Consider the following 144,179-nt stretch of genomic DNA (forward strand, 5'->3'; position numbering starts at 1 on the left):
TGCTGGAGTCTCTTCGGGCTTTTTTACACTCTCTGTTAAACAGGCACTCTCATGCACCTTGTTATTTTCCTGGACTCCATTTTGTACTTCAGCTGAAGGAGCAACGGTGTCTTTTATTAATGAGGACTTCACAGGCTGATTTAGGTGCTCGTTTTCCTGAGTTGAGCCCTCCTTAGGGGGCCATGATGGCTTAACCACCTTCAATTCCTCCTCGATTGCAAAGGATTTTTTAGGGGAATCTGGCTGGGGAGGCCACACTACGGAAATCTTATTTGTGGGCTTTTTGCTCTCATCAGCTGATTTGCTTCCATCATAATCCTGGGTGGCTAAGGTACTGTGAGCAGTGGAATATTTGGAATCCATGACTTTCTTTTCAGGTGACGGTGATTTCATGACAGAGTTCTGCGTGTTCTTATTATTCCAAAGTTCTTTGTGTGGTTTTTGTCCAAATCCTTCGTCATAATTTCCTTTGGACTTGAACAGTTGCTTGTAGTGTGGCTTGCAGTACATGCGTCCATGGAGAGAGGCATAGTTGCCAAGGCTGTTTTTTTTAAAGAAAGTAGACAAGTTAAAACAGAGGAAAATAAAAAGACAAAGAATGCGTTTGCTGTGTGAAGTAGCGCCACCTTAGTTTGCCTTTGCAGTGCTCACAGCGAAAGCAGCTTTTATGGAAGTTTTGTTTGTCCGCAATCAGAGATTCCATGGGGTACACTCTCTTCCGACATGCCCTGCAAAGTTCGGACTCTGGAATTCGAATTTTCTGCAAAAGAGAAGGAAACATTTTAATTTGTAATCTGTAACTAATAATAGAGAAATTATTTCTATTAGTTTAAAAAAAACAAATGATAATAAAATAAAGGATTGGAAAAGCTGCAGAAAGCAAAACTTTTAGCAAAGTTCGTAAAGTTAATAAGTAGATGTTTTTTTTAATCAATTATAATTATTTTAGTCATCCTTCAGATTTATCTCGGACCCGACTGTGTTTACTTGAACGCAGTCCAAATCCTTTTGTTTGTTTCTGCTTGATTGTTTTGAGTTTGGTAACTATAAACTGAACAGTTAATAAAAGTTAATAAAACTCTATCAATATTCTATGATTAAGAAGATCGGAAGAGTTCTCAAAAATGGGAGAGAAATTTTATATTTGTGTTAGATGTCATGATTACAATAAATATATCACAATATGAATAATAATAATAATAATAATTATTGATTATTTGGGAATCTTATGCTGTGAAATGAAAAAATGTTGATTCAAAAACCGATGTTGGAAAAAGGAAGCACTGACATGTGGTGAATCCATTTCAGAAAAGAAAAGAATTCACATTAAAGCTGTTGTTTGTTTTTTCCTTGATGAGTTTTCAGGCGGTTCTTTGTTGTTTCACAGACAAAAACAGCATCTCACACCCAGGCAGGAGATATATTAGTTCAATATATTAGCATCATTGCCAGTTTCACACAGCAGACATGTGGATAAACAGGAACAAAATGTAACCTGTGAATATTAAAAAGCATAAAACTGCCAGGATACAAACAGTGAGTTTTAACCTTTCTGACAAATGAAAACACATGAAAGAAAATCAAGTGTTAGAAAAACACATTCTGAAAGTTAATGCTTTTTATCTTTCCACACAGTGCAGCTGATTCCTTAAAAATTCCCCACACAAAGCATGTTCACCACCCCATCATGCCTCATGCCACAGCTCAGTTTACCCGTCACGACACTCTGCTGCTGGTGCGTTATAATCTGCGAAGTCCTCTGCTCCGTGACACTGAAGCCCAGGTTCTGGAAAACTCCTTGGCTTTCAGCCCATGATTGCTGGAAGTTTCTCAGCAGTTCTTCGGAGGAGGCCTCAGGGGGCACAGCAACAGTAGGAACTCTTCCCCTCACAACGTCTGCGTAGGACGGAGGGTTACCACGGGTCAGGGAACTCCCAGAATGCACCTCGCTCCTCATCTGTCTTGTCATATTTCCAAAGTTATCAATGGTGCAGAATTGCTCAGTGACTGATGTCGCTTCAGAGTGACCCGCCTGCCCGGAGCAGGCTGCTTCAGGTTCTCTTCTTTCTATTTGTTCTCTAAGCTCTCTGGCTGCTTGAGAACTATGCTCTCCCGTCTCGAACACATCCTTGATTGCTTTGACATTGAGTGTGGGGATGTCTTCGGTTCTTGGCGCATGTGGTTCAGTCTCTGTTTCCTCTGTGTCACTCCCCAGCCTCTCTGCTATTACAATAGGATCTTTTCTGGTGTAAACTTTTGGTTTCGGAGATTCAAATCTGTTTACAAGCTTTGACAAGTCAACTCTAGGGAGATCCTCTTTAAGAATATCTATGGCAACGGTTTCAGTGACTTCCTCACTATCAGGTCCCAACCGCTCAGGGATATCTATTGGATCCTTCCGGATGTACATCTTTTTAACCTCCGCCCTCTGGGCCTCCTCAAAGAAAGACTTTTTATCCTTTACTGTCATCATGGAATCCACCATTTCTGCGACATCCGTCAAGCCTTGCTCGTTTCTCTCAATGAGGGTCTCCCTGTCGCTAAACGGGGATGTCCGCTCTTTTTCAGCAGCAAAACATTCGGGAACTGGCACGAGAGGAGGAAGGGTGATAATGTGAGAAAGCTTTGATGTGGCATCCCCCAGTTTCACCAGCTTCTCTGAGCGACTCAGTGTGGGAGAAGGTGTGGCCCTGCTAAAGGTAGATGTAGGCGTATGTGACTTGCCATGATGTGGTGGAGGGGTTCCGATTGATTTGTAGGGTGGAGGAGAAGGTGTCACTCTGAGTGGCGAGTCAACTCTCCTGGACTCAATACTAATAAAAGTAGGCGATGGAGTGCGGATGCTTGCTAATGGAGAGGACACCCTGTGATCGGCTCCTTCACTCAGCTCCTTATGCACTCTGTTCTCCTGAGGGGACTTTTTCTCTTCCACTACTTTCTTTTCAGCACTGGAGAAGCCAGTGCTTATCTTTGATATCTTTGCAGTCGCCCCACCGAAAACTTTCTTTTCTGGTCTTGGAGGCACTGGTGGTGGCACGGGCTGGTTGTCTTTGTCTTTTCTTTCCTCCTTTTCCACTGTTGTCAGGTTTTTCTCAAAAAATGCGAGCTTTGCTTCAATTATATTTTTGACATAAACCATCATCTCTTTTAACTTTTTCTTGCTTTGCTGCTTAGCAATTTCACTTAAATTCTTCTTCTCATCTGAGCCCATTATCCAGTCAGGGACTTCACTTAAAATCGTCCTGACAGTGCTGGAGTCTATTTTGCTCGGCGCGCCCTCCAGCTCTTTCATTTGAGTGAGCAGCTTATGAATTACAGTGCATTTCTCCAAATCGGTGATGTCTTCATGGTAAGCCTCGTCTTTGTGGGAAATTTTGCCTGCCCCTTTCACAGACACATCCTTAGGCTCACCTTTTGACTTTCCTGCTTTGATCTGAGTTTTATTTATCTCTACCGCTTGCAGCTTCATTTGCTGTTTTTGCATCTGAACAGCCTCTTGCCTCTGAAGCCTTTGCTGTACCACACTCTCAGTCACAACCACCTCCTCGTGTCTTTGAATCTCCTCTGTCTTCACGCTCTGCTGACTGTGGGAGACAGCTACATGGCCTTGTCCCTGTTGGGTTGCTTCACATGTTATCTTAGCCACCTTGGGTGTTAACACAGTAACTGATGGCGACAGTTTTACTTCTGTCTCATGTTTTTGCACCTGCTTTCCCTTTCTTGTGTGAACGTCTACTTCAACTTCCTTCACAGGTTGGGTCACCTGGCTTTTTTTCTCTTTTCCTTTCACTTCTGTTTTCACCTCAGTTCTCGTGGAAATTAGCTGGTTGCCTTCCAGACTCACTTTGGTTTCACTTTTCTGTGACACATTACTTTTCTCTTGCTGTAAATTCATTTCACTTTTCTTTTGTCCCAAACTGTCACTTTTCTCTTCTTTCTTCTCCACCGGCATCTTAAAGGTTTTTACCTTGAAACTTGGAGTCACCTTTGGAATTTTAGTGGGTTGAGGGGGACTAATTTTCTCCACCTGAGTCAAAGGCACATTAATATTCCTTACATCTTCAGCTTTCAATGTGACCTGGCCTTGAAGATCTACATTTTCATGGGCCGCTCCCTGTGTGGCAGTAACAGACCTGGTGCTAGATTTCTTAATAATCTGCTGCTGCTCTTGGACTGAAAAAGTGGCCAAGTTCGAGCACAACTGGACTTCATTTTGTAAAACCTCATGGTGAGCATGAGAAACAGAAGCAGTCTGATTGGCGGATGTAGTTTGTCCCTTTTTATTAACTTCGGCAAAGGCTAGATTTTTTTCCGAGGATTGCTGTCTGGAAACATTTGAAGATCCAGCAGCTGCTTTCTTATTTACCACTGAGATCAAAGGTTTGCTCAAAGGGATTTGGGAAGTGGCTTTCTTAGAAGGCATGTCCTGGACCGCTATTGCTTGTTTGGAAACAGTTTTAGCTTTTTCGGCCTTTTCTATTGTCGCTATATCTACTTTTTTCTCAGTGTTTTCTGCTGCAGGATGCTGAGCATTAGCATCAAATGACTGTATATTACTTGGGGGAGAAGTGGGGGTATTCACTTTACTCCTCTCCATTTCATCCTTCTCCAGCCTTTCTTGGCGGTACCTTTCCTCTGCAAACATGAGTGGGGTTTTAAATTTGCGAGCATAAGGTCTAGCTTTGGATGCTGAATCAGGTTCTGGAGTTGGAGGCAGTTTAATAGGAGGAACAAATACTTTTTTAGGTGGCTGTGGGCTTTGCTTTTGGACTGATTTTGCAACTGGAATGCTTGATACTTTTGTCTGGGACATTGCTGTTGACTCAGTCTGATTGCTGATTTCAACCTGTTGGGTTATTTCCTGTTTCACCTCCTTAACTTTAGCTTCTACTTTCTTGACTGTTGACACAGCTTTTTCTTGCTCAGGAGGGAGCTGAGGTGGAGGCGGCGGAGGAGTGGGTTGTTTTTTCTGCCATTTGGGCTTAACTTGTATGGGCTGCTGTGGTTCTGGTTGCTTGGGCACTTTGAATAAAGGTCTGCTAATGGGTTTCCCTGGCCTTGCAGGGGAAGGCTGCGGCATTGCATTAAGCTCCTGCTGTGAGGGAGGTGGAGGGAGAAAATCTTGTGCGCTCGCAGAGGGTGGTGGTGGAGGAGGTGGAGGAAGAGGGAAAAATTCGGGCTCAGACTTTATGCATTCCATAGGAGGTGGAGGCGGTGGAGGTGGGGGAGGGAGGTCGCTGTCTTGCCTCATCATCGAAGGCCGGTACATGGGGGGTGTTGGGCTCTCAGTCACCGGTGAAGGCGGTGGAGGGAGGGAGAGCTCAGACTCTGATGGGGGAGGCGGCGAGGACGGAGGAGGGGGAAAGTGAATCTCTGGCTTCACTGGCTTTTTATTCACACCTTTCCCTCTCATGTCAAGGCTATGGTTATCCACCTTCATCTTCTTTACGTTCTGTTTTTGTACGAGAGCCTTATTTTCTGTTTGCTTTTGACACATTGACACCTGCTCCGTTACATTTTGCTTGTGCACAACAGTTTTCTCCGTCACCGTAGTGTGCACCTGTTTGATCGTCTTTGTCTCACACATTTGCCTGTTTGAAATATTCGCCTGTGATGTGCTTTGCTCCTCTTTCACCACCGACACATCAGCAGCCCTCACATCTGTTTGATCTTTATTAATCATTTGTTTATTCTTTATCATAACAGGCTTGGTTGCCTGTATTTTCTGTTTCTGTTCTTTCGTGCTCTTCAGTTGAGAGGCCCCTGCAGGATTGTCTGTTTTGGCTACAGTAACAGAGCGGTCCTCTTGGGTTATTACCTGCGTTTTCAACGATTTGTTTTCATGCTGCTTCTGTGTGTGCTTCTGTGACTCACCACTCAGAGAGAGGTTTTTCACAGCGGGGGCTGGACTGACTGCAACACTCTCGCTCTTAACTTCATGTGCACATTCATGCTTCTCTTGTTTTACAGTTAATGTGTTTTGCATGGGCGCTTTTCCCTTCTTGGCAGGATACATGCGTTTGGGTTTTGAATACTGCTTTTTTTGCATTAGGCACTTTATTGTCCCTTGAACGTCACCTTTCACAACATCTTCTTTTTCCACCTGTGTCATCTCCTGTCCTTCATAAAGCGATTTAATGGATGTTTTCACATCCCCTTCATGGCTCCCTCTGTGTTGCATTCTTGGGGACGTTGTTGGCTGCAGCAAGAGCTGGATGGTGGCTTTAACATCACCTTGCTCGCTCACTTGGTGCTGATAAACCTTTTTCTCGTTTGATGCCTCATGTAAACTTTGCATGGCTGTGTGGATATTTCCTTTAACAATCTCCTCTTTTTCCACCTCTTTCACAGCTTGCTTTGCCTCCTCGAGGGACTTCAAGGTGCCCTTAATATCACCTGGCACTAAATCTTCAACAGCTGCGTCGGTTTTGCTGGACGCAGATTTCTCCAGTGACTCGAGAGCACCCCTGATGTCTCCCTTGATGATTTCAGGCTTTTCCATTTCTTTGGCTTGATTCTGGGCCTCCTCCAGAGACTTCATAGTAGTGGGTATGTCTCCTTTTACCACCTCCTCTTTCTCTATTACCACTTTCTGATTGATGGCTTGGGTCAGTGAATCCAAAGCTGCACTGAGGTTGCCTTTAACAATGTCCTTTTTCTCTAGATTTCTGTATGTGACAGTAGGCTCTGTCATAAAAACCTTAACAATGCTGTGCACATCACCAGGAACTATATCATCCTCTGTTACTGTGCGACCGATCTCTTGCTGGTTCTTCCGCAGCAATATTTTGGTCTCCTCGATGTCGCCGCCTATGATGCGCTCTTTTTGGACTTTTTCTTGGAGTTCATCCGATTCATACTGGAGCTGCCTCAGGTAATCCAAAGCTCCGGACTCAATGCATGTGGAGTAAAAGCTGACATTACCCCGCTCCGTGTCTAAAACCTTTATCTTTTTAGAGTCTTCTCCATCTGAGTTGGAGAGAAGGCGATAAAGAGTTTTGCTGACATTTCCTTGAATGATATCCTCTTTTTCCATGCCAGCCCTCTCCTCCTTATTTAAAAGAGAGTAGATAGTCATCCTAACGTCTCCTTTCTCATCCTCTTGAATCAGAATGCCACGCTTGGAGGAGCCTTCCCTCTTGAGGAGATTGCTCATGGCCTCTTGAATGTCACCACGGATAATTTCCTCTTTCTCAACATTGATTCCCCTTTCCTGGTTGAATAGCTGGATCACAGTGGTGCTGATGTCCCCACGCTCCTCCTCGTCGATAGTTATGACCCTTTCAGTGGTCTCCCTGCGGTTCAGGAGGTTCATCATTATGTTGCTCAGATCCCCTCTAATAATCTCTTCTTTTTGGATCTGAGGAGTCTCCTGGTTCATGAGTTTATACTTTGCCATGCGGACATCCCCAATCTCATCCGCTTCAATAAGAATACCCTGTGAGTCTACCATTTTCTGAGAATAAAGTTCCTCAAGTGTTTCTTTGACACTTTTACCAATTATCTCTGTCTTTTCCACATTGCTCTCATTGAATTCATGAAATGGAGTGCTTTCAAACAGCCATGTTGTCGTCTTCACATCAGCCTGTGGGATTTCCTCCTTTATCACAACAAGATCTGTGCCATCACTCTCTTTGATTCTATCAAGCGGCTGCTTCTCAAAGAGCCACACAGACTGCTTGACATCCCCTTTCATTACTTCCTCTTTTGTCACTCTTTCCATGCCATCATACTCTGCGCCATCGCTGCGTATCTCATCAATCGTGCGGGTTTCAAACATCCATGTGGCAGCTCTAACGTCGCCTTTTTGGATTTCACTCATGCTAACAGTTCTGATGTACTTTTGAGACAGCTCATCAGTCTCAAAACGCTGCTTATTTTTCTTCACATCGCCGCCTTGGATATCTTCAACTGTCTTTGACCTCACTTTTATCTCCTCTGTAATTTCGTCCAGAGGTTGCGTTTCAAACCTCCACCTGGCAGAGCTAACATCCTTTTTGCTGATACCTTCCTCAGTCACAGCTTTAATAACATACACCTCCTCAGAATCTCTAATTGAATCCAAAGGCTTTGTCTCAAACAGCCATCGGGCCCCCACCACATCTCCTCTCATGATTTCTTCTTTAGTAACTGTAGTTACTTCATGATAGTGGCCTTCTTTGTCACAGATGGCATAGAGAGGCTGGGTTTCAAACATCATGGTGTAATTTTTTACATCCCCTTTCTCTATTTCATCTCTAAAGATACTGGAGAGTTTTGAAATATCACTCTTGGTGGACTCCTCTTTAATTTGATCCAGAGAGAATGTCTCAAAAATAAAGCGGCCTTTATCAACATCACCTCCCTGAACATCAGTTACCGTGCGAATTTCCCTTGCCTCAGTGCCTTCATCACGGATCGCATCAATCGGCTGGTTCTCGAACTTCCAAGTGCAGTTGACCACATTTCCCCTCTGGAGGTCCTGAGCTTGTTGCACCTTCAGCTTCTGCATTGTCTCCTCAGAGGTGGAGCTCATAATGTCAGAGGAGCAATTCTCAAAAATGTACTTCATCCTGGAAACATCACCGGACTGGATGTCGATTTCTGTGACTCTCCTGAAAGAGCTGCTGTCCTCCCCAGTGATGTTTTCCAGATTCTCTGTTTCAAAGAGGAAGCGAGCCAGCCGCACGTCTTTTCCCTGAACGTCCTCCTGCTTTACAGTGCAGGTCTTCAGGATGGTCTCTGACTCTGAATGATCTCGTATGTTGTCTAGTGTCTGTGTCTCAAAGAGCCAAGTACATGTTTTCACGTCACCTTTTTGCACTTCTTCAACATCGGACTCACTCTTATCCACTTTTTCATACAAAACATCCATTGGCTGAGTTTCAAATAGCCACCTACAAGTCTTTACATCTCCTTTCTCAATCTGAATACTTTTGTTAGTTTTATTATCTTCATTCTCAAAATTACCGAAAAATTGAATGGTGTCAAGTGGTTGGGTTTCAAACAGCCACTTGGCTGTTTTGACATCCCCTGACTCAATTTCCTGTTTAGATATGCCCTTTATGATCTGAAACTTACTAATGCTTTCATCAAATTCATCAATAGGACGCGTCTCGAACATCCATCTGCAACTGCGAACGTCTCCTTTCACAATCTCCTCACGCCTCACAGTCCTTACCTCATGGTAATGGCCAGAGCTGTCTTGCATAGCATACAATGGGGTTGATTCAAAGAGAACTCTGTTGGACTTGACATAGCCACTTGTGACACCTTCGACCTGAATTTTCTGCATTCCCTCACATTTACTTAAATCCATGCTTTCAAACCTTTCTTTGTAGTTTGTCACATCCCCTTTGTCAAGCGCTTCAATATTCACAGTTCTTGTAATCTCCTTTTTCTCCTCCCTTATATTCTCCAAGGGCTGACTTTCAAACACCCACCTTTGATGCCTCACGTCACCCTTTTCTTCTTCTGTTGCCATTGTTTTCTTAAGTTTTCCTACTTCAACCAGCTCTTTCAGATTTTCCATTGGTACTGTTTCAAACAGATGTTTGGCTGATTGAACATCACCTCCTACAATCTCCTCAGAGGGTAAAGGTCGAGCATTGGCATTATCTTTCAGAGTATCCATAGGCTGAGTCTCGAAAACAAGACAGTGGTTCCTTACATCAGCTCCAATTATTTCATCTTTTTCCTTCTTTGAGCTCTCCCATTCTTCATCCTTGATCGTGTCGAGTGTCTTTGTCTCGAAAAGCCATCTACCTTTGTTCACACCACCTTGAATGTTATCCTCCATGGAAATCCCACATATCAGCTTTACTTTGGCAGGGTCTCTGTTGATCATATCCAGAGGCTGGGTTTCAAACATCCAACGTGATGTCTTCACATCTCCTTTTTCTGTCTCCTCTCTGCGAATGGTAGTGATTTCCAGCATCTCTCCTGAATCGCCTCTGATGACACACATGGGCAGTGTGTCAAACATGCGGGACGTTGTCTTCACATTGCCCTTAATTTCTTCCAGCTCAGACTTCAGGTTGAGGAAGTGACTCTCCTCGATTGTTTCTGTTTTACCCAACCAATCCAGATGCTGGGTCTCAAACAGATACCTGGCGGTTTTCACATCTCCACCAGTAATGTCTTTAGTCACACAAGCATCCGTCTCCTGTTCATCTTCTTGGTAGATCTTATTCAGATAATCAAGCGGCTGCGTTTCAAAGAGCCACGTCGCAGTACGGACATCTCCTCTTGCTAGATCGGTCTGTTTTTGCGATTGCTCAGTTGTATCGGATGTTTCTGCGCCCAGAGTGTCTATAGGCTGCGTCTCGAACATCCAAGCTGTGTATCTGACATCTTTGCCAGCAATTATTTCCTGCTGGGCAATAGTCTTCTCATCATTCTCATCAGGGGTATCGTCTTTAATCGTATCTAAGGGCTTGTTTTCAAACATCCAGCGCATGGACTGCACTTCACCTTTAAGGATCTCATCCCACTCCAGGTATTCTCTGTCAGGGCTCGAACACTTACTGGAGCTGTTGCCATCATTTTCAAACATATAGCACACCTGCTGGACGTCACCCACCCCTTCCTTGCTCTCCAACTCTGTCATTTCTGCTTCACTGAGCTGACTTAAAATGTCAACTTCAAGGTTTTTGCGCACTTCTGGGTGTATGTGTTTGTAGAGGCGCTTTATTTCAGCCATGCTCTTGTGTTTTAAGTACTGTTCCCTGTTAATAGTATACTTATGTTGAGATGTTGACTCCTGAGGCTGAGGAGAGACAATGTGGTCTGGGACTTTTTGTGACACCTGCAGCAGGTTTGCGGGTGGAGGAGGGAAATGGTCTGTCACCTCAGAAGCCACTGTTGAAGCAGATGCTACTGATGAAGCAGAAGCTGTCTTTACAGTGGAAGAAGCTTCATATCTTGTCATAGCAGACTTTTTAGAGTTCTGGTTCACTGGTGCCCACTGAAACTTGTCAAAATCCACATCAACCTATGATTCACAAGATGTTTTCATCACAAAGAGAGGAACAGTGAGGTTAGAATCGTATTTGGAAAAAATATGTTGATTTTGTGGAATGAAAAGTAGTGGAGAGGAAAGCTTTGAAGCTGAGCAGGCATTAAGAAGTTGCACATTTTACACCTCAAATGAAAATGATTGGAAAAGTTAAAGCTAGACGCAAATAATTCTAATTTGGATGTAAATGCACAAAAGCTGACACATCTTGATTGAAATACTCATTGAACTGCAGACAGTAATGCGACTGTTCTTTTTTGTGTGTGTTTTTCTGGGGTTTCTCTTTAACGGTGAGAGAAACTGTCAGACTTCAGCTGTGTAATGACATGAGGCCTTTTATCCAATCCAATTTATTCCCCATCAACTCATGGCATGCGCAATTTCCTTTTGATGATTTCATGATGTGGCCATATCCTCATACTGATACCTAATAAACAACCCAAACTATCATCTATTTCGATAAACAGACAGCATCATTACCTTAATTTCCTTGGCTGGTGCAGCTTCCTCAATCGTTTTTTCATACTGCTGCTTCAAAGCCTGAGTGGAAACCTTTGGTACGTCCTCTCCTCTGACAAGCATAACTGAATTAGACACAAGAAGAAGGCTGCCTCATTAAGTCATTCGTAGTGGGGAAGCTCAGGGGGTTTGGAAAGAGAAATAAATCATTTCATTAAAAACCTGAGTAGTTTTCATTTTCTGAAACCATGCAGTGGTGATTGCCCAATTTCCCCTTTCCAATATTTTACTTTCCTGACTTTGCCCTGATTAGATTTGCTGCTATGCACTGAATATAAAATCATCAGAACTCCATCTCATTTTCAGAGCTCTTCCCTTATTCAGCGTGTAGAGAGAACAATTATTAATATGCAGCACGTAAGGGGTGCTGTGATAAAAACCTGTAAATCACAGTATAAAAGGCATGAGCAGAATAACCTGTTTCATTGTAGTGGTTCCCGTAACTGGCAGCCGCGTCGTTCTGGTGGATTCTTTGATTGTGGCTCGCCTGTGAAAAGACAAATCAACAGTATACTGGCAACTGCACTCAAGCCTTGGACTGTTTTTAGTCAATGAGATATAAAAGGCTCGGTATAAGGCTCATTTACTAAAGAATTAATAGTAAGGTCTGTGTGTATTACAGGTAAGATGCTACCCTATAACTTATGACAAATACCTCTTCGAGAGAGAGGGCTGTGGTGGGGGTGAGCTCTCTGGCACTGCTTCTCGCTGTCACCTCGGAGGAGCTTGACATCTCCTGTCAAACAGAAAAATGGGAATGTGGACATGCTGAACCCCTCTCAGTGTGCCAACACACTCCCACAGCTAAAAAATAGCCACATACACACTAAGAAAGAAGTTTTATCACCTCATGACTGCGAGCTGTTGGAAACAGCGGGACGGAAGCAATTTTTATACCATGAAAAAGGTTAATAAAGCCCCTCTGTGGTCGGTAACAAATGTTTTTCCATTACTATGCTGCTTCTCAGGGAGCTGCTAAGTTCGAATGCTGCCAAAGGAGGATTTTGGTGTTGGAGAGAAAAAGCAATAGATTACAAAAATTGTATAAAACTGAATCAGCCTTTTCCTCCACTGTGATTCATGCAATTTTGAAGGAGATGAAAGAGATGGATGATATTTGAGCTTGTATCCTCTGCTGTTAACATGAAAGATACATGGAGGGAGGGGGTTCTGCGCTTCAAAAACCACTTATGTCATAATGCGAGCTTTCCTGATGCAAAACACGCATTCAATATTACACCTGTGCAAAAAAAAAAAAAAAAAAAAAAAAACTTGAGGGGAAAGTGGTTTTGCCTTTGCTGCATAGAAGCAAAGGCAAAACCACTCGATGAGATACACTCAGACATTTCCCCTCATGTACAACTATGTAAAATTTAGCATTCAGCAAGGTCCTCGTGGCTCGATGAATCCACTCTGCTTCCACGCCTGAATGAGCAGATGGGGAAAAATGTATGAAAGGCCGGAATTGACCTTACTTCACTGAGATCCGGCCTCTGTCCCAAGCTGCTAGTAACACGTTCTGGCATTTTCCTCACGCACTGGATGACAGAGTCACATGGACAAGCAAAGTTGAAGGTGCCCTCTTTGATTTGACCTGCCACGACACCTCAGCAATGCCAGCCAAGGTTTTCCAATAAAACGCTACAGTAGAATTCAAATTATCCAGTCGCTTTCACATGTTTCTCACGTTACACGAAGCTTGTGATCAGACAGGACAGCGCAGCTCTGTTTTCCAAGTTATGTAGGAAGAAGAAAAATGTTCCCTTTCATCTGCCACCTTCACTATCTCTAACAATTCATTGGTTTAGGAAAGGTTACGCAGTCCATATCACAAACTTACTCCAGCCTCAGATTTTCCACTCTGCTTTTGTGACATAATTCCATAGTGTAGTGGTTTATTTTTTTATTTTTTGCTGGCTCAGCACCAGTAAAATACCAAAATCCCTTTTGGGACTGCATAGATTCGGATGTTTGGTGCAAAACTCTTCCACATTCAAATGTGGACAGATACCTGGTGTGCCTTCAACTACCCCCTTGTGATGAGGAAACGGCTTAAAATGCACCATTACATCTGATCATAAAAAGAAAATGTATGAAATATATTTCCTTGGAAAATAACAACTATAACTAATCTTTTGTTTTATCTAAAATCATCACAGCTTGTCAACACATAGAATATGTATTGACCATGCTTATGGTCTCACCTGGACAGATCTCTGCTGGAAGTGAACCTGGGTGATGGTAGACTGAGAGGAGGAGGAGGCAAACTCCTGGTTCTCAAACTGTCTCTTCACACTGGCCAGCCCTCCAGGCAGCGAACAAGCCTCTGACTCATGCATCATCTATCAGCAGAAAGCAGATGGCAAAAATCACCCCAGAGTGTCCATCTACACAGGTGTTATAGATTAAAACGGTCAAATGGTAATAATATCCCATTTTCTCCATGTTTGGCATAAACAAGTTTCGTAAGACTTATTTTGTGGCACTTGTATGTATTTTTGCTCATAAAAAATAATATTTACTGAATGAAAGTGGCCACTTTTATGATTAAATTCCATTATACCTTGTATAAGCCTTATCATTTCCTTTTGGACAGACTGTCAATCTGCTGTTTCTCTCAGGGGATTGGATCTGACCTTGATAAACTAAACTCTGTTCTCACTGTTTGTGTTATGTTATACTTGTTTGCATTATGCTAGTACAAAAAAGTGAAAGAAATTGCATTATGCTAATACTTTCAGAATCCTAGGCACTATAAGTGCTCTTTTAACCAAGAAATCACTGCTGTGCCATTAACATTCATTTTTCTTTAGAACTCTAGGTTGTAAAGATTGGATGTATCTTCAGATAAACCTGAGAAACATGCAGGTGCCCAGCAGGAATTCATTTGCTTTTTGCATATAGTGCAACAGAGATCGAAACAGCAGTGGAAAATATAGTCTTTCAGATTATTCGGTTAAATAAAACGCAAGGAAGGAATTATTCTTTAAACTAGAGCTTACAAAGTAACAATTTCTTGGCAAAGAAAGAAAAGGAGGACGATTGATGATCACTGAGTAAATCACATCTGTATCGAGAAAGCATTCTCGCCCTCTGAGATCTGGGTAAGAATGCAATCTGACTTTTTGATAAAATAATCTCCTTTTGGGATTGTTAGTTACAGCCTAAGTAAGACATTTATATGCTGACTTCTGCATACACAGCCAAGTTTGTGGCTGTTGATATTTGTGCTTGTGTGTGAGAATGTATTTGTAACATACTGACTCGCCACCTTCCCTCTTTTATACAAATGAGGGCTACTGTGATATTTGCAAGTTATTGCAGAGCAGTTCTGGTTGCTACAACAGATATTGATAATGATAATCATTCACATGGCCACGTGAGTATGTTAGAGACACATTCGGAATGTATTGAATATGTCTCCTTTAAACTGACGTCTAGAATCAGAAAGATGTAGTGAAGTCACGAGCCATTTAGATTGCGAATTACTATATACCTGTAGGAAGAGCACTTTTGTAAAATTGACAGTGTAGGAATGGACTGGTACTTTCTACTGTATGTAACATTCACATGCATTCACACTTTGATGAACACATCAGAGAGCAACCCTTTCCTGTTGCCCAAGGATATTTCACGATGCAGACTGGAGCAGCCAGGGAGAAAACCACCAACCTTCCAGTTAGTGGATGACCTGCTCTACCTTCCAAATAAAAAAAAATCCACACTTGCCCCGCGGGCAGTCTTTTATGTTCAGGTCCTCTAAAAGAGACCTGGGAGCTTGAGGGTCCTGCGGGGTATCTTTGCTGTTCCTAGGACTGCACTCTTCTGGACAAAGATGTTGGATGTTGCTCCTGGGATCACTTGATAAACCACTCGCCCAGTTTGGGGGTCACGGCCTCAGTTGTTTAGATTACCACTGGGGGACTGGTATTGAGCCATGTGCCTGTTCATCTTTGCTGCTATGATGTCTGACAGGAGCTGCTGTTTTGTGCTGAGGCAGATCGTGGCTCAAGAGTTGGGAGTTCGTCTTGTAATCGGAAGGTTGCCGGTTCGAGCCCCGGCTTGGACAGTCTCGGTCGTTGTGTCCTTGGGCAAGACACTTCATCCGTTGCCTACTGGTGGTGGTCAGAGGGCCCGGTGGCGCCAGTGTCCGGCAGCCTCGCCTCTGTCAGTGCGCCCCAGGGTGGCTGTGGCTACAATGTAGCTTGCCATCACCAGTGTGTGAATGGGTGGATGACTGGTTGTGTAAAGCGCTTTGGGGTCCTTAGGGACTAGTAAAGCGCTATACAAATACAGGCCATTTACCATTTACCAAAAATGACATTTTCATATTTCTAATTCAACAAATGAGATACTGAACCTGAAAAAGTGAGCCTGAGATGTGTTGTGATGATTTTGTTGTTGCATAGTGGATGTTTCGCAGGTCTTTAGGCAGATCCCTTCTTAATAACTGCTATGAGTAGCTACATTGGTAAAATTGCGATAGTTTAGATACTACAAGAATAGACAGACTTTGTGTTGATAGAAATGTAATCAGGGTGTCATTACAATTTGTACAGGGCATATTCTTTTGTATTCTATGTATTGTGACTCGTTGAATAGACAGCCTTGCTATATTAATAATGAATACTCTTGATCAAGACCTCTGCTATTATTAAGCATGCTGTTACGTGTATATTGACATAACAAACAGCTGTAAAAGGTGGAGAGCAAAAAACCATGGAAATTCCATCTGGTGAGTAGCCTCCTCCCTTTCGTATTCACAGCTACTGACCCACAACCCCGCTCCCCTCACACCCACATATGCATACACATCCAGATGCAGCTGTCAGTAGACACCACGTGAGAGTCAGCTAAGGTTGGAGTGCTTTACAGTGATGTTAGTGCTTGTTGCCTTGCAGACTCCTGACGAGCAATGAGTTTATGCAGTGGAAATCACCATCATGGAGCTATTTGAGCCATTTTTCTGTTAGTGTGTGTTTATAGTTTGCATGCTCTGGTTTGTCACGTGCAGTAGGGTGATAGTGGGAGGTGGGTTCTCTTCTGGAAACATGCCAGAGTGGCCAGATGAATGCTCCACATTGATTATTTATCAGCTTCAGATGAAAGTTGACGATGGTTTTAATGAAAAACTGAAGCCTCCATCCTTCCCCTCTTATGTTGTCTGGCAAAGAAAACATTAACAGACTTCACTGCAGCTGCTTCAACCTTGTCGTTTACTGTAAAACATTTAAATGGTGGGAAGTAGTGATAGGCTTTTATGTGCTTTAGGATGAAGAGCATATTTTACAAATAAGGAAAAGGTGATTTCCAGCAGGTACGGTTTTGTTTTAGAAACAGAGCAGGCTTACCGTATTGGCCTTGGCTTACAAAACTGCTCCCACAGTTGAATTAGTGATTTTTAAAATTACATGCTGACTCTTCGAAGCCTCTGAGACTGTTTTGTCCTTGATGATGACTAATGACTCAAGGATATTCTGGAAGGTTTTTTTTTCCATTTTTTGTGGGTTTAATTAAAGAAGAAATAATGTTTGAAGCTCTGATGATGACTATTTTTCTTTAAATTATGCCTACAGTTACAATGAGTAGGCCATGGTAGTTTTTTTTTGCTCTATCAATTTGTACAGTAACAAATTGAACAAATGCGTTAGACCTTGATTTTTACATAATCCACTGGTTAAATGTTGACTGAAATAGTTTACTGAAAAGGTTTTAGTCTCACATCTAATAAAAAAGTGATCAAAATAAATCTTATAACTGTAATACACACATAGAATAAAAAATCCAGGTTGATCCGGTTTGTCCTTCCTCCTGGTTACCCTTCCTGCAGGCATTATCCTCCCCAGTGGGCAGAGTTCTCTGTTCCCGCTCCTCAGTCTGACACAGTGTTGCTGATCATCATCATTAGCCCAAGTATAACACGACCACCTGATCCATCCAGTATTCACCAGATAGTCTGCCTCTCTCAAAGCCAAATCTAACCTCATTGTTTAAACTTCTGATTTCCTGGTCGTATATTTAGGGCCTGAGTACTGAGAGTGTGAAGGCTCTATTGTATCTGCTCCATTTCTTCTTATTATTCAGGCAAAACAAAGTGCCATTTTGAGGGCTTTAACATGCTCAAAAACTCATGAAATTTTGCACAAGTGTCAGGTCTGGTGAAAAGTTTTGTATTGTAATGGTTTCACATATGGGCGGTACAAAATGACTCTGGAGCGCCACCTATGCGTTGTTAAATGAAGTCCTACAAATACATAATTTGAGCTACATGAATGAACTTTGGCCCACATGTGTATCATGCTGAGACGAACAAAAAAGTCAGTGGGACCATTGACGCAAACCCAACAGGAAATCTGCCATTTTGGATTGAAGGTGATTTAGCCATTTCCATGCCTTTTTTCCAAGTTTTGTGAACTCCTCATAGAGATTTGATTGGATCAGCTTCATATTTGGTCAGTCTCAACTACACACCTGGGCCATATTAAATTGCGGAGCTTTTGAGTTTTCGGACAAGAGTGTGGCCATGGCGCCACGGCGAATTTTAATCATTTGCCATGAAATTCTTATTTGCTTCTGACATATGATAAGGCTTCGCCCCTGAACATATTTCAACTGCTATATTTGACAGCAGCAACAGCGCCACCTAGTGGGAACAGGAAATGTCATGTTTTACACTTTGGGGTACAGTATAGAGGTGGGTGACCCACGTAGCCTGAAATTTCTCCAGGAAAGCATTAAGGGGTTGGACTTGGCAATACATTGAAAACTGAGTTTTCACAGCAGAGTGTGACCCCAGCAACATGGCGAACATTGATGTTTTGCCATGAAGAACGAAATTGCTATAACTCAAAGAAATCTAGTCTGTCTTACACTTTGATGCACTGTTCCTCACAGGTTGTTTAGATCAACCTGAAAAGTAGTGAGAATAAACATCAGTCCCTCTTGATGGTTCAGTGAGACAATTGTGAGTTTAAGTTGAACGGCGCACCCAGGTGGCAAGTTGATTCACCCTGAAACAAGAAGAAGCTTTTGAGGGGCTTGGAAAGCTCACAAATTCTTGAAATTTTGCACACTCCTCCAATGTGAGGACGGCTTTCTTGATATGTAATTATTTTCATGTAATATTTCAAAATGGCTCCACAGTGCCCCCTACAAAATTTCAAAAGACCAGCCCCTGCTCTATGTTTCATCTATGAGTCTGAACACTTGGTAAGCTTATGTAAGATATCAAGATGTACAAAAAAGTCTCTTGGAGCAATAGCCCAAATCCAACAGGAAGTCAGCCATTTTAAAATTCAAGTGTAATTTTGGCGACATTTTCCCCTCTTTTCAGGCCTCGTACTTTGACAAACTCCTCCTAGGGATTTCATCATATCGACACAATCTCATGAAATGGACGCATGGAACCTAAAGACCGTTGTGATGTTAAATTGAGAAGCTTTTTATGTTTGGCGAAACGGGGTGGTCATGGCGGTACGTGGAGTTTCAATCACTCGCCAAAAAACAGTAATCTGCTGTCACTCAAAAACACAATGTCCAATCTCTCCCAAACATCGCAGGCATCAGTTGGGAGTCCAGCTCGGAAAGGTTTGATATGCCAGTATAATTTGTCAGTAATGGTTAGAGCGCCACCTAGTAGGACGACTATAATCATCATTGAACGAGATGAAATTTTAAGATGAAATTCCCAGTGTTTACCTTTGCTCAGTTCCCCATGGTAACAAATTCATAAGAAAGACTGTAAACTTTTCACTGAGTCTCTCTTGGTTCTGCATTCGGGTCCCATTTGCTAACAGGCCACATGGTCTTGACAGTGGCTGGAAATCTATTATCAATTGTATTATTACATTGTTACCAAAGCCTGTAATAGACAGCCAATGAGGTCATTTCACTATCTGATGTCCTTTTTAATTAAAAAACAAAAAACCCAGTTATCATGCTGTTTTTTTCTGTTCACCTTTGTTTAAAAAGATGCAGAAGTACCTTTTATATTTTGTATATTTTGGTGTTTTTTGCACACACCAGGAGTGACACATGGGCCAATTAAATACTAGTTTGTATTGCATGGTTCATGCTACACAATACCTTATCTAATTAGACAACACAATGTTACATCTAAAAATAGACATAAATTAAAATATACTAAGGCCCCTCGTGGGTCATCCTTTATATTACTGTTGTCTTGTAGCCGCAGTTAGTAATTGTTGCTGTTGCTGAACCCTCAGCTTGTTTTCATACTCAGAAGAAACTAGCTGTATATATTTTATAGGTGTGTCCGTTTCCTGTTAACAATGACTGAAGCTGGGCAAGATGAGGGACAAGTAGTGTTTTCTGGTGTTTTGGCATGTACATTGTTAATACACCTCTGGTCATTCATGTTAAACTGAGACCAGCGTGTGAGGCAAGCTGCTGCTGGCTCTGCTTTCAGCGAGCTAGGATCAGTTACGATGGGTGATTTCAGTTTTTTATAGTTTCCTTCTTAAAGAAATGGTTTATAAAATTCTTCTACTGCTTCTCATTGTCAGCTAATAGTACTTTTTTTGGTAATATAGTAGATTAATATTTACTCTCAAATTAATCAGCAAGGAAAGAGTGCAGAAAGGTGCAGACATCCATGTAGAGTGCAGACAGGCAGCACAAACAGTATGTTTGTGTGCTGTTGGGGTGCAGGGTGGGGGCATAAATTTACTGCTCTAGAGTCATAAATTCTTAGCCTTAGTTGGCTGTAAAACATGACCAATGTCAACATGTCTTTCAGGAAGGAGATGGCAGAGTCCACTCTGTGTAACAATTTCATCTGAAGTGCGCACACAATACTGGCCATGATTGTAAGAAAGAAAAACCTACTTTGCACCAGTCTCTGGATCATAGTGAAAGAACAGCATGGCCCATCAGTGCTTTAGTCTACAGCTTTGCTGAGCTGTTCTCCTGGCTAATATCAGGCTGATATTGTGTAATTTGAACCCTGCATTAGTGGTCACAAGCAAAAGGGGTTGAAAAACCTCGCTTAAAATATTTACAATATGTTATGTTTTATAAGCTCATCTAATTTTTCTTTAAATATTTGCTTAATAATTTACATGCTCAATTTTCTGTGAATGTCACTTTTTCTTTCTTGAAATTTTTACAATAATAATAGACTGTTTTCCATTCATCTAATGCATGATTTGGATCTTTTTTTCATAAAATACTCCATCAATTTTTATTTAATCATTACATAATTGTGTAGAATTTAGCTGACAGCCAAATGCCTGCTGATTTATTAGAAATATGTAATAAAATAAACTGGAATGAAAAAAACGATTCACTTCCAGATTGACCAGTTTTGTAAGAAAACACTACTAGATGATTCCTCTTGACTTCCATTCACTCTAGAGATTTGTTCTTCCCATCCTGTAATGGATTCAATACAAGCAGGACAGTAGATTTCCTGTGGGTGATTGTCTACTGTCTCTGTGGCTGCCTACACATCCCCACCTTCATCTTTCGTTATGTGCATGTGCAAGTATAATCTTACCACTGCAGAGGAGGAGCTGCTGCTTTCTTTCTTGGACACGGCAGCCTGATACATTGCCAGCCGCTCTTTCACCGACACCGACTCAGCCTCCTGGTCCTCAGCGCTCGGGGCCCTCTCCTTGGGATGTCTACCTGCGCTGCCAGCAGCTACACACACAAAGAGATATTAACCATTAAGATGCTTATTTAAAATTTAAAAATTCCCAGCAAGCTAAACTGAACTTTATCCTATTGCTGGATATGTCTTCTCAAGAAATCTGCAGAAAATTTACACCTACTCATTACTTTTCTGGCACATCAGTGACTGCTGCGACAGAGCGTGCCATTTAATTGGACATAAGGGACAGTTTTGTGCATGACGAGTCTGTTATAGTGGAAGAAGCTGAATGAGGGAATAGATTATTTTTATTCGGCAGTTTAGACAGAATAGCACCCATTAAAATATTACATAACACTATAATACATTAAAACATACATAGCATATGTAGGTGTTGGTTGGGTTTCAAGCTCTTCTTTTTGCTGTTTACTAGCAATTAAAATAAAAAAAATCAATCAAAGACGATTTTGATTGAGTTTTATGAGTTTTATACAGACATCTGATTTAGTTCAACATGCCACAGATATTTTAACCAAGAAATTGTAAGAGTCAAATGATCCTGATCAAATACTGACACATAAAAGAAGCAGGATACTCATCAGCCTACATGGTGCACAGAACATCCCTGTGGATGGCCAATTAGAGAGGACCATTGATTTTAGATTTGACTTTTCTGTGCTACAAAGCATCATTAGGCAACAGAGAAGGCTCCAATAAGACTCAAAATACGCCTACACCGGACCTTTTAGCTCTTGGCATGTTTTCAGCCAACAACACCGTGGGATGAAGCAGACCCTAAATATAAATTATTCTCCCTTATTATATGCTCATGCTGTGACCTTTTGACATTTTGAAATGTTCCTCCTGGCTGTACTTTCACATTAGGTGCTTGTATTTTTTCTCGACATGTATGTTGGTATAACTTGGCAAAAAGTGGATGCCAGGAAGTTTGACTTCATAACAGAGGAAAAAAAATATTTGAAAAATGTTGCTTCCTCAATGCATTTGGATGGATGGATGGATGGATGGATGGATGGATGGATGGATTAAATAAATGTTCCCTTTGGTGATTCTGTAGTATACAGATAAGAGCCATGTAAAGTACACACTGCTTTGTAGAGTATATAGTGTTTGTGCTTATCTATCCTAATGCCCATTTATTAAATGGCTGTGGCTTATCATATTCCACTCATCATTTCTATGTCTTCCAAACGAATTCATTTAAAGCCCGATCTCTATTATTGAACCACAGCAACATATCAATGGAGTCTCAATGCTCCCCTCAGCATTACAAAAAAAAGACTCATGACTTGGTCAGTGCCCCACTTTTTAATTTCAACTTTGGTTACATTTAACCTAACTGCTGCTTGGAACAACACGTCTATAAGAATATGCAGATATGAAAGAAACCTTCAGAATTTTAATTTCAGTAATTGTTTAGATAAACATAGTAAGCAGTGATAAGACCTAAGGTGTTTATGCAAAAAATAAATGGGAATTTGTTTATTGAACAAGGTCAACTCTTCTGCTTTCCTGAAGGCAACATTTTCCAGCATAATGTCAAAATGTTTTTTTTCCTCTTTCTTTTTTTAACTTCTGTTATTTGAAGCTAAAAACAGAACAACAAATAAAAACCGTTCCATGATTGATGAAAAACTATTTACATTTTCTGTAAAAGAGATGCTCCTTTATTAGCTTGGAATTATGATGTCACCAGTGCTTATAATGGAATAAATGGAGGTTTGAAAGTTAAATTGTGGCCGTAAATTGTGGTGAAACACAGCAGAATGGTGATCTATGTTTTTGTTGACTGATACAGCCGTACCTATGACCTGAATGGAATGTGATCCTGACTGGATACTTTTGTTATACTTCAGGCCCACATCAAACTGTTACGTGGTCACAGGCGGCAGGATAGTTAAAGCAAAGAAACCTTCCCTGCTTTTGTTTTAGGCAAATCAGCTTATGAAATGCGAGAGTGTGATCGTCACAGGGTTACATCATAACACACAGAAGAGGAAGTTGTGGCTGCTCGAGAGCGGTATCAACAGAGAACAAAGAGGCAGCAAGCTACAAATAAAACATTGTGCTATCAGAAAAGACATAAAACTACTTCACATCTGAATGACTTATTTTTAAGATTCACACTACAGTTTATTGCAACTACGTGTAACTTCTATATTATTACAGTGCAGTATTAAATGCCAGTAAAATCATATGTGTTATAAGCATGTATGTAGTGCTGTGAGATGTTACACTAAAAACTGAAATGCAAAATTGAAAAGAACAAAACTTTCAGTACAGTAAAGTGTCGTTGCTGGGTAACAGATGCAAAACTGTTTGCATGTATTGCAGATCAGGGGAGTGCCTGCCTGAGTACTGCGACACCTGAATGGGAACTTGAAGTCATTCTTATTTCTGATGTTGTTTGACATGGGTGGCAACTACCCAGAATGCTTTGCGATTTCCAGTCTATTACTGTAGCTTTTCCACAATTTACTTTTCCACCATAAAACTACTACTATTATGGTTTCAGCATTCGTGTGGACACCAGCAGAACACATCTGACAGATACTGAGGCACTTACAGTGAGATTACAGTGCACATTGAAAGACTAGGTAAAAATCTTAATCAGTGTAAAGACATTACAATTCAAATGGTTCAATAAGTATTGCTGTAACTATTTTTGAACTGAAGGCATTTTTATACGCAGTCCCTAATTTTCAAAGGCTAATAAATGATCGCACAAACTAGGATAATTCTAAATATAAGGATTGTTTTGAACACTAGGATGAAAATCATTTGTAGTCAATTACTGCCTGAGGTCCAGTTGCAGCTTGTTTTTGGGTCTGAGTATAGAGTTTTGTATTTAATACCTAAAAAGCAAACTCTCTTAGACTGACACCAGGTGACTACTTGGCCATTAGAGAATATCCCAGTTGTTAGACTTGGGAAAGTCTCTGGGTTTTCCAGTATGCCTTTTGTCATAATTTGCAATAGCTAGGTTTCATTTGACGTAGACGTGACGTCGACGTAAAGCGCGAAATTTGACTGGCGGTCGGAAGTGAAAAAGATAAGCGCAAAATCACAGACAGACAGTACGCAAAATGCCTATGTCCTGTTGTGTTTACGGATGCTCCAGTAGGTCGACCCGAGAAACTGATAAACGGTATTTTAGGGTACCAAAAATAGCCCAACGAAGAGGAGAAAAATGGAAAATTCTAACCGAAAAACGTAGGAAAAAATGGATTTTAAATTTACGTTTACAGTCGGGAGGAGCAGAGTCTGCCAATGCCCGTATCTGCAGCGACCACTTCGTCAGAGGTAATGTTATGTTTGCAAACGAACTTATTAGCATTAGGTTGTCGTTAAATTCTCATTTACTTAGTGCTTTTAAGTTAGTAGTCTAATATTGACTTGATTGGGACTATAGGCTGCCCAAGTGCTTTGGATGACGAAGAGTCGGAGGACTGGGCTCCGACGGTCAATCTCGGCTACGAACGAAAACCCAGATCGGAATCAGTTCTCAAACGAGAGAAAAGAATGAAGCTTAAGGCAGAACAGCATCGATGTGCAGAGGCGATTTTGGATATGCAACAGACGGCTGAGAGCCCGGATTTGAGCCTAGTGACAGTGGAGAACCCCGAACTGCAGCTTCCAGCTGAGAATCCACAACCAGAAGACTTCAGTGTGAAGTTAGACCTCGTTAGACCTCTGAGAATGGTTTACCTTGAAACAAACAACTGTGACTCTAACGAAGTCCTAAGGATGTGGCATGTTTGTTGACGTTAAAGCCGCTACCGCTAACTGTTAGCGTGTTTAAGATAAAGCAATATAAGAACAAACACTCACCCTTGCAAACACCAAACTGTATCCATCACGGAGACGTTTTGTTCCAAGGTTGTGGACCCACCCGCTGACAAAAAAAAAATTGTACGCCTCCAGACTCTTGAAAGCTTTCATTTGCTGCCTAGTGTAGTAAGAAGTCTGGAGGACCAAGTAGTTGGTGATATCCACAGCCTCGATAGTAGGCAAATCCTTTACTTCTGTGGTGTATTCGGACATTTTCAAAGAATACGGATCACGTCCGATATATTTTTTAACTATCTGTTTATATCTCTCCCGAGAAACGGGGTCTAAAGTTGCACAATAGCTGCTCTCCTGACTCTCCACAGTGTCCTCCATGTTTACTTCCGCCCTCCACTCAAAAATCGCGCTGCCTCCGCACGTCATCAGAACCACGTGACCGCAACCCAACTATTGGTTATGTTCGGTACTTGTCCAAAGGCTTAGAAACAGGATATCTAAGTAGACACTCACTTTAGATGCCATTACCTTGGACTCCAGTAACACTGAGGAATTGTGGAGTCATCTCTGAACAGAATATGTACTTCAATGTGTATATTATAAGCATATATAGGACTACTTTCTTGCATTGGCACAATATGTCAACTTAAAAATTAAAAAAAAAAATAGTACATGCATTTGTTACTTATGTCCTGGACAATTATAATTCATCATTATCAGGATGTACAAAACGCTCCTTAAAAAGCCTTCAGTTGATTCAAAATGCAGCAAGCTTCACTTCATTGGCTCTCTGTTAAATTCAGAATTAAAACTAATTATATTCACAGTAGTACTCGCTCACCGTGTCTTTAAGGATTTGCTGACTTAGCTTAGCTCGTAGCCGACCCACTAGCAGCATGCCCTATTCACCTGTCCTTCCTGCACTTTCTTGCTCATTGTGTCAGATGTTTAGTTACTCCTCGGCTTCCTTTAGTAATAATTATACCAGTAATAAATGTAGCCTGTTTCCAGCTTTGGAGGCCAGGATCACTGAATTGAAGACCCCACTTCGCAACCTTGAAAAATCCTTACAGTAGCTTGCCAGGCCCTATAGTTAGTGTAGCCGAAGATAGTGTAGCCACCATTAGCTCTCGCCGGCAGATTGTCCCGAGGAGCAAGGAAAACAAGCTGGCATGGGTGATGGTAAGGACAAAGTGTAGTCCTAAATAGAATCCCCAGGTACACCACAAACCCATTCATGTGTTTAACTGTTTTGGCAGTTCTGCTCTCAGACATGTGAAGCTAGAGACACCAGCAACAATAGGTCAATTATCTTCCAGGGGCCAGAGCAAGTGACATTAAGGGAAATTTAAAACTGCTGTCTAAAGGTAAACAAGAATTCCATAAAATTATAATTGACATCAGCAGTAATGACACCAGGTTACAACAGTTGGAAGTAACTGAAGTTCATATTCAATCAGTGTGTAACTTTTCCAAAACAACAACTTTGTAGTTTTCTCTTGTCCCCTTCCCAGTCAGACCAGGAGTGACATGTTCTCCTTAAATTGCAATATATAATATCCACAACTGCACCAAAGAGTAAAACACTATAATGTGGATTATTAAACATTAGGTCTCTCTCTTCTAAGTCTCTGTTAGTACATGAATTAATAATTGATCAAAAAATTAATTTACTCTGCCTTACAGACCCTTGTTACAACATGATTATGTTTGTTTTAATTAATTAACACCCCTTAGCTGAAGCACAGGCAGACGGGGGGGGGTCACAGCAATCTCCCACTCCAGCTTGTTAATCAACCTAAGACCCAGACAGAGTTTTAATTCATTTGAATGACTCATTTGTCCAACTTAGTTAAAAATTCAAAAACTAGTTTAACTTGCTATCATCTATTGTCTACCTGGGCCTTACACAGAGTTTGTCTGATTTCTCAGACTTTTTATCTGATTTAGTGCTCAGCTCAGATAAAATAATTATTGTGGGTGATTTTAACATCCATTTAGAAACTAAAAATGACAGCTTCAACATGGCACTTATTAGACTCTATTGTCTTCTCTCAAAATGTAAAAGAACCCACCCACCACTTTAATCACACTCCAGATCTTGTTTTAACATATGGGATAGAAACTGAACATTTGGCAGTGTTTCCTGAAAACCTTCTGATAATTTCCTAATAACATTTAAATTTACAATAATGGGTTACACAGCAGTAGGGAATAGATTTCATCACAATATATGTCTTTCTGAAAGTGCTGTAAAGATATAATTTAACTACTGTCATCTTCTTCAATGCCTTGTGCCAAAACAGTGCAGAGCAGCATCCCCTATAAAGTGTGGTTCTCCTGCTTGACCCTTGCTGAGTGCAGCGCTATAGGTATTACAGGTACTGTGCTCCAATGGTTTGTATCATATCTATCTAATAGACTCCAATTTGTTCATGTAAATGGAGAGTCCTCTTCACACACTGAGGTTAATTATGGAGTTCCACAGGGGGGACCAATTCTGTTTACATTATACATGTTTCCCTTGAAGGCATCCCATGCTTTTTCACTGCTATGCACATGACACCCAATTTTATCTATCCATGGAGCCAGATAGCACACACCAATTAGTTAAATGGCAGGAATGTCTTAAAAACATAAAGACCTGGATGACTGTAAATTTTCTGCTTCCAAATTCAGATAAAATTAAGGAAATTGTACTTGACCCTAAAAATCTTAGATATATAACCAGATGCTTACTCTATCTTGGACAGAGGTGGAGTCTTCAGCTTTCAGGACCCTTTTCTGTGGAACCAGCTTCCAATTTGGATTTGGGAGACAGACACTATCTCTACTTTTAAGAGTAGGCTTAAAGCTTTCCTTTTTGATAAAGCATATAGTAAGGGTTGGATCAGTGATCCTTACTATATGCTTTATGAAAAAGGAAAGTCCTCCCTTATATATGCTGCAATAGGTCTAGGCTGCTAGGGGATTCCTATGATGCATTGAGTGTTTCTTCTTCAGTCACATTTTTCACTCACTATGTGTTTATACACTTGTCTGCATTCAATTATTAGTTATTATCTCTGGCTCTCTTCCACAGTATGTCTTTGTCCCGTCTTCCTCCCCTCAGAGGGCCACCCCTCCCTAAGCCTGGTTCTGCCAGAGGTTTCTTCCTGTTAAGAGGGAGTTTCTCCTTCCAACTGTTGCCAAAGCATTTGCTCATAAGGGGTCATGTGATTTTTTGTTTTTTCTGTTTTCTTTGTACTATTTTGTATTATTGTAGGCAACTGTAGTTATGATTTGGCACTATATAAACAAAATTTAATTAAATTGATGTAACTTGAATATCTTTATAGACTACTTTGCATTTAATCTTTAATTTTTATTCATCTCTGGCTCTTTTCTACAGTGTGTCTTTTATCATGTTTTCCTCCTCTTACCCCCCAACCGGTCAGAGCAGACGGCTGCACCTGAGCCGGTTTCTGCCGGAGGTTTCTCTCTTTTAAAGGGGAATTTCCCCTTTCCTTTTCTTGCCTGCTTATCTCTATTATTGTAGGGTCTTTACCTTAGAATATGAAGCGCCTTGAGCCAACTGCTGTTGTGATTTGGCACTACATAAAAAACCTAATTAATCTGAATTGAATTGAACTGAACTGAATCTCTCATTGATGTTTTTGGTGTCTTTTAGCTTTTCAGCCTAGCAATGACCTACTTCACGTGCTCTTTGGACCTCATATTGTCTGCTATAACTCTAAAAGCTAACAAATGTAAGTTCAGTGTTGAAATCAGCTCCAGACCTTTTAGCTGCCTATTTTTATCAGTCTCTGGAAGTGGCGGACTACGTATAGAAATGGCTACAATTCTTAAACAATTAATGCAATATTTTTGTTAAATAACTTGCATCAAAACAGAAACACCACAATGATTAATAAAAACCACTGTGGTGGTGTACAGAAACAAAATTCTAAAACCTGCACCTAACTGTTTGTGACAAGTTCAAAATGAGAACGGGTTGCAAACACATATGAATTTTGCTGTGCCACATACCGGCATGACCAAGCTTTCATTCAGATGACATGTGACAAAAGCATGCTCTCCTCATCCCACCAATTTTAGCTTTCTGCTATGTGTGGCATGGTAGTGCAGCCAGTAACACATCACTGGGGGAAATAAGCTGCCCAAACAGCAGCATCTGAAAATAAACCTGCTACCTCCCATAAATATGGGTCGGAAATCCTACACCTCAGGCTGCAATGTTACTGGGTGCCAGTCTGATGACAGAAACCCAAGGATAATGCCCTCATTTATCACCAGAGACAAATGTTCACGTCATGGTCTGGAGTTGTCAGAGAGGCAGAGACATGACGGTTCTGACGACTGAGAGCAGTGACAACAGTGCTTTAGGTATCTCTGGCTTTTGAGAAGGGTATGCTCTATGTAAAGCTATGGCAGCATGGAGGTGAGGTCAGCAGACTCCAAAGAAAAAATATCCCCAGTCCTTTTATAATCCAGATTTGTCTGCAGTGTTGTGTTTCTCTGTAACATGAGATTTAAAGGGCAGGAGTGAGTGCCGGGGAGCACATGTGCATCTAAGAAAAATTCAAGAAGATTCTAGAAATTAAAGAAACTTCCTAGTCATTTAACTCTCTCCTCATGCTGCCACTAATTGACAGTGACACCAGTAGATGTTTAATTAGCATTAATATCAGCTTACGAACACAGACTCATTGTTTAAGATGCCCCAGCATAATGAGGGCCAAATATCTGTTTACAGTGTGGTATTCATATCAGAACAAGCGTCTTTTAAAGGCTCAATCTTGTAACCTGTGTGATTTGTTTTTTGATGGATGCTTCCAGGCATATTTATCCATTACACTGACTATTGTTTTCTTCCTTTTAGATTATTAGCGTCTTATCTTCTCAATGCCACAGCGGCAGCACAAGTGATGGAACCAGCTCGGAGGTACTAGAAGGGGAAGAAGGTAAAGTCAATAGAAGAGGCCAAGCTACTGGCAGTATTCATGGCCCAGTGACAATACTGAGCTGAGCTGAGGGTTGGTGACCTTCTGTCACTGCCTCTTCTAAAGCAACCATTGGCTGGTTAGAAGTGAAAAGGTGAAGGGAGAGGGGGTGTTAGTGAGGGAAGCATCAGAGGAGAAATAAAAGGAACATGAGAGTGAATTTGGTGGTTAAGGGTGTGAGAGAATATGGCATGGCTTCATAGCTCAAAGTGAAATCAGGGACCATAGATGTGTGGCAGGCCAAAGCCGTCCCCTAATCACGACGGTGTCACCTCCTTCTCTGTCCTCTCCTCACAACAGAAGCTTTAAGCCACACAATTTCTGTTCTGTGCTTACTGACCAGAGCGCTTATCTGGTGAGGCTAGACAGGAGAGCCAAAACTAGCTTCACTAATTGAAATGTCAGGCATGGAGGGCGATTTCTTCCTCACCGACAAAAGCAAAACAGGCAGAATAATTAAGCTGTCAAATCTATCAAAATAACTTCTTTACAAGGAGACTGGATTACCCTCGAGTGTTTCCTTATGCCATGCTAAGCACTTTGTCTCCAATTTGTTATGCTTTTAGAATAGCTTAGATGAGACTGCTGCCGGTTATGACTGGTGGAAACAGGAAGGGCCCATGCATGTTTTATGGCAAAGCACAAATCCTAGTGGAATTATAGAAACATACTACAATATCTCATCTCATTCTTTGTGAAGCTCCCGTCACCTGAACACAAAAGAGCCCCTCCACTTCATCTTATTTTTGATTTCACACCAAAGATGTCTCATGTCTGTGCAGCCCAGCTATATCAAACTGTTTCATTATCAGCTAAAATGCCATCTCCCATTTCCAATCTGTCTCCTTCCACTCACGCTCCGGTGGAAAAATCACTTACAAAGAGCTGTGCTGCTGTGCTGACAGTGTTTTTTTTGTTGGTACAAGAGCCAGCTTTGATATGCTGATAGTCTTCATATATCACTTACCTTCTGTATGTTGCGTTTAAGTGAAACAACAATAGAATCCAATGGAAGTGAAAGAGACGTTGGGACTTCCAGAAAGTTAAACAATTTTTGTTACCCAGCCTTAACCCAGCACAGAAAGTCAATCCTGGTTAGAGACAGACAGTGAGGCTTGGAGACCAGCTCCAGCAGTGTGTTCCCCAGCTCAATGAGGCCCAGGCATCCAGTGACAGCTGATTTTATTTTAGCAGTTCCCCTTCGTAAAAAATAGGATGGACTTTGGAAAGGGGGTAAGTGGATGTGGCTTTTTTTAGAGTCAAGTATCAAGGTACTCAACATGCTCTCGGCCTTATGTCACAGCAGACTTATGGAGACAGACGTCCCACCCCATGAGCTGAAAAACTCACTCTTGGTACGTCCTACATTTACGCACCAGAGAGCAGGGAGACACTTGGCATTTTGAATCACTGCTTGTTAGCAGGCTAAATATCATGGTATTTTAGGACTTGACACAAACAGGAAAGATATATTTTATACATACTGCCTAATAAACACAATTCATGCAACTAAGGACAAGTGATGTGGTTTAACCAATTAAAATGAGCACCTTCTGCTTGCAATCCTGAGAATAGATTAGTCTAGTGTAGTTAAAAGGCTGAAAGCAAAGTCTGGCTTTTTCTAAAGTTCAAAAACTCAATACACACAATAGCACTTAAACCTGCAAAAATTGGTATTGCAGTACCAGCATTTATATCCTGGGCTGTTTTCTGTCATTGTAAAACCAGAGTTTTAAATTAGGTAGTGTGTGTACACGTCAGGTCAGGATTCAGACTTCTCTAAATGCTTGGTTTCCGACAGCATTTCTTCATTTGGCACGAGATATCACAACTGATTCTAATGTGGTCAGCCGTGGGCACCGATGCCCCACCCACCTGTCATTAACACCTTTTGTAAGTAAGGAGAAGCTAATCACATGAAAACTGCCTTAAAGTGAGGCTTAAAAGAAGAGAGAGGAATAAAAACTGTCTGGTTTTCAGACAGGATCAAGTGCATCAGTTTGAAACTGATAATTTGTTATATTACTCATTAGTCTGACCTGATGCTGTTGCATGGAAGTTTGTGTCCCACACTGTCCATAATACTTTGCGTATGACATCATTAGCATTAGCAATTTATAGCCAAAAGCCTTTGTTATTTATGACAGCGGTCCCCCACCTCCGGGTCCCGTGAGTCGTTTGTCACCGGGCCGCGAGAGTTGAGGTTCGGGTGTGAAATTTATGGTTTTCAGGGTTTTTACAGTTTTTATTGTTAACTCTGTTTCCCTGGGTCTTTTCCCGTGTGTTATGAATAAATCTTCTTTTTCTTGGTACCGGTACTTGTTTTATTTTGTTGTATTTATCTGCGAAACCTTAAAGGCCAGTCCGTGAAAATATTGTCGGACATAAACCAGTCCATGGCGCAAAAAAGGTTGGGGACCGCTGGTTTATGATACTGAATAACATTTTCATGGAAATACATCACATTCCTTTTCTTTCTTTCTTTTTAACATTTAGTCCTACACTCAGTTCACTGTGTTTAGAAGCCTGCTGTCACACAGGTCTTAGATATAATGGTGATCTTTAGTTAAATGTTGCTTGCAAATGCTGCCAAATCTTGAATGTTTTCAATGCGCTGAATGGAATAAAACTCTGTACAGAGTTGAATTGTGAGAGCATTTCTAGGTGAAACCTTTGTCCCCTTTAAAAACACATCTTGTACACTCTGCCTACCATCAAGGCTTTGAACCTTTTTTTAAAGAAGGCACCTTAAATGGACAGAAAGGCACTACGGCTAATGCAGTGTAAGGGTGTTCAGTGCAGTGCCTGCTGAGCAGAAGCCCAAAGGACTGAACAAGAAATCTGTAACCATCGAGGCACTTTTTTCTGTCCTTTCTTTCCTTATCCCCTTCCCTTCTTTCTTGGACATATGTTGCCCTAAAGGTTTGGCACAGCTCCTCTCTTAAACAAGTGACCTCCTGTTTGGGTCTGATCAGCCTGAGGCCATCCATTCAATCTTTTTAAACCTACATCCATCACAATACTTTAGAAAATACTATGCTGCAGTACTCAATTCCATGCCTTTTCTGTCTGTACTGTTGCCTGTGATCATGACCTCATGTTTCCTAACATTATATATGAAACATAAGGTGTTCTATAGGGGCCCACCCCAAGAGGTGTTGTTTAGCAACATACTGACAAGAGAAAAGTGTGTCGTTATTAGGCTTTGGGAGAAAGCTGCACTCTGCTGATAATCCCACTGCAACCGCACATGGATTTCCTGTTCCTAAAGTGGAAAATAAACATACTCGAGTAGAATACCAAATGAAATGGCCTGAAAACATCCCCAAAATAAAATCCAGAGTGTGTCCACACCCAAAAGAGCTTTAAATGAAAGAAAGAGAAATATGTATTTAATTCATGTATTTGCCAATAAAGAACTTTACTGATGAAGCCAGTGAAGTATATATACTGTATCTGGGTTTATATGGGCTGTCTTCATCAACTAAGACTCAAGAGGTACACAATGTCAGGATGTTCTAAACTCCTAATAATTCTATTTACAGATCATCAGAGTTCATTACCTAGCCAACTGATCCTGTTTCCTTATTGAACTGTTTTTAAACCATCTTTTTCTTTTTCCACAAAAAGCTGCTACACTCGATGTAACCTAACATTGACCATGAACACCACAGTCACTCAGAACCATTCCAACATAGTGCTCTGCTTGTCCCAAACACCTATGGTCCAAACCCCATAAGCTAATCGGTACTAAATCCCAGGAAACTTCAAGAACCTCATTCTCAACTATTACAGTAGCTTCTCTGCTGGGACAACAACCTCAGCATGGCAAAAGCTTGAGAAGTGGATGGCCACGGGGTGTATCCTCTCTGTAATCCTTTTCTCTCTCACCATGAACATGCTGGTAAAGGCTGTCGAGGTTGAGTGTAGAGGACCTCTTACCAGGTCGGATGTCAGACTGGCACCCACCTAACGATGACAATCTGTCCAAGGATGTAAGTGGAGTCTGAAGGGCAATGAGAAGCTAATGACCTGGGCCTGCGTGAGATTCAAACCATCACACTACAGACTTCTGGTGCAGAAGAAAGGCAAAATCTCCCACAAGTTCTGCTTTGCACTGGGTAGCATACAGATACTTAAAAAAAAAAAAAAAACATGAAAAATTAACTTGAGAGTATTTTGTACTTAACTGTTTATCAAATTTAATTACTTGTTAATATAAGCTGCCATAATGTTAATCTGGATCATTCCAGGCCATGCTTGTAGGGACTTTCCCTGTCCCCTCCCCCATCCTGACTCACCAGTCCCTGGTCTCAAGATAGGATCAGTTCAGATTACGGATCAGGAAGTTTTGCGTGTAAGGTAAGAGGCATCGAAATTAAGTTATACTTTGAGAAGCATAAATCAACCATGGAGACACCTTCTGGAGGAAGGCACTGGTGTTTCCATCAATGATATCTATGAACATCATTCTTTTGGTATGATGAAATTGTTGCTGGGTTTCAGTAAACCTCTGAAACTCGAAGGATAATTTAAAAAGGTTGTGGTTCTAATGCAGTACTGATCATTTTTGACATCTCAGGAAAAAATTAACATTGTAGGTCACTAAACTTCCAGGACTGAACTATGAGGTAAATCGTCCACCACTTCTTTAATAAGATGTTTACTTCATTTCCTGTTTTTTTTTTTTTAAATTGATACTTTCAGAGATTTTACTATCTGTTTACCTTAGTATAAAAACTATGTTAATTATAATGTCATATAATTGAATATGCTAGATTGCGTGGTCAATATGCAGTTTGGTGCCAAGCACTGTCTTTAAATCATTGAGCTATTTCACATATGATTACTTTTAACTTTTTTGTGTTTGTGAAACATAACTGCCTGATTTCACCTTATAGTTTCATCTATATTGTTTGACTTTACATGTAGAGTTGTGATTCTTGCTTTTCTTTCACTTGATATCATAGGCACCAAAATTACACAATTTAAAAACAAAATAAAATAAAAACAGACCTTATTATAATGTTAATTGTGTTCAAAAGCATCATTTAAAGCATAGGTGTCAAACTCTGGCCCGCGGGCCAAATTTGGCCCGCAGCCTAATTACATTTGGCCCGCGAAGCCATACCAAATTACTATTAGAGCTGGCCTACTGGTATTATACAGCTAATATATATATCGTTTAGTATTAAGCTTTGCTTGTTCCATATTCAGTTTTCCAGCAAAACTTATTTGAGTCCATAAGAAAAGATTCATTCTTATATCTGGAGGAAGATTTTTTTTTTTAATAAATATTAATGTTAGCCCGCGACTTTGTTCCAGTTTTGAATTTTGGCCCACTGCGTATTTGAGTTACGCTCAAATACGTATTTGAGTTACGCTCAAATACGCATTACGCTGTTGTAAAGACTGATTTAAAGTCTTTACAACAGCGTAATGAGGCATTTAAAAATGAGAGATTCCGTAAATTTAATATTTAAGAAAGCAGAAGCTCTATACTTGTCAAAATAATACAAGTAGACAAAAACTTAAAGTAAGTGTTAATATATACATACATACATACATACATACATATATATGCATCAACACTTACTTTGATCTTGTAAAAAATAAATAAATAAATAAATAAATAAATAAATAAATAAAGCAACAGCAAGTGAAAGCATACCTTGACAATGACCAGAGAAAATAATCGAACTTCAGTGTCCTGGTCAAAATTATGTCAGATAAGCAACATATTCACCAAGAGTGAAGAGAGGAGCCATGTTTTTATTAGTGTAATCCTTGTTAAACATCTGTGGATCATAACCATTTACAACTATAAGACAGCTAAAAATGGTTTCATTTAAATGCCAATGACAAAGAAAAATTACATACATTTCTCTGTATATCAAACATACAGCTGTACTGATAAACATGAAACAACCTCACACACATACACGATATAGTTAAACCTCAAAATTCAATTGCCAAACGTCATTTGATTTTAATCTGCGACACATAATAGCCACTAAGGGGATCAAATCTGAAACTGGCAGGAAGAAAATCTTTGCTTTTCCTTCAGGATGATAATATAAAGACATCATCATTTGCCAGGCAAATCTGAGAGATTAATTAAAACAAAAACAGTCTTCTGGCAAATCTACCTCCAATTGGCAGCATTTTGAGATGTTTCTCTTGGGCACATGTCTGACAAGTTTAACCAGCCAAAGATTATATGTGTGTTTGTATGTGTGTGTATTATATATATACACATACATACAAGCACGCATACAAAACTGTGAAATAATAGAATAAGTAGCAGAATTTAACAATAAAAAAATAAAATCCTATTTATTTTGCACTACTCTGTATGCCACAAAGACAGCAACAGTGTCATAGTCGTGCAATATGAGAGGCAACATGTAAACAAGCATGCTTGTTTAGAACCAGTGTGGGGACTTAGAGGTGAGCTTTGCATCTGTTTAAAGCACACTTACGCTGTTGCTGTGCTTTATTTAAACTTTGGGGCTTTGCAGGGTACAGCTTCAGTACCAATACCCTTCACCGCTACTGTCAGTCATTTGATCTGTCACTGTTTTCACCGTCAACTTGTCAGCCAAGACTAAAGCTGTCGATCAGTCAGGACAACGTTGGGGATCGTCAACAAGTTCCAATTTTAGATGTGGTGCCGAGATTTAGAGACGTGCAGGGCGACACAAAAGCCTCATTGATCTAAGGTGGAGATGGAGAGGCTCTCAGCCTGCCGACTTGAATATGCTGAGTGTCAGCATGCAAGACTGAGTTCAGAAGTATGAGTTTGCATACACCTTGATACCACTGAGGCGCATCTACCCATCTGTCATTGTAGATTTGTATCCTCTACATGCTTCTGGACACAATTTTTCAGTGTCAGTGACACACTAAAGCACTAAAAATACGACCTCCCCCCCCACCCAACAATAGTAGCTTTTATACAGATCAATAATATAGTTACATAAGAAAATAATAAGTTAGGTTACACTCTTTGCATTCATACCAACTGTGGATTACATTTAGAACGTGAATGGCCAAGTAACTGAATCATAAACTCTGTACTTCTGCAAAGTGTTTTGCAAAATGTCTTGTCTTTCTTGCTCCTCACTCACCACTGCTATATGTGGAAGAAGCAGGCAGATGTTTATAAAGCTATACCAGATATTTGTCGTGGGAGTTGGCAGTGACTAAAACCAGCACTGAAAATGATACATTTTTGTCCAGTCATATGGACAGAAGCACAATTCCAAATTAAGTTTAATATTACTCTTGAACTAATCCGTGTATAAACAAGCCACTGTTCTCCAATACACCAGCTTAAACGTATTTGATTAACTACTGGTTACTGGCACAAATACCCATGGACCCCAAAAGACCAAACCGAATAAATTGGATGATTTCCCAGCATCATAAAATTTTTGCACATTTGAAAATTTGACAAAAATGTCTCAAAATACTACAGGCTGTACTGTCAGTAGGTTTGGTTCAGGCACTTAAGTTTATGTTTCCTTTATGAGATACACAAAAAACACTCTTCCTCTAATCAGCCTCATCTTGTACTTTGTAAACCCTGCAATATACTGTATTATTTAAATAGTTCGTCACTGTAGTCTGGTACTGTTAAAAAACTATAACCCACATAATTTCCTTAGGGATTATTAAAGTGCTCTGATTCTGATTCTTTTAAAATTCATTTCAGTACAATCTCATTTAGTGTCAGTTTGCACTAGCTGTCATTACAAGATAGAAAAGTAAAAAGACAAGAAACTTCCAAAATCGAACATTAAAACACCGAACAGAGAGACAAAAACTTAACAACAACGCAGGGCGGCAGGATAACCTGAAACAAGAAATATAACCATGAACAGAACCCACAGCTGAACTAAAACTAAGACGAATATACACTTAACCCTTTAAGACCTACCATAGAACCAAGGCCGCCAGAGCTTACTTTATATTTTTACATGCTGTAGTGCCATTTTTGGGAGCATTTCAAGTTGCTATACATCAACACAACTGTTATAGCCCATATTTTAATAATATGTATGCATTAAGTCCATAGTAACTACATAAAAAAATTGAAAATCATTTTTGTTTTGTTACATATATTTCTACTTGGAGAAATTTAAGAGGTTTATCCCTCGAAACTTTAAATACAAAAAAAGTTGCAAAAAATAGTTTACAATAACAGGAAATTTATTTTGAATGTCTTCATAGTTTTATTTTTGAGATACACCATTTTTTATATACTGCAGGAAAAACGAAAAACAATCCTATGATGCAAATTTGCAAAGAAAACAGCATATGCATCAAAATAAACTATTTTAAGCAGTGCAATTTGAGTTCTAAGCATCCCAGAAACTATTCAGAAACACAACACACTAACTACACAAGACAACACATCAACTACACACTCCAAACACGCTAAACGTCACAAATCTCTCACATCTCAAAACTTGCTCTCTCTCTCTCTCTCTCGCTCTCTCTCGCCGTCACTCCTAAAACTTCCCCGTCTTCCTAAACAACCAAATGTCATGTTGTCATATCTTTTTTTTTTTTTTTGATTGGTCGACATGGTGCATTTTTCCACCAACACCAACGGGCTGTTTTTGTTTTGTTTTTTTATTTTTTATTTTCATAAGCAGAGAGTGCTTGCTAGCGCTGTCCTTAGACAGTAAACGTGAAGAAACTATTGAGGAAAAAACACTTGGATATATTGTTTATCATGACTCTGGTTTTACGTGGCCCATCAACACAATTTAAAAACTGGTATATATCAGCTTGTTGCTTTGTCATCTTGAAGTGGTCATGTGATTGGCCTACCACGACTACTTTATTGTTCCTCAGTCAAACAGCAGCACTCGTGCGATTGTTTTGCCCCCTAGCTCCAGGTGTTGTGCCAAAAAGTGATAGTCAGCCAGAAAGTGATTGCCTCCTTGGGAGCGCGTGCAGCTGCTTAATACGGAGCCCCTCTGATGACATCGTCCAAAAAATAAATATATTGTGGCCACAAAATACTACTTCGTCAGCACAAAATGGGTATAACGTGCGCACGAAATGCTAATATGTGCCCACGAAACACTTGACCGATAACCGTGATCCTTCCCAGGCCCTTGCAGTTGGTTGACAATAAAATCTATCCCAGCGTCCAGGTCCTACTTACGTCTGTAAAGCAACTGGGCTCTCAATGTCCTGTTTAAATGTCTCTCTGTAATAATGGTTCCTTGCATTGCAGGTTTTTCAAAATGCATTTGTAGCTCATCCCCAGCCTAAAATAAAACTCAATCATACTGTCTCTGTCCATGGTGTATAGGTTTAGCCTACTCTTATGCTTATATCTCTACGCAGCTGTCCAGGAATCGTATCAATATGATGTACGCACGTTATCTATTTCGTTGCCACAAATACGTAATTCCTTGCCACGTTATACCCAATTTGTGCCCACAAATTAGCATTTCGTGCGCACGTTATACCTATTTCGTGCCCTCGAAATAGTATTTCCATCCATCCATCCATTCGCTTCCGCTTATCCTTTTCAGGGTCGCGGGAGGCGCTGGAGCCTATCCCAGCTGTCATAGGGCGAGAGGCGGGGTAAACCCTGGTCGCCAGTCTGTCGCAGGGCCAACACACAGGGACAGACAACCATTCGCACTCACATTCACTCGCACATTCACACCTAGTGGCAATTTGGATTATCCAATTAACCTATCCCCACAAGTTGCATGTCTTTGGACGGTGGGAGGAAGCCAGAGTACCCGGAGACAACCCACACAAACACGGGGAGAATATGCAAACTCCACACAGAAACACCCCAGCCTGATGGTGGAATTGAACTCAGGACCTTCTTGCTGTGCGGCAACAGTGCTAACCACCGTGCCACCGTGCATAGTATTTCGTGGCCACACATAAGTATTTCGTGGGCACGTTATACTATTTCGAAGGCACGAAGTAGTATTTTGTGGCCACAATTTATTTATTTTTTGGACCATGTCATCAGAGGGGCTCTGTAGCTTAAAGCTAGGGCTGGGCGATATATCGAGTTTTTTAAAAATATCGATATATTTTCATACGAGATATAAGATGTGACAATATCGTTTATATCGATATAGTCTATGTTACGTTATAATTATACTTGTGGAGCCGCAGGTTTGCCTCTCTTTCGTCCACTTTTGTCTCTACGCAACGTTACTCGGCCTCGCCTCTCCTTCACTGAACACAACTCCCCCTCCCCCATAGCTTCACCTGCAGGCAATGACAAGATGAAAGCGGAAAATCTCCGTTAGCGAGTTACCGTGTGTGGGGCTGGACGGCGTCAACGTGTTAGCTAGCTAACCGCGCTAACGACATGCAGCCAGGAGGGGCTGCACGGACTAAAATCCTTTCATTTTCTCAAAAATCGACAGCGCGCCTTATGTATGAATTCTGGTTGTGCTTACTGACCGCGAACCGATTTTATGTGGGACACAGCGCTCAGCAATCTGTCAAAAAATGTTTTAATATGACTTTGCTAAGCTACGGAGCTGCACCACTTGATGGATTGTCGGAGGATTACGGCTACCGAGGAGGAGCCTCGCGGAGTGATACGTACTGTGTGTATAAGGACCACAAATGGCACCTGTTCAGAGACGTGGTGCAGCTGTGAAATCTGTCTCTTTATTATTATGCTCAGCGTCTATTAGTTTACATTTTGACTGCACAATTGTGAGCTTTTTGTTATGCACAAAAACAACATTGTTTTCTTTTATTTATGGACCATGATTATTTAATAAATGCTGATAATTTATTTTTGAATAATTTCTTCATGTACATCTACGCTGTATGTAAATAAAAGTGCCCGTGTGACATCTGGGACACAGTGTGACTAAGAACTCTCTTTTTGTTCTTAACTTATGGCTTTAAAAAAAAAAATCGAGATATATATCTTATATCGCCATCCAGCTAAAAAATATCGAGATATGAATTTTGGGTCATATCGCCCAGCCCTACTTAAAGCTGTAGCGCCCAGATTACTTACGTAGACAGCTACTTCCGTGCAACTGGTATAAAATGCGGTAAGCTGAAGACAGCTTACCGCATTTTGTTGAAAAATAGTCACGCGACCGCACCGCATTTTCTCGTTAGTAACGGTAACGGCGTTGTAATGATAGAAACAGTAATTAGTTAGATTACTCGTTACTGAAAAAAGTAACGCAGATAGTAACACCGTTACTTGAAACGCTGTTACTTGTAACGCCGTTATTCCCATCACTGATTAGCAGTAAAATCAAAGCACTGCTCCACCTAAATTCAACTTGACAGAGCAGCTGGCATGGATGAAAAATCTTTTGCTGAGAGAGCTGGGAGCCTTTCAATATTAACTGCACTGGTTAGTAATTTTTATTTAGTATGGAGCACTTGTAAGAGCACTATTTTACAGCTAGAACAGTAGCGTCTGCTGCAGGGATGTACTGCTCTTGATTTTCTGGCTCATTTTGAACATATAATTCTTTACATTGCCTTGAAATCTTTAGTTACTGTAGCCATTAGCAAGTCCTGTCTGTAATGTAGCCTCAGACATCTTACTGGATTACTTTACTTTATAGGCTTATCTTTATATGTCACTTTGCATACACAGCTTCTGCTTTCTGTTATGGGTTACTATATGGGTTATGGGTAACACATAATAATCAGCAGAATTACTTTGGAGTATTGGAGTTTATAGCATCTCAAGTTGTATAAGACTTTTTTGTGTATGAAAGAAAGGTGATTTTTTTTTTTTCAGGTTTATTTGCTGTCCTGCTATATATTGCCCATGATTAAATTCTGTAATTTGATAAAGTTTACATTTCCAACAGGAACACTTAGTAAAATGACCAACCACTCCCACTGATTTTAATCTCATCTGAATACAGCTTGCTTCTTGTGTGCAGAGCATTTCACCTTTGTGAAATAAAAGTGTCACAGATTCCACGCTCTACTGTAATCCAGTGTTTGAATTTTTAAATTGCTCAGTTTCATTTTAATACTTTAACACTTCAGCAACACTTAAATCTTATTGCAAGCAACTGTAAATCTTACTGCAAGCTCCACGTGTGCGTTCATTGCTATCGGTGGAAGGCAAAGTGCAAGTACCCGCCATACTACTGCTATCACAAAAAAGAAAGCACCACATCTAGCGAGCCCCAAGCTCCCCGTTAAAAAAGCTGCCAAGGAGGCAGCCTTATCTGGAAATGAGCAATCTAGTTTTCAAAAGCTGCTTTCTGCCAAATGTTTATCTCATAGAACAAATAGGACAAAACATTGCATTAACCATCCTGCAGACTCGGTTCTTTGGATGACAGAGTAGTGTAAGCATGATGCAATTCCAGAGCTATCATGAGTTATAACAAATCTCATACTGCATCAAAGCTTTATGAAAAAACAAACAAACAGCAACTTTAAAGCTTTGCAAATGAAAAACAAGAAAATACTCACTAATACTAGCATCCTGGGGTGAGTCCATGGCATGATCTGTTGACAGGTCAGTTTGAGCGAGGCTGCTACTCACTCTTTTGGCTGGGTAGGTGTGGACGGCTGGGACTTCCTGGTCAGAGTGACAGAGAGAGACAGAGGACTATCAGAGGAAACACCTTGCTTTTTCAACAGCAAGATGGAGAAGTGACTCTACAGGTCATCAAAACCAGCTGGCATGGCAATGTCATTACACCCTATCACACATACACACACAGACAGAAAAACACATGGTTACATACATACCTCAAATACAGTCAAAGTGACATTTAAGCTCCAGTTAGACCGAGGTACTGACATCTAGTCTCCACATATGCACAACTACACACGGATATCTGAGTGCAGCCAGACCCAACCTTGAACACAATTTAAACATTAAGCATTGACTGGAAAGTTAGTGTAAACAGCATTTGGTTGAATTTTAATGGAGCCACTCTCGCTCTAACTGCAAGTGCTTTCACAGGCTGCTATTGATAAGAGGTACACTGGTAAGCAGCATGTCCTTGGTGTACTCGTGCTTGTTTTTCCCCAGGAAGAATTTTGTCAAAACTTAGAAGTCAGCCACTGCAACATGCCTATTCAGTTGCAAATCATCCCCACGGAGAACAAGCACACCTGTGTCTGAGTGTGTGTATCCTTCTCTTTGCAAATGTGCGGGTGTGTTTTTTTCATTTGCAAATCAAATATATCTCCCACAGCGGTTTTTCGACAGTACCTAGTTGGGCGTCGACACAGAAGGACAATAAACACTCTCAGCTCTACACACGTAAAAACCGTGTGAAACATATACACATGCATGCAAACCTGTGTCTGTCTTGCTTATTCTCATTTCACTGTGCTGAAGGTGTCAACCATAATTTCAGTACATGCAGCAAAGGACAAAACATTGTCCTCAAAAATCTCATTTAGCAAATCCCTGAAAGACATGCATGGCCATTTGCATATTTTCCTTCGGTATCACATACACAGACACACACCATGGGAATACAGGGATGCAAGCATAATCTCCCTCTTTCTGTCACTGCTGTTGTCCCTGGCTTGCTGAAGTAGCACTCACATCAAATAAAGCTCAAATCAGAAAGTGCAGCTCCCCAGTGCTTTAAGTTTGACTGCTGATTTTTATACTCAGTATGTTGTCTACAACACAATGATATTTTGCTCACTGGAAGATGTACTGTGCAACTGTATGCTTTAAAGGCCACTGTGTGAAAAATGTGTGCTGGTGTGATTTCCTTACTGCTGGTTGCAGGAGTGAATGCCACTGAAGGAGCCATTAAACATTTACTTGTCTTGACTATCTGATGGGTTTGTTTACTCTTCAATAAACTGAATACATATGGTGAGCTGGTGAGAGCACTTAAACATACCAAAGTAAAGCATTCTCTGTCCTTTTATCTTAAATAGTTTACATGTGTAAACAACCAGCTGCGTGTCATACAGCTTCTCACACATCTGTTCTTGTTCCATCTTGTGGCTGGCGTTCGCTATTGTCTCTGGAGGCAGAATTGATGCAGCTTGACAATGGAGTCATTGTAATTTTTTAAGATTCCTCAAGGGTGTATCTCTGTCCCATGCATAATGCCTGGAGCTTATCAAGTTGAGAGGCCAGCAGCTTGCAGATAATTGTTTGTACATTCACAATGTAGCTAAACCTCTAGCTTCCACTGGTTCTGCTTCCACTGAGAGTTATCAGCTATTACAGTTATGAGCAGTGCTTAGTGTGGAAACATTTATCCTAATGACAGATGAGCTTTCTCTTCCTAACTACGTCAGTCAACATGTGTGATATACAGAGAGTAACGCCTTACTGTAATCCGCTTACTTTTTTCAGGTAACGAGTAAAGTAAGGGATTACTATTGCAAAAACGGTAATTAGATTACCGTTACTTTCCCGTAGGAACGCTGCGTTACTGCGTTACTAAAACCGTGATTTTTTTTTTGCCAGAATGTCTCATGACAGTGACGTAAGCAAGTGCGAAGTTCGTGACAACAGCTGTGTGCAGATCAACAATGGATCATAAATCGAGTGCGGGAGAGAGTATGAGCGTGCAGCATTTAAAGCGTGGAAGTACTGACCTTACTTTGAGTTTGATTCCATAAAAAGTGACAAAAACATTAGTGTCCGTTGTGCGTGGGAAGAAAACTTCTTTTTACAGCGAAAAAAAACCCCTAAACTTCCAAGCAAGCACCGAGTGCGCTATGACATAATGGGAAATTCACAGAGACACTCGCGGATTCTTCCACTTACCGCCGCGGCACACCTTCACCAGGGTAAACCTCCGCCTACGCCACTCCTGCTTTATAGGTGAAAATAGAGCAAAAGGACCGCTAGTCTTTGACTTTATTTATTTTCTGCTGTGTTTTACTTGCATCTATTTGAAAGAGTGAGTGTAAAAGGAAAAAAAAATAAATTATGTGCTGGAATGTGCAGAAAATAGGTTTAAATATTAAACAAATTTCTTCCAGTCAGAGAATGTTGCATATAATTAAATTTTTGCTTGATGCATAAAGTTAAAAGATTAAAACTAATAAAACAAGTTTTAAAAAGGGACTTTTCCATTTGATTACATTTTGTATGATGGATTATGTAGAAAAAGTAGAATTGGGCTGAAAGATCTATCGCTTTATCACCTACTCAGGTTGTAAATCGTGTTTTTAAAAAGTAACTAAGTAACTAAGTAACTAAGTAATTAATTACTTTTGAAAATAAGTAATCAGTAAAGTAACGGGATTACTTTTTTGGGGAAGTAATCAGTAATTAGTTACTGATTACTTTTTTCAAGTAACTTGACCAACACTGGTGATATAAGAAAGTTTTAATAACATATTTAACACATTAGTCATAAAAGCTTTAATGAGGAACTCCTGCCATGTCCAGTTTAATGGACATGGCAGGAGTTCCTGGTGGTGCCAGAGAGTTGGTGATCACTAAATACACCAAGTTTAACTTGCTGTTTTTCTTATATGCCATCTTCCTTTTTACCCCTCAGCTGTAAGAGGTTGGATGGGTGGGCAGCTATTGTGCACACCCAACTTTGTGAATGTGATAATTCAAGAACGAGGCGAGATAGGATTTTCAAATTGAAACAATAGGTGCATCTACTACCTACTACCAAGGTCAGAGGTCACGTTTTCTGAAAGATTTGCACACGTGAAAACTTATGAAAGAAGTCATCCAAGATTTTCACATTTATACCACATGTGCATCTTTAGGCGACTGAGAAGTAGCACTGGTGACTCATAGTAATTTCAATAATACTTAATCTCACTGTAGATATTAGCAGTTAATTATTCACTGAACACTCAAGCCTTTTAATTCAGTGCAGATTTTTTTCATGAACACATTTGATATGTTTTTAAATCAAGATGTATTTCTCAGCTGGTTAAAAGCCATTTGTTGTACATAGTATTATGACTAAAATCATAACACTAATCATAATTGCAAGACTGTCATTTTTTATGATTTATTAAAAAATATGTTACACATATTGAACATTAAAAATATAACGAAATGTATTTTGAAGTCAGTCTAAATGTAGCCTGCAGACAGTCTGTGATCTGAGCATTTTATGTTGAAACCTGCTCACAAATTGAGATTCAGTCATTATGCTGTCAACATTACCAAAAGTACGGAGTCTGAAATTCAGAGTCTGACTCTCTGCATACTTTCCACTGAAAATCATCTAAATCAGTCTCAGTGGGTCGACCACTGGACCAACCACCCAAAATTATCATAGACTGTGTAATGGTGCAGCGAACTGTATTTGATTCAAGTCCACTTGCATATCAGGATGGATCCAACATGGAAAAGGATAACAGAGATTCTTTATTTAAAATGGCTCATCCTCCCAAAATTATGCTGAAATTTTTCAAATCTATAAAAGCTGAGGCCTTTCTTTTAACATTTGACTTTAGTGGTAAAACATTACATTCATTAAATACTTGGAAAGCCATTCTGCATTTTTTAGTTCAGTAACTACCAATAGCAGTAACTCAGTAAAAGTGGGTTCTCCTTCCTGCCCTCCTATTTAAGATAAATATCAAGGTCTGTCACATGTTCATATTCCTAGATCCACTGGATTCAAACGGAGGGTTTGCTCTTTACTTACCTGTTGCCATGGTGAATCCTAGTATTGGACTCTGATGGAGATGGCTTTCTTTCCTTACTCATGTATCTGCTTGAACTAACCCTGATCACCTTTTTGGAATTGAAAAGTCAGTTGTTGACCTCAGAGTTAATTAACTCTTTTAAACAGAATATTGATTACAGCCAAGCCGATATGGTCTTTGACTTGGCCAGTCCAAAACCTTCTGTTTTTCCCCTCTGAAAAAGTTATTTGTTGAGTGTGTTTTCATTCTTTGCTGTATGATCAAGTTGTTCTCAAATATTTTGAATGTACTTCTCTTTAATGTAGCAGAAGACAGAAGGCAAAATGATTGCATTAGGCTTCTGTATTCATTCTGCTAAGACAGTCATAAATTACATCATCAATAAAAATGATATAGTCTGTTCCAAAACGGTGAATGGACTGGTTCTTATATAGTGCTCTTCTACTCTATCTGACCAGTCAAAGCACTTTATACACTTGTCTCATTCATCCATTCACACTCATTCATGCAAACACTTTTTTTGCTTTCTCTATGAAATGCTTTCTGTCAAACATTCATACTTTAGATAGACGCATTAGAGAGCAACTTGGGATTTGTATCTTGCCCTGCAGACTGGAGCAGCCAGTTATGTTCAGTTCAGCTTTATGTATATAATGCCAAATCACAACAACGTTACACTTTTTATTGTACCCTACAATAATAGAGAGAAAACCAAGCACTTGGGTACAGTAAGGGGGGAAAACTCTCTTTTAACAGAAAGAAACCTCCAGTAGAACTAGGCTCGCTGAGGGCCGCCACAAGCCATGACCAGTTGGGGGTGAGGAGAAGGAGACATGACAAAAGACACTGTGGAAAAATGACATTCCTTTAAACAGTGGAATGTGATTTTTCCACCCTTCCTCATTGGAGGTCGTTCATGATGTTATGGATTATTGTTTTGGGGTCTGCTTTACTTTTCATCATTAGTCTGTCAGCATTATTCCTTGGTTTGTTGAACCTGAATAGGTCCCTGGCTTATTGCTAAGTTTGTTGGATCCTTTTAATCTCTCTGTTTTGATTTTGCATGGACTCTTGTTTGTATGAGCTTCCCACCAACTCAACAAAAGTGCATTTTAAGTTTATTCTGTCAGTAATGTGTCGATTGCATGTTGTTTCTGATAACATCCTATGGTCTGAACTCCAGACATATACATAAGAAATATGAAATATGATTTACATAAAATGGATATATGTTTATTTTTATTTAATGTTTTTTCTTCACTGTACAAAACTGGTAAAGTCTCATAAAAGTGCAATATAAATTGTGATCATATATTTGCTTTCTTTGGGTGCTATCAAGATTTATAGGAAAAGGAACACATTTGTTAGCTATAGGAAATTGAATGAACTCTAAAATTTTGACCTCAGGAATTAGAAGTGAGGACTGCTGTTATCCATTTTCTGAAATACAATAACATGATGAACAGTAGCGGTGCTATAGCACAATGTCTCATGCAACTTTAACCAAGTGCTATGTAGCTTTAAGTCCCCACCATAAGTTCCCTTTGGCACAGGCTGCTACACATGAAGGAGGAAGAGGGAATAATGATAGCAGTTATATTAGGTGGGGGAGCCTCTTTGGGCATCTGACAGAGTGATAGAGTTAATAAGGGACAGGGCCTGGTGAAATCTGTCGAAATGTGGTCGGCCAGCCTGTCGCAAGAGATAATCCCTGTAGGAAAAAAAAAAAATCACTGGATCCTCTTAAGAGTCTCAGCTAATGAAATCAGTGCTTGCCATCTGGGACCATTTCACATGTGACAGACGCTGACAAAGGGGACAGTCAGACCTGTGATGGTGAAACCATGGCAACTGGAAGAACTAACACTGTGTAACCTTGTACCTTTACAGCAGTGCCTATTAGAGGGAGACACCACCTGAGCATAGAGCATGTGGGGAAACTGTGAGTTCATCATCACACATGTAAGGACTCTTTACATTTTTCACTGATTCCTTCACATCTGCTGTTGACATTTATGTCCTCTAACAAGAAGTGCTCATATGATTTTAATGATGTGTCAAGACACATAGAGTCTCTTTCGATAGCTGTCCACCTCGCTCTCTTCAACAGCTATCCTCTGCCTGTCTCCATTCGATGGCATACCCTCTGTGAAAATCAACCCTTTCAAAAAGTCAGTTAAGACTGGAGTCTAAAGGTTTTACTTTTCACATCCCTGGAGAGACAGCATGGATGTAGGGTATTGTCTCAGCTGTACCCCAGTAACAAAGTGATATCATTTCAGCTTGGATGGAGTCTTAAACTGAATCACGTGGGTTTTTATGTTTTCACAAAGGTCAGCTCTCCACTCCAATTTGGATTTCAATTAGGGTTTGGCTGGAGATAATTGGGCATGAACCAAGGATTAAATTAAGTTCTTGTTGGACTGTAAAACTATATCTAATGCACCATCTCCTCTATGTAAAGGAAGATTGTCACTAATTGCTTAAGTTGCTAAGTTGCTTCTTTCACATCAAAAAGTCTTTTAACAAACCGCTTGAAGGTTCTATACCTTGAATCATCATTTCTGTGATAAAACTTAAACACAGTTTGACTCTTAAGAAAGAGTGTCTGAAAACAAGCTTTATCACCCTGCATTACAACCCTGTCCACACACACATTACATATGGAGACTTGGACACATTGCAAGGGAGTAGTGGGTATCCTTTCACAGTTATTGTTCCCATGTAATGTTGTGATTGTGTGCTATTTTAACTCAAATCATTATCTTTTTCTAAGCCTAACCAAATGTGAACACAATGTTAAACTAGTGCAGCTGTGAAGGAAAACCAAAACATCCACGCAGGACAGTTTTTTCCTTTCAAACAGTATTTGCTCTTTGCTTCTTATTTAGTGCCATCCAAAAGTGTTGAAACAGCAAAGCCAGTTTGTTTGTGCTGCTGACTATCCCCAATGTTTTTGAAATATCTCTGATGGATTTTCCCCCTTTGCTTAGCTTTAGAATGGTAAGCTTTCGTCCTAAAAACAGCTCTCTGGTCTTCATTTTGGATGCTTAATGACTAAACAGTAAGTTATATTTGACACACCTGGGTAAAAAGAAACACCTTTGATGCAAAATGTGTAGTTTTGCGCAGACATAAATAGCACATAACAAATCTGAAAATCTGATCATAAGGAGTACCCTCCTGAGAACATAACCAAGATGGTGGAGGTGTAGTTGAACCTCAATCCACTGTGTTTATTTTTTACTGTTTTCAGAGTGTTTTACTAGCTTTTAGACGTGCCAAATGATCTGAATGTATATAATGGTATTGGCAAATTTGAATTTTCCATTCTCTTAATGAAAGTGAAAAAAGTAAAGATGACACAGGAAAAACATGCTTAACAATGTTATGAGTGTTGATGTTGCACACTACACCTACTCTGTTAGCAACACTTGTCTGAAATACCACAAAGACAACAAGCAGCTGATAAAAGAAGAGTCACCAAACCATAAATGAGTAATCCACGAGCTGTTGTGAGAGTAAACACATACTGTCACATTATCCAAGAAATAACTAGGATTTGTGTAATATTTTAAACAGCGTATGCTGATAATATTTCCTGATTTGAGACATTATTGTGCAAAATGTTTATCTTGTCCTGTTACAAGTAATAGTGGTCGATACAGTTTTCTCAAATCACCGTGGTTACGGTGTGCTGAAAACATCACTTTGCCAAAACTAAGAGCTGCTCTGTGCCTCTCCTGCACCTGACTATCTCAGAAATTGCTCCAAGTGTTTTTGCTGGAGTTGGTGAAGCTACAGCAGCAGTTCAGATCGATCAGGTCAGCTAGTTCGATATCAAATGTAACACATTGGAGGAGAGAGGTCATCTACCTAAACAGAACGTACTCCTTAAACTCCTTTAAATGTCTTGTTTTTGTGCTGCTCGCTGTTCGTTTCTCTCTCCCTCTTCGCTTTTGTTCTCTTCTTTTCTCAGCCCGCTTTCCCTATACTGTCCTACCTGTCATTTTTATTCACTGTTATTCTGCTTTCTTTTCTTTCTTCTTCCCTTCTTGGGGTTGTGACAGCTCTCTGGACTGCCTGAGCTGAGTATGTCAGCAGCTTACTAGTTATCTCAATTGCAACGAGGTCAGTGGTGGTCAGGGTTGTGCTACAACAGCTGGGACCAGTGCTTCCAAGATCTATAAAAGCTTCCATCTCAGCAAGTATAAGGTGAGTCTCTGTGCCCTCCCCTAACTCTGCATGTGTTTCATGTCCTCTAGGTTTTAAATGAAACAGAATAGCTCATTTAAAACTTACAAAGTGCTGTACTTGTGCCTGGTTTATAGCGAGTCGGTTTAGGGGCCTGCCAAGAAAACAAGCCAGTCACACATGACTCACTGTTTGGGTACTTCAATTTATATTACAAGATTTCTTTGACGGCAAATGGTACACACATGAGTGAATCTGTGCACAAAGACATGTGCACTGTATTTACACCTACCATTCAGCCACATGCACGCTTGCTCTAATGCTCCGTACTGAGTGTTTCTGGCCGTGAAAGCTGCCTTATGGGTTCGCTGGCATAACATACAAGTGGCCGCTCTCAAACATGACTCACAAGGCTCAACAACAGAAAACAAATCACTGGTCAAGACTAAGCCAATCAGTTGCTTTGGACGTGTTTTTCTAAACATACATGAGCTTCTCCAACAAGTAAAAGCATAGATCCAGAGGTCGTTGCAGTCATTTCAAATTCTAAGGGAAAAGCTTTATAAAGCTGTCTCAATGGATATTTTGAAGCCTGGATTTGGGGGGTTGTTTTGCAGTTGCTGAAATGTGTGGAACTTACAGCTGAAGTTCAGTCTTCAGTTTAATTTTGTTCAATTTTTAGCTGTGTTACAGTTTATGGCTGGTTCACACAAGCAAAATCAACAGGACCACAAGTGAAGTAAACACTAAAAAACATTGGTGATGATATTCCTTTATGCCAGTGAGGTTAAAAAATAAAGTGAGCTATAGTTTACTTTATGCAATTAAAAAAGAGTGCCTATTCAGTAAAAAAAGGGTAAAGCCTGCTGTTCCCTGGTGTGTTGTTGCAGCAGACCCAGATAAGAAGTAACGGGCACCACTAGACATTTGTGGGAAAGAACCCAAGCCAAGCACCAGCTATGAATATATGTTTTCCATATAAACATATATGGAAAGATATCTATCTATCTATCTATCTATCTATCTATCTATCTATCTATCTATCTATCTATCTAGTTTCTTTAAATAATCTTCAGGACTACAGTAGTTCTAGCAGCTTTCCGAAGGACATCCCAGAGCTCTTCTTTGGATCTTGGATGCCTTTTCTTCCATTCCCCGTCAAGATTTTCCCACATTGCTTAGCCAGGGTTTGATGTCCAAGCTCTTGTGAGGCCAATCCGAGGCTGATCATATTCCATTGTGCATTTTATAAATCCATCCGTCCATCCATCCATCCATCCATCCATCCATCCATCCATCTTCTTCTGCTTGCCCTCCAGGTCGCGGGGGCAACAGCCCAAGTACAGAAGCCCAGACCTTCCTCTCCCTACCCACCTCCTCCAGGCTGGCCTGGAGGAGGCTATCTCTTGGCTTGGCTGTCTCTTGACAGCGAAGCCACCACAGGAGGGGAGGAGGCCTGCTGGAGTTCTAGCTGTCGCAGCTTGACCTTCGTCTCCGCCTCCACCTTCATCAGCTCAACCTCCCTAGCCCTAGCCAGTTCCGCGTCCAAACGCCTAAGCTCTATCTCCCTTTTCAGCTGGAACTCTCTCTCACGCTCCTCCTTCTCCAGCTGGAGACGAGCCAGACGGATTTTGAGCCTAGCATCCTGCTTAGAACCCTCTGATGACTGGATGGAGAGTGGATCAAAACGGGGCAGCGTCATTGGCCCCCCCTCGGGCAACCCCTGGTCCATAGGTGTAGACACTGATGGTTCTACAACCTGGCCTGGAACGTGAGGCGCCACACTTGGTCCAGCCGGACCGGGTGTGCTCGGGGGTTCTTGCATTACAACCACCCTCCTCTCCAACAACCCGGACACCAGAGCGGCTTTCAGCTCGGCTTTGCGTAGACCAGTGGAGACACTGATCCCGTAATATGTAGCCAGCTCATGCAGATCCCTCTTCCTACAAACATCCAGCAGGGCAAGCGACGGCTCTGCCGTAAACCCAGCAATATCAAAAGTAGCCATGAAAACTCAAAACGGCCTGCAAAACACAAGCAAACCACTAAAGGGCCACACACACAACGCCTTCACTACAGAACTACCCACACTCCCCCCAGTCCTGCCTGCTCAGAATCTAGCCTGTCCTAGCTTCTGGAGCGTACCAGGCTCGAGGCCACTTTAAAGGCAAATCATCAAATGCCACAGGCACCGACAAGCCTACCCCCAACAGAGAATCAATCCCCACCCGGGTTTGCTCCGAAAATAAAAAAGGCAAAACAAAAAACGAGTGTCCGAAGGAAGAGCAAATGCTCAGCTAGACACTCCCCTGTGCTAGCCGGGGAGAGCAGCATCTAGCCAAATGACCTTCACACAACACACAAACACCTGTTCACACTTGTACTCAACCCAATTCCTTTCATTCCGATCCCGGACGAGCCCCCACTTAGAGGGGGCTCATCCGGCCAAGAGATATAATCTCTCCAGCATGTCCTGGGTCGGCCCCGGGGCCTCCTCCCAGTGGGGCATGCCTCACCCAGGAGGCTCCCAGGAGGCATCCTTGTCAGTTGCCCGAACCATATCAACTGGCATATCAAAAGACCTTTTGGAGGAAGCCCATTTAGAGGAAGCCCATTGTATCTGTGATCTCATTCTTTCTGTCACTACCCACAGCTCGTGACCATAGGTGAGGGTAGGGACGTAGCTTGACCGGTAAAATGAGAGCTTTGCTTTTACACTCCCCTTGCTCTTCACCACGATGGACCGGTACAGCGACCGCATCACTGCAGCAGCAGCACCAATCCTTCTGTCGATCTCTTCTCCCGTCACTCATGAACAAGACCCCGAGATACTTGAACTCCTCTACTTGGGGCAGGAACTCATCCCTGACCCGGAGTGCGTACTCCACGCTTTTGGAGGTGCTAATTCTCATTCTCACCGCTTCACACTCGGCTGCAAACCGTTCTAGAGCGATTTTATAAATCCAGGTATGCTATTACTACATTAGCAGCGTTTTTGGAATCATTGGCATGCTGGAAAATATAGCAACCGCCAAACAGATGCTTTCTAGATGGTGTCGCATGATAGATCAAAATCTGACATTTTTCTATATACTTGCTTCCATTAATTTTGACGATGAAGATTTATGCTTTAACGATTCATGAAAAAAAAAATCATTTCAAGAGAAATGAGGGGTGACTCGAGACTTTTGCGAGTAAATAGTTTCTGTAGTTGTTGTATTGTTTAACACACTAAAATTATAATATAATTTCAGTTTTAACAATTTTCAGATCACAGCTCTGCAACAGACTGCTGACCAGTTAGAGCGTACCCTGCCTTTTGCCCTATGACAGCTGGGATAGGGTCCAGCCATACCCCATGAGCGTGAACTGGACAGGTGGTTAAGAAAAGAGACAGATGGATGTTAAAAGGGCAACAATATATTTTACATACTTTGCTTTCCCTCTCTTTGAATGTTTATTTTTTTATTTTTATTTTTTTTAACAAATAATTGTACTTTCACCTGATGTTTTGGGATATTCTACCCTACTTAGCTTAAATGCTCATAAAAGTATCATGTATATATCTGAGAAAATCTTACCTTCCTCCCAATCAGCTAGTCAGATTTCATATCTACACGATTTCAAGTAGTGGGTCAATACAAGTGATTGATAAAAGGTGTTACAAGCAATTTATATAACTTAAAAAAAGAAACAAATCACCTAAACTCTCAAAGTCATACTGAAATAAAACTGCATTAAACTAAATAGGCGAGATATTGTCTGAAAAACAAATAAACCGTTTCCTGTGTTAAAATGGAATATTTTGATGATCTATCTATCCATACTGACACCCTCTTTATGTGGGTATATGTGACTTTTTGGTTCCAACAATTTGTTTTTTTGAGCACATCTTATAGAGAAGTTCTTCACTATTGCTTTATTAATTATGTTTATCAAGCCGAAGAAAAACAACTGTGCTCAAAAGAGCCAGAAGAGAGTGGGCAGGTTGAGTATACTGCCAGGACTTTGTGTTCAGCAAAGTAATTGACAACACTTCTCAAATTCAAAGTCTGAAAGATGAAGTTCTGATGGGTAAGCAGTTTGTGTTTTGTTTTTTGTTCTTTCATTTTGTTCATACAGAAATGTTCCACTGTTTCAATAGCTTGTAGGACGGCTATACGAATTTCTGAAGGCATCTTTTAGAGCATTTCTATTCTTGAGTGTCAGGAAAATTGATAGTGACCAGAGAAATTTGAATACTCAATTTAGCTATAGTAAAATAATATTTTTAAAAAAAGAAACTTTCATAAAACCTGGCACTGTACAAAGTCACTTTCCACACTGATCCCTGGGCCACCATGGTTCATCAAAACAAAAAGCGTCACTCATGAACAGCAGATCTTAGCAGCATGTTACCAGTCAAGATTTCCTGTCCAGAGGAAGAAATGCTAAGAGATGATAACTAGAGAAAACCAGGATAAATGAGAACAGCATCTCAAAACAACTCCTATGCAGCCAATTCAAGAAATTCCCAAGATTAAGACAGACTGTCTAAAGGTGGGAAGATTGTGTGAAAGACAACCTCCAATGCTTAGCCATCAGCAGCTGGAAATAGTACCAAGGGACAGCAGATGGAGACAATTAGTGTGAGAAATGCAAAAAAGCAGCTCCATGCCAAGACAGGTTGCCAAAAGTGCCATAGAGTTCCCCGTTCTCAGATCTGACAGGGATTGGATTGAACTTTATTATTATCTAGTTAGTGAATCCAAAAGGATGCCAAACAAAACAAATGATACCATCTGTTAAAGAAACTACACATTAAACTTATGTGTGTTTGCCATACAGGTACAGTGTTGTAAAATTAGTGTGTCAGCATGCTGATGTTTAAAGGATCAAAATATCCATCAGGACATGTGTATTAAATGTATGGAACATCAACAGTTGCTGAGACATTTTAGGACATACTTCTCCTAAAATAAATCCAACATGACTTTTTTTGAGAACTACTTAAAAGCATTGATAGATTAAATAGATAAATAGGAAAGTATGTGTGCATGTTTCCTGCCAATATCTACACTGATTACCTGACTGCAGTATGTGTGGGTACATACACGTTTACCAAAATGTCTTGTACACAAGATTAAGACTTGATTGTTCAATCAGCATCTAAATGATTTTTAACTGGAATCCTTCCAATCTCATAAAATGATGTTCTCGAAAAGTCCTGATAAACAGGTTTGTTCAATTTTTATATTGACAGAGTCAGGTATCGAATATGAGTCTAAATAATAATTAAGCAAAAACAAACTTGGTCTTATCACTTCAATACTGGATTTAAAACTCAGTTAAGCGTAACACAGGAAACATTTTTCTAATAACTTGAAAGCAGGTGTATTCTCTGACTGTAGTCTGCATAAGTGTTTCTCTGGCAACTCCTTCCCTTGAAAACACTAGTTTTGAAATCTCCTCTTAAATCGAAATTGTACAAATGTTCAAAATGCCTGATGTCCTTGTTCATTTGGTCTCCAATGAAAACAAAGGAGCATCAATGGAGTCTTCAAATGACGTTTGCTGCACTTCATCTAAGATGTACCCGACTCTGGCACGCTGGCTTAGCTCAGTCGGGTGAGCAGGCGACCATATGCCGCATAGCTGAAAGTGGCCGGCCCAGGTTCAAAGTCTGACCCGTGGCCCTTTGCCGCATGACTTCCCCTCTCACTTTCCCTCTGCTTTCCTGTCTACTTGGGGTGTATCAATCCAATAAAGTCAGTTAAAATCCCCCCATCCCAAAAAAAGAAGATGTACCTGAATCAGCTGTACATTGTTTTGAAGACAGAAAAACAAATGGCAGGAAGATCTTGTAGAGTTTCTGAGATATTACTGGTCCCTTTAGTGATATAATGCCTGTCCTTTGATTTTCAGATGGCCTTCATCTATTGCTTTCTCCTTTTTAGTTAAAGAACACCATTCCCATCAGTCCCTCTTTCTTTCTCTCTCTTCTCTTTGGCTGCTGCTTTCTTTTCACCAGTGCTTTTGTCTCGGTGTCATAAGTGTTCCCTTTTGCAATCTGCAAGAGGTATGAAAACAATTTATTTTATTTTCTATCCTCTATAACTGTCCTCGTCCTAATGAAAGGGAGGCACAGTGAAAACCACCCACATCAATATTTCAGGCACTCATGGGCAAAAATGGGCACAAAGCAGACATGGTCCAGAAACAGAGTGAGAGGAGGGAGGGCTGAAGAAGAGCACCAAAAAAAGGCAGAAGAGAGTGAGTGAAAAAGTAAATCATAGACTGAGAATGGCACCGCATGGAACATAAAAACATTGGATGAACAACAGAAAAGAGAACGGAGGGGGCAGAGAAGGAGACCACAGGGGTCTGGTTTGTAATAATGATTGAAGTTTTTCCACCAGGGCCAGCTGGGACCAAAAAGCTTAAGTAAAAGGCAAACACACAGACTTGCTCATAGTGAAACGCTAGAGGTGGACAACTGTAAAATTGAAAGATTTTGAGAGACAGGCAGAGGAAATAATGCAGCAAAAAAGAAGAAAGGATACACAGACATGTAATAAATAAAACATGGGCCAAATGATTGTCATTCATGATGACAGAACAGACTGCAACATGCTGGTATTTTCAGATTGGAGCTTTCTGGTTTGATATATGAGGAAAGGGCACATTCAGATATATTGCTGCTCTGGTTGCAGCATATGCTTCATTTTTCTCTCTGGAAAAGAAAATCTCTTATTTTGACACAAAACTTCAGTGGTGTGTTTTCATCCCATCCTGTGTTGTTGTTTTTTTTTGTTTTGGGTTTTTTTTTTATTCTACATGATGCAACATTAAGTCAGAGTTTTCCCTCTGCAGTATTTGCGGTCGGGTCCTGTCAAAATTTTCTTCCTCACTGCCTGATGTGCAGAACTTCTTAAATTATTTATTTTTTTAAATTCTTTTAAGCTTCTATTTTTTCACTCAGCAAGATAAAAACAGGATGAGACATTTTTTGGAATAATCACTTTGTGTATTTTGTGACACATTCTGTCTTATTTTCTAAGTACTACAGTAAGATTAATGTGGATATTACTAACTGGATTGGTACTACAGAACCTTTCTACTACAAGTGTCAGTCACTTTCATGTAACATTCACAGACAATTCAATGGCTGCATCAGGGGCACCAGTTCAGTATCTGCAAAGATTGCTACAGCTGGGGATCAATTCACCAGCTTTCCAATGGGTAGATGACCTACTCTACCACCTGAGCCACAGCCACCACAACAGAACAGATGAGATCATTGAGATGATGATATGAGAACAGATGAACTATTAAGTTCAATGAAATTGTAAAAGTAAGGGTGTAACTAATGAGCGAGACTCCGCTGAGGTTCATTAGCTTGTAAACTTAGCTTATTTAGCCAGACCGTACATTCACAAGACAATTTGTAATACAACAGCCAAAGTCCCTGGGTCAAACCCAGGCTGCTGCATTGAGCTTTGTGGCATATGGTAATCAACTCAGAGAGTTAAACTGTCACCAAACGGCACAAATTTTGAACTGGACACAAAACTGACAGAAAAATTAAAAACAACACTGGGTTGTTAAATGATTTGCTGGTTACTACAAAGTCTTTTTCTTTGTTCTTTTAAGAAGTGGATCCAAAAATTAAGTTATTATTTCTTTGTCCCATTAATGTATGCATGGAACACAACAGGAAAGCTTTGAAAAAATTAATAAAGTTAATAAAGGAGTTTTTCCTTCCCACTGTCGCTTGCTCATCGGTGGTCAGATGATTGTTGGGTTTTTCTCTGTATGTATTATTGTAGGGTCTACCTTAGAATATAAAGTGCGTTGAGGCGACTGTTGTTGTGATTTGACGCTGTATAAATAAAATTGAATTGAACTGAAATTGAATTTAATAGATAAGACACTAGGAGAATGGTGGATAGCAACTATAAAGTAGCATATTGTGAGACTGTAAATTGTAGATCCAAATTTTACCAGTTAGAATTCTCCATAAAGGCCTATCATCTATGGAGCACACACTACCAACTGAAATTAAATTACACAGAGATGAAATATTTCACAGTAAATGCCAAAGATCTGGAAATCAGATTTAAAGCCATTTTAATGAATTATACACCTAATTTTTTTAGAATTTTTTATCATAACATATTTGAATTTGTATCGTCTTATGTATATTTAATTGTTACTGCGGATTTTTCCCCATTTTTTTTATTGTTGGTATGTCTATAATGTATGTTACTCAATACCATAAAATGTTATTTTTTTGTTTGTTGTGGATGCAAAAACCCACAACACACAAGGACAATGGTTAGTTACTAGCAACAGATAATAAGCTCTCTTTGGAACACCTGCAAAAAACATTGTTTTGGAACTCTTGGAACTTTTATTTGATAGGAATGAGTCTCACACCCAGCTTTTTACAAACTGCCATTTGGGCAGGACTCTTGGCCAAATATTCTCTGTAGAAATGTTTGCCTGACTCCCAGTGCCAATGTAAGAGGTTTGCCTTTGAACATGTAATTAACATGAAGATTTATTTCTCTTTTATCTCAAACCATGATATTTTCCATTCCCTAACTAAAAAGCCACTAAAAATTAAAGCCAAAACCAAAGTTTAAAACTGCCCACTTAAACCATCTTGTGTCTTTTGGTGAAGGTCTGGTGCTGCCACCCCACACACAGCCCAGTGTGGACTTTGGTGGGTTTGTATATTTTCTCATCTGACAATACTTTTCTATTGTGCTGCTGCCAAAAGGGTATCCATTGAGAAGCACTTATGATCTAGTGTTAGTATGTCACAACCTGGGAATGGTAATGTGTGGAACAGGAAGTAGAACAAAAGAGTAACTCAAGTTTTATTTACATGATTCAAATACTGTGGTAGACACAAGTTTGCTATGAGCTGTTTACTGTTAGCTTGTCACTTCCACAGCTGGTCTGTCACATGTCTTTTTGTCTACTTAACCTTTATTTATATGGTAAATGGTCTGGTTCTTATATAGCACTTTTCTACTCTATCTGAGCACTCAAAGAGCTTTACACAACATCATTGTACACCAGCACTTCCTTATCTATGCTTTTTTCTAAGTTCTTCCTATCGAATTAGATGTCTCATTCTAATTCACATGCATTCATACTGCAATGGATGCATCAGAGTAACATGGGGTTAATATCTTGCCCAACTTGGCATGCAGACTGGAGCAGGGCTGGGATCAAACCACCAGCATTCCGGTTAGTAGGTGATCTGCTCTACACGTGCCATCTCTGTCAGTGTGTAAGCCAATCTAAAAAGAAAAAGCCAGGGTTTCCAGGGAATTGCATGTAAACTGTGTGCAACTCATTACTACTTTTTAGTGACCAAACTAGGTTGACAGCTAACCCACTGATTAGCTCTGAGGGCTCCTGCTTCCTTATCCCTTTCCAATAAATCTTAATTAAATGAAATGATGTCAATTCCAAAAACAATACCTGGGGGAATGGGGCGGAGGTTGGGACACAAGCACAGACACACACAAAAGCTCAAAAAAATTGTGGGGGCTAATGTGACTGATTAGAGCTAACATGTCCTGGCTGCTGGCAGAGAAAGTCCTAAGAGTAGGCACCAAGCTTCAACAAACAAACCTGAATTGCAGACAAATTGCACTCTGCTGCCCCCAATGCAAACCGCTAGCTGTACATTAGGGTGTGGGTAATTTAGCATCCAGTTCCAACAGTTATTAGCTAGTGTCACTGTGGGATGGAAGCCATAAGAAAAGACTTATGGCTCACAGAGACTTAGCTGGGAAACAAATCTGTATGTTTACATACAAATAGAAAAATAAATACAGGTAACCCGGCAGTTATAGGTCATTAAATCGCATTAAAAAGTTATTTTTAAGATGTACATAGGAATATAGGAACATACATAAGATGTATGTTCCTATATTTGTTTGCATATGTGTAGGTCTTTGACTATGGGTGACACCGAGATTGTGGAGGTTCAACCTACACAGATGCCAAGACACTCACTTTCTTCCATTTCTCTGAAAAAGATCATAGTGTCAGTGATTGGTTGAAAAGTCATCTTAAACACAAAAAGGGAGAGACAGCAGAGTTCACCATGAAGAAAAACTGGAAAAAAACAAAACCTTTATAAAGTCATGGATGAGAAACGCAGACAAAAGCTTCAGTGAATATTTATCAGTGATTTTAACACTCAGTTTTACTTCAGCGTGTTCATAATTCCACAGCGAAAGAAATATTCTGCTCCCTAGAGCACAACACCAGGGAGCAGAATAAAATTAAAAAATAAATTCAAAAAAGTAAAAAGTAAATCTTAAATCAAATTGAATTCAGAGAGGCAGAGGTCGTACGCACGCAGGAAGGCAGTGGGAGTCAGTCTAGCAAAGAACAGGTGAAACGCGTAACTCCAAAGGTCCACAAGGTCATACAGAAGAAAGCCAAGTAAACAAAGAAAGTAAATGATGGTTGGACTTATTGGAAAAAAGTGTTTCTCACAGAACACAGGTGAGACTAATGAGGGCAGGGTATAAAGATATCAACATCACGGATACCAAAACTAAACAGGAAATGACTTGACGGAAACCCAGCAACTATAAAGTAGTTCTTTGTATGTTACCAATTCTTTTCTACAAAAGAGGCTAAGCTAAAGGATCATTAAAAGCACAACAAGAACAAGAGTCTCTGCAAAGCACTGCCATAAGTGCACTCATGCTGTGTATGCATTCATACAGTATGTAGTCACCATTTAGTCTCTCTGTCTCTTGGCCAGCAGAAATCCTTATTCTGCAATCAAGGCTTTTCTCCCCTGAATGTCAGTGTTCTCTAACTCGAGCTGAAACCTGACAAGCATCTGCTCGTGTCCAAAGAGAAAAAGATGTAGGGAAATGAAAAAAAAAAAAACCTTGTTATGTCAGTGATTGTGCACCCCTGAAGTGGGCCCTGATGAAGCTAATCATTATTGAAACATGAATATAATTTGTTAATCAGACTCTGCTTCACCTGCTAAAATATGAACTCACTCATTTGAAATCTCTTTCAACTCCCACCCACCCCCCACTGATTCCCTCTGAATCTTTATTGCTCCCTATCCATCTTCATCTTCCGTACCCTCTGCCTGCCCCTCCCATGCACTCTCGCAGTCCTCTCTTTCACAATATGGCCCCATGCTCGCTGAATGTAAATCATATTTCAGTCTCTTTCATCAGGCGCCTGGCTCTCTAAATGTTCACTGAGCAATTCCAACATCACCAGGCACTACTATTTATACATGTCGACTTCCAAAGAGGCTTGGGATCTGTGTCTGTTTTCAGGCTCCCCCAAATATAAACTGAACCATGTAAATGACATAGGCTACATGCCTAGGTCATATTTTGGGGATTTAAGTCTGTAATTATGTGAGCGAGTCACACAAGATCATGTAGATGAGCAAACTGACTGCTATATTAAAACAAGAGTCACCTAAGCTCCGTGCATATGGGCTTTCTCAACAGTAGGTGGGCTGATTTTAATTTTGCCTTCCTTGGTTGGTGATTTTAATCCAGTCTAGAGACTATGTGTAAGGAAGGAATTTTCATCCCTCCTGGAGTAATAATTACAGACAAAATTACCTTCTGTTTTTCGGCAAACCCCCTTGCCCCCCTGTAATTTTAATTACATCCGTGAGTAGGGGTTTTTGTTTGTTTTTCCTCCACAGATCTGTTCCTTCTTCCACATGATATCCATACGCTGTGGAATTTGGATTTTGTATGAAAATAGAAAAAAAATATCTCGCCAGTCTATCAGAATCACTCCTGTAAACAAAATAAGAATGTTAGGTACAGTACATTCGTTACCACTAATTCAAAAGGACTCTTATGTTATTTGTTATTAATCTCTGTCTCTCTTCCACAGCATGTCTTTTATCCTGTCTTCCTTCTCTCACCCCAACCGGTCGCGGCAGATGGCCCCGCCCCTCCCTGAGCCTGGTGCTGCTGGAGGTTTCTTCCTGTTAAAAGGGAGTTTTCCCTTCCGACTGTCGCCAAAGTGCTTGCTCATAGGGGGTCATATGATAGTTGGTTTTTCTCTGTACGTATTATTGTAGGGTCTACCTTACAATATAAAGTGCATTGAGGTGACTGCTGTTGTTATTTGGCGCTGTATAAATACAATTGAATTGAATTAGTGCTTATTGGCCATTCTAGTAGTGTGTAGTAGGGATAGTCTTCTGAGCCTTTTGATTGAGTGCTGAGAGATTATTTGTTTGGCCACTTAAAAAGATAATATTATTTTTCTGATAGGGTTATTGCAGTTGTAAAGACTAATGATGCATTTTTTCACTTCTTCCCTTTCATGTTAAGAGTTTAAATGAACATCTACCAAATACAAGTCCGACACTTGGAATAAATTCCAGATCGTTTATCTGCTTAATTTGTCATGAAATAATGAGAGAATGAGCCTCACCTGGGCATCAAACCATTTGCCAGTCAACTGTCCAATTATTCTCTAAAAACTGAAGAGTGTCTTTAAAAAAAATTATTTAAACCCCTTGAATTTAAGCTGAAATCCAGCTGTTTCTTTCACATGCATCAAAAAGCCTTTACAAACATATTAGCACAAAGGTTGCATTATATAATAGTATCAGCATCTCTGCAAGAAAAAGAAAAACTCAAATACAACCTGGGTTTTTTGAGGTTGTCCTACAGATGGAGTGTCCTACGTGTTATACATACTTGTGCAGATTTATATTTTTTGAAAGTAAGTAAAAAAAATCTTAGAGTTTTGTTTCCCTTTAAACTAACAGAAGATATAGTGACTATAAACGTCTACTACTTGTAAGCATGGCCATGTTTGCCATTATATTTGTCGTTTATATTTTCCAGTCAAAGATTTCGTGTGACTAAGTATAGATTTACAGAGCTGCTAGCATAGCTATGGCTTAACTGTAACCTCCTCTTTATTCTCTGCATTTTCAATGCTCTAGTCAACAGGTTTACAACCACCTAATTTGCATTGTGCGCCTTATCTCAGGAGCACTTCCTCTTTTGTTTCGCTATGGCAACAATGATTGGGGTATGTGCAGTGGTGCACTTGCAACGCCACACTGAATTTTTCAAAGAATGAGCCTTGAGGTCTTGGACTGTTTATCACACATGCTTTTGTGGGGCTGTGCATATAATACTGGTTTAGAAAAAAAGACCATGTGAGTCACACGGAAATCTGTATGGAAAAAACAGAGAACTGGAGATATGCATTCATTTCCCACACATGGAAATTGATTATCATATATTGGAAATGTACATATGATACATTACAGTACCTATAGAAACAACCTTAACAACCACAGACTTAAATAAACAGAAAATTTTATACTTGTACACTCCATAAACAAACCAAACAACGCTAGGAAAAAGACTCCTTTGAGTCAAATAAAGCAGAGCGATTTAGAGCTTCTGTTTGGTAGCGTGTGACTATTCTCACATCCAAGGAGACAAGCAACAAACCTTCATCATCATGCAGCAAGACTAGCAACTCACACACACATGCCTGTGATGCCAGCTCCATTAAAAGATTTGAATCAGAGACAAAATAGATGCCTGGTAAAGTGTTAATGGAATTTTTACGAGCCCAATGCACTTGATAAAGACGCTAGCATCCTCATCAAGTCTGGATTGATTTCTTGCAGGGACATGTTGTGGCTCTTAGTTTATTTAATATTTAATTAAGTGCGTTTAGGTATGGTGGTGCATATTGATTGATCTCGTCTTTTTATTTTGTGGAAAATGGTTCACAATTAAGCAAAAGGCAGTCTCATTTTTCAGCTTTCAGCATGTCATCTGGCACTTTACAATGGGATTCCTAAGTGTGACAGAGTGGCAAAATCCCACTCACTTAAAAGCAGGCAAAAGACGACTTTAAAAAAGCAGCACAAATGAACTATATGAAAAGCCTAATGCATTGCTTCTTTTACTGCCTTTCATATCAAACACTCTTTGAATACAGGTCTTTCCTCAAGAGTATATCGTGAAAGCTTTAGAGAAAATATTTCCAACTATTGCTTGAATCAGTCCAAATGTCTGAGAGTGAGTCAGTGACAGTGATGATTTAGGTTATGAAAATAAACTGGGGGAACATTCCAGACCTCTTGTGCCGCTGTCCGAATTTATGTAGACACAGTTTGAGCCAGAAACCAGAGACCATGAGACCTCTGCCTAAAAAAGCTTAGACGGCTCTCTATCTTTAACCATGTTATCCTGTTACCCAGCTGTGACCAGGATTATACCATAGTATGAAATCCTTTTAAACTCTGTTATGTTGGGTTTAAAATCCACCAGATGCATCAGAATTAAATGTTTCACCGTTTATGTAAATCCTGATAATCTGACAGCCTTAGACAAATAAAAAGGCCATTTTAAGACATCTTCTGGGATTAGGAATCAACTGTAATTAGCATAGGTGATGAGCAATTGTCTCACCGTGATAACTTCCTGATTAAGACCATATTATTTATCTTCCTTTGCACACAGTTTGACCTATACTGTGACTGCTGTAAACCTCAGCTTACCTCCTCAGTCCAACAGATGTTACACTGCCACCCACTGGCAAACAGCGGCCATCGCATCATGAATGAGCACCAACTCATGGCATGAATGCCAGAAAGCCATGTGTATACATTTTAACCATCTAGTGTCCTGGTCAGTGGCCTACATTTGTGCATATATACAGAGCCCATTCAAACTTTAAAGAGTTAAACATGACACAGCACCACCACATCTGTTTAAAGCATGTGTTTATTCTTCCTTGTGTGCACAGTCATGACCAGGAGGGCAGGCAGATGTTGTAAACGCAAGCCAGTATCCCACGCATACTACACAACTGCAAAAAAACATACTCCTTGCACAATAAAACCTTACATCATTTCAAATCCATGATTGTTGCGAACAATCCTCTCAGTCCTCTCTCCCCACCAACACTGTGGATTCTGGCCACGGCTGAGCGACCACCCGGGAATCCATCACACATTGCTTTTGCTGACCATCGAATGGCATTGTGCTGTTTAAATAAATGAAATGGAGCGCAGATAGAAAAATGCTGTGCATCATCAAATATGAAGCACTACAATATAGATAAGCTGGAGATGAGGTCAGGTTTTATAGCCAGCCGGTTGCAGAGTGCTAGTCCTCACTCTCTCTGGGAATCTGGGAATACTGCCCATATGCTCCACTGACACTGACTACAGGCTTGTTTTTTTTTTTGTTGTTGTTTTTTTCTACGGAGCAGATTATGAGCACTCATGATACAGTGCCAAGATACAGCATGTGTAGCAGTGCCAGCTTATGACACCCAGACTTTTGACCAGCTGTACAGATTGTTACCTAAAAAGAATATAAATAACTGATCTATTTTTGTTTTCCTAGAGAGACACACGTAAGAGAGAAATACGTTCGAATATATATATATATATAAAGAACCAACTCATCATTAGAAGACTTGAGTCTGATAGAAAATTTTGCAAGGTGGTAACCTGATTAGTTAAGAAACAAAGAAAGACAAAGGTAACTGTTTCCCAGAAGCATTATGGTAGCAGTCTTTACTGGAAGTAGACTGTAAATACAGTAGTAAAATATGCAAAACTCTGTCCTAAAAAACCTCTTTTCTTTTATCTAGGGATGACAACTGAGAACTGGTTCTTGTGGGGAAGAAACTAAGAATTCCAATAATTCCTTGGAATTTTTTAGTCTGCGTGCCTATCAATTCTACAGTTGTGCTACAATCAACTGATTTCAGTTTGTGTGGTGCGTCTACAGCGTGATTATAGACATTAATTTTAGTTTTACTGCACAAAATAACGGGAGCAATTATTATTTAGCAATAATATTAGCACACTTACCCAGTATTTAATATTGCAGTCATGTAGGAAAGTAATTATTTTAACCAAATATGAAATTTCATACAGAAAAGTCATAACAAATCCTAACATGTTTTTATTTTTTAAGCAGCAGTTAATAATTAGGAAGGCTGTTGATTGGTATTGCAGTTCTACCTCTAATTGAGGTTTCGCTTTAGAAAACTTGTATATATTAACTGTCTAATAAAATTACATTAATATTTATGTCACACTCTTTCTTTGAGCAGAAAAATAAGCCATGAAGACAATACTGACGTTTTAAGCTAGTTAATAAAATGACAGTAAATTTAAAAGAAAATCACAGTTTCCCCTCCTGCTTTGTGATACTGCAAATGAATGTATTGATTATGTTTAAAAATGACTTCTGCTTTGGTCTACAGTGAAAAAATACTTCTCTCTTTAGCTGCTGAATGCTAATGTTAGCTAGTAGCTATTAACAAAAACAATATCCTGCTACAGATGTAAAATGTGCTAATGGTAGACATAAGCATAACTGAAGCAGTAATGCTACATGCTACATACTTACATACATGCTTTGTATGGATAAAGAAAAGCAAGCATGTGTCTCTTCATGTTTGCCACTACAAGTCACTTCTCTCACCTTACAAAGACTCATTTAACGCCTTGTTACAGAAAAACTCTTTGCTGAAACAGCTTTACTAAGCCAAATACTACAAGACTGACTGATAACACTGAGAACACATGTATCAACATTTCTTTGTGTATCAAAGCCTAGCACCATTTTCCTAATGGTGAGATAACAAAGTTTTATACATGGGAAACTGAAATGCAAGAGCCAAAATAAAGCCAAAGTGTAGGTGTTAATTCCTGAGATTGTTAGAGGTCAGATAAGTGTAGTCCAAACCGCTCTGATTAAGAAAAAAACAGGATATACTAAAAGATAAACTTAAAAGCTAAAGAAAACGTCTGAAGATGCTATGGTTAAATCTTGACTTTAGTGATGTACCTCATTAGTCACAGACATAAAATGTTTTCATCTCAGGAGCCAGGTGTGAATTCTGATGGACCCACCTCTCTTTCTCTCTTTCTCTCTTCTCAGTCTAACACAGAAGCTTCACGCTGCTTCCAGCAGCAGCCGACATACCAATTACAGGGTTATTTTTAAAATCCTGCTTAACCATAAAGCCCCCAAAATAGGTCTTAAATAACAGGGTGTCAAATATCAGTGCATCTCTGCCACCACTCGGCACCGTTGTATATTTAAAAATACATGGTCCATAATTCATCAACTGTTTTGGATTTTGTTGCCTTTTATTTTATGCATTTGGAATAATTTAAGGGGTTTGAATTGGTCTCTAAACCACATTAGGAACAAAAAAGTAGGTCATCTGGGCCTTTTTGTCCCATCATCAGACATTTGGTAAATGGGAGCTTGTCTCATAATGGAACACTTCAATTCCAACAGACTTAGATTTTCCCCTCAGAGAAGCCAGCTTGGATGGAAAAACAAAGCTAGAGAGAGAAGGCCGTCCTCCTCTCGGGTAAGGAGACGTGTCCTAGAAGCATTTTCCCCCAGAATCAACAAAGTGATGGAAAACTCCAAACTGCCAGCAAGATAACTGTACTAAAGTAAATAGAGAGATAAACAGCACTGTGTGTTTTCTTTCCCATTATATCCAAAAATAAGTCACCAGTAAAGGTCAGCTCCTGCCAATACATAAAGAAAGAGAGCTACAGTCTGCAGCAGTGAAATCTGCATAGTGTACACTTTCACTCCACATAAACTTGATGGCTTTTGCCTGAAGCATGACTTCACAGTCATGTTACCACTACTGACTTTACATTTTTCTGAAGGTTGCAAGAGCTTTTCAATTTGTTCAAATGTGCATTGCATTAAAGCCATCCATCTACCAAACACACTCAGCAAAAAGTGGCAGTTACCTATACCACTCATTTCCCCTGGAGAAAAATGGATGTCACTGCTCACAAAAGTGCAGTTCACATTGCAATATAAAGACAAAACTTCACAGTCAAAGTACTTACTGTGTTTGCTACAGCGGGCTTCTCAAACATCCTCTTCAGGCTATCGAGTGGGATGTCAAACCTCTCAATCCTCTTAGCAGCCTGTATGTCCTCTCTGAGCACCGGATCATCTGATGCTTCTACCTGTAGCCCAGAGGGACTCTGAGAAACGGAGCCTGAGGTCACACTCGCCACCTCCTCTCTATTTCCTGATTGAATTTCCATTGTTGTAAAGAAACCGTACACCCCCACTACCTCTTTTCTCTTCAGGTTGATGCACTGAGGGGAAGTCTATTGTGTCAGGTGAGTCAGGAAGCGAGGGGGGTATGAGAGGATGAGGGACAGAGATGAGATGTTACTCGAGTCCTTCTCTGTCTAGAGAGCGCTCTGGGTTGTGCAGGCACAGTAAGAGGCTCGAGGAAGGAGGAGGAGAATAGCAAAAGTTCACAGGGAAAGTTTTTCCTTTCTCCTCTGCCTTCGAATCACTCATGCTCACAGAAGGCTAGGTAAAGTCACATGTTTACAAAAAAGAGAAGCTGTCTGCCTGAGAATAAAGAAGCGGGAAATGGGACAGGGAACCCTAACCTTCTGTTAAGTTTCCTCTTTAACAGCTTAAAATATATAGTTAATAATGTTCAAATAGCTTAAGGATTCCTTAATTATATTCATAATAATACATTTATATTATATTTAGATACATTTTATGGCAAATGTATCATTTGACTCGTGTTGATTGTACATATGAAACAGACTTTTGTGTAAGGCAAAGATGTAAAGCTAAACCATTTGTGCTGTTTCAGCTTCTGTGTTCTGGTGTTTTAGATGCTATCACAGTAAATGTTAGAAATGACACCTGTGCTTTTCCAGGACTCACATTTGCCATCTGCCATGAAGTGCGTTTTGTCATCAAGAAGGAGGTCCAGCTAGAAATTTCTGTGAAAATGCACAAATCCATGTCGCTACATTTAGCAACCTCATTTCTCTTACATTTGTTCATTTCTGTAGTTGTGCACTACTACTAATTAAATATAAGCAGTGGGATTGTGAAAACCTGAAAACTGACTGTGGGTTTTCACAAAACTTGCAGCTGCCGCAAATGCATTTTAGAAACTCCTCCAAAATAAAAGCTTCCTGGAATCACATAAGGGTTCCAGGTAGGTTTACTCCTATTTGTTTAACAATCCTTCAGATTTCTCACTGGTCACTCAAGTCACTGATTCAAATTTTATGCTCGTGCTAATAACTGAGAAGCACATGCTGCGGCTGGCCTCAAGCCACCTGTTGATGGTTAAACTGTATATAGCCTGAACTAACAAATGTTCTAACACTGAGCTGTGTGTAACATTTCCTTTGTAACCTTCATCAAATGTGACATTTTATATCAGTTCTGAAGAAAACCAGATAACCATAGAGACAAACTGGTTGATTTTCCTGCTATTTTTATAGATATAACACACACCATTGACGACTGTGGGACCACAAACCAACCCCAGCAGTTTTCCAGGAAGCAGGTTAACAGCTTTTTGCCTCACCCATCCTCCCGTTGACACCAGGTCCGGGGAGGGTAGGAGAGCCTATTATTTCTGAACAAATGATGGAAGGCCCTTAACACCTAAGCTGATGGCCCACGCTGCATCCATGAAGGCAAATATATTGTTAATGTTTCAACAACTGCACCACCTCTTCCCGGGGAGTGTTTTCCTTTACTGACTACTAACACAAAGAGAGAAATGAACACTTTAACTCAGTTTCCTCTTGCACTGCTTACATTTAACTTCTGAAAAATTTATTTCAACTGTCTCATCCTGTAAAAGTGTAATTTCCACTATGTTGTCCCATGTTTACACTCTTAACGGGGAGCAAGGGAAGCACCTGGAGTCCCTGTTTTCACCTCACATGAGCTGGCAAAGCTGAGCAGGAGGCAAATGGTGAAGAACAGAGTGGGAGGAGAGAGGAAGAGCCACGAGAAAAGCTTAGTTACAGGACTAGATAGAAAGAAAAACAGTAGTTATGTGGCTGAAACAGGGAGTTACAGCCACAGCAGAACATCAATACACAAACAGAGAGAAAAGAATCGAGAAGCAATCCAGATAATCCAGTCTTAATGAATGAGTGGTCATGATATATTCATCTGATAGTACTTTAGAGGACACAGTATCACTCTATTTATACCAGCAGCACATACATTATTCAGAAATGGCCAGAGTGTGTCACTTTCTGCTGGATCCTGTGTCCACTGAGGCCACTCAGCTTACTGCAGTTACTCTGATATACACAGAAGAAAAGAACTACAAGTGTAGTTTTGTACCTGATTAAGCCACTTTCTATTTCCAACGTTATATCACTTCTGCAAGCGAAGGTCAGTTTTAAAGAAAATTGGCCACTGAGAACATGTTCTGGACTAATGAAGTAGTTAAGAGTTTCTGTGATATGCATCTTGATGTGTAGCATAGTCAAAACAGATAGAAACACTCACATATGCACAAGCTTATACACACTGTTTGAAGTGCAGGGATAAGTAGAAGGGGACACATAAAGTCCCCTAACACAAAGTTTTAGAGAGGATTTTCTTCATTAACAGATGATATAAGGTGATATTTTAGCCCAGGCCTTCACAGAGACATTATGGTGAAGATTCAGCAGGGTACAAACACTGTCTGCTTCTATTAAAGAAAAGATGCTGCTGGTTGTGTGTGGGCTCCCTCGCTGATTTTTGGCCAAGCACTCCAGACGACTGTATTTAGAGGACAGGCTGAAATATGATTCTTTTGATAAGACAAGAAGATGGAAGCAGCAATTCACATTTTATTTTGTCTACAATGCCACAAATTATATCTAGACACAGATGTCATATATTCCAGTAAACCACTGAATGATATTGCTACCAAATACGAGCACTTAGCATAGTTTAACATGGCACCACTTAAAGGGTCAAAAGGTCCTTCTGGTTCTCAAGAAAAGTCTGGAAATGTAGCAGCATCCCACAGCCCTGATGCCTTGCTAAAAATGTCACCTCAATGCACATTATTTATTATTGTTAGTTTCTTTATGTTGCAGAGAATGTCTAAAACACCCAGCATTTATTGATTGATTGTGATGTTCCTTTTCAGCTAAAGATAAACGGCCTTTGGAAGGCCTGGCTTATCCTGCATTATTATACTCATAAATAAACTATATAAACTGTGATTCAAGTGACTAAACCTGGAGAGTTATCATCTGTACCTCTCTAGCTGCTGGCTTCTTTTAGCCATTTGTTTTAATTTCATGGATTTATACTAGTTTGGTTCTGTCTTGCATGAAAACCTTTCCCCCGACACAACAGACCTCTGGTTTATGCAATGAACTCACTTTACCTTAACACCAGATAACTACATTTAAGAAAGGGAACTTTTGCTGTTTGGGCATCCATGGGCAGCTTTTAGGGCCTCTGTAGCTAGGATATGTTCAAAACAAGGCAAAACTTCATCAGATGATAATCTATGCCTTTGACCAACTCGTATTTAATGCCAGTTAAATTAGTACAGTTTTAACAAATTTATAGTGGAATAAAATATACGTCTAACTTCTAATCTAAAACTAAATATTTCAATTTGAATTCTAAGTTTAATGTAAAATAAGCTGGATCAACCCATGGGCAATTAGGACCTGTGTTAGCATCTACTGAGTGTTGGCATGTTTTAGCCTTTCAGATACAGAATTTCAGAATAAACAGGCACTATATTGGGCACTGTGATAAAGATGTGACAAACATTCTGACAAACCTACTCTACACTGTCTTCTCAGGACCAAACAAACTTAATCAGAAACATATGCTTTTCTAACCTTATACTCATAATTTCATCACAGAAATCAAAACATTGAAGCTATTTTTCTACAATGTCTCAAATGATTAATATTATTGTGCTAATGCTTCCTGTTTTTCTTGGTGTTCTCTGCTTATGCCTCTGACTTCCTTGACCTGACTTCACGCACCCTGCAACGTGTCCATGGAAGGGAGCTGTGTGCCCATTATGCTTGTTACAGTTTAATACGTCTGAGCAAGGTCTCGCTTTTTCTTTGCGTGGCACTTCCTCACAGTCTTGTGAAGTACCTCTTCTCTGTAAGGCCGGACTGGCAACTTAAGGCTTGCTTCTTTTACTGACCTAATAAAATAGCGTCACTGAAATATTTTCCGACCACCTCAGATTGTTGGCGGTTGACAGATTCTGAAACTTGAAATTGTAAACATGTTCCAGTTCAGCACCTTTAATACACACAGGTTCCAGAGGGGGAGCTTTCTTCTTGAAATCCAGGATAAGCTCCTTGGTCTAGTCAGTGTTGTGGAAAAGACTGTATTCTTCCCCATCACTTCTGTAGAATTTATGAAATGATAATATTTCTCAGTGTTATATAACAAAAAAAGCTGTTAAAAGAAACAAGCGCCTGTATGAAGCGCCTCGAGGCAACTTTTGTTGTGATTTGGCGCTATATAAATAAAATTGAAATTGAAACATGCAGCCAATTTTATATTATGAGCTCTACTTTGTTATTCAGAATGCGCTTTCTGATCACTTTCTAGGGACACAGGTAGACACAGCATTCAGTATCAGATGACAGCAACACTTCTCCTATTACTGAGGTTTTTACTTCCTGCTGTGCCTCCATTAAGATACAGCAGGCTAGAGGAGAGCGATGTGCAATCTTAACCACCGTGTTTATCAAAAAGGAAAGCAGCACAATGCATGGTCTTTGAAGGTGAAGCAACAGAACGTGCAAAGAAGTAACACTCAACTTTTTGTGAATAGCTACATTTCCTCTGGTTGGATTTATGCATCCGTATACTTTCAATATTGTCTCTAGCAAATCAGTTCATTTAGAGTCTTTAAAGTTGGGTTGCACTGCAAAGTGCAGTGATTTTGGAGTTCTGTGAAAGGATCAAATCTTGATAGCTTTAGGGTGCAATGCGAGAGTGAAAGCTCTGAGATCATCCCAGACCGTGTAGCTGGCTTGTTTGGCTTGGGGCCTCGCCTGCAGTGCTCTTTAAACAGACCAGACAGATGGAGATGCCATCTGCTCTCCTGACTGGCTCTCAGCCACCTCCTCCTCTTCTGACTTGGAAAAAAATGACTGTTTCATCTTTTTCACATTCACACACCACAGCTGGCTGCAACTTGTACTGTGTTTAATGGGAGCATAAACAGTGAAATACTTTGTATCTGTTTGTAACAGGTTTTTTAATGGGCCACTAGGTTAACTAAGTAAGATCCGGGCACCTTATGGGCTCTTACAGGGATATATTTCCAGCAAAACATCACATTTAGTGCCCTTTTTTGACATGTATACTGGGCAGTAAAAATATTTATTTTGTCACATTTAGCCAAAATATGCTGTTACTGGTGACGTTAACCTTGATAGTAGAGTTGTTGGATGTGTATTTGAATGGCTACATAATAAGTCTGTTTTAAAGGTGAAGTCTGCCATCTGGTGCTTACTCCCTGGAAACACACAGAGGAATCATTGGAGGTCATTTACTTAAGTAAAAACTCATTCACAAAAAAACCAGAGGCTTATATTGGATAGAAAATGCAGTGCAACTATTTTCAAGACAACATGCTTTTCTTTCTTTATTTTTTTTTAAAGAAAAATGAGAAATGGGATAGCAGTGATTTATTATGACATGCAAACATTTTTAATTTTTCATATTTATTTCCTATCTTATTCATAGCCTTTTCCTTTTTTGTTTTCTTTAGGTCACGAGCAGTTGTCCAAGCATTTCACTACATATCGTACTGTGTATGACTGTGTACGTGACAAATAAAATTTGAATTTGAATTTGAATTTGAATTTTGAAACTGCATAGAATTACAGCATCTACAGCAAAAATCCAGTGTACAAATCTAATCAGAATCAGAATCAGAATGGGTTTTATTGCCAAATGTTGAGCAGGTTTACAACATTAGGAAATTGCTGCGGTGCTTCAGTGCAAACATGCTGTCATAAATTGCGCTTAAATAGACATGAAAAAATAAAAGTAAGAATAAGAATTAAAAGTGCTACGTAGAAAGATATATGCATGAGATATACATGAGATATATACATGAGAATAAGAATTAAAAGTGCTACGTAGAAAGATATATACATGAGTGCCGGTGGTGATCAGTGCCAAAACATGGAATCATGCAGTGAACACAGCGTAGGGTCATGAGTTAGTGGTGGGGACAGTCTTACGTTTATTGTTCATGTGTCCAACAGCAGAGGGGAAGAAACTGTTCTTATGGCGAGAGGTTCTGGTGCGAATGGACCGGAGCCTCCTGCCTGAGGGGAGCAGGTCAAACAGACTGTTGATGACTAATGAGCTTGAAGGTCAATATTTTGCTTATTGTTCAGCACAGTCTGTACTCAGGCTTTCTTGTCATTTCTTTTAGTCTTCAGTATTAGACTCCAAGGCTCACTGAAGGACCTTCCAAAGCTTCTTTTCGATCTTGGGTGCTTCATGTTCTACACGTCCACTGCTTCGGTAATATCTGAGGTCCAGCCAGTCCATGAAAAATTCTGCCAGGACAAACTGGAAAAAGGTCAGTGATTTTAATTTCAGATTCACAATAGGCGAGTATTTGCAGTTGTTCAGAAATGTACTGATATTTTACAGATGGCTGTGGACACAGTACCTGTCTTTTTACCTCTTCTATACAGAGTGATGAGGGGTTTAACCTAAATCTTTAGATTCATCACTACATAAGACTGGTTGTCACCAATTAACATTCCTCCTTGAATGACTTCTTCACAGTCGCTCTTCCGCTGAATCATTTCTGATAAGGTGTCAGTGAAAGTAGATGGTTTCACTGAAGGGCCAGATACATCTCCCCGGTCCTGTTTCAGGTCTTTGCTGGATTTTTTCCTATTTCTTTAGGGAATGACATTCAGATACCGATCATCTGGTATAAATGGAATCTGGTTTTTTGGTGACACTTGGTCTATTGTCCTCGACTTTCACTTTCATTAAATTACCCCAGCATGGACTGCACACTATAGTTTTTGGCTAATAGCTCTTTGGAAATCACCATATTTGTGAATTAACAGAGATTCCTGTGACTGGACTTAAAATTAGTGAAAAACATGCAAAACACTGACATTAAAAAATCACTTAAAATCTGTATTTTTCTCCAGAGTTTATAGTAGGAATTATATCATGTAAGTTATGGTGGACAAAAATAAACTAGAAACAAAGGAGCTATTAGCTATTTTAAAAAAACATTTAAAAAAAATGAACTTTTTTTGTAATCACTGTTACTTTAAAAACCCTACTGGTACTGCTGGGCTGCCTAAAACAGTTGCTAAGCTAGTTACTGCTAGTAGATTAATGATACTTATATTTCGCTACTTTGCAATACAATTATGATAAAACAAGACTGTGGAAAACAGAATATAGATTGAAATGAAAATGAAAATAGCAGTGGTTGTAGGTAACCTTAATCATCTCTTTTCTTTCCCCCAAGAAATCATTTAAATATGTTCTGATAAATTCTAAAAAATATTCTTCTTCTTTTAACCACCTGTAAGATAAAAAGTTCATTCCAGGGACCTTAGCCATACTGGAGCTGGAGCCCACTGTTCAAAATACTAAGAATAGATTTGATGCAGACTGATAACAGATAAGAAAAAGCTATATGTTCCTCTTTGTATTTTCTTATTCTCATAAACAGACAATTCTTGAGCCAGAAAATCAAATAAACCAAACTAACAAATGTTAGCTGTAGAAACGTGTACACAGATTTCCCTCAGCACATTTTTCTACAGCTAACATCCTGTTTTTCTGTCAGAATCTTGCCCACACGATGTCCAGCAGGACATGCTGTATGTCACTGATAACTTAATGTGAGCTGAATATTATGGGTGGAAATGACCATACCACAATGTCTCAGTGAGGGATCCAGGCAGGAAAATAAAACTGTGAGCCAGGCTTTTAATCTGCTCAGAATGCTATTTTCCAATGCATCTGCATATTTTCAGCCCCACACACCACTTTTCATTATGTCCAGCATTCTTATGTCCGATTTAGAAATCTGTTAATACACAGATTTTGACCTTCCCCAGATCTATCAGCCAGAAATGTTTATGTTTGGGGAAAATTAAATTACAGCGCAATTATTATATATTTTTTTTATTTCTCTTACATTTTTGTGCCCAATGTTAACCAGTTCCCTCAGCCCAACCAGCTTTCTCATTTTGTATTTTTATTGTAGAGGTCTGTTTTGGTTACCGAGTCCTTTGACTGAGTCGCTGGGGAAATAATTACACCCAGCCAGGCAGCAAAACAGGACAAAGAGTTAATGATGGGCTCCTGACTCAAGCTGAAGCAACGATTTGCAGTAAAAAGATGGCGTCATTGACAAAGAACACCCTCTGCTGGTCACTGATGGTGTGACATATTAGGGCTGAGGGCTGCGGCAATCACTTCAGTTAAATGGTTAGTAAGCAGAAGGGCTATGAAAACATTTGGAGGTCATCTGGCCACTGAGAAAAATTGTCATCAGAATAATGAGACAGAACTTGTTTACTTCCTATTACCACCGATTTGGTAATAAATCTTGGTCATTCTCTATTATTAAGGCCATTGAATGGGTCTACACAGCAAAGACCTAGAGGACCAAAATCAGCGAATCATGAATCAGACCTTGGTGGCTGTACTTTAAATTTTAATAGATTATTAACATGACCCCACTCTACATCCCTATAAAGTTATACCAGAATTCATTCAAAACTTTTGTGTTTACAGACAGAATGACACGCAAATGCTACCGAAAGTATCAGCTTGGGGAAGGTAACAAAATAAAATAACTAAACCTGCCAAAAGACATGACAAAAGGAGTACAAGGAGATTCAAAGTGATGCAAAACGACCAGTAGTCATAAAAAACACAGCACACAGTTGGAGACACAAATCACTGTGACAGACTGGCAGCTGATCAATCATTGATGTCATTGCTTCAGGCAAAACAGCAAAAATTCTCAGTTTTTCAAACTTTGCATTTTTCATGAGAAGAAAACAGCTTTAAATTTTTTGATTTTTTTTTAGTTTAAAAAGTGCTTTGTTAATATGTCTGCATGATTTTTATATATGTATATTTTATATAATAAGCTGTCTATCACAAATAAAATTTATTGTTGGTTGCAACCATATATGTCCACTAAGATCAGAGAATACAGCCATGTCTGTTAACTAAATTCTTTTTGTATTTTGACCAGTACCGACCCTCTCCTGATACCGCACATTGAAATCTAATAAGCTGTTAGATTCTTAGGAACATGCAGGCACCTTTTTGGTAACTGTGTCTTTTGAAATGGCACATAGTTACCATGAGGTCAAATAGGTAGCCTGAACTCATTAATTAGATGCAGACTGAACACTGTTGGCCCCTTAAAGGGAAAAGTACCAGATACATACTGTGTGTGATATATCTGATAACAGTATTGGGAATGGAAAAATGTTTGGGTTATCATGATTACAGTCCATCTAGTGGCCTTAGGAAGCAAAGCAGCTCAGACGTCACTTATTATATGTGGATGGGATAGCTAGCAATTACAGTGTTTCTGTACATGTCATACTTTCCATACATGACAAGACATTGCAATGTATCCTTATATATATTATATATATCCTTTATTAAACAGAATGAAACATAACGAAGGCTCTGCTGCAGTTATTTTAACTCTCCGCCTTTGTTCAGATTTCAAAGTACACATATACACACACACAGTTTTTTTTTCCCTCTCTGTGAAAAACCAGACCTCTCGCAGCCTTCCCCTCATGCTTCAGCGTTAGATTCTACCACCTCCCAGCCCCCACCTCCCCACAACCCTTCTGGCTGCCTCCTCCTCTTCCTCCACCTCCAAAGTCCCTCATCCTCCCTTCCCTCCCCCCGGTGGCCTGTTGCCATGGAAGCTGATTGGAAGGATCACTCTGTCTCTCCCGCACATTACCACTCTATCCTTGCCAGGAGAAAATAGGGCAATTCAGGACACAAAACCAAAAGAAATATTCGTCTGGAACAACCAATGCAGGTCATGTATTAGTTTCTGACATAAATATATTAAAAAAATGACACCTTATTATTATTAGTTTTAACTTTCTAAAACATGCACATTAATTCATGCAAAGTGTTTGATACATATTGTAATGTGTGTGTTGCACTTTTGGTTTAAAACAAGAAACTATACAAAAAACAACCTGACTGATGTCAAACTCCCACACTTTTTAATCACACTTTAAACTAATTATCAGAATGGCTCGTGGTGAGAGATAATCAGCTATTCGATCACATAACGCAGTGCAATTATCTTCCAACTGACAGATCATTTTATTCATTCATGTTTACGATTTTTACACACCTTCCTTAAATGCGCTCATTAAAATTCATCCATAATTATCATCCAGGTCATAATATTGTAAAGCTAATTTAAAGAATAGGTTTCCCCTTCGACTGATGAAACAGAATCATTTTAACTCGCTCCCTGGCTGTGTGCTCAAACTCAAGGCTGAGGCTCTAGCTTTATTCCTGATATTTTTCCATTCAAAGTCTGGCATTGCTATAGCAACTATGTTTAGGGACTTGTGGGGTAGGAGTTGGGTAGTTAATCATATTTTTCAAAAGCAACTGGCATGTATTATAATGTGAATTTTCCATAGCACTATGTAAGGTACAATATAAACTGGTTTAAAAAGGCAATGGTGTGAAATTTCTACTTACTAATTGAGTGAATTTACTCATGGGTTGAATATATCCATACTGAGAGACTGTGTAAAGGGATGTTTGCTAAACAGCTGCAATTTGCTGGATAATTGCTAACATGGTAGCCAGTCACAGTAGCACTAGTCAACAAAAAAAACCCTTTCAGTTTTCTCCTCTGTACTCTGCCCAGGCATTTTGTGCTCATGCATGATTTCACCGAATAAAGTGAGAATAAACTATATAGTTAGCAGTTACAGTTAACAGGTTCACTAACACTCCTTCTACTACTTCCGGTTGCGCCGTAAGATGGCTGCACCGACGAGAGCTCCCAGTCATCTCAGCAAAAATGTTATTATTTATTTTGTACTGCTTTCAACTTCTGTGCGCACAGCGCGATCATACACTCGGTATGACAGACAAACGCTTCTGGAGCTACGTTCGTCAGCCAGTTCGGACTTTACAGCGGGTTTCGACTCCGTGGACGCTCTGCTGCCTGGGATCCTTTGTTTACTCGCGCGACGTCGAGGAAAAACAAAGAGGGGGAAACGCGCCGGAGTTTTGTGCCGAATGCGACAGAGAAACAGCAAGCCACCTCTCCCCAGCATCCTGCTCGCGGATCTCCAGTCTCTGGACAACAAACTTGACGAGCTGCGTGCACGGATTAAACACCAACAAGACATCAGGACCTGCTGCGTTCTGGCCTTCACAGAGACATGGCTGGAGCCCAGCGTCCCCGACTGCGCCATCACGCCGGATGGATTCACTGTTTACCGGGGAGACCGAACGAAGGACTAAGACAAGAAAAGGGGAGGAGGGGTGTGCTTTATGGTTAACTCCTTGTGGGCTAGAGATGTGTGTATCTTAAAAACTTACTGCTCTCAGAGCCTCGATCTGCTGACCATTAAAGTCAGGCCTTTTTACCTCCCGAGGGAGTTCAGCTCAGTTCTCCTCTCAGCTGTTTACATTCCCCCACATGCTGATAAAGCTACTGCTATGGACGAACTGTATGACATCATTACTGGACTTGAGAACAAAAATCCAGAAGCTGCCTTTATTGTGCTGGGAGACTTCAACAGAGCCAACATGAAGAAAGTTCTCCCCAAATACTATCAGCACATCTCCTTCCCCACAAGAGGTGATCAAACATTGGACCACTGTTACACTCCATTCAAAGAGTGCTACAAACCCCTCCCCCACCCAGCTTTTGGTAAGGCAGACCATTGTTCCATACTGCTGCTGCCTGCATACAGACAAAGACTGAAACAGGAAAAACCAGCTTTCAGGGTTATTTACAAATGGGACAGTGAGGCTGAGGAGGTCCTACAGGACTGCTTTGACACAACTGACTGGCAGATATTTGTGGATGCAGCTGATGGCAACATCAATGAACTCACAGACTCTGTCATTGGATATATTGGAAAGTGCATGGATGATACCATCACAAAAACCACTGTCCGCATATATCCAAATCAGAAACCCTGGGTAAATAAAGACGTTCGCGCCAAGCTAAAAGCGCGGACCTCTGCCTTTAACTCCGGGGATGCTGATGCATATAAAGCAGCCAGGTATGACCTCCAAAAGTCCATAAAAAAGGCCAGAAAGGACTACAGGGACAAAATGGAGTCCAGCTACCACAGCTTTGACACCAGGCGACTGTGGAATGGACTGCGCTGCATCACTGACTACAAGAAGGTCAACACAGTCAGTGTTCAGCCCACTGTATCTCTTGCAGACGAGCTTAACAACTTCTATGCTCGTTTTGACGCAGACAACAGAGAGCAGATCCTCTACCCTCAGGAGGACAGTGAGGCTGCAACTCTAACTCTGAAAACAGAAGCTGTGAGGTGGACCTTTAAAAAGGTAAATCCTCACAAAGCTCCAGGACCAGACGGCATCCCAGGCCGGCTACTCAGAGTGTGTGCAGACGAGCTGGCAGAGGTGTTCACCAACATCTTCAACCTCTCCCTGAGGCAGTCAGTGGTCCCCACGTCCCTCAAAGCATCCACCATCATTCCCGTTCCCAAAAAATCTGTGGTCTCCTGTCTGAATGACTACCGTCCTGTTGCACTGACATCCGTCATCATGAAGTGCCTGGAGCGGCTGGTCAAAGGTCACATCTGCTCCTCCCTCCCTGACACACTGGACCCTCTTCAGTTTGCCTATCAGACAAACAGAGCCACAGAGGATGCCATCGCCCTGGCAACGCACACCACCCTCACTCACCTGGAGAAAGGGAATACAAGGATGCTCTTCATTGACTACAGCTCGGCATTTAACACCATCAACCCCTCAAAACTTGCAATGAAGCTCGTCGACCTTGGGCTGGGAACACCGATCTGCAGATGGATTCTAAACTTCCTCACAAACAGACCCCAGGTGGTGAGAGTTGGTAAGCACACCTCCTCATTACTCATCCTGAACACAGGTACGCCACAGGGTTGTGTGCTTAGCCCCCTCCTATATTCCCTGTTCACACACGACTGTGTTGCTAAACAAGAGTCCAACATCATCATCAAGTTTGCGGATGACACAACCATCATAGGCCTCATCACAGACAATGATGAGACGGCCTATAGAGAGGAGGTGATGGCGCTGTACGAGTGGTGCCTGGAAAATAACCTGACTCTCAACATCAGCAAAACTAGAGAGATGATAGTGGACTACCGGAAACGACCAGTCAGAGAACACCAGCCCATCCACATCAACGGTGTCAAGGTCGAAAGGGTCAGCAGCTTCAAGTTCCTTGGAGTCAACATCACTGAGGACTTCTCCTGGACCCTTCACACAGACACTGCTATCAGGAAAGCTCGCCAGCGGCTTTACTTCCTGAGGAGGCTGAGGAAGTTTGGCATGAACTCCAACATCACCTCAAATTTTTACAGTTGTGTAATCGAGAGCTTGCTGACGAGCTGCATCACAGTTTGGTACGGAAGCTGTTCTGCCAGCAGCCGTAAATCACTACAGAGGGTGGTGAAGGCAGCAGAGCACATCACTGGCATGAGGCTTCCTGCCATTCAGGACATTTATCTCCAGCGATGCCTCCGTAAAGCACACAGCATCATCAAGGACCACAGCCACCCAGCACATCAGCTGTTCTCCTTGTTACCGTCTGGCAGACGTTACAGGAGCCTGTCTGCTCGGACTACAGGACTCAAAAACAGTTTTTACCACCAAGCCATACGACACCTCAACCACAACACTTAAACACACACAACACAGCACTCAGAAGCTACCCTGCAGCTTCACAAGTACTCTGTTTAATCTGCACTGGTCACTCCACTTTATTGTCATTGATATTTATATTTAAAAGTGCAATACTGTGATTTTCTGCTGCTCATTCCTGTGCAATATCCCATCTGCCCTCCTGTCATATTTCTTTTCAAGATTTTCTTATTTAATCACTAGTGTACATATATTTATATTTATAGATACATATATATATATATTTAGTCATCTTTTCTCTTTTATCATGTCTCTCTAATATTTGCTCCTCACTATTTTTCTATTTTCTGTATTATTTTATTTTATTATATTATATTTTCTTCTACTGTATCATGCTGCTGAGTGACTGCTGCTTGTCAAACCCATTTCATTGCAATGTTGACCCTGTGCTAACTTGCATATGACAAATAAAACTGAAACTGAAACTAACAATGGAAGTTTATCTGTTAGACATTTCAACTTAACAATTGTTTGTAAATCATTTGCCAACACCTAATCTATCCATCTTTCATGCACCACCCTCCGCTCACTTGTGAACAAGAAAACTCTACTGGGGGCAGCAACTCGTCCCTGACCTGAAAGAAGTACTGAGAACCATCCATCTGTCCATCCATCCATCCATCCATCCATCTTCTTCCGCTTATTCGGGACCGGGTCGTGGGGGCAGCAGTCTAAGCAGAGAAGCCCAGACCTCCCTCTCCCCAGCCACCTCCTCCAGCTTGTCCGAGGGAACACCAAGGCGTTCCCAGGCCAGCTGAGAGATATAATCTCTCCAGCGTGTCCTGGGTCTGCCCCGGAGCCTCCTCCCAGTGGGACATACCAGGAACACCTCACCCAAGAGGCGCCCAGGAGGCATCCTTGTCAGATGCCCAAACTGCACCAGTTAGCGGGCTCCATTAGCACCATGGAGGTGCTAATTCCTGCTACCCTACACTTGGCTGCATACTACTATCTGTAGGTCACTGCCTGATGAACCTAAAGAACCACATCATCTGTAAAAAGGGAAACTAAGGCCAACAAAGCAGAGCCATTTTCCTACACCTAGAAATTCTGTACATAAAAACTATGAACATAACATTGTTTAAAAGGCAGTGCTGGCAGACTCATACTTCAACTGGCAGTACTTACTAAGCTTTCACCACAGTGACAGGACAGTTTGTAACAACAGGCCAGATACCTCATATTCTCAAAAATCCTCTAAAAGAAACCACAAGGAATTCAGTCAAATGCCCCCTTCAAGATCACAAATCATATGCTGGCTGGTTGGGCAAACCCCACGCACCCTCGAATATCCGCAACAGGATAAAGAACCAGTCACCTGTTCTGCCACCAGTTTGAAAACTGCATTGTTCAACTAAATTCGAGAACTTACATATGGACTCTCCTCACTAGTACCCAGGAAGATTCCTTATTAGGGCAGCTGAGGAGTGTGAGCCCTTTCAATGTGAACACACCCTATGGCCTTTCCTAAAAAGGGGAACCACATTTACTCAAGCCTGCTAATCCAGAGTCCCCGACCCAAACCCCTATGCAGAGATGTGTCAACCAAGACAGTCCTAAAACATTTAGAGTTTTAAGGAAATCTGTGCACATCTCAGCTAACAAGGAGCTATTTTCCTTTAACAGTGACTGTATTCCAGTGATGTTCTAGTCTTTCCCCTAATTAAGAGAGTCTGCTTCTTTTACAGAAGTTGTGACAGTGAGATACTGACACACCTTCCACCGTCTGATTAATGACTCAGCTGAAGCCAGCAGTACCTATCCCCATTTTATATAGTTTGAGCAGAGCACTGCTTTTCCCCTCTGATTCACCTGACAAGTTGCCAAAATTGCTCTGAGGCCCAAAGTCTGTAATTATAATGTAAGAAGGGGAGGTTATGATACTCCAATACAGCCCACACTTCTGGTAATCAGTTGTGTTCCCTTTCCCCTAAAATACCCTAAAGATACCTGCATGTAAATTACATAAACACGCTCAAAGTAGAATTTTGTGTCTCCTTTCTGAAAAAAGGGTACAGTATCAAATACAGTATAATATGTTTCTACATTCCTCTAAAACTAGCTATTGTCCGTTTTTTGTAGTACCTACTAGTACTTAATTAATAAAAATTACAACCTAAATTTTAGAACAACAGCATGACTCCAAGATTCCTCACAGTCTTACTGGAAGCCAAGGAAATGCTATCCAGTGTATCCTATTAGACACCCTTTTGTTGAAAGATTTTTCGAGTATAATAGTCTTTGTTTTATCTAAATTTAGAAGCAACAAATTAGAGGTCATCCAAGCCTTAACATGTTTAAGACACTTCTGTAGTTTAACCAGTTGGTCTGTGGCATCTGGCTTCATAAATAGATATGTAAATCTGTGTATCTTCTGCAAATGCTACGGCTTCTAATAATACTGAATAATGTAAATAGAACTGGTCTTAGCACAGAACCCTGTGGAACTCCATAATTAGCCTTAGTGTGTGACTAAGACTCCCCACTTACATGTGCAAACTGGATATTTATATGATTCAAACCACTGCAGTACAATGACTTTGAGAGATACACTGAGGTCTAACAGAACAAGAACAGAGATCAGTCCACTGTTGTCCATAAGATTATCCCTAACCTTTATGAGTGTGTTCTCTGTACACTGTTGTTCCAATGCTCACGATACTTTTAGCATGGTAAAAATGTTATTTCCATCAACAATTTAGTTTGTTAGTGACAGAAAGATACATTATATGCTATATATATTACCATGTCAACTAAAATGACATTATTTTAAAAGTCAAAGTCTCATTGAAATCAACATCTCTTTCAAAAATCTTGTTTTTCCTCTTAAATCCTCAGATCTTGTTATCATATTGTAAGTCAAATGGGCTTTAGAAACAAAATCAAGAAATGACACAAAGTAAAACGCACATCGCATTTTCATTCTAACTACTCCAGCAAATGTATAAATTTCAGATAGTAGGTAGCCAACCTGATATCACCTTGTGCAGTAGCAGCAAAATTTAATGGATATACTTTTACTTCAAAAATTCTGCTGAAGAATGGAAATAGGAGGTAGTTCACATAGCACAACCTCCATGTTCAACCCCCACTCCATCACACCCACCACCACATCTACTACTCCTCCTTTCTCTCTGTGATCTCATAGGGCTTGCTTCACCTCAGTCAAGCTCCAGTGCTTCCAGCCGGCAGCAGCACCAAGCTAACAAGTATTTGTGAGGAGAGAGAAAGAAAGAGAGAGAGGGTGAAAGCGAGGGAGAGAGAGGAAAGGGGTGAGCAGAAGCAGAAGAGAATCAGGCAGTGAGGGACCTCAGAGTATGAGCATATAGAATGAATGCGGAAAGAAAGAAGGCATAAGATAGCGATAGAAACAGAGGTGCTCAGTGCTGCACAATAGTGCCAGAAGCTGCTTTAAAAAAAGAAAGAGAGAGAGCTGGCATCATGGCAACGCTCACTGCATCATCACGACACATGGGGATGTTTGGCTGCTGCTGGTGAATACTGTGTGATGCAGAGGAGAGAGTCAAATAGGACTTCCTGGAAACCAAAGGCAAGCTAAAGAAACAGGTCAGTGACAGTCATAGAGACTCACAAAAAGCCTTTATAGTATCAAACAACACGGGCTCTGTGAGCTTTCACATTACAGGATAATGCTGATTTACATTTGTCAATAAGAATTCCCATGTCAGGGACTGGGATGTGGACATGTATGGAGAGTGGGAGGATGCGCTTACATGCAGATGTTTGAGCAGGCTTTTAGATGTGTGTGCATGTGTGTATGTGTGTGTGTGTGTACTCTGTCAGATCTCAACGACAGATGTTAAGGTGAAAGAAAAACCTTCTGTGGCATCAAATATACAGAAACATGTCACAGTTTCTTCTATTACAAATCTTTGATTTCATTGTTCTTTCTGAAAGTAAGAGGACAGAAGCATACGTGGGAGCCTGGAGATGGAAATTGGAACATTTTATGATACCATGAGGGAAGAGAATGGTGGGGAATGGGGGAATACAGGAGAAGTCACAGAAAACAAAAACTGAATAGCAGCAGGTTGTAAGGGAAGGGAGACAATGCCTGTCAGCAAGGGAAAGCTTGGCCTAGCATTAAGCTATGTCATATATGATGGAATCCAGCATCAGTCCAAGCAGTCAGCTCAACAATCTTTATGAATTTCAAATGTAACCATCAACTGTCAAAAGACACCCCTCTCCTGATTAGCTGTGCTTCCAGTATGTGGGGGAGAACTCATAGTGTGTAAAATAACCTCTTATCTCCCTCGAGAGTTGGTGTACTTTCAATTTCCTATAGAATCAACCAGTATGAAAAGGAATATCAGTTCATTAAAATTTTAATGAGCTCAACACATCATCTGTGAAAAATTCTCCCCATTTTTGAGGTATCACAGAATTTGGCAAGGTCACTGGAAAACACCCAGTGGTGGGGAGACAGTTTCTGCGTAAGGCAGCCAAATGACTAGACTGGATTTCTTGAAAAAAAAAAATTTAATGAGCCCAGCTTAGCAGGTTTAAAATGTAGGTTTTACATTGGTGAAATCTAAAATCGTTGTTCCTTGCTTTGTTTATTTACATGTTCAGTACAACATTTTGTATTATGTTCTTTATAATTAAGCAGTACTGTGTCCATTTCATAGTGTCAAAGATAACACAGATCCAAGACATCTGTCACTGTCAATGAATGGAAAAGACGGGGATTTACATCACCCTTTTCTGGTTTTATACTTCAATGTGCATTTACCTTTTTAACTCATATTCATGCAGTACTTTTAATGTATATAATGTAATGCATGCCCACACCTACAGCCAAATAGGGCAAAGCACTATTTATGCAACACATAACTAATGCACTACCATGCTGCCTAATATCTCATTGGACAAGAAGTTCTCGTCTTCTTGGTTTGTTGAGGAAAGTATTCTTTTGTCCAAAATAAGTCAAACATGAATGAATGGTGCTACCTGACCTGGTTTGAACATGGCCATTGGAAAGAAAGGATTCAACTTGTTAAAACAAAACAAACAAAAAAAAAAACGGCTAAGTGGCTCCAAGTTTCCAGCATTATTATGAACATGGTGATGGACCTGTTCTGTATGATGACCTCCGCTTGTCAAGAAAACCTAGCATACTTGTAAACATAACTCATCAAAGCTTTGTTGAGTTTTTTTGGTGCAACGATAATCCACTTGTACTAAAATACTGAAGTATCATTATGCTCTCTCACTGCTGCCTTTAGTCCCATTAGCCTTCATCACTAAATGCGTGACAGTTGTGGCTCAGTTAATCCAAGCCATCCAAAATGGTAAAATTTAGTAACATAGATCATAGATCATCTCTTTACAGTGAGCTGTAAATTCTAATTAGTTGACATTACTAAAAAGAAACATCCAAGCTGACTGCCTTAAAAACAAGCTGAATAAATGTAAGTTTTTCTTTGAGAGGATTTTATTTTTGTAGTTTCAAGTTTAAGTAACAAAATTGAAACTCCACACAATACTTAGTATTTCATACATATTGCACAGGGGGTCACGATGGCAGAAAACAAATTTTGTCTGTTTACAAAGATTATAATTAAGAATTAAGAATTATAAATAAATAAAGTAAACATAAGAAAGAGATGACCAGTTACTAGCCAACTGTTCATAGTAACTGTATTTGAAAAAACTGTAGGTAGAGAGCGAGGTAAATTTGATCAGTCTAGATGTCATAATCGTTCAATGATGAAGATACATGAAGTCGACTAATTTTGTGCCCTGGCTTTACAAGAAGAAAATAAATAAATTATATTAAAAAGCAAATATGAGAAGAAATTGTTTTTTCATCACAATAAATGAGTCACATTTGACATGTAGAACTGCACTATGAACAAACAGATTATGACATTATGAAACGTTCAAAGTTATAGCACAAATGAGCTCTCAAAGAAATAAAAAAACCCTCCATACTTGACAATATATTTATTAGTTACTTACTGGAGAAGGAAAATTCACAGGTTTTTTGTAACAGTCCACCAGTCCTGTCGAAATACTAATAGCAACATAGGTTTTACAGAAGTTATAGTTTGCAGTTTAGGCTTTGGCAAATTAGAAATGCATGAAATGGGCATTTTTTTCTGTGAAAGAGCAGAGGACACAGTGTGTAGGGTGCTTTTAATTTCTACAGGAATGACCATTACCATGTTATTTCAATGTAATAATTTTGCATGAGATGCTGGAAAAAACTTGTATGTTTGTAAAATGTTGCCATATTAAGGACATTGGAAACACAATATATCATCATATTGCCATCTTATATATCAGTTTCAGTCTTCCAGGGCAAAGGTGAAAAATACTAAAACACTGAAAAGCCCTTAGGGGAGATGCAAAGCTAGAGCAAATTCTCAGTTTTTTGCCACTATAAGCAACTTAGTTCACATATAATACCTATATGAACCATCGTTAATGTAAATATTTTATTTTACTACACGTTAATGTAGTAGATTGGGTTATGTTGTCTGTATTTCATCTTGCCGAAGATATAAAATTAGATTAAAAAATATTCCAGGGGAAAACGGAATGAATGAGCTTTGTGAAAACTGCAGAAAAAAATCTGTTGAATTGTAAATGACTGACAAGTTAGCTTAATAGGTCAATTTTTAATGAAAGGACTCCATGAAAACAAGTTTGCTTGTGTGTTTGAAAATACAAATAATTTCCATGTCCAGTACAAATTAAATTGATGTCTTCTATAAATTTAAACGTGCTTTGCTCAGGTCTAACCAGTTGGAGGAACCACAGGATGAGTGGGATCCTGAAGAGGAAGCTTGATGATGACCCCGCCCCTTATTTGTCAGTGCAAGGGTCTGATGATGATGAGGTATCCTGCAGTGACAGTGGTAACAGCAGTGACAGCCTCAACCATTCTGTCCCCTCCAGCTTGCTGGATGGTAAGACATCACTACCACATGACTTCTGTTTTGTGTTCATTTAACAAAGTGAAATTGCTGTTGTGATCTGCAATTTGCTGACTCCTTTAATCCTCTACTTTAAACCTAATATATGTGGTGACAATTTGATTTATGAGTAAAGAAAACAATGTTTTATCTCAATTGGTTTGTGTCCTCTTTACCATTTTATGTTTAAACTAAGAAAGGAGTCATATACTTTCATCTGGTGTGGAGTCCCGCAAGGATCAAGTTTGGGACCACTTTTTCTTATGCTCACTCCAGCATATAACCACAAAAGTATAAGTAGTTTTGTTGCTACATCAAGGTTGTCTTACTTAATGTTACAAAAATAGAAAAAGAAACAAAGGGGAATAAAGGCAATTAGTGTGTATAGCCTGGTCAGTATGGCTTTTTCTGTATTTGTTATACTGTTACATTACACTTTAATATGCCCTTGTTTAAAGCCTACAGTCACATAATAAGATATTTAAACTCTGTTTAAAGCTTTAGTCATGGAAACTTGTTGGCAAAAGTTATGCTTTAACTAGCATTTAGTAGCGCCTCTATCAACAAATCTTTTGGAGTTTTTTGGTTTGTTTTTTGATTTAGTAACTGTCAACCCTCTCGGTTTTAATCTTAGCCTCCATCCAGCAGCAGTCAAAGCGACTACGAGGTCATAATGTGCACTTTGAAAGCGTCACAGTCTACTATTTCAACCGGCGGCAGGGTTTTACCAGTGTACCCACACAGGGAGGCAGCACCCTGGGGATGTCACCACATCACAGTGGGGTGAGGCAATTCACTCTCAGGGAGTTTGCCATGGAACAGAAACGGAGCCACCGGAAGATGTTGAGGGACCATCTGAAAGAGGAGAAACTTAATGCCATCAAACTCAAAGTCAGTACAAGGAGTCGGTGAATCTTTATTTATCCCAGGGGTTATAATTTCTGTGTGGGCTAATATCCATGGTTCAGTCTTAATTTGTTTGTTTCTATTTGTTTTCCTATCCTCCAGCTGACCAAGAATGGTACTGTGTCATCTTTGGAAGCAGATACACTCACAATCGATGACATTTCTGAAGATGACCTAGATGTGGACAACACAGAGGTGGACGATTACTTTTTCCTCCAGCCTCTGACTACTAGAAGGCGCCGTACTCTTCTCCGTGCCTCTGGTGTCCGTCGCATTGATGTGGAAGAGAAGCATGAATTGCGTGCCCTGCGCATGTCCCGAGAGGAGTGTGGGTGTCGCTGCCAGGGAATATGTGATCCTGAGACCTGTGCTTGCAGCCTGGCCGGCATTAAGTGCCAGGTAAATGGAACTGTGGTGAGGCCCAGCTATAATACTAAAATGTTGTCAATGTCTGTCTGTGCAGTAAAATGTTAAATTTGGCTATTTTCATTGCATAAGTTGGCATACAAGTTTCCACCCATCCATCAGTTTTCCAGTTTAGAGTCCTGGTGTCTATCCCAAAAACCGTGAGAGGCAGGGTACAGACTCTAGAACAAGTCTGTAACCATTTTCAAATTTCACAAGTTACTTATTTAAGCAGTTATTTTTAAGAATTATTTGAAAAACGGTCTCTGGTGCCATTTCATTGCCATTTATACCTGCATTTGTAATGGTGGATTAACAGGTGTTATTCTAAGGAGGGAAACCCTCCAAAAAACGGACAGAGCAGTGGAGCAACCAAGGGAATAGAACTATATAAAAACTGTATCACTAAAATATAATTTATTTTACAAAAACAGTTAAAATTTTAAAATGAATTAAAACAACCGTGGCCAGGGAGAACACACAATAAAAACTAATAAAACATAAGCATTAAAAGTCCGGTGTCGTCAGCCACAACGTTAAAATCCAGGAAATCGGAGCGGGGCAAGGAAAAGCCCGGCGGCGTCACCAGCCGTCCCGTCTGTCTCTCCACTCCAGAATACTAGAAGAGAGGAGCAGCGACAGTCACCGTTCTTTCTAGTGAGCCGGGTTACTGCAGCACGATATGTCGTGGGACTTACACCGGAAATGGGCATAGCTCCTAACTCTGCCCGCCGCTTTTCTGTGTCACGCCAGCACTGTGGTCTCGCCGTGGGAGGTAGGGCGCTGTCTCGCTGCCAACTAATTCCCCACCATAGCGTCCTCTGGCATCCAGCTATTCCAACAGCAGCACAGCTCCCTCTGCCTCTCACGCACTAGCCATCGTATGCCCTCGCCACGTACTGCACACCAACCCACACCAACCTGCACCAACGCCGCCTGCCACCATCTACTCCGCCATCTCTCCTGCTCTGTCTCTCATGCCTCCTCTCTGTGGTCTGCCAGGCCCTCTTATTCACCTCTGTGCCCTCCCAGATGCATCCAATTAGTGATTAGAAGTGGGCGGAGTCTCTCCAGGACAAGTTAATATATACAATAAAAACATGCAATAAAACCAGAAGAATAAAACACTCCACATAGAAACACAGTAAAACACAGCAAACATGCAAAGCAAAACAACTTCAAAACAAAGTCGTTCCCTGGATGACACATTCTTTCAGATCACTTTCAGCTAGTCGTGTAGAAGTCAAAGTGTAAGAAGTCCCTTGTTCCCTTGGTCCATGTTTTCAGTGAACACTCTTCTGATGAGTTTGTGGTTGCAAGTTGCTGATTTCAAGTCTTACTGAATAGAACTAGATATTTATTTTCTACATGATGTTTTTATTTGTGTCCTGAAGAAAAATAAAGTTATGCTTTAGCAACGGCTAACTCTATGACTGATGCATCGCTAAAGTATGAGTTTGCATTGTCCTCCGTTTCACTGTCACATCCACCCCACATTTGTGACATCACATAATAAAAAACTGAGATGGTGCTGATCAAAATGCTTTAGGCTACAAAACTGGGACCAGTGGCAGAGAGCTGTCACGGTGTCCATCTTTTATGTACAGTCTGTGCATGCTCAGATGGACGTTTTAAAGCCCCGTCCTTCTGAATCTTAGAACATCAGCAATGTTATTTTGTGTTATGCATTACTGAATTCATACAAAAAGATCTGGAGCTTTAGGCATGATAGTCTTTTTTTCAGACACATAAAAGTAAATCTTGAGTGATTAAGGTGTTCTGGCTTCACAAAGTTTGGCTGCACGCTCTTGTTTAATGATATTAATAACACTCTGAGTAGAATCTGCTGTTTCTCTTCATGCATGATCAGCTTTGATTGGCAGCTCACTTTAATTTGCTTGTGTTCTGCACTGTGTATCACTCTGTCTGTAGGTGGATCGCATGTCCTTCCCTTGTGGCTGCACCAAGGAAGGCTGCAGCAACACCACGGGACGCCTGGAGTTCAACCCGGTCCGGGTGCGCACCCACTTCCTGCACACTATCATGAAGCTGGAGCTGGAGAAGAGCCGCGAGGAGCACTATCAGCAGCCAGAGCAGCTTGTAACCAATGGCAACAGTTACCACGGAGACTCCACCTTGGTCCAGCAGCAGCAGCAGCAGCCAAACCTGCAGTTTCCACTGATGAGCAGCACGCAGCACATTCACATCATGCAGCTTCAGAACACAGGTGACACTGAGTCACATCTGGATGAGGAAGAAGAGGAAGAAGAGGAAGAAGAGGCGGAGGAGGGAGAAGAGGAAGAAGATGACGATGAGGAAGAAGAAGATGAAGCTTATGATGAAGATGGCAGCAGTGTTTGCAGTGGGCTGTCGGACTGCAGCACACACAGCTTGGAAACAATTGACCCTGAGGAGGGAGAAGAAGATGAGGAGGATGAGGAAGATGATGAGGAAGAAGAGGAGGATGAGGAAGAAGAAGAAGGAGAAGAAGACGATGAGGAGGAAGACTGGGATTGTTCACTACATGGAACAAATCCTGCACCCTACTCTGTTCCACTTCCTTCTGTGATGAGTTACTCTAACAGCACACTCATGAACCTCAGTAACCTCTTCCACACCACTCCACCCATGCAGCACTATCAAAGAAACAGCTCTGTGAGCGACACGCCTGCTTTCCACAGTGAAAATGTCAGCAGCACACCCACGCTCCCCACAGTAGAGTCTGCATTAGAACTAAACACAGAACTCCACTGCCAAACAGAGCAGCACAGCACTCCTCGCCATTTCTCGGAGTCCCTGCCACTCCAAACTTGCTCACATGTAGAGACGCGTGATGCTAACACTGCCCCTGCTGGTGTACTTGATGAACAACCTCATTCAACAGACCTCCGGAACAATCCAGACTGTCATGACACTCAGGCTGAGCATCCTGCTGAGTCTGAGGAGCAGACAGGGGAGGAGAGAGCAGAGCCTGCACAGGAGGAAACAGGACCGCAGACACATGGTCAAATGACATCATCAAAGAGTGTCTGAAAAGAGAGATCAGTTAACATGTGGAAATATGCGGTCAAGAATTGAAGTTTGCTTTATTCATGATAAACGCACTTTCAAAGACAGAATGAGTCACGTATTTGACACAGAAAAAGACAGATAGATGGTACAGTGCTGTGAACATTTGTCTTCTTTACATTTTTCAGACATCAGTAAATAAACAATAAAGTTTAGAAATTATGATTTCAGTTATTAAGGGAAAAAAGGTATCCAGGTCTCTATTGTCAACAATAAGAAAGGCAGTAATGCAAAGATGGCATCTGTGAGATAGTTCCAAAGAGAAAATCATCGCTAACCAAAAAGACATTGGAATTTGCCAATAAACATCTTGGTGAACCAGGTGATTGGTGATTTTTGGTGAAATACTCTGTGGGCTGACAAGACCAAAGTTGAAATTGTTGGAGGTTTGAGTCCTATTACATAAAAATAACACAGCATGTTATAGAAAGAACATCATACTAACTGACAAACATGGTACTGGTAGAGTGATGGTTTGGGCCTTCTTGCTGCTTCAGGACCTTGACGACTTCTCCAAAAATCCTAAATATCTGGCCATCCGTTTGTGGCCTGAGGCTCACTCGAGTTATACTGCAGGACAAAGATCCAAAACACATCAGTAAAAACTCTGAATGGCTAAATAAAAATCCCCAAATGATGTTTTTGGAGTCGCCGAGGTGCTGAGGAGTGATTGAGGTGCTTTGGCATGAGCTTAAATGCTCAAAAAACCATTCACTGTTGCTGAATTCAAACAATTCTGCAAAGAAAAGCAAGTTTGAATTCCTCCACAGCAATGTGAAAGACTCATTGCCAGTTAGTGCAAATGTGTGAGTGCAGTTCTTGCTGCAGAGGGCGGCACGACCAGTTTTTAGGTTTAGGACGCAATTATTTTTTCACATGGTACCAAGTAAGCTTGAATAGCTTTTTTTAATCCTAATAAATGAAATCATCATTTAAATAATTGAAATTTAATTTACTCAGCTTTTCTCTGTCTAATATTAAAATTTGTTTGATGAACTGAAACATGCAAGTGTGACAAAAATGCAAAGAACAAAAACCCCAGCGGCAACTAAAGAAATCAGGAAGAGAGCAAATACTCTTTTTTTCACAGCACTGTAAAATTTAAGTTCACGTTGTCTCTAAACTGTTCTAGGAACGTCAACTTGGACTAAAGAGTATAAAAATTTAGGAAAAAGTTCATCTTTATCACTCAGTCAATCAATCAATCAGTGTTTCTGTACCTGTAACTATATAGCATACAGTTTATGGCTTGTTGTACAGTCTTTGGTCATTACCGCATGTTGGTCATTCTAGTTGTGACTGGCATCTATGACAAGTCAAAATTAGATTTGGAGGTGCTTGTTTTGTTTTGGGGTTTTTTTTGTGTTGTGCCACCATCTTATTGTTGATGGTAATGATTGTTCAATTCTGTCTGTATCGCATGTGATCGGCTTACCGAAGAAGTTTATCATCTGTCAAGTGAGAGACATGAAAGTTAATCTTCCCATGTTAGCATACCTAGAACAACTTGTAGGAGTGTTTGCAGCTTGCCAAAGGGCTGGGTATGGTCACAGGCACAAGCACATGTGACTTTGGACCAGGAAACTGTTTTACATCTTGTGACCGTTCACTTTCAGCTACTGTTTGGTCAGGCTTTTGCAGCTTTAAACATCTATTAGAAAGCTTTGTTCTCTAAATTACCAAGACTAAAGGTGCATATGCACACAACCGCTAGTAGTGCATACTAACACAAGGCCATTCCTACCCTGATTGCCAGTACGATCGCTCTGTGCTGTGCCTGGGCATATTTAAGGTGGTACAGCTGTCCTTGAGTGTGGTACTGTACAAGGCAATGGAGCCTATGGCAAGTCCGCCCATAATTTTAAGAGCTAAGATCCTAAAAAGCAAACTATGTAGGCGTGCGTTACATTGCAGGAAGGTCCCCTGCCACAGTTAGGATGAATTTTTTTTTATATTGAACCTTGAATTATTTATTCATTCTGTAGTTCAGCTTAACTTTACAAAGCTTTTTTGTGGTTTTCGTTAGAGATCTCAAGATTACTATAACAGTCAACCCTCACAACTCAAACAGCTGCAGCAGGCATTTGTTTTGACTGTACAAAATAGTCAAAGACTTGCCAACAGAGAGAAAATGAGCAAACAGCTTATGAGAAGACATGTAACATGGTCCGATATCTTCATTACCACCAACTCTGATTTGTATTTTGTGCTATTTTGCAAATGTTAGCATGCTAAGAAACCAAATGAAGATAACAAACATTACATAGCCTAACTGCTAAACATCAGCATGTTAGCAGTGCTGACATGTTACCATGCTGATCTTAGTATTTTGTTCAAAGCACTGCTATACACTGCTAATATACTGTACATGTCTCACCCCTAAAACTATCACAAAATGTTCACCATTAAGTTAAGCTCTTAAAAGAGCATATATTTAGATTAGAGAATGGTCTGTCTGTGCATTACTTATTAGTTTACAGTGATAATTGTGAACATCAGTGATGAAACTACTTCTGCTTTTTTCCAGTGAGAATAATCAATACTGTCAAAAACTGGGGGCCACGTGTTCTGTATCTTCCTTTTTACACAATGCACATTTTCATGAAAGTGTGAATAAAATCAATTTTAACACCCACTGTAGTTTAAGAGTACTTTATTAATTGTGCTCTGTCTTTTGTACACTCAAAAAGTTCATAAAATCAAATTTAAATTATGTGATTATATAATGCTGCCAGCAGGTGGCATCTATTTATTTCACTTGGCATGCTGCTGATATATCTGGACATGATCATGGGTGTTAGAATACTTTTTTTTTTACGTCATCAGTGTGTTCTTTTCTTCCTCAGTATAAACTGTGACATTGGTTTAGCCAAGAACCTTTGTTCCTTGTCAACGTGAAAAACACGAGGTGAACTAATTTCTTCTGCAGTGATAGCTGAAAAAAGGATCTGTAAAGTTAATCTGGACATTTAGATGTCAGCACACATCTGTGCTTTTCCATTTAGACAACAGTCTGACTAAGTGCTGTGTCATCATGCATGCAATTCGTTTTCTTTAATACACCCCACCAGTTCTTCCAGTGGACCTCTAGAGAGCAGTGGTGAGCTAGCAACACACTGACACCTTCTATGGGTGAGGCTGAGCTCAGACTGGAGAAAGAGGAAGTTCTGTATTATTGGCCAGCCTATTCATGTATAGAAATATTTTCATGGCTTGCTGCACACACAACACCTGCAGCAGGTGCTGTGTAAAGTTGAGGCTAAACAAACATTTGGCAGTCCTTCGTGATCCTCCGACAATGATGAGAACAATACACTGGATCTGAGCTGGAACAAGGCCACCATGTGACTTCTCCCATTTCTAATATAATTTAACGTGTGCTGAGGGTTGAAGGAGGGGGTGACTGCTTGTCTATTTGCCAGCAAGGTATTGTGGGTAAGCAAGCCCAGAGACTGCTGATCAATCACAGGCAAGGGAGCTGTGATGTTAGGTTGCTAGGCAACAGGCAGGGAGAAGCAGAGAGCAGCAAAGCACTGGAGGGGTTGCTGGGTGGGGGTTGTCTCAGCTCTTCACCTCTTCTTCCTGTGGGTCCCAGCACAAGATTTTCCTTCTTATACACGTCTGTGTGGATCTTGTAGTCAGTAGTACTTGATTCTGCATAATGTGGGGAAGACACTGTTGTGTGGTTGGGAATCACTATGCAAGCCATTCACAACAGAAGAGAGGCTATTCATACACCAGAGATTTCAAGTGTTGGATCTGGATTAAGTCTGAATCAAAGCTACAGCTTTGGGGATTTAGACTGCATAAAAACTAGAAAATGAAAACTTTACCCTAATTAATTTATTTGTTACTTTTAGCTAAAGGTTTAAAGTAACTACCAAAAAAATGTATGTAAGAGGTGAATAGAACACATCGATGAAGGAAGCCTATTGATATGAAAGAAGTGAATGATACGATCAACTTCATAATTTTTTATAAACTAGCAGTAACCCAGGCTTTCTGAACAACTCTCAAAGTTTTTCTTTGGGTATTTGCTGCTTTTTCACTCATTTTCAGTGCAGTCCTTGTATCTGCCCCTCTTTAGAGCAAGCCCTTTTCGTTGCTATGCCACTTAACACTGACCTATGAATAATAGGTTCAAAGTGTGAACCAGTATTCTGTCTACGTATAACTGACAAACCAATTTTAGGCACTTTGTTAAATTTAATAGCAGCCTGTCATGAAAAACATGTAATTTGTTCCACTTTCTTTAGTTGAAGAAAATACAAAAGAAATGCCAGAGATATCACAGTTTTGCACACATAAAATAGCTTTTTTTTGCACCAACAAGGTGATTCTCAAAGAGCTATTTGGCAAAACATTTGGCATAACATTTGGCATAAATCAGAAGGTGTGTGATCCTGATAAAAACTGGGGAAAATGGACAAGTGGAGGACAAAAGAAAAAGTGGCAGGCCTAAAAACAAACAAACAAACTATCGACTACACATGAGTATCTAATAGTATCTGAAAGACGTGTCTTAAGTGAACCGAGCCCAGAGAAGCCTAAGAGAATTCAACCTGTGCTGATGAATAAAGGTTGTCAAACTAAATAACCCTTCAAGCTCATTATAACTTGCTTACTTATTTCCAAAAATTGCTGTTTTACTAACCAAATATAAAGAAATGAGTGGTGGCAAACTACCATTGCACAATACTGTATTTAATAAGTGCTTTCTAAGACTTTAAAATGTGAACTGCTATGAGAATATTTTCAAGAGTCCCAGTTGTCTACATTCAACACAGATTACTTAAGCTGAAAACAGATCGTCACCTCAGCAGCAACGTCTCTATTTAAGCCTATTAAATATGCTGAGCCACTTAACTCTTTCCATCTTCATTCTAGCCTCCAAATGAATGTGTCGTGCATGCAAAATATGCTTCCCAAAACAGGTTTTATTTTGAAAATCTAGGTGTTTACTTTTTAGTTGCCACATCTTTGGTTATAACAAAAAAAAAAGTCACTTGTCACATTTTGCAAATCGATACAGTCAGGTGTAACATGTACTTGAATCACATGAAAGATCCTGTTAAACCTGTAATGCAATCATACTTCAGGTTCAGATCACAGATCAAAGAGCTGATGGCACACACATATGAGCAAACTTTTAGACCCTGAAAGAAAAGACAAGGAAGGAAGTGGAGAAAATAAACAAGCATTTACAAAAAATATGTCCTTTATTCTTTTGGCTTTGAAATTATATTACCATATGAGCGGACAGTAGTCACTTCTGGCATGCAGTTCACTAAAACACTACAAGCGCAATGAAAGATGGCTACTGATTGCTTCATGGTTTGTATCTACAGATATGGGGACCATACATGTGTTTCATCATGTGTTACAGTCATAGACAATAAAAAAGATGGACATAGCTTCCTGGTCAGAAAAAATGAAGCCAATGTGGAAGTGCCTAAAAACCTGTATTCTATCTGAAGGCCACCAGATGACGATAGCTGCGGTTGCAAAAAACACTTCCTGTCCCGTGAAGGGCTCTTTCTTGAGCTCTGTAAACACTTTGTCGCTGAGTTCATTATCTTAGTCGCTCGATTTGGGTAAATAAAAATGAATTAATTTGTAAAACTTGCTCATACCATGTTTCAAAAAACCTCATCAGTTAAATTGTCAATTACCAGTCAGTAGCCAATGAGCAAGCAAGCAGACCCACCCGTTTGTCATCACATCCAATTTCTTGCAACCAAGGCTGCAACAGTGGAAACGTTCATCTCAAAGCTTCAAATCGCAACTTTGGAAACTGTTGAGTTGATGTCACAGTAGTTACGTCCATCTTTTATATTGTCAAAGGTTACAGTGCAGAATGAAAAAAAAAACCTCTTCTAGAAAAATGTAAATCAACGTCAAAGACTGGAAAAATGCACTCATATCTACAGTGAAAATGTTATTTATAATCAATAGCATATAAGCAACCTGCAGACCCTAATGCACACAGACACACTCGCTCACATAAAGAGATAGATGCCTACATTCACGCAGTCCCTTTCTTACATAGATAAACATATACAAATATACAGACACACTCGCCCTTTGTCTCGCACACACAAATGTGACCGTCACACATGGTATTACATAGCAGTGGGGATAAAAAGTGCTTCATCTTATACATCAAATGTGTGATGCATACTGTGAGCCCAAATATCTATAATATTTACAAACCAAACCACTACATTAAATCACACGCTCAATTTAAACATGAATGGCATACAAACATCTGTGATATTATAACCAACCTTTAATGTGATATATTGTAATGTTCTAGCTTGACAGCAGTTAGAAAGATCTTTTTAGAATATTTCATTACGTAAGGAGTTCTGGGAGGAAGTGGGGTGGAGGATAAAGGGAGGACGACAAACGTATGTGAAAGACACTGCGCTGTGAGACGAGCAGGTTTGAGTGTTATTCTCAGAGACGCGTTTTGCGAAAATGTGCTTATTTGCTTCACTGCCAGAGCCAGTGAGAAGATTATTACCACTCTTATATCTGTACATTAGCCAAATGTGACGCTTGAAGCTAATTAGCTTATTTAAACCATGGAAGTTTGTTAGGGGGATTTGTAGTCTTTATTATGGAAGGACAGTGCAGACGATAAGAGAGCAGAGGAAGAGGCAGAGCAAATGACCCAGGGCAGATTCAAACCCAAGTTTTTACATTAGCATTTTGGAGATAAATTATCTGAATTTCAGGAGCGGGACCACCCCTCCAAACACGCTCCTTTCGGGTCTTATCTATTTATGACTCTCCAGTTCTACAAGCTGTTCCTTCTTGTTTTTGTGCCCCACCCTTTTTTCCAAGTCTTTCACTTCTTCACATGGGGATCTGCCAGGCCTGGGAGTTGCCGCCAGTCCCCATCGAGGCCTTCCCCAAACCGCAGCTCAATTCTTAATTAAGCCATTCGCCTTTATCTACTAAAAACGCTGCCAAACCTAAAATGAGGACGTGGGCCCAGCTAGTGAAACGACATATGGGGTTGAACCAGCGTCTCAACATGTAAGTAGGGATAGGAACTAACAAGTGTAGAGAATGTGTAGAGGAAAAGGGATAAAACCAGGACTTAACTTTATCATTTACTAATAAAGTAATATTATGGAGAGGTAAAAACAAAAACTAATGAACTGTGCTTAACTTAGCATGAAGACTGTAATCAGGGAGGTCAACAATGTCCAGTAACACTTTATATGAAGAGGTTTGCATAAAACTAAGATGACACCCATCTTGAACATGAGGGTTCCAACTGTTGTCATTTAGAATATTTTAATCCTAACCTGACTCTGACATTATTCCAGAAGCCCTTTAACATTATCCAACATGAACCATTATAAAAACTATATTATAGTATTCGTTGTAAAAAAACAGGGGGTAAAAAAAAAAGCTAATTAGCCTTATGTGCTAACATAAATTGTCATATTTGATTAGGCTTGGGATTGGCAGCTGTGAAACCATTCATAATTGTGTCAATATGTTTCCTTGACCTCCAGTGGTAAACAAGGAACTGGACTGCCCATTAAACCCTAGTCTTGGACCAAAGACACCTAAAACAATGTTAACTTTGCATTAAAATAACAAACGACCAAATAAAACAAATTGTTTTCCGTGCTCCCAACCAGTGTCAATTATTATTTCAGTGCCAATCCAAGACTAATGCACACCACCTCCAATACAGTTGTACCCAAAAATGCCGATCAGCACAAACTAGACAGGCACACTTGTTTAAACCACAGCAGTTAGCAGTTATAGCTTCATGAGTGAGAATAACTGATGGTGTATACATCATCATCTGGAACCTTTTTGCAGTGATTGTGCTCTGGCTTGATGGGACTATAGTTAAATTTACTAATAAAGACTTTATCAATTCCATACGTGAATTTGTGTAAGGCTTCTGCTGCTATTTTATTAGTATGCTAAAATTACCTCAATTTTATATATACATACATTCTCAAACAAAAAATCTAGATGTTTGACACTTTTAGCCCGAGTCTGGCCTTCATGCTCAGTTCAGCTAACAATCCCTTGGCTCTAGCTTTATACTAAACAGATGGAAATGGGAGTGGTAGCAATTTTGTCATCAAACTCTCTATAAAAGAGCAATCAAGAGTATTTCCCAAAGAACAAGTTTCCTTTAATGCGTCTCATTCCTTTGCTTGCATACATTCAGCTTCTCTGTATTTGGAGACTTGTAATTTCTACTGAAATAGGAACAATACAGATTTCAACAATCAGTGATGGTACATCAGTAAATGCAATGTGTTTGTTCATTGCACTTTAGTGGCGTGTTCGTTATTTCAGCTTTGTATACCGTATGAACCAAGAGCATTCTGGCATTGACCCTGCATTGTACGAGTTTCAGGTGGTTGTTGTATTTTCCAGCATTGACTTAGTCTGCCCTTGGTGATTTTACAACAGTGAAAGCAGTGGACACATTCTCACGATAATGAAACAAAACAATGTAGAAAACATTCTTTCGCATTAAAAAACGAAACTGGAAACTGGAAAGGAAAATTCACAGAAGAATGTGGAGCAATTGTTAAGTGATACAGCGATTGTTAAATTCAAGACACTGGATTTATAGTAGTAGCAGCAGCACTAGCTACAGAAAACTTAACAGTACACTCAAGTATGTCAGTAACAACAACCAATAGGAGAAACACAAGCATTTTGCAGAGAGGCTGTTCTGTTTCCCACTCAAACTCTGGCAGTGTCTGCTGGACAGTTTGTTTTCATATTCCCCATATATTGACATAACCACATTCCCATTCCATGCCTACATGGCACAGACTCCTCATGTTGGAACAATCAACACAAATGTGAATCTATATATCCCCTATATATATAAGATTTAAACAAAGTTCCCTCATGTCTCTGATGCATTCTTTTTTTGTTGTTGTTCCTTTTTAAGAAGTCTATTTCTTTCGGTCTTTCAAGTCTTTTGCTTTATTTTCTCTTTCCCTATTTTCTTTTTCGTATTTGTCCTTATCTGACTTTGTCACACTGTTATATGATGGCGGGGAGGCTGTGGAGGGGGTCATGTCCATTTTCTCTGACGTGGAGTTCTCATTGAACTTGCTGATGACCATCACATCCTTGTCAGGGTCATGCATGTCCTCTTTCAACTGCTCCTTGTAGAGGGCTGAGGCCTTCTTCATGGCCAGGCGGATCATGTAGCGCCGGAAGGCTCTCTGGATGATTATAGCAGACATTTCCTCCTGTTTGCGGCGCAAGGTGGTGGTGATGGGCTCGTAAGACACCTTAGAGGGGTTGGAGGCCATAAAGCGGTCCTCCATCTGTCCGCGCAACATGTCCATTTCACCGCCTTCACCCAAAACTCTTTTAGTGAAGGCAAACAGAATATCGAGGCAGTGGATGCGCTCACCACTCACCATGGGCAGGTCCATGGAGATGAGCTGAATCATGTTAGGCTTGGGTATGCGTAGAGGTGGATCTAGAGCATCTGCAAAGTCAGAGAGTTTGCTGTACGCCACAAACTGCGTGGCATCAGGATCAAAGCGTTCCCACACTTCATAGAACATCTCAAAGTCATCCTCGCTCAGTGGCTCGGCACTCTCCTCAGTGGCCACGCTAAAGTTTTCCAGGATGACAGCAATGTACATGTTGACCACAATGAGAAAGCAGATGATGATGTAGCTGACAAAGAAGAAGATGCCTACTGATGGATTGCCACAATTGCCTTTGTAGGAGTTGCCTGGGTGCTCCAGCTGGCTCTCACAGTCAGGGTCCCTCTTGTTAAGTATGGGTGCCAGCAGGCCATCCCACCCAGCTGAGGTGGTAATCTGAAACAAACAGATCATACTGTTCCCAAAGGTCTCGAAATTGAACATGTCATCGATTCCTGCCTCCCGCTTGACATAAGCAAAGTTGGACATGCCAAAAATGGCATAGATAAACATAACAAGAAAGAGGAGGAGGCCAATGTTGAACAGGGCAGGGAGTGACATCATCAAGGCAAAGAGAAGCGTCCGGATGCCCTTGGCACCTTTGATAAGGCGGAGGATTCGGCCTATCCTGGCCAATCGTATCACTCGGAACAGTGTCGGGGACACAAAGTACTTCTCGATAACTTCAGATAAAAACATGCCTGCAAAGGAAAAAGAAGCCCCATTGGATTTTTTTGTGTTGATATACTTTTTATATTTTTTTAAACACCATCAAATGAAAAGAACTTTAGGACATCTCCTTACCTACAATCGAAAGGATCACCACCACAAAGTCAAAAATATTCCAGCCAATGGTGAAGTAATAGTGACGCAGTGAAATCATCTTGAGCACACACTCCCCAGTGAAGAGCACAATGAAGACCAGATTAATCCAGTACAGGATATGGTCCATCTCTTTCGTCTGGTCATCCGTTTCTACCATCATGGTCACCATGTTAAGGCAGATGAGGATCATGATCACGATGTCAAAGGCCTGCTTTGTGATGAAGTCAAAGACACAGCCTTGAAACGCATTCTGAAAAAAAAAGAGAGACAAGGAATGAAAACAAATGAGTCATTTCACTCCGCTTGGAGTTGATTAGAAAGACCTAGGAGTCCGAGTCTCACTGTTGGTCGAGGTATAGGTTTCTGCGGCTTCTTGGACCCCAGCTTCTTCATGGCGTTGTAGTATTTCTTCTGTTCTTCAGTCATGAAGATGTCCTGACCTCCCAAGTAAAGAGAGCAAAAACTTGGTTATAACCACATACTTTGAAAAAACAAAACAAAACAAAAACCCAAAATGAATCTGGTTTTAATTTTCAGATTTTTTAAAATCAGCATTCTAGTTGTTATTATTTTGGAAATTTAGCTCATTTGTGTTTTGTTTGATGATTATATTATATTTATATATTTCCTTGTTTATTGTTGCGATTCCATTTGCTGTTACATTTTGTACATCATTTTACTCTTTCCTAAAGGCTTTAAATTTCAGCCAAAAAATTACTACACTCTATTAATCAAAGATATAAATTTCCCTCTCGGCATCATACACACTATACACATCCCACTCTCATTGCTGCTCACTGATTGCATACATATCTCAGGGGTGGCTGGTGTCAGCACGGAACAACCATCTGTGTGATGCTTTGGAGCCACTGTACCACACCAGCCGATAACATGTCTCAGTCAGTCAAATCAGACCGGCCATCATGCAGAAACAGTCAATGTAGACCCATCCCCTCCCCGTCCTCTCCATCATAAATCTCTCGGGTGTTGTCGATTCTACTTGTTAGTCTGCATGGCTCAATGGAGGGTACATTTCCACACTGCATGTGCTATGACACTGCTCGTGCATACAGAAGCAGCTTTAGATGACCATTATTTTGTAGCTCACTGCTTTCTTTAACACAGCCCTGGGTCTACCTTAGCTATATTTGCCCTGCTTTGTACCCAGGCTGCGTGTGCTCTCTGCACAGTGTGGCACAGGACTGCTTCCTACTGGTGTTCCAATTTCAAAAGAAGCGACACTGTAATGCACTACCAAAGCTATTTGTGTCAACATTAATAAAAATAGGTGGCATTGTGGCTCAAGAGAGACACGCTCTTCTATTATATTTTATTCACGATTTTGTGTTTTCTAAGAAATATTACTGCAGGGATGTATAAGTGAGTTATCTAAGAAATCTCCATATCTGCCTTAACTGAAAATGTAGCCCATATAATTTGGTCCACAAATAAACCCCACATTAGCATTTATAACATTTACTCAACAAAAATGAGACACAGAACAAAGGTGGCAGCTTGCAGTTAACTCAACAACAACATATTTAACAAGTCTGAATTTCATTGCTGCTGTAACACGAGACATTTAATAAATCCAGAAACCAAATAAATAATCCATCATTTTATTTTTGCACAGCCATGTCTAGATGTATAATATCTAGACAACATAACACAGCTGTATGCATCTATCAAATTTGACAAATCTGCAAATACATCCCCATTTTTTACTTAAAAAAATGTTATCCACCTCTTAAAGTGATTTAAAAAGTGATTTCATACTAAACACATTTTTGGTGTTTTGAGCAAACTATAGTTTTACATTTACGCAAAGACAGAGGAGCTACATGTCCAAAATCTGCTTGTAATTGATAAACTGGAGAGGAAAACTAGAAGGAATTGTCTCTGGTGACAAAACAGTGTGAAGATTTCACTGCAGATTGACAACACAAATTAGCTAGCTCGCTGCAATTAGGAATCCTAAAAAGTCATTAGAATAAAAATGGTAACTCTCTTAAATTGAACTCTATAATGAGAATCCTTTGCTGTATTAAGACCTAGCCAAAAAAATACAATAAATAAAGGTAATACCTTACAAATAATATAACTTAAAATGCCCAAACTGAAAGAAGCCTATAAAATATGTCTGTTTACATTAGCTGACAGAAACTATTAGTCAATATAACTTTTAAATGAAGATGTAACTTATCTTTTTCTTCTGCTGATTGAAGTTGTCGATAATGACACCAATGAAAAGGTTGAGTGTGAAGAAGGAGCCAAAGATGATGAAGATGACAAAGTAGAGGTACATGTACAAGTTTACTTCATATTTAGGCTGTTCTTCCAACTAGAAAAGTAAAAAAGAGCAAATTTAAAGTTATACCAGCTACCATAAAAATGTAATATACAAAGATATAATGAAAATATTAAAAAATAGATTATATTAAAATATAAAAGCAAGGACTTTTCACTATGTGGAAGCAAACCTACAACTCTGTTAAACATCTACTTACATCCCGAGAGTCCACAGCTGCATACATGATGTCCATCCAACCCTTAAATGTTGCCTAAAAGCAGGTAACAGAAGAAACAGTATTTTAGCAGGAGATGGGCAGTTTCTCTATGAGAGCTAGACAAGACTGTAGAAGTCCTTAACCCATCGTCAGGACTTGTAGGTGCTCTTTTGAGCACTGCCAAAACCCTACAAAATGACCACAAAGCAACCTCCAGTAGAAACAATCAAAAATAGACTTCATGAGGATGGCCTTAGGGTTCGGCATCTTCTAGTGGCCCCTGTGCTCACTCTGCTTGGTACCGGAGCTCAAGTGGCACCTAAGTGCAGTGGCAAAGATGAAAACCAGCACAAAGAGATTTTATAGTGATGCCACAGTAATTCTACTTTAGAAACATGAACATGTTTGCATGACAGCAAACAGCTTCTGCCTCTAAACAGTTTCAGCAGCCTGACTGCTTGTACATTTGTTACCTGTTGAAGTTTGCACACTTGTCCTTTTATGTAATAAAAATAAAGGTAACGTTTATAACCATGCTGTAGACTGCGCCACTGTTTTCCTCTTCTGGCACACAGACTGAAATCAGCTGACTGTAGTGCAAGTGGAACTGATAAGTGGAATCGATAGGCAAGCAGACTAATAAGTCTGCTTGCCATTCCTTGGACTTATTAGTCCAAGGAATGGAACTACAAGGTTAGCACAATTATTTTTCATTATACTCTCATAATGGCAATATAGGGCTACAGATTCTTCAGTCCTTCTCTCTTTATACATGGAAGGACCGGCTGTGTGCTCTCTTTGCTTTAGGATTTTGAACTGTGTGTGTAGGTCATCAAATTGAGACATACCACCAAATACAAATGACCTAATCCAAAATTGACCATCAAACGTCAAAATGACCTTTTGACTAAGTGGTCCTGTCAAACCTCTCACCTAACCCCAAATGGTTCTGTGTTGAAGCGTGCTGGTCAGATGGTGGCTTTGTGTTTGAGTTTACATGTTTTTCTTTTCCTGCTTGTTTTTTTTCCTCAATTTGACCAGAGTAAAATCTCCCAATCTATACGAATAAGTGGATATAGCTTACGGATGGATGGCGCCAACTGCAAGATTAAAGCTAAAGACAGACTCAAATCACAAAACAGAATTGTAGAAGTCAGACAGTTTTGGCATAAATGATTCCAAATACATATGTATACTTTGAGATTTCTGCTCTTTTCTTCTTAATGCCAATTGCAATCTAAACTCACCACTTGCAACAGAGCCAGATAGCCGGCTCCCACATTGTCAAAGTTGATTTTAACATTCTTCCAGCGGGCACTGTCATTCAAGCTCAGGCAGTCAGACTTGTTGTTGACGACTTCGCTAGGGAAGGGCTCATCCGTGGTGGCATTGACGCAGTAGTAGTACTTGCCCGCAAACAGGTTGACACCCATGATGCTGAAGATGAGCCAAAATATGAGGCAGACCAGCAGCACGTTCATGATGGAGGGGATGGCTCCCAGCAATGCATTCACCACAACCTGGGGATGTCGAAACACACAGTCTGACTCAGAACTCACCGTTTTCTCAAATCAAAGTCTGTGCTAAAGAAGGATAACTGGCCATTACAATTATCTTATCACTTAGCTGTCAGAAGCACATGTGGTCAACTGACTGGATTGAGCCAAAAAGTTTATGCTTTCAGAACAAATACCAAGACTGAATCAAAAGTTAACAGTGAAGCTGTGTTACTCAGAGCTGTATTTAATATACAGTATCTGCACACATAAAGCTCTTAACACCATACATATCTACTTAACAACATGACAGTTGGAAAGAAGAAGGTGGATAGGTGAAAAGGCTACCATTTGAAAGGTAAAAAAGCAAAACAGAAAAAAACCTTAGAGAGGCGGGATGAAGTCACAACATTTTGTTTGACTGTAAATGAAAAAAAGACACACAACAAAGAAAAAAATTACAGGTCAAAGGCACCACGCAAGCAATGCCAGAAAAACAATGCCTGAGAACAGCTATATACAGCAATCCATTAACACAATGTGAAGAAAGTCATGCAGAGAGAACAGTTACAGTGTCCAACTGTAAGGAAATGATACATTTACAGAAGTTTTAAAAGCATGCAGTCTTACAGACAGGCCCCCTAAAAAGCTAAAACCTTCTTACAATACCTCTGTAAAAAGATTTATCAAGTAACATTAAAATATTGAAACACGAAAGTAAAAAAAATATGGGGGCATTTTCCCTTCAGCATATCTAAAAGCATATCTAACAAAAACACTGAGAATGTCTATACAGCTTCAGCGATACAGAGAACAAAAAGAATGTCATAAGAATTCACCTTTTTAAGGAAAATAAAGACGTAGGCTGAAAGTTCAAATGAGCATTTTTACATACCGTTTGCACAATAAACCTATTTACGTTACATTGCCCAGAGTTAGATGATAGCAATGATATCGCTACCAAAAGTCTTTATAAGTCTTGGTCATACTGTTTTTCTTAATGGAGGATTATATGTGGAATGAAACTGGGTGCTCATTGACTAATGATCTGACAAGTCATTAATCAGTGAGCACATGCTCAGAACCTGGTGGCTGTAGTTCAGGAGGTAGAGCTTCCTGTAAAAGGGAAGTTTTTCCATCCCACTGTCGCCAAAGTGCTCGCTCATAGGGGGTCATATGATTGTTGGGTTTTTGTCTGTATGCATTATTGTAAGGGTCTACCTGACAATATAATGCACCTTGAGGCAAGTGTTGCTGTGATTTAGCGCTGTATGAATAAATTAGAAGTGAAAATTGAATTGAATAGAGCAGGTCATCTACTAATCAGAAAGTTGGTGGTTCGATCTCAGGTTGCTTTTTAAAATTTAGAGCAGGTCATTATCTTTGCATGACACAGCCAGCACTCAGGTTGCAGTTAGTTATTTATATATTTTTAGGTTCTCAGACAAATCAAGCCAGAATACACTAAATTTTCTTTAAAAAGTAGAGACTTCTTAGTCTTGTTAGTAGAAACAACACGAAGCAATCATAGAGGAAAGCTCAGCTTGGGGTCGTGACATACCCCTGTACTAAGTGATAGAAAGTTTGAAAGTAGCCAATCCAAGAGCATTATTCATCTCGGGCAGTCCAGTATTCCAGAATCGTAACATTTTACTGCCTGTAGCTCTCTCACGTATTTCGGGCATATTTAGGGTTTAAACTATAAAAATAGGGATTCATATGCATGTCAGAAATGTGTGTTTTTAACAATTTGCAGGTGCTCAAGGCGTCGACTGTACTAACTAACAAGAGAGTGGTATTTTTTTCCCTTAACTATTGGTACATAAACAGATAAAAGTAAAACTGAATTCCATCATATTTTACAATTTAACTGAATATCTGAAACCTAGACATTTTGAAGCATATGGAAGATGTAATTGGTTGGTGTGAGAATTGATCTTAATTCTTTTTTTTTCAACTTGCCCACAAACAGTACTCCTGCTGTTCTTACCCTCATGCCCTCAAACCGAGACAAGGCCCTCAGGGGCCGTAGAGCTCGCAGTGTCCTCAGAGATTTGATGGCACTAAGCTCAGAGTAGCCCAGAGCATTTGCTACCAGGCTGACCAAGGACACCTGAGAGGAGATAATATCAGATAAGCAGGGTGAAGGGTGAAAAATGAAAGGATTTCACTTGCTCTGTGCTATAATGAGTGTTAGAAAAACAAACAACTTCAAGTAAAGAAATGACAGAACAATAAGTTAACTACAATTATGTCAGCATGGCTGTTATTAAAGTTAATTTTCTTTCTTGTCAAATGTTTAATGAGCTGGCTTATATTATCACAAAGAAGGGAGGGAAGAAGATTCAGCTGACTTTGCTAACTTAAGTCTTGGTGTGGGCCATGGTAGCGGTCTGTTCCAGTTACCAGTCCATATGCTGTTAAGGTGCTTTCTGGTTCTATCGTCTCATTGTACACCAGATTGGAGGCTTAATTTTAATAAGAGCGAACACTGAATATACTTACGTCTACAATTAAGAAGTCCAGCCAGCACCAGGCATTGGTGAAGTACTTGACAAAGCCATATGCCACCCACTTTAACAGCATTTCAAGGATGAAGACGTAAGTGAACACTTTGTCTGCGTACTCTAGCACGGTTTTGATGGTCCGCCGCTGCTCGATGTAAATGTCCTCAAACGCCTGTGCAGCATGGAATATTTTATAGAAACTTTAGATAGAAATAGTGAAGTGTGAAATAAGTGATTCATCAAAGATCTATTCAGAATCACTTATGTTAACAGGTACAGTAACTGCTTAGAGAACTGAAGCTGTCCTAAATGTGGTGCTTTCAGACTGTGAAATAAAAACAGAAAGTATATAAAAGCAAGCCAAACGAGTGCAGTGAAGAACAAACTCTGTTCATAAGACAAACCCCAGCAGTGTTTATCAAGATGTCTAACACCCACTCACCAGTGCTCCACTGCTCAGCAGAATCATGAATATGATGAAGGATTCAAACCAGTTATGCTCTACTATGATAAAGCAGGTTTTCCTGAGTGTCCACCAGCTCTTAAACTTGTCTCCCTCCTCACTGATCTGGCAGCACTGGAACCTGCGCACACAGCCTGCAGGCACAGAGAAAACAGAATGAGAAATGAAACCCAGGTATCAAAACTCCATGGTGAATCAACACATAAACACGGCCCCACTGGATGACATATTGCGGGACTGCTTTCTGTTATCCAGATAAGTTATATGAATACGAACTGCATGCCTTAATACGGTAAAGGTTGTTGCTAACATTTTAGCCAACAAAATCCCAGAATAAACTGAATTTTCACTGCTGTTACAATAATTGAGTCTTTTGTTGTTATTTCACATAACACTGCTTCTGTCCTGTTCATGACTTCTTGAAGTTTCATTGTGATCAGGGTCGACCCTCCCCCCACACACTGTTTTTATTGAAGAATTTTCATATTCTGTGATTGACTGCAATAAGTTGTGGTGACCAAATGGTTGCCCAGGGGTTGAGGGTGTTGTATTCTGTTGTATTTGTATTGTGTTGTATTTCTGGGTGCTACTTTGATTGCAAAGCTGTTGCTCAGATTAGCTGGTGAGAGGCAACCAGTTTCCAAACATTTAGGTCTGACTCGGACCGACTGGATTCACTTTCACACAGATTGGAGTCAGTTTGTGCCAGTAAGTCCATATTATTGGCACAGTAAGTCGTTGGAGTAGTCCATCCAACTCAAATAGTTGTCAACTGGTTGTACAGTCGTAGCCAAAAGTTTTGAGAATGACACAAATATTGGAAATTGGAAAAGTTGCTGCTTAAGTTTGTATAATAGCAATTTGCATATACTCCAGAACGTTATGAAGAGTGATCAGATGAATTGCATAGTCCTTCTTTGCCATGAAATTTAACTTAATCCCAAAAAAAACCTTTCCACTGCATTTCATTGCTGTCATTAAAGGACCTGCTGTGATCATTTCAGTAATCGTCTTGTTAACTCAGGTGAGAATGTTGATGAACACAAGGCTGGAGATCATTATGTCAGGCTGATTGGGTTAGAATGGCAGACTTGACATGTTAAAAGGAGGGTGATGCTTGAAGTCATTGTTCTTCCATTGTTAACCATGGTGACCAGGATTTGGCCCAGAAGTTGATTGAGAGCATGCCCAGTCGAATTGCAGAGGTCCTGAAAAAGAAGGGCCAACACTGCAAGTACTGACTCTTTGCATTTGTCATGTATTTTGTCGATAAAAGACTTTGAAACGTATGAAGTTCTTGTAATTATATTTCAGTACATCACAGAAACAACTGAGACAAAGATCTAAAAGCAGTTTAGCAGCAAACTTTGTGAAAACTAATATTTGTGTCATTCTCAAAAAGCAAGGTTGCACTTATGTCACCTCACAGTTTAACAGCAATCGCTATCCTGTAGCAACTACATCACTATTTGTGGAGGAATTTTGGGAAATCTATTTCAGACCTATGATGTTCTGGCTCGATTCTGAATGTAAGTAGTGAATGGGAATTTTTATGTATGCAGATGGCAACAGCGAACTTAGAAGATGCTGTTTAGTAGTTATGACCAAAGAAGAGCTTTGATGTAATCCCTTTTTGATCCAACTGAATGTGTTAACAAAATTACCCACAAGAAATCAGTCAGCTTTTTTTGTTTGAGGGGTTTTATTTTGTAAATAACCTTAAAGTGACTGAAATAAATATCCAAACACCCAGAAATGTCCTAATGTCATTAATTATTGATTTTAATCATTTTTTTACGCAAAAACTGATAAACCAACCAAGCTTACTGCTCTAGATCTGTGACCATGCTTCACTGCAAACTATTAAAGTGGAGTGATTAAAATCAAAGTCAAATGTTAAGCATGCCTGTTTAGCTCACAACCTGAGTAGGCAACCAGATGCCACAAGGCTGAATGCAGTGGCCCAGGGTTGGTTCTGACCCAAGGCCCTTTGCTGTACATCTTCTCCCACACACTCTCTGCTTTCCTGTCTCTCTTCTATGCTATCTTATGAAAATGCAAAAGCTTAAAAAAATTGAAAAACAAAATCAAAGGAGTCCACAAAACTTTCAGGCAGCATACAGAATTCAGTTCAGTTCATTTTTTTTTCACCAACATTTCATAAAATCTTTCCATGCAGTTGTTTGAAAATCCACTGAAAGTTAAAATATGATTGCTCACTGAAAGGGTCTTAATGTTCTATTTGACATATTAGTAACATAGAATAGCGTTAAAATATGTTGTTCTTTGTTGTTAATTAATTCGGGGTCTTATGCTTTCATCTGCTGCTATGATTTACGCACACTCATAATGCAAGTCATAATATATTGCTTACATCTGTTATATGCATATTCACAATTGTACTGGAGGTGGCTCCAGTAGTGGTTTACACACCTAACAAGCAAAATATCTCTGCCTCGATCCCAGGAGGAGACACAAATCCCCTCAGGAAGGCCACGCGACATAAAAATCTCCCAAATTAAATAGTCAGAGCTACCCGCTGTAGTGACCCCTTTATGAACAGCAGAGCTGCTGAAAGTAGCTTTAATGGTACTAAAGGTATGTCAGATAAAATGTCAGGTTACATTACAAAACAACAGAACCCCACAGACCACATTTTTATCTGTTCCGCTGAGCATTTGAATTCACTGTCACTCAGTTGTTAGTCAGACAGACCTGTGCTAAGCACAAGCAGTTAATGCGATTTACTCCAAGTCTTGAAATGTGCTCTGGAAGTGTTTTTTCTCCCCATCTTCCTCGCTCTGGTCCACCTTCCCACTTTCCATCATCATCCCTGCCTATCACCCTTGCATCCCACTTACCCTCTGTAAAGCAGGCTTCTGGGTCCAGTGACTCCTCAGGTTCCAGCTCCACTGAATCAACCCCATCTCCAGGGGGGCGGATATCGACTGTGCTCCCCTCCGATGAGCTCAGTGGCTGGGGCTCTGCGTCGAGCTTCTGCATGGATGAGGAAGGACACGAGAGGACAAAGTCACATTACAATGCATCACACTGAAGTCCCTTGGTTATAGGAGCCAACCTTCTGAGCTGGTTATCATTGTGATTCTCCAGTCACATGTACCCCAGTGCCACGATTGTATACCATAGTGTGAGGACTAGGCACTGTAATAGCTCACAGAGTTGGGCTCTTTAAAGTCATTGTATCATCATCATCACATGCAGCATCGATCAAATGTACCTACAGGCTTAGGAATTAGATTTATCTGATGGCTCAAATCAGATTATGTGGCATGGGGAAGTTGGCGTTATGGAAATGCACTGTGGGTACGTTTGATGTGACCTCAGTTCGAGGAATAGTTCATGCAGTATTCCAGTGCATTATCAATCCAAGCCTGAAATAGTACCAAGCAGAACGTGTGCTCCAGTGTTTTCATGTCCACTGAAACTGACTCAAAATCAATTTGTTAAAGATATTTATCCCATTTCTTTTCTAAAAATTATGATCTGAAATTCTTTTCCCACCCTCAATCCTAAAATCCACCCCCAGAACTGCTGTTGAAAATTTTCCTCAGTGACATGAAAACACCATTTATTTCCATTCCTTGAAAGCAGTGTACAAGCTCCTTCTGTTTGTGTTGAAGTAGACGGAGAACCACATTAGCTTACCAGCAAAAACCAGTACTGTGCACTGTTTATAAGACAGCATGTGGTCTGGCAGGTATTTTTTGGGTTCCCATTTGTAAAACATCCGGAATTAGCATCCACACATACCCAGAAACATCCAGGACTAAGATTTTTGTCCTCCACCTCAACCTTCTCTCTGCCCTCCTTACCGTGAATTATGCACACTGCTAACGCTTTTCTAAAACCCTCACATGCAGTGATGTCCATTACAAAATCATCTGCATATAGTGAGACTTTTTGGGTGACGCAAGGCTTCCTGTCTGTTTTCTTTGGGCAGAGATGGTGTTGTTTCCTCATGTCGGTCTGACAGTGCAGCAGCCCTGATTGCCGTGGGACCCAGCTAATACGGCATGGGAATGATGGAAGCATGCTGCTTGCAAGTGTTTTCTGGAAGGGTGGTTTCCTCCCGCTCTATTTCTCACCTTTAATAAGAAACCCATGTTACCTCTTCTGGATGTCAACTACATACAAGGCTTTTAGTCTTAACCTAACATATTTTTATCGGGATAATAACTGGTAGACTTAATTATCAGGTGATGAAATATTTGCAGTGTAACAAAAGTTGATAACACAGGAGCAGAAGCGCCAACAACAGAGGTGGCTTCTTAAGCATGTATGGGCCAATTTCATATATAAAGCATTTGCCCTCATTTACATAACTCTGATTCAGTATAACCAGCCATGTGTTACCTGTTTTACCACCCTGCAAAAGTCATCATTTACACATCAGCATTTCTTTATTTTCTTCTCGGAAAGAATTCTGTTAAGAATCTTTCATCATTCCGCTATTACTCAAGTAAGACAAAAAACAAGTTTTTCCATGTATGTATGCATTGCTATGAACCAGACAAATGAATTTTGTCCAGCTAAAGCAAAATTCATTCCCCCATTCCATCTTTTTCCCCCTTACTCCTCTTCATTCTCCTCTTCCTCTCTTCCTTCATTCTCAAGCTCGGAGTGTTTGATGCCAATCAAGTCCCAAAACCAAGTCAAAAACCAAGCAATGAAATCAAAAGCAAACGTCATGTTAGATGAGTTTATCTATCAATGGAAAAAGAGGTGGTGTTGCTCATTCTTAATGGTTTGGAACTGCAATACAGCCTGATGCTCAGAGATAAATTATGAAAGGGGCGGGTGGGGTAGGGGGGGTTACAGAAGGACTCAGAGGTTACAGCAGTGAGTGCCCTGCTGTTTGGGAAAGGGAGGGGATAAAGCAAAGAAGGAGGGGTAGGGTGGGGTAGGGGAACGGAGGGCAGACCAGGCAAAGAACAAAAATGGGCAATCCATTGAAGGTATGACAAAAAAGTAAGTGTGTTGTTTGTCTGTAAATGGCATAGGCAGTCCTCATGGTTAGTGCTATGGTACAATAAAGAGGTCTTACAATTCTCCTCTCACTGAAAACCTTGAGAGCGCCTGTGACACCGCTGCAATAACAAACGGGGGGTTAAACAAAGTAAGTCATACACACCAAAAGCTAACATACAACCTCAAATCTGTTTTCACTGGTCAGCCCACAACACACAACAAGGGGACCACTTATCCTCAGAGAATATGACTTTAGCTGTCCCCAAATACACATTTCCTAACAGCAATGCAAAAACAGTGGGTTGACACGTCTCACACAACGCATACACAATAAGAACATCCACCAACCCCTCACCTGTGTAGCTCCTAATGTTTAAATTGATGTTTGCTATAATTTGAGTTTATGACATTAAATATTATGACAACACAGCATCGTTTGCTGCATGAATATAATGGCTCACCAACTACTCGATACAGGGTTTAAAGATCACCATTGCCTGATTCATATATGGATGATGAGGTGCCGTCGACATAATATAGTGGACATAGACGTAAATAGTCTTCTGGGTTGTTTTGAATCACAGATAATTGGCACCACACCCACAGTAACAGGTTGACATCACCAGGGAGCACAGTCTCAGTGCTCTGTCAGCCTGGCAAAGCTCAAGAGCAAATGTAGCTGCTGCTCTACTAGAATAGGCAATGAATTAGAAAAGAAAAACATGTCTTAAGGGTGAGGTAACTTGTTTTGTTTAAACATTTTATTAATGTCTGGACGCAAGCTGATAGAGCAACATCTCTACATTTCTAATAATACGGCTGCTTCATTAAGTCTTTCTCCACACAGGCACACATGTCCCCTAAAGAAAACAAGATATTAAGCAAGTCTACATGAAATACTACAGAGACACATAGCCTTATGTATATGGTCAACGTTAAACTGTTTCATTGGTCAAAATGCAAATTTGAGTCATTATTTGTAACGTTGTATCTTATTCTACTGCCAAGAGCTGCAGGTCTGACTAAAATCTCGAGCAGATTTCATCAGCAACACGGCATGATGCATGTACAAATGAGTCAGCAGGTGTGTTATTTTAAAACTGCTTGACTGTCTCTGGAAAATTTCTCAAAAGGCAATCTCTTGACTTATTCATATAGTGATTGACTTCTATTGGGTGTTAAGTTTACACATAAAGGAGCTAATCAAATACAAAAGCTGTGTCATTCAAGAGATTTCTGTTAATCTGACATACTGCAGTCACTTCATTTTTCATCTTACCTCTTTGCTGCCCTCCACGTCAGATGAGTCGCTACTGAAATCTTCTGTGTTTAGGTTCTCAAAGTCTGACTCGCCCACAGCAATAGGCACCGTGACTGTCAGGCTGGGGTTATGAATAAATGACATGTAGTCACAGTCCTCAACTGGGTATTTTCCCGTACTGTCCCGTCCTACACTGACCCCAACCACCAGCCCTCCTGGTCGTCCGTTGCCCTCCCTCATGTACACCCCACTGGGGTCTTTGGTGATTTCCACTGTTGTGTGATTGGAAATGCAGTTGCCCTTGCCATTGCTGTGTAGTTCATCCAGGGGTTTGCTTTCCTCAGCAAGACCAGAGCCCTTTCCGCCCCTGCCAAAGCACAAGCTCTGGAGGAACTGCCGCACTGCGTTTTTGACAAATGCGATGCCCCGCTGGATCCTGCCCACAGCAATTTGCAGGTTGTTCATCTCGCTGTCCTCATCGGTTGCCGCCAGGTTGTCAGCACTGAATGAACTCAGTAGGAGAGCCAGGAAGAGATTTAGAACCTAGGAAAGAGTCATGGCAGGAAAACATAAAAACTCAATTTTATACAGATTTAACTCTTTGCCCTATGAAGTCGACATGTGATAAAAACTCTACAGCTACGTATACCCCGGAAATGATTTGCAGCAACCTGGCGACTAGATACCATAGAAAGCGAATGATGTTTAGAGATAAACTTCCTAAAAAGAAACTTGCTCAAGTTACAAGCAAGCACCTGAAGCAAAGACCAATTAGAGTGAAGAATACAGCTAACTGATATATGACCTGGTAGTAAATATGTTAGCTCACCTACGCAACTGGAGCATAGAATGTCCACAAGCAACCAGTTTCATTAGATTCAACAACATGTGCCACAAGCAGATCGCTTCCAGTGTGTACGTAGCTTAATGGCTGTCCAAAGGTGAAAAACTTAAAAGAAAATATTGAGCCCATACCACCAGGTTTCCAATCACCATGACCATCATGAAGACGATAAGACACATAGTCTGTCCTGCCACCTCCATGCAGTCCCACATGGTCTCAATCCACTCTCCGCACAGCACCCGGAACACGATAAGGAAGGAGTGGAAGAAATCGTGCATGTGCCAGCGGGGCAACATGCAGTCCTCTGAAATCTTACACACGCACTCCTTGTAGTTTTTGCCAAACATCTGCATGCCCACCACAGCGAAGATGAACACGATGATGGCCAGCACCAGAGTCAAATTTCCCAGAGCACCCACAGAGTTACCGATGATCTTGATGAGCATGTTCAAAGTGGGCCAAGACTTGGCTAGTTTGAAGACTCTCAGCTGTTTGAGGAAAAGAAATTATATATAAAATATTTCAGATTTTAATCTTATCAGTTACTGACACATGTTTTATTTATAGACCACCAACAGGCCTAGTTTCTTAGTCCAAAAAAGAAAGTCACGTGTTTAAATGTGTGTGCCTTCTGATGGCCATCAGGGGTTGACTACTCTGAAAGTCAGATTGTATAGAAGTGAATACCAGCAGCCCATAGACTCTTTTCTGCTTTTTCTGCTTGTATGAATGGGTGAATGAGGCAAGTTGTATAAAGTGCTTTGAGTGCTCAGGTAGAGTAGAAAAGCACTATATAAGAACCAGTCCATTTACCACTACCATCTACTTTTCACGTGATTCATTGTACACATTTTCCTGATTGAGTTTAGTCACACAGCCCTAAAGACCGATCAGTGATCATCTGGCAACCACCGGTCACAAGAGAAATGTATTCCCTGACCAGTCACAAATGTTTACGCAGGAGCGTGCTAGAAGTCTCTCTGAAACTGGTTGCTAGAGCCACATTAATGCAGGTCAGTGACTGGTCAGCGACCCCTGATTACCCCCTAGGTAAAAATATGTATTCTGTGAATGGCTGTCAAGTAGTTTCTACAGGCTGCTGGCAGTTGCTAGCGTGACACTGGTCGAAAGTGGTATTGGTTATTGCACTATAGAAAATGCCAATCTCTATGTAACTTTTGCAAACTACCCATCAAGCAATAGTGATACTGTGAGAAGTGGGACGCCAACCTGAAGTTGAGCACATTTGCCTTCAAAGAAAAAGTTGTATCTCTTGAAATGTGTTGGTAGCAATGGTAAGGAACAACTGTTCTCCACTTCCAGATTGCACGATGGTACTTACAGTTTCACTACAGCTCGGAGAATAAAATGACATGTATTTTTATTTTATTTTAAGACAGTGTCTTGGGCAACCACAGCAATCTGCTCGCAGCCAAAGCATTCACAAGAAGGTTTGGCTTCTTGTGAGCAACACCCTATTTGCAGCAGATTTCACCTGGTGACAGCCAGCAATGACTTGCCAACTGGCTAGGAATGCACATTTGTAGTGACCATGGGTTATGAGAAGTCACCAACCAGTATCTTAGCCTGTGTGTCTGAGGCCTTGAGACATGCAGTGCCCTCAGTTTCTCAGAGAGATCCACTGCTTTCTTAGTGAAAATCCTCAGCTCAATATGAAGTCTGCAAACCAATGGGTGGCCATGTCCATGTTTCATATGCAATCCTCATTTTGAGTGAGACAAGTTGTTTTTGTGCTTCTAATTACTTCTTGTCTTTTGCCACATATTACATGAACAGATCTGTTTTTCCAATAACTTTAATAATCTACTGAAACTACAATCCAAAAACAAGCATGTTAGGCTAAGTGGTCATTTGAAATTTCAGTGGGAATAGATGTGAGGCAGACATAGCACTTAAAGTGCATTAAATTAAGTGATGTGTTAATGTGTGAATGTGATTTGTAATGTAAACCACTGAGTGGTCAGTCAAGTCCATTACCTACTTGTTGTCTCTCTTTACAACTAGCAAAAGTCAAAAAGCTAATCGGATGAAACAGGGAGATCTCACTTTACACCAAAGACAAAAGTAACTTTCAGCGATGCCTTTCATGTGCTGTTATTACATCATTCCCTCATTATTAAAGAGAATTTTTTGAAACATCTTGGTGTTATTGGAGACTGAGGCGTTCTGAACCCAGCGTATCTGTGAGTGATCTTACCAATCTGAAGGACCTGAGTACAGACAGCCCTTCAACGTTAGCCAAGCCAAGCTCCATCAGGCTGAGACTAACAATAATGCCATCAAAGATGTTCCAGCCCTCCTGGAAGTAATAGTAGGGATCCAGAGCGATAATCTTAAAGCACATCTCTGCTGTGAAGATGCCTGTAAACACCTAACAATGGGGAATAAAAGCAGTTTTAAATCAATCTGGATTATAAAAGATGACTCACAATGACAATGGTTCTGGTTTTGTCAAGTTTAAGTGAAACACAATGAATACTTGCCAAGTTTCCCACAGAAAGGACATTATCAAATTCTTCTGTCATGGGGTAATGCTCCATGGCCATGAAAAGGGTGTTGAGGACTATGCAAATTGTGATTGCTAGATCCACAAATGGATCCATGACCACCATGCTGACAATCTCTTTGATTTTCAGCCACGCAGGACAACAATCCCAGATCAGGCCGGTGTTGGCAAATCTATACCAGCAAGGAGGGCATTTTTGTCTCGACTCTTCAAGTTCTGGAGTGCAATAAAAACATCTTCATGAGTTTTAATGGGTTCAGAATGCAGTTTGTTTTATTTCTCTGGATTTACAAATGTGTATGGCCTGACCTTCCATAGTGTTGGTGAGGATACTGGCCACACTCATGGCTCTCTGTCGGCCACCTGGTTCATTTAAATAATCCATAGATGGCTGGTGAAAACCCGACCGCCGTTTCTTAAGCTCAGTATCTGTAGTTGTCCCCTATAAAAAACGTACAAGAAAAAGAAACACACACTGTGAGGCTGTCTTTTTAGTATCGCTGCAATACACGTTGTCATTTAATGCAGCAGAACTGTTTTGCTAAACAATTTTTCTTTTTTTGAACTTATTACAACTTAGATTTCTACTTTGTAGCTTAATAGCACAAAATTTGTATAATCAAAATATTTAAAGAATATTGATTAAGTGTCATAATCATACACAGCACTATATACGTATTATTGATCACAACTATCTGCTGATGTGCATCTTCCTCTTTAAAGTTTCAGTTGTTGAAGATTTTAATTACTTATTACTTAAATTTCTTATGTTAGATAATAATAAAGCAAATTATCTGCAAACTAGTAAGTATCTTTAGCTAAATAAAGTATAAAATAAGCATTGAAAAAGCAGAAAGCAGCAGAATATAGAAATTCTTACACTACAAGTAAAAGTATTTTAAATCTCCACTCCAGTGAAGTACTCAAGCAAATGTACCCAGTTACCTTCCTTCTGGTTCTATCTGATCTCTCATGCAGTAGTGTTGGGTTTTGTAAGATTAATAGTACTGTTGTACAATCCTGCATCATTTACAGCTACAGACCTTGTCAAGAAATGTGTACCAATGTAATGAGAATTTAATATGACAATATGATATCTCATATCTATTTTTCAACAACAGAATAATGAGGAAATCAAATAAAGGGAAAGGTATGAACTGGAGGAAGTCAATGGGAAAATAAACCATGAAACCGTTAAGTCACCTCAGGCAGCAGGAGACCTACAGGAGAGGTTGTTACAGAAGTTCCACCGACCAGTGACACCACACCGTTGCAGTCTACTGCACAGTGCATCTTGCCATTGGCGGGCAGCATTATCCGAGGTGCTCCGAGGCTGGTCTGGCTAATGGCACTGCACCGGCGCTCGAGGCGGCGCGGCAAGAACAAGGAGCCCCGGCGACTGTCGCTCTCCTCAAAGGTGCTGTGCTCGTCATCCGCAAAGTCGTTCTCGGAGCCCATGTCTCGCGCCCGGCCACGGAAGCTGAAAAGACTTGCACGACTGTTCCTCCGAGGTGAGAAGATTGAGCCACGGATACTGAGAAGAGACTGGGGGGGCGGAGATGGGGTTAGATACGTAAGGAAAGTAATTATAGAGGACATGAAGGAGAATGCAGCATCTAACTGAACCTGACTGAAGCGTATGCATTTTCTACCCGTGTACTTCTGGAAAATGGTAACCTCCAGAGCTACAGCCAACATGAGTTTACACTAATGAGGTTAGCTTAACTTAGCATAAAGATGAAATAGTTAGTCTGTCTCAATATATTCTCTCTACTGGCATCTCTAGGCCTCAATAATAAACAAGTAATGTTTAGTCTTTTTACCCCATTAGAGATGGATCTGTTCACAGTCTGCAGCTCATTTAGTTGCTGGTATGGTTAGTCATACAATTCTACATAATTTCATTAAAAATCTTACCCAGTGTGGGGTTTGGCCAAGCTTACAAGGGATGACCTTTGAAAGCTGATACAGATCTGTATCTATTTCAGGAATTTTTCAAGGATTCTTTGACATTGCAAAGAAAAAGCAAGATTGTTCATTTTACATCACATCTTCACAAATGCATACTGATTTGAATAAATATTAGACAACACTGTCTTGATTTTATTGAACTCTTTTTATTTACCTGGTTGGGTGAAGAGCATCTCTTCTCATAAGAAAGCCTGTTGGCATCAATAGAGAAACGGAAGCTGGACCTCTTGATGCTGTCCTCAGACTCAGATTTGTGGAACTTGTCACGGCACCCCCTCTCCTCCTCTTCCTCCCTCTGCTTCCTCTTCTTCCGCCTGTTGCGTCGCTCTTTGGCGCTTTTCGAGCTGAGCTTAGATGTCCCTGAGGAGGACTCGGAGGTAGGGCCTCCTCTCCCGCTGTATTCGCCGCTCTCTGTGGCTGCTGCCGCGGCAACCTGCCAGCCAATCCGAACACAAACACAGTTGTCATAGCAACCCAGCGACTGTCTCAGAGGCTCTGGCAGACTGAAGCGGAGGAGAGTAGCCTGGCAGCTGAGCGCAGCAGCAAAAACAGTAACAGCCAAACACGTCTGATACCTTCTAAAAATTGACTTTTGTTTATTTCCAGTCAAACCATTCTTGCATTTATAAAATTTTTCAAGAAAAACAACAAACTGTGTGGATGCTTAGATACTTAGTTTACAGTCTTTTTGAAATTAAACACATTGTCTGTTTCATTGGATATACCGTTATTGGGATAGGAATGTCTTGGAAATGTGTATGTGCTACACTTCAGTGTAAAACATATAATTATATTTTAGCATAAGAATTTAACAGTCTCTCATGGCAACCCCTCAACCTCCTAGTAGATTTATCTTTGGTATCAAGTCCCTTTGAAAGCTCTTGAGTTTGGGTGTCTGTGTTGCCCTCCTGCCCGTCCGACAGGGATACAGAAATACCCCATCAGCCTTTTACTGCTGAGGGGCAATAAAAACATCTGAATGCTTGAGCAGAACCACTGAAGGAGAGATCAGAGGTGGAGAAGGAGTGCTGAAAACGCAGCTATGAAATGACTCATGTACATTAATATAATAAGGAAGCAAGAAACAAGCACATTAGAATGTTAAACAAATACTTTTTAAAAATGAAAATTAATGTATTGGTCAATGTTTGATGGTAGAGTTATACTATGAAAAAATGACAGTGCCATTATAGAGTGTAGTTTGCAAACTAATCAGCAACATCCTGTGAAGATACCACTCAACTCAGCACCACTGGCTGCTTAGTTATGATGCATCTGCTGCAGACAGTGCTGAGACCAATCAACGCAATAGAAACGAAGCAATTTGACCCGTTTTATTTCAAGTGTGTTCATTTATAAGTCAAACAACTACATTATTTAATTTGGCATCTAATATTTTCCAGTCAACCACAACAGCAAATCTCCAGAGTTGCCTGGGCCTCATTAACAAAAAGGCAAATAAAAACAAAGCTCCCACTCTTCTCTTTCCTCAGCAGTTTGAAACAACATTAATTAATATGGACAGTTATTTAACAATAAATGCCCACATGAAAGAAATGTCAAATAAAATGTCTCAGATAATCATTATAATTAAATAGCTAAAGAGAGGAGGTTACTTATACAAGTAACCTCCTCTCTTTAGCTTTAGAGTATCAGTTCTAAAGAAAAAAGATGAATGTCCTGCCTGTGCCTCCTCCTGCTGTCTCTTCAGCTGCTCCAGCATAGCCTGGAACTCCTCCTCTTTCTGCTGGGCCTCCTCGATGGTGGCCTGGTTTTGCTCGTCATAAGCCATGGCCACCACAGCCAAGATCAGGTTGACCAGGTAAAAAGACCCCAGAAAGATCACCAGCACGAAGAAGATCATGTAGGGCTTCCCTGCTGCACGCAAAGTCTGCAAAATCCAAAACAGCTGGATTATTTTTAAGACAAGAAAACAAGAAACGGGCACAACATGCACCCTTTAGTCCTCAGAAATAAGGCACAGTGATACTGTAGAACAGGGGACCCCAATACCAGTCCGCGAGGGCCGGTGTCCCTGCAGGTTTTAGATCTCACCCTGGGTCAACACAACTGAATCACATTAGTTCATTACCAGGCCTCTGGAGAACTTCAAGACATGTTGAGAAGGTAATTTATCCATTTAAATCAGCTGTGATGGATCAAGGACACATCTAAAACCTGCAGGGACACCGGCCCTCTTGGACTGGGATTGGGGACCCCTGCTGTAGAGGCCTACCCACCTGCTGGTAGAGGTTTTCCCAGTAGTCTTGGGTCATGAGGCGGAACAAGGACAGGAAGGCCCAGCTGAAGGTGTCAAAGCTGGTGTAGCCGTAGTCTGGATTGCGACCTGCTTTCAAACATGAAAAGCCCTCTGGGCAGACCCTTTGAGAAAACAACACTTTGGATTAGATGTACTTTTTATATTATTTTAAAAGAGAAGTAATAAGAGTAAGTTTGAGGGATCAGAACCCTGAAATTTAGTTATTATTGTCACAATGCATACTGTCAATGCAAAGTATAGTAGAACAAAACCTCTGTCCATACCTCTGTCCATTCACATTTCCATTCTGACAGATAGAGACAATTTACTTTAATGACACTGCTGCATATTACAGAGTATCACTGTCCATTTAACCCCCCCCCCCATGCTACGCTATACATGAGCCTTTACCATCATAAAAACAACTTCAATAATCAATTACAAAGTACAAAACTACCTGCTCAATCTGACTTGAGACCTGGAACAAAGTGTGAGACAGACATTGAAAATAACTAAGGAATTTTCCATAAACAAATATAAACATTTGCCTTTAAACCCCTGAGATACTGCAGTAGTTAACATGATATGAGAGATAGCATTCAAAGGACTTTAATAGGGAGTCTGGCCTTACTTAGAGTTACTCAGCAGATCACAAAGAAGAAGAAGAAAAAAAAAAGGATAAGTAATCTACTAACACAAGTACAGCACATTGACACGCATGATATAACCTTAGATTTTACACGTTTACCCGAGGATAGAGCAGCAGTTTAGATTCCTGGAATGCTTCTGCACAGTGGCGAGTGTCAAAACTGATTGTGTACGTATACTGAGCTTTGTGGTGTAGTCTAATTGGCCATGTAAATAAAACATTTTGAGTCTTACCCAGCACCACTGCCATTTCCACAGAGCAGAGCATCCCTACGGCCAGGGAGATAATAGTAATTTCCTAGAGGGTAGAGGAGATAGAGGGCTGGTCAGTCACAACAACATCAAAGCGCCATGAGCGTCATGGATATGAGTAATGGTGGCAAAAGAAGGCCAATATGCACCCTGTTGGTTTTTCTTCAGTTTTAGCATATGGCTTAAAAGTCTGAAGGAAAAGATTTGTTTTTACACTACTCATCTGTTTGGTGGTTTTACATGATGTAAGCACATATCATCATTTAACTGTGTAATAAGTATATCAGTTATCTTTAAAAACAAAAATGTTTTTTAATCCCTTTTTCATTTTAGGTCTTAAAAGAAATGCAAATTTAATCTCTCTGTATCCATCTTCTTTTTCTCTGGCTTGTTATGTGATTGTTGTGTAGCCGGTGCATGTCTTGTTGATAACCAGTGAGTCACCCTTTTCTAACACTTTAAACTGCTCATGCCACACAGATGGGCTATGGGAGAATGATGAGAGGTAGAGAGGGGGTGAAAGTGGAGGGTTTTATTGTTGTGGCGATTATCTGGCACATTTGCCACATTCTCCCACCAGCTCTTGTTGGAGAGCGCAACGCCTGCTCCCAGCCATCGCTGTCACTCTCTATCAAGGCAACAAGTCAGCATGCCTGACCTCCCCCCACCACTCGACCATTACCGCCACCACCCTGACCTATCTCTGACTATAACCAGCATCTAGGGTGGGAGAGTTGACTGTATTTAACCCCAATGAGCGCCTGGCAGACACGAAACACTTTCACCAATTCATTTGGCTTACTCTCATCATTGATGTACTCTATCCAGTCGAAGGAGTTTTTTGTGATGTTCTCCATGAATGTGACGTTCTCCACCAATGTGATGTTCTCCACCAATGTGTTGTTGCTTTCATGTGTGTTGTTCAAAGTTGTGTTGCTGCCCAAAGGAATGCGCACGCACTTCTGCCTCAGGTTGCCCATGAAGAGCTGGAGGCCGATGAGGGCAAAGACACTGAGACAGAACACGGTGAGGATCATCACATCTGACAGCTTTTTCACTGACTGGATCAGTGCACCAACAATAGTCTTCAAACCTAAATGGGAGAGAAGGCAAGGGGGTACGGGAGTAGGAGTGGGACATCGCAGAATGATTAACGCCTGCTAATTACAGCCACTAGCTGGTAAAGAAGCTAATAACAGCTTACAGGAGAAAGCAGCCAAAATGATCTGCAGTGGAGGTTCCTGTATGAACTACTTGCAGTCATACTGGAACCAAGCTGACACAGACCACTGCTGATCATGAATAAACCCCTAGAGAAATTTATGTATTTCATGCCCATTACAGTGCTATGGTTTTGGGGTCTCTGGGAAAATGATCATTAATAAGTCATTGCTTTTATTTTAAACAAACTGTCACTGAAACAATTCAAGTGAGCTCTTTTTTTGACAGTGCATAGTACTGTGGATGGGATCATTGAAAACCTGCTGCTGCATGCATTCAGTGGAGTGCAGTATAAATTGGAGTGTGACTTATCCTCTGAGACACAGAACTGGTCTCATGAATTTCTTAGACATCTGGTTTGTAAGGCATAAAGAAAATGGGCCACCACATACAGGGAAGACTGCACCCCAGCCTTTTTATGTTGAAGAGCTACAGTTTTGTTTATGTGCTTCAGAGATGAATTATTTCTGCATGTAACCTTTGAACATTTTGTTTGTGCATGGTGGAATAAAGTAGTATTATTTATTTTCTTGATGAAAATTATATTATATAGACTGGAAGATGTTAGCAATGTTTAGCAAACCCACACTAGATTGATAAACTTGGTAGAACATCAAGTTTGATGAATAAAGACCGTATGATGATAACACAAACCCCTTGGCTCAGTTCCAAAATTCTTCTGCTACAACAAACCTAGGCTTTCGTTGGAACACCAAACACTTTATCTGGCACAATTAACCTCCAACTTTTCTATTTACCGGTATGTTTTTGACCCTGATGGCTGATATGTTTTTTGATATCTATATATCACCAAGTTAGCTGGCATGACTGTTAAAGCCTGGTATTTATCCTTAACCTACAACTGAGAATGATATCTGCTCATCTAACTCTCACCAAGAAAATGAGAACGTTAAATCTCTTAACAAAGTAAATTCCCATAACAGAGTGGTATTACATAGAAGACTGATGAGATATTTACATCTCCGTTCTTTAAACAACCATTTTTTTTCACAGAACAGCCTTTTTTAATACCCTTTATCACAAAATGTGTTCCAGTTCCTGAAAAATACCACCATGCACCAGCACTGCTTGCACTGTCACAAAAGAATGAGCTCACTGTGTTTAACTTGAGTCTGAATGTAGCTATGAGAGCTACAAAAAGTAATAGAAAGGGGAAATAGATGATGGTCTTTATCCAAAGAGTCAGTGCCAGTTTTTGGCACATAAACTGGTTCACATAAACCGTTCAACAACAACAACAACATTAAAACCATTTATCTAAGACTGTGCAGGGCACGACATGGGACCTCCAGGAGAGCCAGTCTGGCTCTGTGGATGTGTGGCTTGCTCCAGCACATTTAACAGATGTATGATGGATTAGAATCTGGAAGCCAAGTCAACTCCTTGGGCTCCACATTGTCTTTTTAAGGAATGGCAGGACACATTGGGCCTCATTTTCTAATATTTGCCCTGACCCCCTAAAAAGAAGATGTATGACATGTGTGCTTGTCCTGCCTGCATGGAGTCAAAGTGGAAATGAAAAAAGAATAACATACTATAAGATAAAGAAGAAAACAGGCAGAGGATATGGAGCATGTGATCTGTCAGGCCAAGACAAGTAACTCACTGCAATGAAAAAAAAAAACCTTCCTATTCTTCAGCATTTCTGGGATAGTGCCAAGAAGTGACGACACCCAAAATACTTTATGATATGATAAAATGAGATGCAGAATACGAATATGCTTGGATTTGAAGGCTAAAGCATACAGCTTTCTGTTTAGTATTTTGATTTTTGTATATGCAATTTACTTTATTGCCGATTATGATGTTTTGGTAAAGTGGAAATAACAGCCAAAAGGCATCATAATTATTTTAATTATTTATAATTAAAATAATTATTAGTTTTATAATTATAATTTATAATTTATTAGTAGCAGTATTTATTTTAAATACTTGTGTTTAAATTTCCTAAAGGGATAGTTCATAATTATTTAATTTTTCCATAAAGAAATGACAAATGTAGGGACAAACTATTGAGAAATCCCTGACTTGTGCATTAAACATTCATATACACAAATGAGGGCCATTGTCCTGCTTGGGGAGACTGCTGTTGCCATGACAATGATCAGCTAATGTTATCGTCTGTACCTGTCCTGGGTTCTATTGTTGTTGTTGATTAGCATATGAACGTTTTGTTAGTTTGCGCTGTGAATTGCGTTAGTGTTAAGAATGCCGTTACCCAACCACCACTCACCATATCACAATTTCAAACACACAACACTGAACAAGACATGCGCAGGAAAAACAAGGTAAGGAGGAACCCTACACACGTAAGTGCTTACCACCAGAAAATCGGCTTTTGCAATGTCTCATGCAAAAAGGAAAATGAAATAGTGCACAGAAATCTACTCTTACGGCTCCCAAGGCAAGAATAGATTCCAACCAAAAAGAATTCTGCCTTAAAGGATGTATCTAAAAGCTAAGAATCATGTCAATCTGTGCAGATTGGAGCCAGATTCCAGCTTTTACTGGCCTTGGGACGAAGGCAGCACGAGGGACAGCTTAGCTACAGTGAGACGAGCTTGAGGGGGGGTGGGGTTGGATGTTAGCGCCAGTTAGCCATTAGCATTTCCCTAACGCCATGAGCCTTGATGGCTCTCTCACCTGGGATGACTGATATAGTTTTCAGGGCTCGCAGAACCCTGAAGGTTCGCAGTGCTGAGACATTGCCCATGTCCACAAACTCTGTGACATATCTGTAAGGGAAAGGAGGGGGCAGACGAGAAGGAGGGGGTGGGCGGGGATGTGGGGCATTTCAGGAAAGGTGTGGCACAAACACACATGCGCACACACACACACGCACGCACACACACACATGAGGTGTGACAAGACAAAAAGAGGGTCGTAGGATGGGAAGAGGGGAGAGGAGGGAACGACAAAAAGTCACACACAGGACAAAAGGGAGGAGTGCTGGCAGCAGGCGTGGCCTTACCTGGTATTACTGAGATAGTTTTCAAAGCTCGCAAAACTCTGAATGTGCGCAGAGCTGAAACATTGCCTAGGTTTACAAACTCTGTTATATACCTGCAGGATTAAATGCACAGTTACTACACAGCAAAGAACAGGCAAACCCAGTGAGAAACAAAACTGCCCCTCAGACAACCATTACCAACTACAGACCTCTCTCAGACACAATAAGATTATAGTACTATTACATTACGTGCTCAGCGTGTAACAAATACTACGTCACACACACACACACACAAAAAAAAAATAGCACTGTAATGCCGAAGGCTGCCTTTTATAGTTGTAAGGGAGATAGCAGAAGTCATTGAGGCATGAGACTAATATGGGCCGAGATACACAGTGCTTTGGGGCCTCACATCCATTATAACAGAGCAGAGTTAAGATTCTTGGCCACGATTTTAAAGCGTACATGAATAAGCTGCAGATTGCTGCAGTGCTCTCCATTTGATCTGTTCTTTTTCTCACAGTGTGCCTTATTAGGCTGCTGGGCTAATTAAAAGCATTTGGCCTTGTAATCTACGCCATATCATGTTAAGCTGATCCTAACTGTGTTTGTCATAATACTTACGCCATGAGGATAACACTGAAGTCCAGCCAGTTCCACGGGTCTCGCAAGAAAGTGAACTTCCCCACACAGAAGCCCCTGGCCAGGATCTTTATAAGGGACTCAAAGGTGTAAATCCCCGTAAATGTGTACCTGGAAAAGAAGGTGAAATGAGTTTTTCTGAGCATAAGAGGTCCTTATAACAGCTCTACTTGCCCTCTGACTGTGGATTTAACAAAATCTGCTTACTTTCGAAAAAATCCATTATTAATCTAATCAGGCACTAAATAGTGTCTGTTTTGTATTATTTATATGTAGATTCTTAGATGGAGTTTATATACATAGCAGACTGGAGTAGGGCTGGGTCTGGCACATACTCATATTTAAGAGGAAATTTTAAAACCTCGATAACAATAGAATCTTATGAATCACAAATTAAGTAATTATCAGGACCCAGCGCCAGGCAAAAATAGTCCTGATTTGAAGAGTGTTGTCTCCGTGTGTCCAAAATTAACTGAATAGGGACAGCGAGAAATTCAAAAATAAACAACTGGTAACTTACTCTACATTCTTGGCCCAATCTGGGGGATTACTGAGGGTCATGAAAGCACAGTTGGTCAGGATCGTGAACATGATCAATATGCTGAACATCGTGGAAACAAAGTCAAGGACAATGCAGTATTTGGGCACTTGAAGCATATATCATTCTGTTTGGTACATACAACAAGCTCTGACAGTTAAACAGCTGAAACTGATATTTCCTCATCCATCGCTGTCACAGTACACAGTACTATATCTTTTCTTCGACAGCTAAGCTGCTGTAAGGACTAAAAAAAAAGTCTACTTAAAAAGTCTGAGCCAATCATGATATTTAGTGTTCATCAGCAGCCCATTTAAATCCCTCTTTTGTCTGATAAACCCTTTAATCCAAATCAAGCTGCATCTGTAGCAAACTCTAAAAGGATATGAGTGCACTAAAACTTTAATAGCTATCCTCCTCAGAGGATTGAAGGGACTTAGGATGTACAAAGCAGGAGTGGCATTGAAACGGAAGATTGCCTTCCCACGATTCAATACTATGAAGGTCTGAAAGAGAGACAAAAGAAATCTGGTTAATATCTGTGTCATACAAAAACCTCATTCTTTTTCAAAAGACCTAAGAGACCCCTGTGCATGTGTGATTGGTTATAACGGTAATTAGGACCGTGTTAGGCTATGTCCAGCTGGATGAGTCCACCGCAGGCAGGACATGTCTGGCACCACAGTCCTACTGGCACAGCAGCTCAGATTAGCATTTAGCACCTCTGTTGGCCCAGGCTTTAAAAGACTCTGGCTTGACTAACCACATTAATGCTGCACTATGGTTTACAGTTCAGTCTGTCCATGTGCTAAATGTGCTACAGTTTGATAATATTGCGTGATTTAAAAACAAACCCTGTTCGTCTGAGCCACAGATTCAATGCAACCTGCCTTCAGAAGAAAACCTGAAAAATCCTTGGCGGAACTTTAGACATGTGGGAGGAAACTCTGCCCAGTCGTTCACTTACAATAGTTTGTTCAGAACATCATGCAATTAACCTCAAGCTTTTATGAACTGCAAAGCTTGAACTAGAAAATGTAGACCTGTAATGTATCAAAATTCAGTGCATGAGTCATACCGTAATTGAAAGCTAAATTGGTGTACTTAATGATACTTTGAGGCCTGCAAAGCTAAGAAATTGTGTTAGAGTTATCCACCGATGTCCATTTGGATGTTATTCTTTTACAGCGGAACGTGAAGCGATGACATTAATAACACACCTTCTGACTGCTATAGTAGGGGTCGATGTCCTCCAGAGGGGTGGACACCAGGCCGGGAGGGATGTCCCCATAAATGAAGGGGAGAGATTTCCCCGCCTCCACATCGCTGTTGGGCTTGGGCCCATTTTCATCGTCGCTGTCGCTGCGGCGCTCCACCCGTGGTCTCTGGGCCTCCTCCTCGGCGATGCGCCTTTCGATGGCGGCCAGCGACTCGGGGACGAAGGGGCGGAAGCTGTCAGGTCCGGGCGGTATAAGCAGCTGTGCCATCTTGTCATCCTGCTCCTTCAGAGGGAAGCGAAGTGCTCAGCTGGGATAGGTAGCTGCAGGGGGGAAGGCAAGGAGAAATGAACCAAGACCTAAAAAAAGCACCAGTGGGAGGAGTGAAGTCATCTACCTGGGACATGTTATAATATAGTACGAACAGGTGGAACTGCTACCTGTGTAAATGATTTTAATGAAGTGTGAAGCTGGACCATGTGACATTTCTGGATTTATCACTGACAGTTTGTAACTAGAATGTGAGAAGGGCAAAGCATTATGAGCACAAAATGCTTCCCCCCCCCCAAATACTGTTGTGATTATTAGCAGAAGAGAAAACACTAATGACACACAGCATCAATATTAGTTCCTCTATTTTTAATATTTACTAAACATGACCAGCTATACTTTGCTAAAAGAAGAAGGATTTAAAGTAGGTCATTTCTTTCTGTAGGGAGTAATTTAATTAGCAACAGACAACATCCTGATCCCTTCGATGAGTTCAGACCGAATACAAGTCAAATTACAGCATTTCCTCATGTACGTCACCTGGGCAGACTGCCAACTTATATTATTTAATACACATAGATGCAGAACTGTTGGCTGCTGGTTACTGGAACGCCATATCAAAGCAGCTTCTGTGGAGGCAGATGTTTATACCTTCATACTAGTAAATATAAAAGCATAACTCGTTGTACGTGTGATATGGAAGACTTGGGTTAATCTGGGTTTTCATGCGGAAATATCATATTTTGATTATAACAATAATAGCTATATAATATCATCTTTAAAGGGAGAAAAACATTTTTTCGATCTCTGCTGAATGTGTAAGTCTGGAATGAACAGTCACTATTTTTATGGCCACTAGAATTCTGGCTCTTACAGGTTGCAATCTGTGTACCACAGCCAATGTCTCAGTTAACCAATCGCAGATACTCCTGATCTCAACGCACTGTTCCACAGAACCAGTTTCTTCCATTCCAACTGCTCCACCACCACGGATAAGACCAAAAAACAGGGACAAGATTGCAAACCTGCAAATGGCTGGAATTGGGACCATCAGCAAGAAGTTTGGTGACAAGGGGCGAGCTGTTGGAGTGATTATTTTTCAGAAATGGAAGACATATAAAATGACTACCAGTTACCCTTGATCTGGAGCTCCATGCAAAAATCTTGGCTCATGTGGTGATGATGATTATGAGAAAGGTGAAGGATCAGGCCAAAATAGGATGAGTTCATTAGTAATCTAAAGGTCTTCTTGGTTAGACCGCAGCCACCTAGGCTAAGCCATAATGGACTGAAATCTTGCAGTGCCCACAAGGTCCCTCTGCTCAAAGAGGCACATGTGCAGGACTGTCTTGTTCACTGTTTGCCAGCAAACTTCTAAATGATTCAAAGAAGCTCTGGAGAAAGTGCAGAAAAGAGATGAAACCAGAGCTGAGCTTATTGCAATCAACTTAACCCACTGTCTTGGAGGAAAAGAAATGCTGAGTCTGACCCAACGAACAGCAAACACACAGGTCAAAACATTATCTTTTGGGGCTGTTTGACGTCACCTCACGTGTTCGGTGGCCTCAACAACGCAAAAGGAAAAGGGTGAGAAGGCTTCTGAGGACATATGTCACTAGTGAATAACTGTCAGCGACCCTGTTTTTTCATGTCTCTTTTGTGCATCTAGTCTTGGTTAATAAAGTAGGTCTAAGGTAAAAGCTGTGCCATGTGCTGAACAGTTCTTATGCTACCAAGCTAACTGATAAACTGCCATCACAGGGTTTACAGCGCTGATATCAGAGGGCAGTGAGCCCATTTTCACATATGACTACATTACAGTCGTAGCAAAACCAGTTTTGGCCAGAGACGTTAACAGTTCAACTATGTTTGCTAGGTTATTAGAAGACATTTCTGTAAATGTTTGCACTAGTGAAAAGATAGCTGTAGAGGGACCGGTGGCATATAAAGTAAATGGAAAGCTGGTGCAAATTCAGGCATCAGTTGAAAAGTCTGCAGAGAAATAAAAGGCAGACCTTTCCCTAAAACATCCACTCTTATTATATATTTCACATCTCTATCATTTTATCATGCTGTTAGAATGATAGCCAATTTAGACATTTGCTAAAGTTTTACAGAGATTTCTTCTTCTTTTTATTATTATTATTGTTGTTGTTTTATTAATTCCATAGAAGATCCTGCAGAAAGGAATCATGTTGATTTGATTCATTCAGTTCAGACTTAGCTGTGTTTAAAGCGTTAGGAAAATGCGGCAGGTCTGGCCCAAAAGATAGTCTGCCATTGTTCCGCCAAAAAACCCCACTCTTATTCAGACATGTTCAATTACCATCACAATTAGGCACATATGACTATCATATTTTGACCATGCAATCACTATTATGCTTCTTATATGGTGACATGAAACCAGTTTGCAAAGATTTGGAAGCATTTGAAAGGCTGGGAGAGAAAACGTATGAAAAGAGCACATTTCACATGCAAATGGTCCTGAGTGACTAATACCAAATTGAGTGCCTCATTGTATAACACAATAGTGTGGCATTTGCAGTTTTTATAACCAGTGAATGACAAACAGGAATCATCTCACAATCATCACATGGAAAATAATAAGTATGATCTGGTTATAAACCATCAATACACTTTGAGACAGAGGCAAAAAAACAACAACTGTCTCTGACTACAAGGTAAACTATTTAAGCAAAGCAGGTCCCAGTCTTCACTGAGGCAGTCAAAAGTGGCACTGAAGTCAGTGACATGCCTTCAGCTGATTCACTGGGACACAAAAGTAGCCAGCAGCAACAGAGGTGGACAGCAAAAGGAACAAAAAAAAAAAAAGGAAAAAAAGAGTGTCACTGAAGAGAATATTGGTCTACTTTTTTTAATGCTGCATTCTGCCATGTGGAGAAAGCAGCATCTGCAGAATGAGAGGAGCCACTGTCCTTTTACTGCTAATTAATTGGCAGACAGCCTCAAATTAGAAAAAAAAAAAAGCCTGTTTTTCCAGTGACTTTCAGCAGAAACAAATGAAGCAGGCATTAATTACAGGCTTTTTATTACTTCCTCCCTCAATCAGCCACACTACCGATTCCTCCTGCCAACCATCTACTGTACCACCCTTCACACCCAGAGGCCCACCCTGTTCCCACAGGATGGAAGGGAAGAAACACAAACAAGATTTTCTCCCCTGCCAAAAAAACTAAAAAAAAACCTTGATGAGCCATTATCAGCTGGTTCACGGTGCCGCCCAGTCGCTGCAGTCTCACAGGTGGGTCCTGTTCCCTGTGGGATCTTATACTGCCACAGAAAACAGGAACCTCCCCTCTGGCAACCTCAAAAGTGAGGTCTCCTTGAATCATCAGCTTTTCTTCCTTTTCGAAATGGAAATGGAGGACCTGAAACTGCCACACTTGGCTGCCATCTAATTTGCCTTCCTTTTTAAAAGGAGGTAAAAGTATAAAAATGTTTTATTTTTTTTATTTTTATACTTAGGTCTTAAAAACAGGGGAAAGTCTGGAATGCAGAGTCATCCACTAAGAGTACAGGGACTAAGCCAATGATGTCGGTAAATATGAGTTTACCAGATTTAGACTTTATACTCATGCCTATCAAACCAGAGCTAACCTAAATCACAACCAATATGTAAATCCAAACTATGCCCGATAACAAACCAATACAGGGTTATTTGCTTTCTTTATTAGAGTTAGAAAGGTTAGATAAGAAGACTGACGCCACTGTGGTGTCTAAATCTGAAGCATTTGCTTTATTTATTTATTCTTCCCCCAAAGCTAAAGGAATTTATACTATATAACCGCTGTCAACTTTCATGCCATACTCAGATCTGGTACGAGCTGATTGTTCCCAATTTGAAAGCTACCTTCTATTACTATGGAATTTAAACCTTATTTTAAACCAGTGACAGCTTTAAATTACGATCACAAGCCTTTTCAACTAATCATATAGACATTATATTTTCTTATGGTAAGACATTAATAAAAACAAAAGAGACAATGGTTCAAACTCCACAGTTTACTGGAAAGGAGAATTAGAGAACCCCAGAGAACACACACACTTCCCATAAAACACATCTGCTTGTGTCCCAAAAACTGCCTCGGGATCCAATGTTGTGACATGTGGCCTGACAGCTTGTCTAGCATGAGATGCTGGGTGGTGGGTTGTTAGCTGTTCTGCCTTACCAACCCCACAGCCAAAACATCCACACCCACTTTTGAACTCTGTTATCAGTGTGGTCATCCCTGGACTCACCGACAGAAACCGAAAACATATCATGTATACTTTTCTGACAGTGATCTGATTCACATGCAGAAAACTCTCTTTTGTGCAGTATTACAGAGTCTCATCTAGGTGTGTCATGCAATTCAAAAAAAGAGCCTGTAAAGGAGATTTTTAAAGGGTTAGTATTGGACACTCATTGCTGTGGGCAAAAATGCTCTTTACATTTGAGGATTTAGTTCCTCCAGTATCAGCCAGAATGTCTATCAAAGCCTGAATGACATAGGTGTGCCAGCACTGCTTTAGGACAGCTTGGAAAAATGACTGAACCTGTCCTTTAAGGTGCCTTTCAATGGCTCCCCTGAATGCCCTTGAGCAAATATGTTAAGTCTCCCCCCATCAAGAACAGACGGTTCACTGTCCATGGTGCTAAACGCTAGAGCAGCTGCCTTAGAAAACAAATAAGTGGAAACCTGCCTGAATGTATCAGATATTTTGAAAGCAGCATACAGCTTCTGTACAGACAAATAAACCCACCTGGACTGCTCAAATAGAATGATTTTAGCTGATTTGGCGTCAAAAGGTCCTGTTGTCCATGGTGTTTAAAGAAGAAGAAAAAAAACGAGTACACGAGAAAACACTGAGATTTTTTTTTACATGATAACTATATGAACACACAACGGCTCCCCTACTGCGTGTTTATCTGGACTTCGTAGCCCTTTGAAAATGCTCTTAACCGTCTGTGATTGGCCAGATAGGTGAGATACGTGTATGCTATTTTGCGTATTCATTTTTAACCCACTAATGGCGACTGGTAGAGAGACTGGCATTGGTTGGAAGTGGCTTGCGAAGCTTATTAGAAACCAGAAAAAAAAAGAGACGGCGGGTGTCAGGCAGTACCTTAATTGTTTCAAAACGAGAAGAGGGGGCAGCGGCAGTCGTCGCCATATTGATGATAACCTCCAGCTCTCCGGAAAAAAACGACACTTTGAGTTTTATATTTCGAGTGAGCCGCGGCCATTATGTCCTCACTCCCTCCAGATACGCCACCAGCAGCACAATTCCCAGGAGCCGGGAAAATAAATGAATAAATAAATAAAAATAAATCTTAACACACACAGATACGGTAAGCGACCGACCGAGGTTGACGTGTATAATTGTTCCTGCCACCCGACCAACACCCCTACAGGTAAAGTCCGGGGCCCACCTGAGGGTCGAAGCCAAACAGGTATCACTTAAAGTCGTTAATCAGATATTTTTATCTCTTGCTCGCTCCTTTTCACATCCACAATTATCCACTGAATGAGTCTGGGCGTGTCCTTGGCAGATGTGTGTCTACTCCTTGTAATCAATCCCTGACACTGACAGTTTCTGGTGTACCAAAAATAAATACGTTGGCGTTATTGTCGGTTGACACCTCAGTTGCTGGCTTAGCTCAATGAAACCTCTTTAAATGCAGTCACCCCTTTGCGTCACCCCTGTCAGGAGTAAGCAACATTTTCACACTGAAGGGGCCTGTAAATAAGAGGGCTAGTCCCTCCCAGCACGTCGGTGAGGATGCTAATATTTGAAGCCCGTGTTTGTCACGACGTGAAGGTTATCTGTCATGTGTTATTCATTTTTCTTTCAACATTTGTTTGGAAATGGAAGTAAAATACGCAACTTAAGCTCAAGACAAATATAAATAGTATATTTGGTGAAGACTGCATGTAATTAAAACAATCTTGAAGAAAGGGAATATATGTACATACATACATACATACATACATACATACAGACACACACACACACACACACACACACACACACACACACACACATATATATATATATATATATATATATATATATATATATATATATATATCAGCAACACGGGCTTTTAATATCTATCTATCACCCGGGCAATTAGTGGAGGAATATCAAAACTGGAATATAAAACATTAATGTTGATGCCACAGACTGCTCAACACAAGAGTTCAGAAACGCCTTATTGCCTCGGACAAGAAACATCTAAAATGATGGGACCCTTCTCAAAAGATGTGAATACTCACCACCATTACGGTGCCCAGCAGGTAAGGACCCTGAAGGTAGATCCCATATTCCTCAGAATAATCCCTTCTTCCAGCGGAGAATCACTCAGTTTAAGATTTGAACGCTTTCCTCTTCCTATTGACAAATTCCGGTCGATGCTTAATAGCTTATTATTTAATAAGGACTCGTCTGATTTCTCCCTTTTTTCTATCCGCCCTTGTTGGCCATGGAGGAATCAATCCGCGCTTCCGGTTGGTTAGGCATCACAGACTGGGAATGGATGTACTCAAAGCTGTGACTGCCGCAAGATGGCCTGAGCGTACACTTCTAGAAAATACAAGTGAAAGAGAGAGCCAGCAACCTGTTGTCATCCACAAACGTTAAGAATTTGAAATAGAGATTCAGAATGTAAAAGCAACGCTTTATATTTAAGTTCGTACTATTTTAATTTTCCTGTTTTTTTAAAGTATGGATTTTTTGGATTGTTATTTTTCATAAAGCTATATCGACATATTACAGTTATTTGGCTGCAAAAAAATAAAACATAACAAATGCTCTGTGACTTTGTTTCTATCTTTTTCGGCAGTGGTTACACGTTTTTAATTTGGCTTCAATTCTATTGTCCACATTAGTTAAAATGTGCTTTTACTGCTTGTAATGTGCAGGTTTTGCTCACGTTCAGGTTGTTGTCTCGCTATATAAAAGGTAAATATTTATAGATTGCTGATAATTTGGTGAAGACAGAGCGGAGATTAGGTTTTTCAGACATGTGCGTGCTCACGTGCAGAACTGTACACCCCTGTGTGTTTTTCTTGTAGATTTATGACACTTGGTGGACAGACTGTGTAATTACATTGAGGTTCGATTATGTAACGCCTACATTATGGAAAGTTTGCTCTCCTCTGTTGTTGGAATAAAATGGAGCCCTTGTGAAACGAGCGTAATCACAGTATGGAGTGTAAGCTGTCACCTTCACAACAGGAAATACAGCCACCATTATAATTAAGTTTTAGGTGGCATGAAAGTTGCATAATCATAGCTGAGTGAACAGACAGGTGGACTCCATTTGGGAAATGAAAAAGAGTCACTCCTCACAGTCACTATGAGCAGAAGTGGACACACCTTTGAGCTCAGTGTAGCATGCAGGGAGTTTCACTTCACAATGAGAACACAGTTGACGGCTGCTCTAAACACATTTTAACAATCAGGTTAAGTTACTTTTTAGTATGTGGAAATTTATTGTATTTGTAATGTCACGTTTGTTTTTTGTTAATAAAATTAAGAGTAGACTATCCATCCATCCTCTTCCACTTATCCTTATCAGGGTCGCCGGGGCAGGGGCTGGAGCCTTAACCAGCTACCACAGGGAGAGGGGCAGGGTACACCCTGGACAGGTTGCCAATCTGATACAGAGAGACTTACAACAATTCACACTCACTTTAAAAGTAGAGTAGCTGGTCAAAATGTGCAGTGACTTTTACATAAATGGAAGCAGAGACCATGCACTCATTCCTGGCTGAAGAATTGTGAAATGTTATTACTGGGATAGTTAAATAACTGTCTACTATATTGCAACAAATTATTTCATATAAGCTGGGGTGGCTGTAGTTCAGGTGGCAGAGCAGGTCAGCCACTAATCAGAAGGTCGGTGGTTCGATTGCAGGCTGCCTCCTGGCTGCATGCCAAATATCCTTAGGCAAGATACTAACCCCATGTTTGCCTACTGGTGGTGGTCAGGGGGCCCAGTGGCGCCAGTGTCCGGCAGCCTCGCCTCTGTCAGTGCGCCCCAGGGCAGCTGTGGCTACAATGTAGCTTGCCTGTGTGTGAACGGGCGTTGGAATGGGTGAATGACTGAATGTAGTGTGAAGCGCTTTGGGGTCCTTAGGGACTAGAAAAAGCGCTATACAAATACAGGCCATTTACCATAAGCTGGCTATTAGCTTGTGGAGGAAGCGAGAACCAATCATTTAGCAAAAGAAACAATGAAACACTATGAGAACACTTCACCACACATAAAACTTTATTACTGTAAATCAATCATCAAAACTAAAAATAATTATTTTTGCAGAAAAATGTTCCCAATCGGTGATGTATTGATTAACATTACTAACATTACTGTTGTTTAAGGGGGAGCTCATTTCAAACATACTCTATTTAACATACAGTGCTTGATCATATTCTTGTGAGGACCACATACTTCTGATAAAAAAATAAGCTTACGGCTTGATTTTAAAAGAAGCGTATTGAAATGTATTGAGAAAAAAACCATCTGAGTTACAAGGCTTCAACAGTGTAGCATGGTTCTGTCAATGTAGTATGTAGTATGAAAAACAGCTGGTTAAACTTACATTTGGTCAACCAAGTGGTTTCTCAGAGATTCTACTTTGAAAGTCCTAGAGGAAATGCAAAACAATACAAAAATTATGGCTTTTTTGTTTTTGCTGTGAAGTCACAAGGTCGCAGATGTTGTTAAATCGGTTTGCACACTTGATGTAAATATTCTTCTCCCTATATTTTGTGCCTTGAGGAACAAACTCCCAGAAATTTTCAACAGGATCACAAAATTCTCTGAGTTGCGATCTCTTACGTGCAATCTTTCTGCTGTGCTCTATGTGTAAATACTGTCAGTACTTATTTTACTCCAAAACCCATTTTGCAATGGAGGAACACCTTAGTAAAGCTAGCCCCAAGTACAGTTAATAAATCATCTCAGAGCAAAGAAAACAGAACCAGCAGCAGCCTGCCTCACATGCTGGTATCCTGTCACTTTCCTTGTCAAAGACTGGAGGTTTATCCACAATGTGCAGACGCAGACAACAAGGACACGTTGCTGGCCTCTCAGCTTGACAAGCTCCAGCCATTGTTAACGAAAAGGGACATAAATGTTGCTGTTATTGTAGCAAATCAATTACAGCAACAACAGTCAGTTGTGAGCATAAGACAGCAGCAACATTGGTGAAAACAGGCTTTATGTCACAATGCTGGTTGAGATAAAAGATAGATTTCTCTTTGGTAAGTTTTAATCAATATTAATTTTTAGATTTGACTAGGCAAGCACTGCTTGCCTTGCTTGTCCTGACAGAATGCCGCTGAGTCAAACCAGCACGACTTGAAATATTTATAGCTCAGCTGCAAAATAGCTAATATGCAATGTAAATGCAAATGTAAATAAACAAGCTCATAACATTTCATAACAGAACTAGAATAATGTTAGATTCAACAGAGTTTATGCATATTTATAAGTACAGACAAATAACAATTTGTGAAAAATGAGTACAAAGGGCAAAGGAGTACAAAGGACAGTATGGTTTCAGGGCAGGCTAGCCACTACCACATGAACATACAGGCTACAGTCAGATCCAACCCTCACTGACGAGGTCAGGTTTTACACATCAAAATGAGAGCAGTCAAAAAAACATGTACCATTTTGAAGCCATTCCCATCCAGATGAAAATATATTTGCATGAGAAAACAGATCTGGGAAGTTGTGGTTTTTGATATTGCTGGCAAGCTAGTATATTTATAATTTAATGTCCTATTATAATTACATTTAATTGTGGCTAACTTAAAACTTAAAAGAAAAATTTCTTACCTAGAAAAAACTGATCAAATGGCTCTTTAAAGTGTAATTTAGACACAATGCCAAGGAGGAACACCACCAGCAATAATCTGAAAGACGCAACTGTTGCTGCCTATCGATTCTGGGAAGTGAAATGTATTTCAAAACAATTAGAATTCCATCGTTCTATGGTTAGAAACATTTTTCACAAGTGCAAAACATTCAAGATCAAACTGTGCAATGCTCAGACTCTACAGCCCACAGACTGCATAAATGTTGCAAGGAAAAGGCCTTGGAACATTGTAGCACAGCTTATGATTATAAATTTGCAGCTGAACAAAGCACAAGACTTTGGGGGTAATGTCCTTTGAACAGATGAAACCAAAGTAGAGATGTGTGGTAACAATGCACAGCAACATGGTTGGTTAAAACTAAACAGAGAGCATAACATCATTAACACCTCACATCAGCTTTCAAACATGATGTTGGAGGGGTGACGGTTTGGGCTTCTTTTGCAGGCACAGGACCTCAGATCCTTGTTGCCATTGAATTCACCTTGAAATCCTGTGTATACCAAAGTACCAGAGTGATTGTAGGGTCATTGAATATTGCTGCTACATGGCACAAGCCTTTGAATAAAACTCCACTGACAGTCAGTGATGTAATCAAGACAAGTCATGCAAACAATCTTAACTGAGATAATGAGATTAGAGAAGATTGTTTAAAAAAGTTAAGCTTTCAAAGCATTGAATTGAATAAATAATCTAAAATACTGCAGGGACACATAAGAAGCGCCAAACAATGTTTCCAAAGTTGGGTTCAAATATGTCCTCCTTGGCAGCTCTCTGCGACTGTGCCGTGTTTCATTAGTGGCACAGTGAGGAATTTGGGAACCTTGTTCAGACTGTGGGTTGTCATAATTAGGTTGTAGCCTGTCACTTTGTTCAAAGGACAGGATCCCATTTGGCTTTGTCGCTTTGTGTAAAGCTCCAAATTAGCCCTCTCTCTTTGCTTGTCTTCCTGTTGGACATTTGGGAAAAGTCTAACAGGAAAACAAAAACACTTTTTTGTGTGCCCACACAGTGTGTTTTCAAGATGAATAGAGAATACAGACTGAATAGCACACATCATTTACACTGCTTGATTAAAGGCTTCTCGGGTTTACATAAATTTATGCAAGAATAGCATTTACATAAGCCTACCAACAAATAGAGGATAACATATTGTTGTCTGCATCATCACCTTTTTTCTTACACATAGCTATACCAGGGTTAACAGATCTGCTGACATGAACATGAAGTGAAAGTATTTAGTGTAAGGCAACAAGATGGAAACAATGTGACACCTTCTACCTGTTTATCTCACAGTGGAGCTAAAGCTTTGAGGCAAAGTGCATATGTACACATGACATGGCCTTCTTCCATTTCACAACATGCTAAAAGATGAAACAGAGTGACGTGATTAAACATTCTTTCTATTCATCTGTTAGTCATTAACCTAGACAGTCACATGGTGATCTGTTTACTGCAGTCAGCTCCTGTAGCCCACTGAGTCTCCACTGACAGACTGGTGATGAGATTACAAGATTACAGTCGGTGTGGACATGTGTTCCCTGTTCTTAAT

The 144,179-nt window shown here is 40.3% G+C and overlaps 3 protein-coding genes across 10 annotated transcripts; 1 reads left to right on the plus strand and 2 right to left on the minus strand.

Moving 5' to 3' along the window:
• Positions 1 to 437: 437 nt before the first annotated feature.
• xirp2a (xin actin binding repeat containing 2a) lies at positions 438 to 69,051 on the minus strand. 3 transcript variants are annotated; one of them, XM_040014921.1, is made up of 10 exons: positions 68,649 to 69,051; positions 42,410 to 42,518; positions 21,033 to 21,178; positions 13,720 to 13,857; positions 12,171 to 12,251; positions 11,933 to 12,002; positions 11,477 to 11,580; positions 1,714 to 10,972; positions 627 to 760; positions 438 to 541 (listed from the first exon to the last, which is right to left on the minus strand). In XM_040014921.1, the coding sequence occupies exons 1-9, from the start codon at positions 68,850 to 68,852 to the stop codon at positions 666 to 668; spliced, it is 10,206 nt and encodes a 3,401-aa protein (XP_039870855.1). In that variant the 5' UTR covers positions 68,853 to 69,051; the 3' UTR covers positions 438 to 541; positions 627 to 665. The 3 variants fall into 3 exon arrangements, with proteins under 3 accessions (XP_039870855.1, XP_039870856.1, XP_039870857.1); XM_040014922.1 differs by lacking the exon at positions 68,649 to 69,051 and adding an exon at positions 42,692 to 44,367; XM_040014923.1 differs by lacking the exons at positions 42,410 to 42,518; positions 68,649 to 69,051 and adding an exon at positions 30,906 to 32,206.
• A 16,639-nt stretch (positions 69,052 to 85,690) lies between these two features.
• On the plus strand, positions 85,691 to 96,582 carry LOC120723514 (cysteine/serine-rich nuclear protein 3-like). 2 transcript variants are annotated; one of them, XM_040014998.1, is made up of 5 exons: positions 85,691 to 86,124; positions 89,322 to 89,495; positions 90,136 to 90,392; positions 90,510 to 90,821; positions 92,745 to 96,582. In XM_040014998.1, exons 2-5 carry the CDS (start codon positions 89,348 to 89,350, stop codon positions 93,843 to 93,845), a joined length of 1,818 nt encoding a protein of 605 aa, XP_039870932.1. In that variant the 5' UTR covers positions 85,691 to 86,124; positions 89,322 to 89,347; the 3' UTR covers positions 93,846 to 96,582. The 2 variants fall into 2 exon arrangements, with proteins under 2 accessions (XP_039870932.1, XP_039870933.1); XM_040014999.1 differs by having other exon boundaries at positions 90,510 to 90,806.
• Positions 96,583 to 99,972: 3,390 nt separating this feature from the next.
• LOC120723471 (sodium channel protein type 2 subunit alpha-like) lies at positions 99,973 to 139,306 on the minus strand. Of its 5 annotated transcripts, none has more exons than XM_040014909.1 (27): positions 139,018 to 139,306; positions 132,470 to 132,789; positions 131,637 to 131,755; positions 131,232 to 131,321; positions 130,694 to 130,822; positions 129,763 to 129,854; positions 126,680 to 126,970; positions 125,860 to 125,923; positions 124,958 to 125,099; positions 124,402 to 124,608; positions 122,872 to 123,150; positions 121,971 to 122,291; positions 121,056 to 121,188; positions 120,724 to 120,962; positions 120,438 to 120,611; positions 118,351 to 118,707; positions 117,394 to 117,918; positions 113,987 to 114,122; positions 111,105 to 111,259; positions 110,661 to 110,834; positions 110,146 to 110,268; positions 107,907 to 108,179; positions 106,660 to 106,713; positions 106,356 to 106,493; positions 104,495 to 104,599; positions 104,132 to 104,402; positions 99,973 to 104,028 (listed from the first exon to the last, which is right to left on the minus strand). In XM_040014909.1, exons 2-27 carry the CDS (start codon positions 132,734 to 132,736, stop codon positions 102,836 to 102,838), a joined length of 6,051 nt encoding a protein of 2,016 aa, XP_039870843.1. In that variant the 5' UTR covers positions 132,737 to 132,789; positions 139,018 to 139,306; the 3' UTR covers positions 99,973 to 102,835. The 5 variants fall into 5 exon arrangements, with proteins under 5 accessions (XP_039870843.1, XP_039870840.1, XP_039870839.1 ...); XM_040014906.1 differs by lacking the exon at positions 129,763 to 129,854 and adding an exon at positions 130,091 to 130,182 and having other exon boundaries at positions 121,950 to 122,291; XM_040014905.1 differs by having other exon boundaries at positions 121,950 to 122,291; positions 139,018 to 139,305.
• Positions 139,307 to 144,179: the final 4,873 nt, after the last annotated feature.

Source organism: Simochromis diagramma, unplaced genomic scaffold, assembly GCF_900408965.1.
Source record: "Simochromis diagramma unplaced genomic scaffold, fSimDia1.1 OVJJ01000680.1, whole genome shotgun sequence".
NCBI lineage: Eukaryota > Metazoa > Chordata > Actinopteri > Cichliformes > Cichlidae > Simochromis > Simochromis diagramma.

Excerpts from the sequence above, each read along its gene's own strand:
- xirp2a (XM_040014921.1), bottom strand. The coding sequence starts at position 68,852 with ATGGAAATTCAATCAGGAAATAGAGAGGAGGTGGCGAGTGTGACCTCA. Across the intron at positions 13,858-21,032 it reads GCAGCTCCTCCTCTGCAGTG|ATGATGCATGAGTCAGAGGC; the intron begins GTAAGATTATAC and ends TTCTGCTGATAG. Across the intron at positions 761-1,713 it reads GCAGCAGAGTGTCGTGACGG|AAAATTCGAATTCCAGAGTC; the intron begins GTAAACTGAGCT and ends TCTCTTTTGCAG.
- LOC120723514 (XM_040014998.1), top strand. The coding sequence starts at position 89,348 with ATGAGTGGGATCCTGAAGAGGAAGCTTGATGATGACCCCGCCCCTTAT. Across the intron at positions 89,496-90,135 it reads CCCCTCCAGCTTGCTGGATG|CCTCCATCCAGCAGCAGTCA; the intron begins GTAAGACATCAC and ends TTTTAATCTTAG. Across the intron at positions 90,822-92,744 it reads GCCAGGTAAATGGAACTGTG|GTGGATCGCATGTCCTTCCC; the intron begins GTGAGGCCCAGC and ends CTCTGTCTGTAG.
- LOC120723471 (XM_040014906.1), bottom strand. The coding sequence starts at position 132,736 with ATGGCACAGCTGCTTATACCGCCCGGACCTGACAGCTTCCGCCCCTTC. Across the intron at positions 108,180-110,145 it reads CTCGGTTTGAGGGCATGAGG|GTTGTGGTGAATGCATTGCT; the intron begins GTAAGAACAGCA and ends CGACATCCCCAG. Across the intron at positions 106,714-107,906 it reads ATCTGGCTCTGTTGCAAGTG|GCAACATTTAAGGGTTGGAT; the intron begins GTGAGTTTAGAT and ends ACCTGCTTTTAG.